Here is a 144,179-nt window from a genome sequence, read left to right as displayed (position 1 = left end):
CAAGTGTTACCTAATTTTAGTACAAATTCATAACAACATGTTTATATTTGTAGTACCTAGTCTACATTACAATTTGGGACCTTGTAACTTAGTTATGGTTAGGCTAGGCTAAAGTGCCTAAGTCTGAAGGATTCCAAATTTCAGTAAGTTAGGATTCACACTTTGGCTACTGCATTTGTTGGTCTCATATATCTTGTGGTATGACACTTCCAACAAGGAGTGGGAGTTCATTCATGCTCTGATTAGATGCAAACCCTGGGGCCAAATCTAGTTACGCCAATGTCTTCATCCGACAAGCCAGGCCGAACGATCGTTGGTCGTCGATTGATTAAAGAACCATGACGTTGTAAAACTGTCAGAGAGCAAAAACGTAACTGCTTCATCCAGCCGTGGAATGGTTGGTTCGTTGGATCGAACGCTTTCAGCGCTAGTGGACGCGAGTTCTCACAATGTAGACAACGTGAACCAGCCTTTCCAGAAATTTTCCGCGAACAACCACAGAATATCAAGTCGCGAGCTCTTGCAAATGTATCGCAAATTGTCGTTGCGAAGTGCTTAATGCAGGAGGAGGCGAGGTGGTTGGCCGTCGAGGTGGCGGAACACGAGGACCGAGGAGGATTGGGGCGAGTAGCGCGGAGACGCTCTTACGAGTCGAAGGGAGAGACGAAGCCATTTCGTCGTGCCCGCCCACGTTGGAATTCGAGGCTGGTTGACGTCAGAGGCGTAGCGAAACTGTCATCGGGCGAGCCTGACGACTACCACGCTCCTAATGGTTCGGTAATGTCGCCCGTAAAGATAATCGACCGTGAGATCTTCGACCGTCGCGGCTTTCTTCCTCCTGGATTTCCATGGGACTCGCGAATCATCGTCCCCGCGAAATCATTTTCCGCCTCCGCCAAGGACGAGCCGCGTTACACGCTCCCGGAGATGCAGGTGCACGCTGTTGTCATCAAGGGTGCACTTTATGATGGAGCATCTCTCTTCTAGGTCTTCCAACCGGTAACGTTTTCGTACCTCTCTGTGCTTTCCGGGAAAATAGAGACAGAGCATCGTTCACGATGGAGATGCTTCTTTTATGGGTTTTTTGTTTCCCTAATGCAGCGTTTTATGCTTGATTGTGCATTGATTATGCTACCCGGTTTATCTGCACTTTAATCGGTTCGAAATTTCTGCTTGAACAATGGTCGTTGCAATTGAGAACCATCAGTCAACCGAATTTATAATTATCGGGACACCTCAATTAACTTCTTATTTCAACTTATAGTTAACCATTTTAAGAATGTAGATGTGTAAGAATATAATCTTTTACAGCTACCTACTTTACCTACCATCAGCCCTTCTGATTATGAGGGTCGTACTATACCAAAACTATCAAAGCATGCTTTAATGCATGTTGAAAACCATGTGATTCTGTATCAAGTTTTTAAATCTTACAGTTCAATGCACTTGCAATTTCACCCGCATAGAATAGTATGAATATGTATTTTGAACGAAGATGAATATCAATACCGAATATAAAATTTATTAAAACATTAATAAAGATCTGCTGATATGGTCGTTTACAGTGACCATCAGAAATCTGCATCGGTACATTCGACTCGAATGTAGATCCACCGCGATGCAGTAACATAATGGCCCCAACAAGCAACGAGGGGTTGGGTCGGTGGCTCGGTTGCCCTCAAATCATCACGGGGGTGTGAGGCAAATGACGTTCGGCCACGCGGAAGTAACGCGATAATGGCAGCCATGAAAGGCCTCGTCGCGATATCTGGTGCTTTGATGTCCTCTTCCGAAGCTGTTCGCTCAAAATCCATTCTTTTCCACCAACACTTTAAATCCTTGAACCAATGCGCCGGGTGAACGACGGTTCTATCGATTCTCGCTTTATTACGTTCTGGATGACGTAATGATCTCAATGAAAGTATCCTCTCCCTTCGTATGTGAGCGCTATACGAATTGGACCTTTCAAAGAACATTGAAAACAACAGAATAGTCGAGTGATATGTAGGAAAGTATTGAAATGGCATAACTGTAATTGTAACAGAGATAAGAAGTGGTATTTCTGTTCTGTTCTGTTTGTCTAAATGTTTCATGGGTTTGTGTAGTATAAGATTTAACGATAATTGTATAAAATATTTTATGGTCGAAAAGTGACTCCTCGCGATCATAAATGAGTGGTTTTATTCAAGACACATCATCGTTTTGAGATCGGTGATCCAAGGAAGAAAACATAGTAATTTCCGTATAGTAAATTCAGCCGAGAGATCATTACAGGATTCTTTGAACGTAGCTCTCTATTTATGAAGCCCGTCCACGAAAGCCCAGTTCCATTGAACGCCCTAACCCGATCTCGCGATGATCGATTCCGAAAACCGTTCGTTTTTTTCGTCCAGCGGCATAAAAGAACTGGCAAGAGAGACGAAATTACATCTCGAACGGGCCGAGGTCGCAGTCTACCGGAACACAGAGACTCGTCCGTAGTCGCAGTTTGTCGGCCAATGGGACCAGACAGAAACGCAATCGCAATGCAGGCCAATCCCTCTGCCCCGTTCGTCCACCCGCTCGCTCGCTCGCCCTCCCGTTCCCGGTAATGACAATCATTACGGGGAATGATTGCAGCGTCGGGTCCGCCAGCGCGCCAGCCGCTATTGGGGGATGGAAACCACCTTATAGAGTCTCTCCTCGGTCCTCGATGCGAGCGGATTGTCACATGCTCCCGGCTCGGCAAAGTGTTTCCTCTTCGTCGCGACTTCCTTCGCCCTGGGTACGCGATTAAAAAAAAACCTCCTTCTCCGATGGACAACCACGTGGAATGGGAACCACAGGACTCTTAGTGGCGCCTCGAATTACTTCTGGACACGAACCGATTGGACGCTTCATCACGCGTACTCGACGATTTCGAGCACCTGCGTTCAGGCTGTATTTGATTCGTTGCATTTCTTTGGACTGTGCGAAACTGGGTTAAATGGTTTCTTCAATTCGTGTGGAGCGACGGCTGCAGTGCGTCCTCGAATGTTTCGATGATTCTTGGATTAAACAAAGTTCCTTGGATATCTGTGAATGGATTGTTATTGAAGATGACTCGAAGATACGTGACATATTGGATAATTCCTCGAATGTCTGCGAATGATAAATACAGTTCGATGTTGAGACTATGCGACGGTGATCGAGAGAATATGGCGGTCGAGGCACCACGTGACTGTCCATCTGCTTGGAAGCTGATGCATTGATATTCAAGGTAACAGCATTCGTAAATTAACAATTCTACACCGCATTAGTTGTTTTAATTTTATGAACAAGTATTGAATTTTGAAAATTTCCTCATACACCCTTTATCCACCAGAATTGTATTTACACACCACTTACATGTAGTAATATACGGTATCTATTTGGATCATATATTTGTCAAGAAGAATATGTGGATGACATAACAGAAACTGTTTAGGAGTTAAACACGAAATCTTAAAGTTGTTAAACATCTAAATAATTAATTCGCTATGCCTATTCAACACGTTCTCATTTGTTCGATTAGCATTTCAGAAATAAGACTTTTGTGTCGTACATTAATTTAACTGTGTCGTTACTGGAGACTCGCCAAGTTTGCCGAAGTCGAAACTTTGCTATACCGTGGTCTGCAATTTAGCGTTAATTATCGTATATGAACCGATCATTTCCTAGATCATGAATTCTTCCACTGATTTTGCCGGCAAAAAATTGCTGAATAACATTAACGATAAACCGACAACGTTTTGTCCACAGATTTAAAATGTTAAATATAACTGCATACGTATAATATTCGTAGCGATAAGAGAACAGCAAGGTATCAATCAAAAGACTATAAATTATCAGCGAACGTTATGAATTGCAAAGTTCTCTGTCCTCTTTGATATAGTACCGAAGCGGAATAATTGCTGATAATCGTTTTTAATCAGAGTTCTCGTGTTTCTCGGAAATTATAGTATCGATCATTTCGCGAGTTATCCGGATCGTTCTTACGAAACTCTGACTTCTTTGAGACAAAAACGTCGTCGCGAGACCGGTTGGGACTTAAACTGGTATCGAAAGAACAAATTACGAGGAACATGATTAAACTTCCCGAAGTTGAAGACCCACCACGTTGGAAAAACCTTAAACTCGCATCCGTTTGAGAAAATCTTCTCGACGAACGACTTCTTCCCAGTTCAACACCATCCACTTTGTGTATAAAACTAGAAAAGCAGGACACGAATTAAATTGCAGTGCATCACGAATGCTAAAGAATCCAAAGTGATTTTCTTATTGCTGTGTATGCAAAAGTGAAATCATGAATTTATAAAGTAAATTAGATATCAGCTATCGATCATTCTTAATCCTTGGGTATTACACGGTCAATCGAAGTTATGCATTCAGATTTTGAAATAGGAACGAGGGTAATGAATAGTGCTAGTTGGCATGATAACTGTTATCACGGTGCATCTGCTTAAGAGTAGAATTCAAGGCTATAAAAGTGATCTTTATTCGCATATTTTCAAAGTCCCAGATTTATAAAGTTCTACATTGCTAAAATGGATAGTCCGGAAATTTGAAGCTCGTCAACTGAAGCCTTTCGCCGCCATTTTCTTTAGGATCCACGTTCAACTTACAGTAGCTAAGGTTATAACACCGTAACAAGTCGGTAATTTAACAAGGAAGCATTTGTACCAGTATGAAGGTCTTACTGAAACATGGTACTGCTATATTAAACAAAGTAGACAAAAGTCGAGGACCCAGGAAAAGGTTCAGCTGATCGGGTTCATTCGTTCATCGGCTTGGAAAGGTTCGCGAAACCCGTTGCATGTGTGCACGTATTCGCTCGTATGCGCGTCCTTTCTCGCCGCGGAAAATATAATGATGGCGAGCGAGCGGAGCTGAGAGCGTTCGTTCGTTCGAGACTCGCGTTGGAAACCGGCGATAAGGAGGGAGTGTCTACTGCCGCCATAATGATAGCCCTGAGCGGCTCTCTGACTCCGGTACACGCTGCATCGAGCCGCGCGTTGTGCACGCTGCATCGAGTGTACGCGCCGCGTGCACATGCACCGTGCCGCGGCATGGCATGCAGGCACGCATGCACGCGTGCACGCACTTTACGTGTCGCCAGCCCAGCGAGCACGGAACCGAAAGTAGGAGGGAAACAATGAGCGAGTTTCTTGCTCGACACAGCTCCGGGAACCTCAACCCTTCTTTTTTCCTTTCCTTCATCTTTCTGCATGCACCTAACTGTCCCAACCTTTTGTCTTGTTATCCAAACCCACACGTGATCGTACGATCATGCTTTTCACGAGTTTTGGTTCGAGTTCACAATTATAGTCAATTATATAAAGTCATCAGAACTTGTGACTTTAGATCAATCCAGATGAGAGCAGAGATTGCGGTTATACTTCAACGTCTCGTTTCAGGTTGATGTACTTGTATAGAGAAATTATCTATGCATTAATCCTACGCATGAACCCGCCATTTCCATGGGCACGCTTAAAAGTCTCGCGCATCAGTACGCAATTTGAATTTTACAAATTACCGAACCGCTCACGATCGCGATATCTGAAACACGAATAAACGCATGCCGCCGTGGGGGGTTAATCTTTGGTCGCATCTTGTTCGGAGGTTGTGTGCCCGCGTCTGATAAATTAAAGTTGGGAGTATACCGGGTTGCGTAATAACCATTTCGAAATTTCGAAAGAAAAAAAAAAATCGTTCGCGTGGCGGGATCGTTGTTGATTCCCGATCGCAGAAAAAGAGGAGGATTTGTGATCGAGCGGCTCGCCGCACCGGCTTACCCCGGTTTTCTGGTACCGTGGTATCGCCACGAGGGTTACACTGGGTTCACCAGCGGCGTTACGGGGTTTCGCCATTGGTCGGGTCGGTTCAGATTCATTAGCACGCGAACGGCGATTGGCTGGCTGCGAGGCTATCGTCTTTTTGCTTTCAGCCCGCGTAATGACGTGCTGCGCGTCTCGGCTTATATGCAACCGAGCGATCGTGCATGGCAGATAGGTTTTGCTGTCGGTGTCTGCATGTGCATCGCTCACCACAGTCGCGTCGACGCGCGTGCAGACGAGGCGGTGCGCTCGGCGTGTGCGTGCACACGTACAGGAAGCGGCCAGCCGAAGCTGGAAGATACCTCGAGGGAGGGAAAGGGGTGTGGAGTTACCTGCATCGCAAATGGGTCTCCGCCACGCAGCTCAGCCCTGGGTCTCGAAAGGATATGTACGCCCTTTCTCTCGCACCCTCGACGAATCGTCGATCGGCTAGGGGAAGCCCGAATCGCCTGATCGAGATCCCCAGATTTCGCGAAAAAATAATTACCCACCCGAAGATACGTAGGTAGGTGAAATTCGATTTGGGGGATGTGCACCGTCTCCATTTTGGATTCTTGCTACGATCACAACATTCAGGGTAAGAGCAAAGAAGACTTAGGATAAAACCCCGACACCTGTGCGAACCAGCCTTAGACTACCAATTAACATCTTTCATAAAAACGTCTCTCTTGTTTACCTCCTTTAATTCCATTATTCTTTTTATTCTTCTTGCGAACGCCTTACAAAGAGAATAAAGAGATTCAATGGAAAAAATTACGTTTGTCCGAAGTCTTATAGTGGAGCGATACGGATGAATAAGAACGGTTCATTCACTTGACACAACGTTTTTACCGCGATTGACGTCGGATTAATGATATATTACGCGAGAAAAAGTAATGAATTTTTCGAGATTGATCAGCGGAACGAGATTTGCGATTGATACGATTATTGGTAACACGAGACAAGGTGGACGTGTATGCAAAACGCTGAATGATTTTTTTACGCCCGTGCCCACGCGCGACACGGGCATAAGGAATGGCGTTTCAATAGTGTGCTCGAGTGGTTCCGCTCATTCCCTCGCTGTTTAATTACCGATCCAGACTACTGTTTCCTCTTAACGTTATAATCGACTACAGGGCCGTGACTCTTAAATCGGCCCTCGACGGCCAATGCGCAAGTGTCGCGACAGTACACCCCTATGGTACCCTCGAGAGGGCGTTGGGTTACGCGTGGGGTGAGTTCGAGTGCTCTAGGAATGCGTTGAAAGCACTTCGCGATAACATGCAGAACTTGTGCCTAATGCCGTGGAAAAAATTGTTTTTCATTATCCAGTTATACTTGTTTGATATTCTCCATCAAAAAAGTTTAACTCTACAAAATTAAAATTTTTATTTCGTTTGAGAATCTGTGCTGTTTCAATTAGGTTCATTAAGCGAACTCTCGTGCAAAGTACAGATTCATCGGTGTTACGTAAACGCGACTACTTACATGCTCGTGTGTAACACGTTGTAATTATCACTGCCGAGTTCTTTGTTTCAAATTTCATTCCCAAGCGACCTTGCCGAGCATTATCATTTATTTTTTCGACGCATTTACTACGCGAAGCTATGAGCAGCCATTTGACTTTTATAATCATGCCACTAAATGATATGACTTTGCGATCGTGAAAACTAAATGCCGCTTTATCGTGGCATTGGACTCGTGACATTACTGTCACGAAATCCAGCTAGTTTACTCGCCGCCATGTTTAATGATAAATTTCGTGACATTAACTGCGCGAAAATGGCCGCGGAAAATGTCATAATAATAAAAACCATAACTTTACTATAATCGTTTGGTGGACCATATGATTTGACTTCAGTTTGAGTTTGATTTAGTGGCAAGTATAAAATCGATATCCAATTTTCTCCTCGTTGAAAAGATTGAACATCGTGATTGTTTAGACTTTCTGAGGGAATAAGGTAGATTGGAAGAAATGAGAATACGAAAGCGTTTTATCGAGGGTCCGTTTCTTCGTGTCCTAACACAAAATGGCCATTGAAACGTGACTTCGCGTTAGCAGATATGGATCGCGCCTTTCCCAGAGGTCGGAGGGATCGCTGTGGCGCACGGGGGAAATGGTGAACTGCCGGAGGACGGGGTTGGTGTCGCCATGGCAACAACGATCCCTCAGTAGCCGAGCCCTCCTACACCCTTCATTCAACTCTGCCACCCCTGTAATCCGCTCGAACTCGAAGACAGCCACTACGCAATTTTCCTGAGAGGATACGCGTTTTCTCCACGGTGTCTTTTCGGGATCCCAGCAAATAGAGAATCTGCGAAGAAACCGTGCTTCATCGATCGCTGCGATTTCCATTAATCTAGTATTTATACTTCCTCGCGATTACATAAAATCTTCAGTCCGAAGTAGCCGATCGTATTCAGTAAATGATGTAATCATTGATGGTGCACATCCATACATTTATATTCCGCAAATGATTCCAAACAGTGAGTAACTTCTCGATGCAAATATTATCTGTCAAGGGAAGAGCGCTACCGTGTTTGAACGAAAAAAATGTTAAAGCCAGATCGGATGCAAACGAGCAAGGAAGAGTAACCCACGAGAATAATGTCGAAGGAGGATGTCCAATTAGCGGAGGAGTTAAAAAGGGCACGACTACCATCCGCATCCTTTGGCGGTAATCTAACGAAGCGACAAAACGTCGCTTTGGTCGTTGAATCGGTTAAGCCTGACCCAGATAAAATATTCATGAGCTTTCGCGAGCCATCTACGAGCTCCTTGGATCCCGATACGAGAACCGGTGGCTCGTGGCTGCTACGGGCACTTGATCAGAATTCACTGCCCGGCCCCGTGCACCCCTACCGTGTTCGCTAATTATTTTTTCGTCAACTTATAATGCGTCGCGACGATCGTCAGGGCATACATATATGCATACATGGATGCGAACGAGACGTAGGCGAAAAGTCTGGAACGGCCCCCGAGATCCAGCGTGGCGATACTATATTGTAATATCGTCGGCTCGATTAACATAATATCTCTGCTCCTTTCGTATTCAAAATGGGCCACCACGGCCGTATAATGGTACTCTCGATCCATGTTTATACTAATGCTAGGTTCCACAGGATCAGCTCTAAGATCATAATGAGCCTTCGATCGAATTAGGAAGGCGGATGACTCTCTCCTGGTCTCCCGTTTCCCTTTGGCTTCTCTTCTCACCCTCTCTGCTGTCCTTTTCTTTTTACAGAATTTCGATATACTTTTCACGGGACCGCACCTCATTACCAAAGGACCAGCAGGATCTATGGCAACGCTCCTGGACAACCCTCTTTTGATCCTTTCGTTTTTTCTCACTCTTGTTTCGGCTGATATTAAAAGACGGTTCCCGTAGCCCTCCAATATTAGATGAGACATCGTTATGTCTCGCTGATTTTCTAATTGGTGAAAAAGAAAGGTTAGAATGTAAATCGGAGGAACAAGAGACCTGCTGGTACAATATTGATAACATAGTTTGTTACTAGTGCTAAGGAGGAAAACACCCTTATTAAATTATCTAAAAGATGATGTATCGTTGGTATAATAATTAAGTTGCAAAATGAGATAGAGAGGTTCTTTCCGCATTTCGAATCAGTGTAAAATCTGGTTAACGTGCGTCAAAATGGTGGATGGGTGTAGACGAGATCTACGCTCTACTCTCGATATTGATCATCCGAGAGTAAGAGGGACGAACAGTCCATGAAAAGAGTACGCGCGAGAAAGTAATTTCTCGTTCGTGGAAAATCAACAGTTTTTCCGCGAAACGAGCTTAAAATCTCCCCCTCGTCGGACGGAGAAGTGCCATTAGCGGCGGCAGCGAGTACTTTAGAAGCTTCCAGCCTCCCCCGTCGTTACATCGCCGAGCTTTCGAGTACAGAAACATGATGTCGTCGTCGGTCGTTGTTCTCTTAGCGTCAATGACGTTCATAATATTGCATCCATTCTACGATTTCTACGAGTGGGATGGGTTTAAGCATCGATTTTACGATTTCCCTCGTCTTCACGCCTCTAATCGTCGCACCGAAAAAAAATCTTTCCTCGATCGCGCTCGGCTTATCAATTTCCATTTTATTCCTTCCGAGGCTCTTTCAATTTCAGCGTGACGGGGAAGACGGTGCAATTTCCCTGAAATTCAGGCGCGTCGCGAGGGTAAAAACCGTGGAAGCAATAATGCGCGTGCAATGCGTGAAATCGCGCATCGGGAAACCGAGCGTTTAAATCGCAACAGGCATCCGCGCGATGCGACCGGCCCGATCCAAGGCGAATTCAGGATTAATGCGTTTTTAATAGTGACATAACTGCGCCGCTCGTTCGCCTTTTTTCCTCTCCCTTTTCAGAGTTTTTACGCGCCGACAGCCTAGCGTTCGAACGCGCTTCGCGGAAAGTCGAAACGTCGGGCATTTTTAACGATTCCCCGAAGCGGAGGAACGGGAAGGATATGAGGCTGAAAATCGCGTGAATACATTACGCCAGGCGTGCTCCACTTTCTTCAAGCGGCGGAATCGCGTTTTGCAAGAAAGTCGCCATGGCACGCCTTCCTCTCATTTTGCCCACGAGTGCTCGCGGAATTGGCGAATCGCGCGGTCAATTTCGACCGTGTCGAGAGAAAGCTCGATCCTACACAGTCGCTGTCACATTTTGATTGTGCTCGTTGTCCTGTTACAACTCCGGGGAACGTAATACACTTTGTACGAGACTTAAGGGTAAAATTGGAAGTCTTAATTCGTGGCTGTTCGAGGATGTAACTTTCTTTTAAATTTATAGCAATTTATGCGCTGCTTATTATTCATGTTGATGATGTAATGCGTGTTTGGACTAATGTTATACCTCGATGGAAGACGGCGGATCCTTCAGTTAAATTATTCATCGTTTGAACACATGTTCTTACCCCAGCGATAGGCAACTGCGCCCACAATGGCGCGGTGCGTGGACGCGCAACTGCACTTACGGTAACTGATAGGTTGTCAGTTTTTAAATGTGAACATTTGAAATGTTTGAAATGTAACCAGTCGTATCCTGAACAATCTTCTTCAATGTCATACTACAGATTGCCCATTTCCGCTCTTAATACTCGACGGATTAAGCTTAAATTTTTAACGATCAAGGTAGATTAGCTCCTCCCTCGATCGATACGTTCCGCGAATCAGGCTCGCGATTATTCATCAACCAACATCTACGGATTAAAAAGATTTCTGCCGGGTCACGAGATAATGATTCGGTCGAATAATTATTGGAATCAAGGGTGTCTGTCGCGCCTACGGATTGCTCATTTTTGCCCCAAAAAAGGGGAGGTTCTTTTGAGGTTACGCCGATACGAGGCAGGTGGGGACCGAAACGATACCGATCCGTATCATAGTTTTATTCTTTCCACGGCCGAGGAAAAAATGTAATTGGCCTGACCGAAATCTATCGCCAGGTCGGGACGGGAGAATGTCGGGGGATGCAAGGGATGAACGAAGGAGAAAAAAGCACGTGTGCGAACGGGCGACCGGTCGTAATAACAATGATTAGGACGACGAACAGGCCATGAAAAAAAGACCAAGAGAAACGGGTCTTGCCTTGGCTCCATCTCAAAATGGCGGACAGGGACCGCGTGTTCGTGGTCCCGGTCGAACTGTTACTTCTGATATCGTAACAATAAATCGTACCTAAAATTCACGGGACTACACGTGTAACCTTGAACCAAAGAAACACTCCGTTAAGTTAAAGGTTATTTGTTACTTAATGATCTCACCATTTGTGGACCAACGAATCCGCGATCTCCTCTTATCTCCGTATCTGCACGTAGGTTAAATCGAGGGTTAACTCTTCGAGGTTGTCGTCTTCCTCCATGTGCAGCAGTCTGAAGAGGTGGGGAGAAGAAGGAAGAGGGTCCAGCATTGTTCGTGGACATTGTAAGCATGCCCGGAACAAAGAGCGGTAATCGAGCCGTGTAACATTTATAACGTAATGGGAGGGCCTCACCGGCCCATAATAATATCAATTACGGGGTAAAAGGAGAAAGTAAGATGAAGAGTGTGGGCCACGGGGAGAGAAAGATAGAGGAAGGAAGGGTGAGGCTGAGGGCTCAGATCGGCAGAGTACATTGGCGACGCGGATTCGCGAATCTGTCGGCCAGAAAATTGACCGAGGAACCCTCTTCAGCAAGCCAGCTGTCTTCGAGATAGGAAGAGGGCTCCGTGGTGCTCTCGTTAATTCTCGTAATCAAGCCCGAGGGTAACGAGATTCCTGTATCAGAGGGTTGTAAAGGCAGAATACATTTTGGTTATGCTATTAATGAAGCTTCCTGGAGGTCTCATTTTCATACTCTTTATTAATCTAGCGAAAAATTAACGAGCCTTCAAATTTTGAACACCGGTGGATTTTGTTATTTTGTTATTATGATACTCGCTTCTGAAGACTGGTTTACTGTGAAGTTAAAGTGCGAAGTTGAATTACAGGATAAACATCAAAATGGCGCGAAGCACCACGAAATTGCAGCGTTCTTCAAGGCTCAATTTTCTGTATACTACATATCTTACTTTCTCGACTTCTTTATTCGTCTTCATAAAATACATGTTTGTGTACCACATGTTATATTTACACTTCATTACTATTCTTACGATTAAACTTCCTTTATGAAGATCTCGTGTAATATTGAGATTTTGTTTCTGTAATTACGCAAATTCATGAACAGATTTACTGCGGTTCAGTGTTTCAGAGAAATTGATGAGCATAAAATGTAGTTGGACAAGGATGTTAAACGAAATCGTAATATCAGGGAGTCGGCCCTTCGTGCAATCAAAGGAAGACGAAGAGTGGGGTCATGTTCGTGTCTGATTGATAGGGTGGGTGGCATAATGAATCGACAAGTCGCGAGGCAATGGCAATTAGCGTGGAGGTACCGAAACAGTGCTGGGGCAAGGTCGAGAACGTATCGAGGAGGGCCTGAGACCCTTCGTTTTTTTAATTTCGCTCTCTTCTCGCAAGGTTTTGTTTAATGGCGAAGGCGGTAACCGTGCACAGACCAGTCGACCAATGAGAGCTCGACTGGAAATCATACGCGGGATCGCCGGCCGCACGGCTGCCTCCGAGAGTGGAGGTGAAGTTAGGTTAGGTGAGGTTATGTTCGCTCCCCGCGTCTCCTTAACATTCGACGGGCCTGTCCCAGCACGGCATCGCTCTCGCAAGAGGTGGGGCTCCGTCTCTTCGATCGGCGTTAGGCATTTCTTCTTCTTCTACCTCTTCCTTTTTTCCTCTTCCTACACTTTTTTCCTGGCGTCTTCTATTCTTCTTCTTCTTCTTCTTTCGTCGCTCCGTCATCGCCTGCTTCACCCTTCTGCTCCGAAGGGTACTCGTTCACTATACTTAGCATTGCTTTCGTTTTAGGGAACACGTGAATCATCGAGATAAGTCAACCACTGCGATAACAGGGTAGATTTACCTATCGAGACGTTATGAATGAATTCGAGTACGTTCTTAGAACTCGAGTGCAATTATATTTTACTCGTTTTAAAAATTAGCGAGAAAGAAAACTCCGAGTGTTAATAATGCACGAACGGCTACGAGTTGAAGGGACGAATTGTAAAATTGTTCGTGAAGTTTGTACCGCTAATTCGATCTGTCTGATGTAAGTTTTATGGACTTTAGAAAGTAATGTTTCTCTCTAAAGAAGTTTGAGTCGGATAATTTGAACATTCGATTGATTTAAGACTGATAGAAAAAGACATTCGAAACGTTCCTATCGATACCCTTGTTACGGTGGCATTACCGTTGTTGGCGGGTTTTCACTTGGCAGCCTCTGTTGCTCCTGTCCTAATAATCGGGTTATCGGCCATCGATATGTCGAGAACTCTAATTACATTCTTCTGTGTTACTGTTTAACCGTGCTGCGCGCAATCCCTTCTCTTCTGTCAATAGCGAACAAAGCGTTTCGCAATTCCTTTCGAGTACAAGAAATTACGGGGTATGTTCGAAGACGTGGGAAGTGGTGGAGAGCTCCTTGAAGAACGAGAAACTCACGAGATCCTCGATACCGTGCATCTGACGATTACAGATAATTAGCGATACCGAATGAATCTCTCCTACAAGGATTCCGTTAGGTAGAAACTGAAATTGAACATTCCTCAACAATTTACAATGCCATTTTGGCTCACTCGGTTGCCACAAGTAGAAAAGGCTGTGCGTAGTAAGACACGTGTGGATTCACCATACTTAATTTAGTCCCTCATAAATTACATCCTTGGATTACAACTCACATAATTTTTAATATTGTTATAATTTGTACATGATTTTGTCTATAACGCAATAGGTGAATACGTATTTTTTTAACCAGTAAACTGGTATGGAGATCAAAATCAAGAATGGTGATATTATTATATTGAACTTGTTATCCAACAAATTTTTAGTTTAAGGCTAACTTGAATCATTGGTGATTTAATCTCGATATCATCTGCCATTTCCCATCGAAAATGATTATCGACGAAACATAAACACCGCAAAAAAATCTAAATAAAAATACTTGTTAAACACGAGCGACAGATTTCTTCGTAGATCGCGTGATCCTGTCGTTTACTCTGGAACAACAATTACGTGACAATGCGTTTCTCGCGTGCCCCATCCCAAGTCTGATTAATCCGCAATCTTTACATGGACGACTGGTCTGATATCGTTAATTATTAATCAAGTACAACACCGTCGGTGCATTAATCAACGTTTCGCCAGCGTTACGATCCACACAACGAGAGGAGCTCGTAGCTTCTCTATTTTTCTTCGACGATGCGTCTGTTAACGCGAAACGGGAGATGATCGTTACACGAAATCGTCGGAACAACCGGCAACGGGGAAGATAAGAAAAAAGAAAAATGGCCATTGATGCAGTCTGCGCACCTTCGTTGATTCTTTGCGGGTATTGATCGATGGTTGAGCGTAATTTTCAGATCGCGTGCCACATCAGCTGCCACCTTCCTCTCCAATGCAAACCAATGTTATCGGAACGCTGGTTTTTCCTCAAACTCGTGTTTTTATTTTTCACACGCCAACTGGGCTGCGTGTTTTCCCGGCTTTGATATAAGTGATTAGAGTTTGTTTGTTAGCGAATCTCAGTTTCTCGAGAACTTGGCCATCTTGTATTTCTCTTGAAATCACAGAGTGATTTCAGTCCCAAATTCAAATATTACATGGTTGCACTACATGGTTTGATTCAATCGCAAGAAGAATCTTTTTCCAGCGCCATATAAGGAACCCGGTCAAAAGGAGCGCTAAAAAATCAGAAATCAATACTTGTTCTCAGTAGTGTAAGTTGTACGTGATCGGAACGCTGAAAAATGTTTCTGTCCATTTCTGCAGCTATTTTTTTTCGCCCGTTCGTTTATAGCCCACATTCGTGGTCGTTGGAAAAAGAAGGTACATGTACAGGGCGCCGACAGAGCAATCACGTTTCCGTGTTCTTTTCTGTTGCAGGTGCAGCTACGCCGACACATGAACAGGAGAGGAGAAAAAAAGAGAAGCAGAACCTTGAACCAATCGTAAATGGCGAGTGGAGTGAAAGCGGTCGGTCTCCGCGGTTTTCCCAGAAGAGCGCGAGCCACGAAATTATCGACCTGTAAATCGGAACGAAGGATCTCGTTTCTTACTTAGCCGCTATAAACTCGCCTAGGAAAAACAGCCACGGGAAACTAGAATGTACTGGAGCCAAAGTTCAGATGCATTAGGTTGGCAACCGCATTCGATCTTATCAAACATTCTAATTATTCAAATTCCATTGCGAATGAACGAATTCAGAAGATTATGAATTTAAAATTGAAATCTATCAATATTGTCAAAGAATGTGACAGTCAGGAATTACCAACGTAATGGAAGATCTGCTTCATCAATCGTCGGACGTCAGAATGTAACACAAAGTTGCATAAAAATGTTTGATTTACGTCATCCGCTTACAAATGGTAGTAAAAAGTAGCGGCACTCGAACATCGACCATTGGATCTTCATGATTCGCATGGAGGAATGATGGAGGCTCATGCATCATTTTAATAAAGAAGCGCCATTTATTTCCCCGAGGAACGATTACTTTTCAAATCTCTCCATCTCGATCTGCGATTTTCATGTAAATGATGCTTGTTTTCAGAGGAACATCAAAGCACATCAATAGGGACATGACAACTGTGCCGCTGAAAGATGCACGAACGGTGCTTAATTTCTCTGGTATCATTTTTTGCACGAATGGTTTTATCAGTCAGCAAATGACAGGAAATTAGAAGGGGTGGCTGCGTTTAGAGTCACGCTTTGAACGATCAGAAACCAAGATGAGATTTAATATGCTTTCATCAAGAGCGGTTCTAGAATTGCTGGAGTCTACCTTCCAGCATTCATGATTTTTATTGCAGGAAGTGCATTATTAATGTACACTTTTATTTCTTGCAAATTTCTGGGGGTTAGGAAGTTAGAGTATTGATGAGTATTCATGATGTTGAGTATTCAGTTTTTGGAGTGATCAGCTTTTCAGTATTCAGCTGAGTATTCAGCTTTTGGAGTTCGAGTGAAGGCTTCATAGTATTAGAATATATTAAGCTAAAAGGGTATTGCTACCGAATTACTAATCTAATTTAGACTTACACTGACATTCAGCTGGTTAGCAATCGACACGAGACGAAAAAGCAAGGCTGCACCCACGAGAAAGTGTCGTAGGGTCACAACACGAGATCGTTGGTGCAAGATGAGATTCAACGGTGACACTCGACGGACAATACCCTCTGACTCGATTACACGCGAGTACCGTTAATCATCCTAATAGCGTGCGCATAATGTTAGATACGATCTGCGCCGTGTTGGATTCGTGCCTCGCTCCTCCGCTAACGTTCGGCCCACGTCGCACAGGATGCATCAAATATATAAAATGATATCGTGCGCCAGGTCGCGTGGACCGTGAATGGGCGTAAGAGACAATCGTCGAGGCGCCTGAATTCCGATTGGACGTCGTCGCCTTCTAATTGAGTCATCGTGTCATTAACTGAGCAACACAATAATCGTGCTTCGCGGAGAAACGATCTATCCTTTCGAAGCCGCGGGAAAAAGATCGTGTCCCGTACTAGTACGCAGATCGACGTCCAATTAAGCTCAATTATCCGACACGGATAATCGGCCACCGTCGGTGAAAGAATGATTATTCCGCGAATCACCGGCTAGAATATCGACCTTGACTAGTTTTGCAAGATCGATTGTAACGATAAAGGAAGGAAGAAGGTGGGGGCTTGATTATACCATGGCGGTGGAAAAAATTCGATGCGTGGTCGACACCCGCGGTTGAAGGGAATTTTTGAGAAATGAATATATGCGATTCGGGGATTGTGGTTTTGGGATTTAGGGATTTGGGAATTTGGAGATTTGAGGATTTGGGGGTTTGAAAATTTGGGGATTTGAGAATTTGGGGACGTGGGGATTTGGGGATGTGGAAATTAGGGGATTTGAGAATTCGGAGATGTAGGAATTTGGGGATGTGGGAATTTGGGGATTTGAGAATTCGGAGATGTGGGAATTTGGGGATGTGGGAATTTGGGGATGTGGGAATTTGGGGATGTGGGAATTTGGGGATGTGGGAGTTTGGGGATATGGGAATTTGGGGACGTGGGAATTTGGGGATGTGGGAATTTGGGGATGTGGGAATTTGGGGATGTGGGAGTTTGGGGATATGGGAATTTGGGGACGTGGGAATTTGGGGATGTGGGAATTTGGGGATTTGAGAATTCGGAGATGTGGGAATTTGGGGATGTGGGAATTTGGGGATATGGGAATTTGGGGATGTGGGAGTTTGGGGATATGGGAATTTGGGGACGTGGGAATTTGGGGACGTGGGAATTTGGGGACGTGGGAATTTGGGGATGTGGGAATTTGGGGATGTGGGAGTTTGGGGATATGGGAATTTGGGGACGTGGGAATTTGGGGATGTGGGAATTTGGGGATGTGGGAATTTGGGGATGTGGGAGTTTGGGGATATGGGAATTTGGGGACGTGGGAATTTGGGGATGTGGGAATTTGGGGATTTGAGAATTCGGAGATGTGGGAATTTGGGGATGTGGGAATTTGGGGATATGGGAATTTGGGGATGTGGGAGTTTGGGGATATGGGAATTTGGGGACGTGGGAATTTGGGGACGTGGGAATTTGGGGACGTGGGAATTTGGGGATGTGGGAATTTGGGGATTTGAGAATTCGGAGATGTGGGAATTTGGGGATGTGGGAGTTTGGGGATATGGGAATTTGGGGACGTGGGAATTTGGGGACGTGGGAATTTGGGGACGTGGGAATTTGGGGATGTGGGAATTTGGGGATTTGAGAATTCGGAGATGTGGGAATTTGGGGATGTGGGAGTTTGGGGATATGGGAATTTGGGGACGTGGGAATTTGGGGATGTGGGAATTTGGGGATTTGAGAATTCCGAGATGAGGGAATTTGGGGATGTGGGAATTTGGAGATGTGGGAATTTGTGGATGTGGAGATTTGGGTATGTGGAGATTTGGGCATGTGGAGATATGGGTATGTGGAAATTTGAGGATTTGAGAATTTGCATATTCGTATACTTATTAGAGATTTAAGTATACGAGAGTTTGCAGATTTGGAGCTTTAGAAATTTGAGGGTTAAAATACTTTAAAGTCTGGAATTCAAGGATGTCACTACTTGTAAACTTGAACCTGCAAATTTGATCTACTGTTTCCATATTTAAAAAATGTATGGATTTGGAAGTTTGTAAAGAAGTTTGAACACAGTAGAATCAAAAATACAAAAATTTGAACAATCCATCAAACCAAAATTGGCCAATTCATAAATTTATAAAATTTCACTATAACTTTCCTTTGATCTAACAACGCTTCCTTCCAAAGTATCTCCCATAGAAGTTAAAAAAGAGAAGGAAAGTCGTGGCAAAGTTTCCTGAATCGAACAGGAACTTTGATATTGTTACGATCGTCAGAAATAGAATCGTGCGACTCTGTTGTAATATGTGCATTCGTCGGTGCTCGTTTCGTTGGAATTCGAACGACGAGGGAACATTTTCGGGCCGAGTTACCGGAACATCGCGTGCTGCCGAAATATCCTGGAAATATGCTAATTACCAGTTAGTCAGTTTCTTGTGGCATTGCGCCTGTTTCTACGATCGCTACCCGTCGTTCCTCGCAGCGGTTTCGTTTCGTCTTTTGTGAGTCTTTGTCCCGGTTTCCAGGGTTGTTCTTGCCGTTTCTTCATCGGCTTGTCTGGTCGTCGAACATGCGACAGTTTGACGTCGTTTACCTTTTCTCCGCTTTTCGAGTCGCGTTAAATAATGAAATTGAGATGACCCATTTGATTTTAACAAGAACCATATCGTGATGTATAAAAATGTCACCTCTTACGTTATAGCATTGTTCAATTCTGGAGGGATTTGCGTCATAATATGGAGGTATATAATATTCTCTGGATATATCACTCGATGTCATGCAATTCGTTTTACTTCCAGTTTGTTTTATTTATACAGTGTTTTTCCCTCCATGCCGTCAATTAAAGATGGAGTCATTACAGCACTTAGACAGTGAGCTTCGAGTGTCTGATTATAGTAATTTCTGTTTTACCTATTTACATGTTCTTCATGTATAATAACGATTGGAAGAACATTAATAGGCACCCTTATTACACAGTCCAATGATACCTTCCTACAACTTGCCTTTGCTTACGAAAGGGTTAACTCTCGACCCACGTTGTCGTGCGTCGTAAATTCAAAAAGGTAGCCAACAGTTCCTCGCTTCATTGTTTTATGCACCAGCAGCGTGCATACTTTCTGTCTTGGCTCCCATTAATTAGCCGCATCGTGTACACGGTTGTTCTCCTGTTTTGAGAATGAGGAGCGACCCCTGCGCTGTACCGCCGGCCTACAACATCCGTCCTGAATTAATTGAATATACCGGTCGCATTTACACGCGATACAGAGTCACTCCACCTTGCCGCAAGATTAAAAATTCATCGAATCCTAGGATGAACTCTGATCCCTGTGAAACCGCGCGCGCTCGCATTCACTCTTCAATCTATACGGAAGGCGCTGGTTTCTCAGAAGTGATTTCCACGATTACTAAAACGGATGCTATAGCGTATACCCTCGTTATATTGCCACATTTACCGTTATAAGTTTTAGACTTTGGACTTTTGAGCTTTAGTTTGGGGCTTTGGAACTTTAGAATTTAGTTTTGAGGTTATGAATTTGGGACTTTGGAAGTTTGGGACTTTGAGAGTTTGGAATTTGTAGAAGTTTTGTACTTGGGTGTTCAGGATTTTTGAAATTTGGAATTTTTTAGAATTTGCGACTTCGAGAGTTTGGAATTTGTAGAATTTTTGTACTTGGGTGTTCAGGATTTTTGAAGTCTGAAATTTTTTAGAGTTTGCGACATTGAGAGTTTGGAATTTGTAGAAGTTTTGTACTTGGGTGTTCAGGATTTTTGAAGTCTGAAATTTTTTAGAGTTTGCGACATTGAGAGTTTGGAATTTGTAGAAGTTTTGTATTTGGATATTTAGGATTTTTGAAGTTTCAAATTTTTTAGAGTTTGCGACTTCGAGAGTTTGGAATTTGTAGAAGTTTTGTACTTGGATATTTAGGATTTTTGAAATTTGGAATTTTTTAGAATTTGCGACTTTGAGAGTTTGGAATTTGTAGAATTTTTGTACTTGGGTGTTCAGCATCTTTGAAGTGTGAAATTTTTTAGAGTTTGCGACTTCGATAGTTTGGAATTTGTAGAAGTTTTGTACTTGGGTGTTCAGGATTTTTGAAGTCTGAAATTTTTTAGAGTTTGCGACTTCGAGAGTTTGGAATTTGTAGAATTTTTGTACTTGGGTGTTCAGGATCTTTGAAGTCTGAAATTTTTTAGAGTTTGCGACTTTGAGAGTTTGGAATTTGTAGAAGTTTTGTACCTGAGTGTTTAGCATCTTTGAAGTCTGAAATTTTTTAGAGTTTGCGACTTCGAGAGTTTGGAATTTGTAGAAGTTTTGTTCTTGGGTGTTCAGGATCTTTGAAGTCTGAAATTTTTTAGAGTTTGCGACTTTGAAAGTTTGAAATTTGTAGAAGTTTTGTTCTTGGGTGTTTAGAATCTTTGAAGTTTGAAATTTTTTAGAGTTTGAAACCTTATAAGTTTGGAATTATTTGGAGTTAGTAACTCTGGCTGTTTGGGATATTGAAAGTTTGGGACTGTGGAAGTTTGAGATTTTAAGTATTCAGTTTCAGGTGTTCAAAATTTTGAGAGACAGAAATTCAAACACAAATAGTGTTCAGGTCAATTTGAGTCGATTACGAATTGCATTCTTTCAAATGTTACCACAAAAACTTGAAGAGCTCCAACTTCGAATCTTCAATTATTCCCCTTCAAATTAAACTTGCAATACCAACCGATAGCCATGTGTCCTCACCCTGCCTTCTTGAAAGTTGATGTTCCAACTTAAGGTTTCCTTAAGAATGATCATTTTTTCTGAGCGCACCCTCGATTTTCTAGCTTTCAGTTTTCGATCGGTGAAACCGTGACGTCTACGTTGGAGAACAACCGGAAACGAGGGCAGCTCTATTATCGCCCAGGAGGTTATACGAGCTGGCCGAAGTTTCATCGTCGCGGAGTTCCAGGTACAGCAATATGTTGTTTTATGGTGCAATCATCGGCGCTGTAATAATCATTAAATCCACTGGGAGAAGCTGTGGGTTCTCGAACAAGATTGTCGTTAGGTTCAGATTGATTCGTCGGTCTCCTTAACATTAACGAGTTACCCTGGTTCTTCAAAAATTTCATACATCTGCAACTTTTTAAAAAATCCGAGTGCTACTGTCTCGGGGCGCCAAAAATCCGCGTCGTTTTTTATATGGAAGAAAAGGGTTACGGTGAACACGGTTAGTTAGTCGGCCAGTGGCCATAATTGCGGTTTATTGTCCCTATAAATATATACGGCACACGTCGGTCGTGTATCAAGGTAGAAGAGCCTTCTTCCTGGGATTTCAAATCAAGCGAGATGCGTATGCGTGTATAAGGGAAAGTTTATGGGTCTGCTTAATATGGTTTATGGCGTTTTGTCCCGCTCGTGTCGGCTCGGAACCGGAAGACGCCTAATGATCTACGGACGAGAGGCAAGCGAGTGTCAAAAATTAGCCTTCGGACAAATATTTGAATAAGAAATTTTTCAGCTTTACAAAAATTTTTACACGATTTATCATCATGAATCAGGCACTTTATTGTCATGTTGATGTGTCAATATTTGACGATGAATTTCTCTATGTACAAAGTTCACGAGTATCGTCACAGTTTAGAACTACCTATTACGTAACGTGCAATAATTAAGTAAATAACCGCCGCAAACGTTCTACTTTTCTAATCTTTCGTATAGTCACTTTATGGCTGCATTTCATCGATAGCTGCCAATTAGAAGTTCGTTATCCTTATCTTAATTATACTAACGCACGGCTCGTTTAGCATTGTTGTGCATTCACATATCGTGCTCTTCACATGTCGCCACGTTTGGATGTAGCGTCTGCCAATAATTCATTGCAAACGGCTCGCAAGAAATTGCAATTTTTCGAGTCAATTTGTTAATTGCTCCGATAACGATCGAATTGAGACGAGGATGAAAGCAGAAGAAATAGAATAGGAATTACAGAGGATAAAAGGTGTAATTTGATTATCGTTATGATTTTTATTTCTTCTGTTTTCGAATGCAAATTGAGACATTACAAAGGCTCGAAACCGACTCGTTCATTATCGTTGCGCATTCTCGTGGATCGAGCAAAACGTTAGCCTTGCTGGCGGCTAATTCCGGTTAAGTTTAACAGCAAGGACAGCCTAATTGATCTGTGCAATTATGTCTTAAGTGAATACCGTGGTAAGCCTCGGTTTCTTGTCAATTATCGGACGATAATTTCAAGCGTGAAAAAGTCAAATGACCCTGGTGAATCCTTTCTATCACGGCGTAGAAAAAATATCGAGCTTATCTTATCTGCCTTCAACGTTATTTAGGGAATATGGATAACGTAAAATACTTCAGAGGGCTACGAATTAGTCGAATTCTTTGATATCGGTTTCATTCAGTCTCCACGATATTCCGTAGATGTTCTTTGTTCCGCCGAGAATTTTGGAATCGAACCAGCTCCAGGGACCCTAACATTAAAGCCCGACTTGTTTTCCCGTAATGACAGTCTGCCGGCGACTGGTCTGGGGATTCGGAGACCACGAAGATCAAAGACACCATCAATCGCTCGATAATCACTGGAAACTCCGAAAAGTTTTTCTCTAATACATGACACGATTTTTAATCACTTTCTTTGACGACGCAATTCTTTCATCAAATAATATTCAACCCTTTGCACTCCTGTGTCGAGTCACATTTCTTTTGGATCTTATGAATAATTCAGATAAATAGATTGATTGAATTGTATGTTTTCATTTATTTACTATTTATAATAAATGAAAAATGTATTCGTAACATACTGCACTTTGTTACAATACATTTTACTTAGAACCCCATTTTTACCTATTTTGTAAATGAAAGAGTTAATAGATAACAGAAATTATGGAGTGTAAAGGGTTAAGCAATATTGAAACTATTCGTCCATAATAGAACCTTGAAAGAAGTAGTTGCATAGATATTTTGATCAAGAATTTTCTTCGATCAGTGCAAATTAATTCGAAAGCGCGTTAATTGCATTAATAGTAATTCGAAGAATTTGTCGAAAAAAGAGGAAGCTAAAGTGTCGGGAGGAATAATACATTGACCGATCGACGTGCTCGCGCTGCTTGTCTTCATTTCATGAAGCTTTTTCCGGTATACGGCATGATGGATGCGACGGAAAGAATGCAGTCATCGCAAGAAGGAGACAAGCTGCGCGTTCTTACATAACAATTGCGAATTCATCTAATAAATTATGACGCTAAGACACCGATCGTTCAGAAACTTTCTCACGTTTTCGTACATCGAAGACTGTTCGAGCTAACACTCGTCCGTCGGAAAAAAGGGAAACACTCTCCATGAGGAGGTATCCAGTAGCGTTTGTCAGAAATTGAAAGTGAAGGGGAACATTCGGAAATCGACGTCGGTGAAATTACGGTTTATCGCCACTGAAATTCGTCCATGTACATCGAATTGCAACATTGTAAACCACTGGCAACACGGTAGATTTTACATCTTCCTGTACCGTGTATTTTCCTCCATGCCTTATGCGGAGAAAAATCCAGCTTTCTTTCGTGTCGTGAACAACGTGATATGCTCTCACGAATCACATTTGCATAAACTGCAAGAGAGCCGAAGGTGTGGCACCACGGCATCACCGTGCACTTGCTAATCTCAGTTATGTGCAAAAGTTCTACTTGATAAAATTCGAAACAGTATTGGATTTCGTGTATACTCTCTATATTGCCGGAGCGGTAATACATGGCAATTCAATGATTACTACTGTCACGCGCGATCGTACAAACCGTGGCAATATAACGTGTTTAGCGCTGTATGGTAATACTACTTGTAGTAATTCTACCTGCAGTTTCTACGCGCCGTAATTTGATGCTTGGTGCTTCGGCGTGATTTGATGCTTGGTGATTATACGCGTGGTAATTCGATACTTGGTAAGTCTACGCGTGGTAATTCTATATGTGGTAATTCGATACGTGAAGATTCTACGTCGTGAGTCCATGCGTGAAGCGATACTTGGAGATTCTATGCGTGATAATTGTACGCGGAGTAATTCGATACGTGGTAATTCGATGCGTGATATCTCTGCGCGTAGTAATTTGATGCTTGGTGACTCTACGCGTGATTATCCTACGCGTGGTAATTCGACGCTTAGAGATTCTACGCGTAGTAATTCGATGCTTGGTGTTTCTATGCGCGGTAATTCGATGCGTGGTAATTCAATGCGTGATATCTCTACGCGTAGTAATTCGATGCTTGGCAATTCTACGCGTGATAATTCTACGCATAGTGCTTCAATGCTTGGTAATTCTACGCGTAGTAATTCGATGCTTGGTAATTCTACGCGTAGTAATTCGATGCTTGGTGTTTCTATGCGTGGTAATTCGATGCGTGGTAATTCAATGCGTGATACCTCTACGCGTAGTAATTCGATGCTTGGCAATTCTACGCGTGATAATTCTACGCATAGTGCTTCAATGCTTGGTAATTCTACGCGTAGTAATTCGATGCTTGGTAATTCTACGCGTAGTAATTCGATGCTTGGTGTTTCTATGCGTGGTAATTCGATGCGTGGTAATTCAATGCGTGATACCTCTACGCGTAGTAATTCGATGCTTGGCAATTCTACGCGTGATAATTCTACGCATAGTGCTTCAATGCTTGGTAATTCTACGCGTAGTACTTCGGCGCTTGGTGATTCTACGCGTAGTAATTCGATGCTTGACAATTCTACGCATAGTACTTCGATGCTTGGTAATTCTACGCGTAGTACTTCGACGCTTGGTAATTCTACGCGTAGTAATTCGATGCTTGACACTTCTACGCGTGATAATTCTACGCATAGTACTTCGATGCTTGGTAATTCTACGCGTAGTACTTCGACGCTTGGTAATTCTACGCGTAGTAATTCTATGCTTGGTAATTCTACGCCTCCTAACTCAACGCGTGATAGTTCTACGCACTGTAATTCTACACGTGGTGATTGTACGCGCCATAATTCAACGCACTTTAATTCCACGCGTGGTAATTCAACGCGTGATATTTCAATGCGTGGTAATACAACACGTAGTAACTCAACGCGTAGTAACTCCACGCACCATAATTCTCTACGTGACGATTCCACGCATAGCACAAGTAATATTCCATCTCAACAATATGAGGGTGTCCACCAATGAAATTGCACACAGTAGCAATATAACGAAAATCTACTTAACCCGAGAATGCTTAGCAAAAGAACGTTATCCCCATACGTAAGTTAAAAATCCTGTCACAGATTGATTCGCGGTGTTGTTCACGAACTTTTCTTTCCGTGGACGATCTTTTTCACGAACGGTGAACGGGGCACGATCGATGTCAGCGGAAAAAATGCGGTCGATGCGGCAGGAAGGACGCAAGGTGGACACGGTCGAGAGAGGGTGCAGCAGGGTCGGTGCTTTCCGTGAATGCCGGCGGCTTCGTTTGATGGTTTTTACCGAGAGTCCTGGATACCGTGCGTTCCTATAGCACGATTGGCTCCTTCCACGGGCTCTCGATCGGTCATTGGTCCTTTCCAGCGGGATCTTAGGTGCCCGTGGGACGACTTTAAACAGACAGAGGCTCCTATGTTGCTCCGCCGCGTGGACTGCAACTCTTTTGCCACTCGTATGCGAGTTTTGTGTGTGTGCATCGAAACCTGGTGAAACGAGAATGGTTGACATTCTTCGGGTCAGGTACCCGAAGATGTTAGACTACTGCAATAATTGTAGCCTTGTTATATAACCGTTGATGTATACTACATTTCCTATTAACACTAGATACAATGACACTGAATTCAATTTTGCCAGATTCTTTTATTTTGAAGTCTGTGAACAGTAATTATGATCGAAGTTATATTTTATTGTTTGCTGCATCTTTTGTAGAGGTTTGATATTTCATGATGAAGAGTTATTGTTCATAATTTACTACTGTCTCGACATTTTAATATGATTGCATTGAAAATAGCAGACCCAAGCAAACACGTATTTTATCAACCCATCTAAACATATCTATCCTCGATGTTTGAAGAGTAGTCACGTTAATGAAGAATCGTTCAGCGTCCCAATATAGCACGATTTCCATAGAATAGCCCCTGTAGTCCTTTGAGGTTTTGTGGGGCGCGTTATAAAGTGGGATAAAAGCAACGTTCCGCCGGCACGAACCAATTCTGATACACACGAGGGATTGGTTCTCCATTTCCTGAAGAGATGGCGCCACCATAGTGGTCAATACAGCAACCATAACTCTCCGAGTGGAAAGGTTGAAGAAACAGAAGTTCTCTTCGGTAATCGTTGGCAATAAAAGAAAAGACAGAAAAGAGAACTAATTCTAATAGCGTAATAAAAGTTATCAGAAGATTAATGAGCTTTACAGGCGAACAGGAAGTCCGTGTAAACGCTTCGTGTTGTTTATTTCGATGCTCCTCATTCATTTTCGCGCGTGTTCACTCAACCGGTGGATACACGGTTGATAACGCTTTCGTATGGCCTGATAAAACATATGCAACTTTCAGCTATGACATTATAATTTTAAAGAGATTGGTCAGATTAGTTACATGCTATTCGTGTTTGTATCAACACGTAGACGCATCAGTGATGATATTAATTATGTAGATGATGCTGTTACATCACGAACAGGCTGTAAAAACGCTCAACCGATCTCATATATCAAAGAAAGTGGTGCTTAATGTCGCTCGAAAAGAAATGCGCAGATGATTTGCTGCTGGCTTCTTAACCGTCGATCAACGGATGCTGGGTCAATCGTGAACATTCACGAAACGCGTGCAAGAACGTTACACTTTAAACGCGGACCTTTCTTATATAGAAAAATTAACGTCCCAGGGAATAGTCAAGTGTTTAAGTCCTCGAGAGTAACATGGTACCAGATCGAAATTTCGTTGGTTCTCAAGTTGTTACGCGGAAAGTAGCAAACACGTTGATGAAGTGCTTACAAAACGTTGTCCAGAAGAGAGACAGAAAGGTAGAGGGGAGGAGGAGGACTCCCCTTGCTGTTCCTTCAATTCAATTGAATTCTATTCCAGCGTGCAGTTGATATCATTGAGGTCGCCACTTAAATCCTCATTGTCGTTCGTCGCTTATTGTTTCACCCTTCGTTCGGCTACCGACGAATGTACATACGTACGTTTCTCTTTCACATCCGTACCCGCACCTCTAACCCATGTCTAAAAGGAGAAGCAGGGACCCCAGGGTCCATCGAGGCAAGAATTGAAACTGTCGTTGCGGTTCGGGAAGGATACGTTCTAAACAATGATCAACCATTTGAAACGAAAGCAACAGCTTCGGCTATTGAAGCGGTTCGAAGTTTAACAGTTGTGAATATCATATTGAAACAAACACATCGAGTGAAATCGTCGATGGCTTCTTTTTCGAGAAAAGGTTCTACAAGTTCATTAAAATGACAGGATCCGAATAGACAATTGTCCGGTAATTTGAAGAATCGTAAGATCATAAGGCTCGTAATTTCAATCAAGTTGGACAAGCAGAGAGAAATGCGCTTTGAAGGACGACGACGAGGAGATGAGTCTCGGCAGAGCCAAAAATTTGGTCACCCAACCCCCTCTGTCTGCCTGAAGGGCTTCCCTCGACTTCATCACCGCTCGAGGACGCAGGTAGCGCCATGCGACTCGACGCTACTTGCCGCGTAGCGAATTTCGAGGAGTGCTCTTCAGGGTCTTTCAACGGTGGCCGGTGCGCTGGAGAACCCTTCGTGTACCGTGAGGCCAGCAGTTCTGGTACGATGTTGTTGGCAATGCTTCGCGTCGTGGAATATCCCCTCCCTCCCCGGCACCCCGGCCACATGGAAACGTGGACGGAATAATGGACGAAGTGAAGTGCGTCGCGGTTGCTCCCGAAGTGGGCATTGTTGGCCCACATGCTCGCTCGAACAAACCAGGTTGATCGACTTCGTAGGAACACATGGGAACGTCGACCGCCATTCTTTCTCCGTCTCCTTCTTCCCCTGCGTTCTATTTTTCTCACTTCTATTTCGTCTACCTTTGTTACCCGTCCGGTGTATGCACGTCTAATCTACTTGATAGCGGTTACATGCAGCCTCGAGGACCGTCTATTCTCGCTGGATCTCAACAAACACCAAAATCTTATCCACCGTCTAGAATCTAGAGCTGCAGGACAAGGGAGGGGAGATGTTACTAGCCGTTGAGGCTTAGGACTTTAAATCTTAACAACTGCCTCTCACCTAGATTACAACTGTTCTAAGTTTCACATGACCAACACATGTTCAATATATCTTAGAACCCTATGTATAGCGAGTCTATCCCTTGTAAAGTTGTATCGATAGATTCTTGAGAGATTAGTAACGAAATTAAAGGTTCTCATAGGCCTAACTGTCCTTTAGTATGGCAAAGATCCTGTGTCGATTCGTGACGATCATGTAAAGTGAATTATTCGATCTGATTATATCGTCATTGTCATTAGGTCTCGATCTCTATCGCCTTCTGTCTGTCCCAGCCACCTACGGTGCCCCCGTTAACAATCCCACTTGATTCCGTCATTGGCGACGTTGGAGTTCCTGAATGAGTTCGTAACGAGATGCACAGCCAGAGGGCTGGCCCGCGTCGGGGTTGCCAGCACGTGTCCTCAATGGACCAATCAAAGCTCACCCTCTTCTCGTCTAGTCTCTCGCCGACTCCCTACGCTTCTCTACCCGAGACCAGGCTTTATGTACATTAGCCTAATACGATGCGGTTGCGGAGGACTGGGTCGTCTTTGGCTGCCCTGGGACATTTTCGTCACGTGTATCTCCCATCAGATCTTCCTTTTCTTTCACCTTTCATAACTCGGTAATTCCTTAACTGACTCTGCTAATTTTGGAGCCTTAGCACTAAAACTACCTAACCGGTCAAATGACCGCTCCACAAGTTTCTTATTATAAGGTACACATTTTGTTAAGGTACATTCCTTGAAATCAGCATTGATTTTCATCAAGATAAAGAATAAATGTGTGTGCTAATTTACGTTTCGTCATTTGTATATTTGTTCTTTAATTTCAAAATATGTGTACATTATATGTCGGTTTAGTGTTAATACCTTGCTTCCTTAAAAAATAGTGCAAAGATCGCAAGAAATTGTCACCTGCAGTCACAGTAACCCGTTATGATATCAATTGCATTTCCTCTCAAAATATGCAAATCCAAATAAAGTTACTACATAGAATTATGAAACGCTGAAACCAGCTCAATGATCACAAATCGCTTTCTAATGAATATGGTGATCGAATCAGAATCGAATCCGGCACGAAGAAACGGGCGAAATGATCAACGAACGGGGCACAATTCGCACGCACGCACGATTATGTGCACGCGTTCGAGCGGCAAATGCGCGTTCGCATAGTTCCGCGAGCGTGAATGCATCTCGAGAGGATCGAGACTTATCGAATGGGATAGTTTAATTGTCGCACGAGGGCGAACGTTTCCTTCCACGACGACGAATTCCGTGGAGGGGAAGCACGATTCCGAATCACTGAATGCGTACGATGCACCCCGTCGCGTGGACCGCTACGTAAACGCGCTTAATTTGCAATTGGACTAGCATTCTGAACTTGTGGCTACTTTCGAGACCTCTGATTCATCGTTACGGTTTTATCGTTTGAAGTCGATCAAGCTGAAAATTTCGGGCGATTAAATCCTTTTGATTGGGCCTCCCTGTATGTCAAGAAAGATCCACTACCTTGTAGCATAACCGGAATAACCTGATATAATGTATCTTTTATTTGATGTTAAGGGAGAGGAAATAAATACATTATTAACTTCTCTGTATTGTATTGATAGCAATAGGAAATTTCACAAAAATGAAAATATTAAACATTTTATAAATATCGACGCTCTCGTGTCATTTGCAAGTTCCAAAGGGTGGAACTTGCAAATAAAGACTGTCGTAATCCTTCAGAAGCGCACCATCTGCCAAGGAAGAGAATAACAACTCAACGTGCCCTCACGGTTCCACGAATAAATAATTGAACGTAATTTGCTCTCGTCCCAACGGTACAGTTACTCGAAGGGAAGGAGGTGAACGTAAAAATCCGTCCAAGCGAATTTAGCCCGCGGAATCCGCGCGGAAAAAAAAGGAAAGACCGAAGCTACACCTCGCCAGCCGTAAACCTCGAAAATTATAATTGCACGTGGCGTAGGCAAGAACGCAATAACGTTCGAGTTGCAACCGCCTGTAGCACACACACGTGGACACAGAGACATATTCGTGGTCATGTGTCGGCGCGTAACACGCGTTCGTATGTTCGAGAGATTACGGAAAGACGTCAGGTTGCGCAGTCCGGACCAGCCGCGCGGTGGCTCGCCGACCGCGATTGCGACACTCCTTTTAACAACCACTCTCGACATCCAGGAGAAACTTGTGACATCAAAACTTCGACCGACTACGATTGCAGACTCCGCGATTCGTCGATTCCGCGAGCTACGCCGCGATTAATGCCCTGAATCGAAATCCTGACTCGTCTTTCTCCTAAGAAATCTTGGAGACGCTCTGCTTTGCTCTCGAGAGGAATCGTCGGTGCCTTTGCAGGAGTTGCACGGTTCTGTTTGCCTCGGATTAGAAAGTAATGGATGGCACGTCGACTTATTTGGCACTTTAGCTCGGACTAGATACGGATTCTGCTGTTTTAACCCTTGTCGAGTTAGGACAGGATGAACTTCTTTCTTTCTTTACTTATTCGCTTAACCCTCAGACTACATCACACTTTTGCGCTATCAATATGCATACTAAAATATTTGCGATTGTAAAAGCACTTGTTGACTCTCCTATTTGTAGTGGACGGAGTATAGTAGTTACACAAAGCGATTGTATGTAGATCAGTTTAGTAAAATAAATGTGTAGTGACATACTAGCTACATTTGTACCAAGATGTCTTCGTAATAAAATTATTTAGGAGTCCATACCCAGATAAGTATCGGGCGACGTTCATCCCCGATTCCACATTTTCTGCAACCGACAATACCGACATCCGCGAAACGAACAAAAGCACTTTCACGCGTGCGAGGGGGTGGAAACGCGGGGCTAATTGAAAAAATCTCGACGGACGCTCCAGTAACAAAACGTGACTTTTGGCGCGCCGCAGTTCGTGGAACGAGAACGGATTGGCTCGGGTTTCCACGGCGCGAAATAAAAGCCGCACGGAGTAGATTCAATCAGGGCACGAGGGGGTTTGATGAGGGATCCAGAGGGGACTCGATGGGGAGAGTGGTGCGCGAGAGGCAGTCGGTTGAAGTGCAAACGCGAAGGGCTTCGTAAATGCATGCTCGTTCCTATATATATACAATGTACGCGATAGTGCATCGGAAAAGGACGAACGATATTCGGTACACATGCAACGCTCGTGTGCGAGTGCTCCCCTAATATCATAGGGTGCATTACGCGTTAAGTTAAGTTACACTTAAGGTTCGTCGTCGAACAGGATTACGTACATACGCGTTAATGCACGCGCACCGAGTGCATTGTCGCCTGAAAAACGGGAATTAAATGAGTTCTCGAATACTAATATCCGGTTATCGTGTTACTTTCCCTGAATGTTTTCATAGCGTAACAAACACGATAATTGGGATAATGAAATTATCTATGCAATTCGCTGTGTGGTATTGAATATGAGTTTCATAAAATATTTGGAAAAAACTGAATCTTTTATTGGGAATCATATTTTTATTCTCGTGACAATAGTCCTCGGACGTGGACAAGAAATTTATTTCACAAAAATGGTGCTTACAGATGTACACAAAAAGATACATATAATTTATAATATATTAAAAACTGTTTCATCCTGTACCAATTTCTGCAACAATTACTAGCTCCAAGAAGTGCTTCATGCATAAAAAGTTTTCAGAACATGACTGAAAGCTTTGTAGAACGAGATTGCCTTCTTGTGATCATACATAGATACTCTATGCATTCATTTTGTTACATAGAGATTAAAATATTAAATGATGTTATCACTGAGCGTCTATGATCCAACTTCTCATCTACATTTCCTAAAGCATACTTGAAGCAGTTAATTCATCACGTCGTTCTCCCGAATCGAATCAAAAGGCTTCTTGGTACCGCAAACGTATGAACCTCTAACCCGTGTACACCGCCAGTTAGGTTGAAATAGCATTAGACCAAGCAATTGGCCGCATCTGTTGACTGGTAACCGGGTGACCTCGCCTCTTATCAAATGCGTTGACGCGATAGAAGTCGAGAGGTCCATTTGTTGGGCGTTAACGTTGCATAAAAGGGAACCAGAACAGGCAAGGGGGAAACACGATACTGATTGCGCCAGCTCGATTGTCTCTGGCTCGAACAAATTCGGTTCGGGCTTCTTTTCTTTCGTCGTTCTTCAGGCAAGCCACTGAAGCCGATTAGACAATCAGGTCCGAAAAGAAAGTTCTTTTTCATTCTAACCCTTCTCTCGAGTTCTACGCTTCTCGACGTGCACGGGTACGAGGTCGAATTAATTCAATTCGTCGCGATGACGGTGATTCAGACACGTTTTCGTGAGATCTGAAGGAATTTAGTTGAAACTTGCAAGTGTCACGTGGATCATAACAAATTAGTAGCTAATTTAATGGAAAAGAGGAATCATAGTGGCATTGAGTAGCCATGAAAATGTGGAATCAATTATCTCATAAAATATGTACATGTATATATCTCATAAATACGTACATGTATATGTATATGTGTTCTACGATCTAATTTAATAAATAGAAAATACGATAATGAAAATGACAGCACACGAGCAGAAGAGTATGCTACTGGGTTCAAGTTACCTCGGATCGTTAAACATCGAACGGGAAGCAAATTACAGGCTAGTTTAATTTAAATATGTATAGATGAATGTATGTACGTGTACGCACGCATAAATTGTTTGAAATTAGTGGATTAACAACCGTGTCCAGTGTCATTAACTAAAACGTTAACGGGCAGGACGTGGGTGTTAAACAGATCAGAAAGTCGTTCGTGGATCGATAAGCTTAAATCGCTCTCTCGCGTTCCGTCTGCAATTTGCGAAAGGACCTCTTAATTCGATGTGGTTTTCTGAGCTCGGCTCGAGCCGGCCGTCAGGCACGAACAACGTGTAAATATGTAACGAGTTCATTAGGCTGCTGGTCCGGCGAACTTTCGTGCCCGCCATAACGACGATCGTCTCGCTAATTACGGTTTCACCGAATTTCCTCGATTAACGACCGAGTCTTTAGCCGCCCCTCGAATGCCGGACATCGTCGCCTTAACGACGAACCATAATGGTACTGATTAATCGTTCACCCTGCCATCCCTCCTAACCTACAATTAAAATTTCGCGAAACAAGCGTGCACCTCTATTTATTTTTCGAAGGACCAAGAGGAACCATACTGCGAATATATCGTAGTCTTTAAGACTTGAGATGAATCACACATCGATACGTTACGTTTACATACAACGTACAGTTTTATTACAAATATCTTGTCAGATGTGGAACATTAAGATCGACCTCAGAGTAGTGAGAGTCTTCATGTGTGACACAGTGGTTTGAGTAACAGAAGTAACCTTGAAAACAACAGAATCTTTTGTATAACAATGATAATCGTATCGCGATAAATCATTGTTCTTTCCCTGTACCAGCTGTTGTGTCTAAGATTCAGTTGGTTACCCTCCGGTCACGAGGATAACGAAGTTCGCCAATTTGTCGTGGTTCGCTTCGACCACTCGATCGACCGTTCCACTCGCGCAAACGCGTCCGCGTGTGCACAGAACGCACCAGGCGTGTGTTTGTGTGTCGTGGGGTTAATTGAATCAAGCAGCACGCAACCAGCTCTGTATACACTGCCGGGTCATCCGAGGTCAAATCGGTAATGGGCTGACCCTTAATTCGCCATGTGGCCGACCACTGAACGCCGATACATCGTCGCATGGTTTCTTGGACATGCGAGCCATCCTAGATTAACCGTGACCTTGAACTCGAAACGTCCCGGACGACACGGTGGATCCACGCCAAGTTCTCTGGCACGAAACTTACCCCTTCCGGTCGATTCGATTGATTTCCTTCGTTCGATTTTCTTCGAGAATACTTAAACGACACGATGGTTGTTTTACTTTTGTAAACAAGTTCTGAGTGCTTCTTGGAAAATTGTATCAAAGAACACCTACGTTCATTTAATAACAATTTTCATCGGTAATAAGACGTCGAATGTGTTTCGCGAGAAAAATAAAGGGACAGAATAATTTTAAAATTGATGCGGTGATGTTTCGAGCACATCAAATTGAATCGCATTCTGGTGTGATTACGAGAAACCGATCCAGTACCATGAATTTAGGATGGCAATCATCTGTCCCTCGATAAAGTAAGATTCCGAGAATTGAATTATCGTGGCGTGGTTCGTGATGTGTTTAATATCTTCATGCGGCGGTCAGACAGAAATGATCGGTCCACGATACAATGTTTCGCCGAAATTACACGTTACGTTACATTGTATTACACGGTATATCCGTTCTCCTCTTCTTCGAAATCTGCATGCTTCGTGGACATCTAAAGACGAGTTTTCTCTTGTCGTATTCGAGTCACAGAAGCTAGCTGCTACCCCGCCTCCTCGATACCGGCGGGAAACGAGTGTGACCAATAATTCTTGATTAGAAAGCCGGTCGCCTCATCGGATGCGAAGGCGTACGTGGAGAAGAACGCGAAGCAACAGAAGAAGGGAGGAACGAACGTTAGGAGAAGAGAGTCCCGTCTGATTCGCCGGAGACCACTCGGAGAGAGGATCCATCAATCACGAGTGTCCCGCACCTCGAGAAGTGCTGCTTCTCGCCGGTAGCAAGAACCTGCAGAACCTCGTAGCTTTTGCGACCACGCCGGGGAGGAAGTCAGAATCCATCCGTCCAGCTTGATCGTTCCAGGGTCGCGGGGCAAAAACCGCGTAATAATCCTCGGACGTTGTACCCCGAACGGGCTGCTGGCGATAATATTGTTCTGTTTTCGAGCTATCCTCCGGTGAAATGGGAAGAATCTTGAAACATTCCATGAATTGGCACCGGTGGTCAGGGAGCCATGGCAAAACCTTAACTTTGGGAATTTCATCTCGACGCTATTAGCTTAACTGAATCAAAATTTGACCCCAGACCACATTCGGAAATACAAATTGATGATTTTTGGATTACTATACATTTCTGAATAGACACCTGAACTAACTTGAATGAAAGTTGAAAAAGAATTTGTAAATATTTGCACCGAACCGACTAAGCGTAACATAAATACTTGCGTAAGCAGTATCTAAAGAATGTGTTGACCGTGAGTCGAATCGAATGCTTAATTAAGATATTACTAATTATCAACAATATCTGAAGAATGTGGTAATTACCATCGCCGCGATTCACTCTGATTACTTTCCACACTTATATGAACAATTTCACCAAGTTTCAATCGAGTATGAATTTTGTAGAGAAGTACGACCGAATCTCTACGTGCGAGGTTTTCATTGCAACAAACGCTGATATATCGTTCTGGATGCCTAATTTTCATTTGCCGACCCAGCTGTAACAATTTATTAATTATTTCTGAAGTATTTCTTGTTTAAGCGTGAAGTTAATGGAACGGTAGCTGAAACGTGTTGTGAATGCAATTAGCGTTGAAATAGATAGATTCTCGGCTATGTTCCCTTAGATTATTATTCCTTTCCGCTCGCGTGATAAATGTGCTTGAACTTTCAGTTCATATATCTTGGGATAGCGGGGACAATGTCTGCCGCTCCGTAGCTATAAACTATCCTGTTTTTCGTGAAATTTTACCAGGGATTACCGTCCACCTTATTAACCTAACGAATTCGATCGTGTTTCCCGTTAGATCAAAGGGTTTTATTCCAGCCGATTGATGAATGAGGGTAGAAAATCGATAACTAATGTTTACCGTCGAGAAAGGATTAACCTGGTCTCCAGATTCTGGGTGATTTTGAAGGTGTGACGAAAGGAGAGAAGTCATGGTCGCGAAGGAACAGGGAAAGAGAAGCGGGTCCATCTGGTGGAAAGAAGAAGAGGACAACAGAACCGACTATCTCGGAGGCGAGATTGTGTGTTAATGTATGGCTGGCATTCGGACGACAACCGTGACAAATTGCTTTATTAGGTTGGCAGCCCGGGAGCCTTTCCACTCGCACCTCAGGGCCGCTACTCATCGTGATTGTACGCTCTATTCTCCTCCACCTCTGTTCCTTCTTCTCCTTCTTCGTCGTACTCCTCTTTCAACACGCGGCGGAAGACAACGTAACTCGCGGCTGGATGAATGGATGAAGCAGAATGCTCGCCGCGGGAGGTCGATGCTTTTTTGAAATCGAACCGATGCGCGACTCTATCCCCTCCCGAAAAAAGTGCTTCGATCCGAACCTTTCCCACGTAATCGCTACCCATTTGCTTAGAGTCTATCGTTCTTAGGAACCCTTTTATCGAGGTACGTTATTTATACTCTGGACGGAAGGTTCGAAGAAATAGAATATGTCATGCATTTGCAACCCATGGGTCATCAAGTAATCTGCAGAATAACGGTGACATCTTGGCATATGGTTGGAAGTCTCGAATCACGGATAAAAACGGAAGAGCAAAATACAATTTCTAAAGTTACCATAGAACGTGATAAAAGGTCCGAATAAAAAGTAACCGTTCCGTGAGAAATCGCGGACCATGTATGAACGCGAAGGGTGGAAGGGCCATCGATAGCGAAGTTCAGGAAGCTGCGAAATCGGATCGGCCACTATTACGTCACCTGGCCAAGGCTGCCACCTTGCAGCTCGCGTCCGCACGGCAATCGAGGCGAAGCTGCGGATTATTAATGTTTGCGTCGGGTCGTTAATGGATCGGGGTCTCCCATTCGAGCGCGGGGAACGTAGAATGCGGGTCCAGCTGTGAACGCGTTATAAGATCCTTTTTTGCGCGGTACAATGTCCTGGCGACTCCCGGATGCGGCATCATTAAGTCACCTCCCTCCTCACCTTTTCCACTCTCGCCCTTCTTCGTCGTCTTCTTCTTCTTCGTCTGTTTTGCCACGGACTTTTGTAACCGTGTTTCGCCGACGGACCACAATCGAATATCGACGTCGGTCTCGTGACCTCCCCGCTTCTTCCTTTCGCTAGGTTATTAACTCTCGTCCAGGGTAATTAGCGACCGTTACATAAACCGAGTCAACTGCCTAATGATCTATCGTCACCTTCGCCTGTCGGCTCCCTCGCGTCCTCTTTCTAGCTTGTTTTTTCTTCGCTTTGCCGGGCTCGGGTTAGACCATACCGGCTCGTTACTTTTATTCCACCTGTTAGTCCAGTCAGCGAATTGCCTGCTGGAAATTGACGCGCTACTTGTTTGAAGATCATTAACGACTGCCACCTTGGGATAGAATCGACCGCCTTTTCGGGTTCGACGGATCGGTTGGTATTTTCAGCGTATTCGAGCTGCTTTGGAATGATGAAAGAAGTATGTTGATGTAGGGGAGCGATATTTTTAGGATAGCTACACCTGTAGTCGTTACAGATTCAGTGGATCGATGAGTGTTACTATCAAAAATATTACAGTAACAGTTTTTAAATAAATCACTTGTTGACCAGGGAAAGCGTAGCTACAAAATTGTGCTACAAGATTCAAATGGAGATTGTACATGTTCTTAGAACTTTCAAGACGTAAGACCTGTTTGTTTCTGTTTATTTAAAAAATGTACTTCGAGTGGTTTCAAGAAGTAAGACCTGTTTGTTTCTGTTCATTTAAAAAATGTACTTCGAGTGGTTTCAAGAAGTAAGACCTGTTTGTTTCTGTTTATTTAAAAAATGCACTTCGAGTGGTTTTTGTTTCTGGAACAGTTTTATTTAGCCAGGCTGTCCGCTCCCTCGTTAACGGTCCGCTGTCGATCTGTTCGTTAATAACCTCGTTCGATAAGGGTTCGCAATATTTCAAACTGCAATTATTTTGTCAACATGTACCTTCACAAGCATAATCCCAAACAAAACATTTAAGAAATGCGGCAGCAGAACAGAGTGCAAAATGAAAGAAAAGGTTGTTGAATTCCGATGAAAGAAATTCCAACATCGAACGAAATGTCAGTCGATTACAACGCGCGATGAGCGATAAGTATAAGTGTCGCACAATTCGTAAAAGACCCAGCAGTAACTGCACATCATTTCATTCCCAGACGCAGACCCGCGATTCCTATTCGCAACGATTGAAGGTCTGATAGGGATGTTCGCGTCAGCAGGATCCTCGACCAGTGTTGATTCTAGACCTATCAGACATCGTCTAAAGTCAGACGCGTGCGATTGGACCAAATGCTATAAGTGGAACATGGGAACAGTCCGGATTTCTGGTCCACGATCACGTCGCGCACGTCGGCCTCGTCAACGAATAGATAACGAAGGAGAATGAGCTAGTTGAGGCGGTTTGATACATCGGCGACATCGCCGCAACATTCATCTGCATAATTCATTCTTATCAGTACGATTCCCTCAAGCAGCGATTCTCAACCGTTTCGCAATGTTCCTGGATTATCAACCTGGAAGGTTAAACATTTCTCTGCGATTATCTCCGTCGTTCGTTGAATACGACATCGCCTCTGATGCTCGTCCGTATCGGAGGTTGTAGAATCGATATTAATTAAGAGGAAACGAGCGTCGATTCGTCGTAATCGTTTGTAGCGGTACAAGAGGCGAACGATCCAGTTTAGCGAGTGTCTTTCGGTAAAGTGCCGGCATTGTTAACGTCGTTAAACTTGTACGGTGGACAGGCAAAGCGACGCCTTTGACGCGATGGCACGATATATTAAGCGTGGTTCACAGGTCGCGAGATTCGCGTTCTCCGCACGTAAGAATAAGACGCCCACCGTATTTACCCGCTCTGAATTCCTGAGTCGCGGTTCGCCCCCTCGCGAATTGTTGCGCAGCGCAAACCCAAACTCTTAACTCTTAAGCTCGCATGACTCGGCCGACCGGCGATCTACTGGGTGTCCTCTAATACCTGCTTCGTCCAAATTTATTCATTTTTCTCCCTCACACACTTGATCAAACTGTCCCATATCGGTACACATCTGTGTTTATTCAAAAGACCACATGAATGACATTCACAGAAGATTACTGCTATCTCTAAAGTTTGATGCAATTCTAATTATTATGGAATAGAAGGAATTTAATTTTTGTATATACAGTAGGTGTCATGGTGATCACCGAAGATCGATGTATAGATAATAGGAATGATTTAGCGTAGCTTTTAGTAGGAAATGAAGAGAGTAGTTCTTCTGGGCTAAAGATAAATCGAGATACTTCAAGAACACCCCGTACCTACACAGATGTTTAAGAGCTAAGCAACTACTCAGAGCGAGTGAGTTGATGCGAGCCGCGTATCACGAGAAGGAAGTTCAATTTAACCCAATAAAGGACAATCAGAGGCCGACGGCGACCAGAGACGAGTACCTACTACTCCTCTGATGGCTAAACGGATCGACCGAGGGACTTCGCCTTCAGGTCTTTTCGGCTTAGAAGACTCTTGGAAAACTCGTCGACTTCAACTTTCGAATCAAGTCTGTCAAGACACAATCATCTCCACGCTTCTGCAACTGCAAACACGTTGTCAAAATACTTGGAGAACATTTTTAATAACTGAAACGATGTAAGACTGTCACGGTCTACTTTCTATTTAACCGAACCGACTCGATCAACCTTTGTTTAATTGGACATCCGTTGGCGTCCACGTGAATTTTCACACACCGCAAGTTCTCTATCGGCAAATGCGTATTATGGACAGAAAGGACACGCGAAAATGGAAAAGGCCAATTCGGCCCATTCTTCGGGCTCGTAGCCCCACGAACGACAAGCAACGTCTAGCCCACGATCCAATGGACCGTGAGGCTTGTGACATGGTCCAAGTGGATTTTCGGCCTGCGTGTTTCTTACAAAGGGCCTGTGAAAGCCCGCAAAAAGGCTGTTTCGATCTGCCGGCGGAACAAGGATGTGTAACAGAACGGTCTTACCGGCGGGACCGAGCTTCGTGATTCGAAACCGCTGATCGGAAACATCGGTTTTGACAGACTGGAAAAGAGGTGAACGGAGATTTGCGACCATTTGCAGGCAGGGACCATTTGCACTGTTCGTTTATAAACTCTCAATGAATAAACAGAAAAATTTTACTTTATTATTATTTTACTTGGGTCTCTAGTTAGGTCTGTAGATTTCAAGATTAAGACTCTAGCATTAATTAGATTATTTCACTTTATTAATATTATTATTCAATTTCATTAGTGATGTTCAATTTTAGTGTTCAATTTTATTATCGTTATGGCGGTTCAATTTTCACAATCCTATGTTACTTAAAGTGCTTGCATGAAAATAACTATGATATTTAATAAAGTGGAACCTATGGTCTCCAAAATCTCACGGGGTTCACGGTGCGAAAGAGCGAGAGCTACCTATAAGATTAGCGGGGGTTCGGTCTTAACCCTCCCCGTGGATGGATAAGGGGGTTCAAGCATTAGCGATTATACGCACCGTGGAGCCCATACATCGGGTGTCTCCGTGTGGAACTAAACAGACAAAATGGCCACGCTCTGGCTCACCCTCGATTCCGTTTTCCTTTTACGAGCCATCGTATCCGTCTCTCTTCTTTCTTCTCCCCTTCCTGCAGAGTCTCCTTTTCGCCAACGTGGTATTACCTTGACAGGGAAGAGGCGAGTCACGAGATTTTCAAAAGTACTTTCGCCTCTTTAGTATCTCGTATGCCTGAAAGTCTAGTGATACTTTCACGATGCGCACATTTCGTGCACGATCGAAATCCAGATAGAGTATCGATATTTCGTTAATTACGGTCTTAGAAAGAGATCGATGGACCATTAGGAGAGAAATTTTCTTTGCATACATTAATACCTACTGCGATCGAGTAAGCGATTACACGTGGAACGTAATTATCATTTGAGTGACTTCGGAAAATCTTGCGCGGCAATTACGTGGCTGTCGGGGGAAGATGTAACGAGAAAATTGATATCCGTCTTGTAATACTTTGGCATATCTTCCTCAAAAGTTAAGATCAAGCTTCTAGAAATTTTCAAAACATGGCAGAATTTTTTAAATAAAAATTGGTCATCGTTTCGATCGTGAATGCTTCTTTGTCGAACGGCGATCCATAAAATCGTAAGTACATCAGAATGGAGGCATATGTTCGAGGTCCACAGGAATGTCCCAAAGATGTCCTGTCACCGCGCGTTGCGGTATGCATCGCCAAACGAAAGTAGCTTACCCATGGAGGGTAAGATCGGTGTCATCCCTTTAAGTGGGTACAATGGGGCTAAATCCGATTTTCGAAATGATCGCGTTAAACGTGCCCAGGGATTTACCGAGGGCGGATGCCCTTCTCAATGGCCGATGTTTACCGGTCCCAATGAAAAGGGATTACCCCGTGCATATCCAAAGAGTGTGTTCCGTGGAAACCCCGTGGCGACAGGGAAGGGATACTCGAAACTTTGCGCCACGGGGTGCACGGGGCGTGATCCTGGAGTTGCTGTGATATCTTGTCTGAACTCGGAGACACAGGAATTGGAGCAATTTGCAGCTGTGCAAATTTTTCAGTGCTACACTGATTTTTCGTAAACGTTGGTTATTAAATCGATGGTTGTTCCACAAAGTTGATTAAAGTTAGACTGGGCATATTTTTTTAGTGCTATCATATGTTTGAATTTACATTATATTATATAACATACGATGACAGTGATCAGCTTTTAAATCCAGTTTCTCAACTATATCACGTATTTAAATAACTCAGGACTGCGGATGTTTATGCATCTATGATATATCGAAGACTGCGAAGTATACATTAATCACGTAACCTGTGAGATCGACAATCTATAGATGATATGATTTATGTACATTGTGCGGACTTTGATGTATCGTGGATGCATAAACATCCGCAGTCCAGTAGTGACCTATAGGAAACTCTTGTTTGCATATATTTTGTGGATAATCGTATCTGATAAATCGACGGTATCGATCGAGCGACTGTCAGGAAGTTCATTCAGAAATTAAGACAAGCAGCGTTCGGCCTTTGCCGCGGCGACTTTAATTGCGGCTAATTGTTACGAAGGTCGGAAGCGGCCTGTAAAGACGCAAACCCACGCAATTGATGGTCACACCAGGCGATAATACTGGGTGATCGAACAGTAACGAGCCGATGGTCGCCTCTCCATTACACAGGTGAACGATGAACAACGGTTTCGAGCTCGTCTGCCAATAACTCGATACGTAACGTTTAATTTTCGTCCTTGAAAGCTTTGCGTGCGGATATTTTATCAGACGCCGTGAAACCTGGTTGCCGACGCGTTTCACCAGGCGTATATCGCTCGTAAACACATCGAAAGTATCAATCACCGATAATTTATGTCTCCGGAAAGCTCGTCGAATCGTTGTAATTGCTTCATTAGTCCTACAATCCTAATCCATCATTGTCAGCCGGTTTGTCCTTTAGTCCCTACCCGACGAATCGATTATAGTAAAACTCCTTTGCGGGTAATCGCATTAGCACACAAATGCTCGGTTACGATTCCACTCGATTAACAGAGGAAAAACGCTCGTTGCGTAACTGATGAAATCACGGAGACGGTTTTCCCGAGAACACGCGGATTTTTCTCGTGAATTCATCGACTACGCTCACTTAATCGATCGAATGTAAATTCTTCAACGTTTGTATGCCATGAATTTTGTACCGACATTAACAATCTGGTACAACATGAACACTTAGCCTTATTAAAAACGTACATTGAAATGTTCGACCTCCGCACGAAATCGAAAGTTCAATTTTAAGTTAACGAACACTCGAGTGAATATTATTTGGGTCAGTTGCATTCTTCGAAATGGCGGTGCATCCGTTGAGCAGAGAAAAAGAGGAAAAAGGAAACACGGTGATCCAAGCGTACAAGATGCCACGCACGAGCGACGCGTATCGTGCAGAAATGACAATGGCCGAAAGGCAAATTGCGTCTGCGTGGCTGGCACGAAAAGTCAGGCAGCAGCCTTGAGAGAGCTCGCGAGTTCCTTCAATAACGTGGGATAAAGGTGAGAGTAAAAGAAGAAGACGAACAAACGTACGATGTATAGGAGAATGCACGCCAGAATTTTTCCCTGGCATTCCTCGTACGCTCGCGGCTTCATTCGTCTCTCCCTCTTTTCACCTCCTACATGTGTGCGTTTGTACATGAGAATATGCCCCATGAAAAATAGTCACGAAATTTGTACATATGTACACCCTGATGTTGAATCTTATGCAAAAGTCGGGACTTCTTAACTTTGGAATAAAACAGAAGAACTTTGGAAGAATAAACTTAGAAAAGACCCCAAGAAAAGGGGCACCATCACCTGCCTAAGAGCAGGAATTCCAGATGCGTAGCAAAATACTGAAACGTTAATTAAAAAATGAAAAAGTGAAGCAGAAATGAGGATTGGAAAATTATAGAAAGTGGAAGTATTTCAAATTTGGTCTTTCACCTGTCGATAAGAAAATCGATAGTGACGCAAAGAGACGTTTAAAAACAATAAATGGCTGTTAAATTTTGGACAGAAGACAATTGAAATAATAGCTGCTGTAAGTAAAGAGTAGATCAGCTCGGTGGCTGTTCATTAGCGTAATTAACGGGTCCTCATTAAGCGTATTAAGGAACGAGCGGGCCTCACTAGCGAGTCCTGAACATCAGTTACCTTTCTGCAAACGGAACCACGCGTCAATTACATTCGAGTCGCGTGCTGTTCTTCTTCTTCGATGTTGTCCTTCAGCATCGCCAGGACCCGCTGTTGTCCACCCAGGGGAAAGAAGTTCACGCATTGTTTTGTAGCAATTAACCCTTTCGTGCCGGCTGTATGCCGAATTCAATTCGGCCTCGTGTTCCACCCTAATGAATTTTTCTCACGAGCTGAATTTCAAGAAGCTCTTGCACGCGTTTCGAGAAACACGTTATCGTTCCCGGTATTTTATTGGGATAATGAAATAAGGAGAATCATCGTTCGGATAATTTTTTTCGATAAGGTAATAACGTTCGTCTCGATCCCTGTTTGGAGCAGTACGTCGAAACGTATCCGACAAAACACGCGGTTAGTAATGAAGCTACGACTCGAGCTGAATTTCAAGCGGCATTTCTTCAGGGACCAGTCCATGTGTTGCCGGAGACACGTTATTATACGTGTGCTTGTTGGGATAATGATATCAGAAGACATCATCCCCGGTAGAATTCTTTCTGACCAGCTGATGCTTACGACGGAACTCGTTGACATCTCTGCAACTTGATGGAAGATCGAGGGTGGCACTCGCTGATACGCCGTTCGTTAATGAGCTGCGGGTCCCGCTAATACCGTTGTGCGACAAATTCGAAAATAATAGTGCGTCGTTGTAAAATAAAGCGATGCGTGTACTCGACAAAGGGACCAACAGGGGTGACACGTGCCATCCGAACCCTGAAATCGGACGCGATTATAGGTTGAAACGGTGATCCATCGCTGGGTGCCTTCGACTGTTTCGTTAAGGGATGATAATTATTACCTTAATTCTCCTTCTCCCGTGGAATCGATGTACTAGGAAAATGTCTACATTTTATCGAGAGGTTTATCATGAAGTTGATCTTCATGAAAATTGTGGTTCTCTATGTTCATGACAACCTCTATCTAATGTTAAACGTCGGTCAGTCGCTGTTGTTTGGACAATACATCAAAACGATTAATTAGCATCATTTATTGAACCCACTTATGGATTCAATTGGATGCAAAAGATAGGGGTACTTTGTACATGACAGTGCAACGAGGGCACATGTACACTCCCATAATTTATGATAGTTCGCGTAAAAATTAGCGGCATATGTCAGCAAAACCTCTACACGTTTGTCTGACTTTGTTATAGCGTTTGTTGCCACTCTATCTGATTCGAGTTATGGTAACATATCTGCGGGACAGATGGACAACATAATTAGTTTCCATCAACTCGATGAGCAAAATAAAAACAATAAATGAAAGTTAACTAAAACAGCGTTCATTTGTAACATAATCCCATATATAAGTAATCATAAACCTAACCTAAAACTTTAAATCCCCTTGAAAATTGCAGTGTGCTAAAAAAGTAGCTGGAATTTTGACAGAGAAAATTTCGAAACGTCTGACCTTTGGTAGGCGTGGCACGAGAGGGGGTGTCGCCAGGAATATTTTATAAATTAATGTCAATGCGAACGATGATATCCGGTTACACCGGAAGCACCCGGTACACGACTTACTGTTGGGGGTTGCAGTCGAGGTTGAAGAAGAGAAAAGCCAGGAGGGAGAAAGAGACGGACCGAGGGTGGAATGTCGAAGGTAGGGTGAAAAAAACTTACAGGGGGCGCACACCAAGTCCTCCCACATTGTAAAGTACCCCTGTACTCTAACACCGGTCGGCTTTTTCATTGCCAGCGCTTTTTTCTTTTTTTTCTACCCTCCTTTCGATCGCGATTGTGTCCGAGACACCGGGGGCGTGAACTCGCCGATGCCGGCACTGGCCTCGAGGCGTTTTTCGCATTTACAAGCGCCCCGAAGAACCGTTGCTGCCCGCGAATAGTACAGCTGCCCGTGTACGATCAAGGAGATTTGCAAGTCTATATTGCGAATGGATTGTGTGTATTCACGCTGAGACAGGAACCATAAGTTATCCTCTTTTGAAGGAAAAGAATAATTAACTTTACATTAGATAAGGGTCGAGAAGCGATAGATCAGGTGTTGAAGAATTTCGTTTTGTCTTCGGTTGTCGTGTTCGAGTTGCTTGGTCATAAATCATTTAACGAAGACTTTAATAAAGAATGAAGTATACCTTTAATTGCTGGTGGTTATATTTCAGTATTTATCCTTCGAGTTAATTTCTGCACTCACACTAGTGACAGTGTTAACAAAGAAGCTTCGTTACAAAAACATATTTGGAGAAAACGAACAACAGCAGTTTCAAAATTATGGAACGTGGCATTTTTCCTGGAAATAACATTCACCTTACACCATAATTTGCGTTCAACATTCCCCTCATTCTATTTCATCTTGATTATGTTATCTACAATACATATTGATTGAGACACTATCGTGTTAGAGTCCGCAGCTCCCCTGTTCTCCGTATGAAATAATAATTTCAAATGACATCTTTAATTTTGCCCTTTGCAATTGTTTGCAAAAAAATAGACTAGAATGTAATTGTTTTCATCGATTTTCCTTTCCTTTGAGTTGATCCAAAAAGAAAAGAAAATATAAAAGAACAGTGATGTGCCTAACTTTACCTATCATTTATTCAACATATAATCGTGCGTTCGATTCTCAGTCGTTTAACCTTCGAGGACTGTAGCTTGAGTTACGAGGAAGACTAGGGTGTAACTATGGGGGTCTATAGAATGTCTTAGATCAGGGTGAGCTACGACTTCAACCCCTCGAGTTTTCTCCTCGGCGTTATGGTTCATAGCCTCCTCTCGTGATACTGCGTAAATTATGACATTATCAACGTACGTATCGATTGCGCTATTCATACACGTCGATTGTTTCACGACCATAAAAGTTCAATCATTCGGTATTTTTTATATCGCATCATTTCATATAATTTATTCGATGTAAATTTTCCTGTCACGTAAATACATAAACGCATAATTTAAAATTTAAACGAAGATCTCAATCATTGATCCTAGACTTTATTTCTTCATTCTTCAACTTCATGTGTTTCTTTCAATGTGTCAATAGATTGATGTCGCAGTCTCTTAACGCAATAAAAAGGCAATAAAAGAAAGCAGAAATAACACGAATCGAAGATATCCCGAGAAGCGTTCTATAAACGTACGTTTTCCACCCCCGTGAATAATACATGAAATGTTGCCTTTCTTCACGGTGGTTGCGCGACAGAAGAAGTATCGACGCCAGAAGACTGCACGATTTATAGACCAAGAACGTTCATACCTCTTGAAACATGCATAACGAACAAACAGATGCATCCCTTCTGACACCGCTAATTCGTTCGATGATTCGATACTCGTTCAAACTCTTTAGCTTCCTGTCGAGCGAGAGACGTTATCAGTGGCATGATTTCACGAACGATTTGGCTGCCGTCAACAGATACGATCTAAGATTATCACGGGCCCTGTTAACGTCAGATTAGTGTCACCAGCACTTTTCTAAAGTGACCCCACTCGAGAGAGTGGGTCAGAGGGTCGGACGCACGCCCGCTGTCCAATGGACTCGATTCTCACTATCGAAACTTCTTTCAAATCTGTTTATTTTTGCCCGGCTTTAGACAGGTAGGAGGACACGGAAAGAGGACTCTGCAAGCTCATCCTAATCCTCTTAACCCTTCTTAACGTCAGAAATAAAGGAAGATGACACACTTGACTTTTCGTCAGACCTTCTGATTGGCGTTCTCCACGAAATTCGAAGGAATTTCAGTTTTTCAGTGTAATTAGTCAAGATGAAGTCGAAAGGTTTTATGTTCGAATCACGCAAGTACGCTAATGTATACGTGTGTGCTATTATGGTAGACTTTGCGAGAATGCGAAAAAACGAGATTGTGGTATAGGAAACAAGGAGGAGCGAGGCTTGATACGATAGGATTAGCTCTGGCTCCTAAATGAGCGTTAATGGCAAGTGATTTCTTAATCACCTTAACGATCACTATGCTCATAACTCGGCGCTGTGTGGACAGTGGGGACCAATAAAAACCAATTCATCCGATATATTCCTATGCCTATTCATCTGACATTCTTTTTTTTTTTGACTTTTGCAATGTACCTTTCTTTCAGTACGTAAGAAACTTATTTTATTCTACTAAGTTTTTAATATTCATGACCTTCTCAGGTTTTTTAATATCTTCAATATTATATTTATCATTTAAAGATCAGTCGATGCATAATTCCGAGCACGGTTGCGTAAATTCGTTAGCGAGAAAGTTGTTTGACATTGAGAGAATCCGACCTTTGCTTCTCTCATTTCTACTAATGAAATCGCGGATGATGTAACAAATGATAAAATTTGAATATTAAACAGCTCGGGACGTTAATTTCTTTTTTCTACCAGTTCCTGAGAAACTGTCGTTATAAATTGAGACTAGCAATTAGTTTATTTTTCCTCGACTCTCGCTGCCTCGTGCCGCAATTAATTTGTGCAAATCGTTACTAATATATTTCATCCGATTCGGAATATTCATAGTACGTTTGTAATAAGAGATAGATCCTGCGTAAATTCTACACGTAATTTCAATCGGACAGCGAAAACAAGACGCAAGAAATGCGATAGACGGTCGTTGAATTATAAAGCCGGATTATAGTCGCCTGCTTCGATTCACGAGTACGCGTGCGTCTTTCCGCCACGTGGCTTCAACCCTTGTGAGACAAACGATACGCTGGGCGGAGTTCTGCGTTCGTTTCCTTTCGACCTTTGTGCTTCTGTGCCGTGCAACTTCGCCAGCTGGATGTGTCCAGAAGGCGACGCGACAATTCGTCGTTAAAAACCAGTATGTTATAACGGTGCTTCGATTACTGCCGTATCGACTTTCAGCGATAGACAATTTCATAATTCGTGATTCTTTTAAACAAGGCGCCATCTTTTAGTTCTTCAATTTCATCAAACGATCTTTCAAATTAAACATGGTATTATACACCATGCAGAACTATGAATCATTCAATAAAAACTTGAAGAAGTCACTCGGAAGTGTAGCTGTAGATTCCAAGGAGAATTCATTTTCATGTATGACGTATAAAAGAAAAATTAAAATACTTAAACTAAGTTCATAACAATTTTAAACTGAATTGATCAGAGTACAAACATGAAATATTTCTAAAGTAGTTCTGACTGAAATATACCATTTTAAAAATATAACTTCAAGACATCACATAAAAACGATCATATAAATAACAACTATTGTAAATGAAAAGAAAATATATGAAATTTTTGCAGGGAATATCGCAGCTCGGAAAACTCTCAGCAGAGGTAGAAGAGGAAAAGTTAGGTGGAAGAATCAAGAGGTGGTCAGGTTGGGGTGCCAATTTGCGATTCCACGCAGCAAGAAGGGCGTGGCGGTCTCGCGCATGGGGTGGCTCGCTCGTTTGCGCGACATTGTCGGGCAACCCCTAACCTTCTGGCTGCCCCTGCCATCTTTCTCTCAACGACCCTCGCGCGTTCTAATCCCATAATTCTCTTATGTCGATGAAAACCAATGGGTTCATCCTTGAAGACCACAGCTCTAGAAAACGACGTTTATGAACAGATTGAAAGACTGTTATTGGCATGCTGCTTTCGTGCCACGAATTACAGTGATGAATTTAACTGTTCATTAGAATCTTGTGAAAGAGACAAGATACTCTTCTGCTTTGAAATATATTCATCTTGTACGATGTACTGTTATTTGAATTCTTAAAGAGATTGAAACACGATTTTTTTTATTATACTTTTCTTACTCTTCTCTATTACCCTCCTATTTAAAATGATGACTGATGTCTACATTTTAGAGTTATGTGATCAAACTTGAATTTATCAGCCTTTAAATTTTTGAACATTATTGTTTTTTATGGTTAAGATGCTTCTGACATACTGAAGTTAATTCGGTGTAGATTTGGAGAATAAAAGTAGGCCACGAAATCCGCTGTGTCAGTTGTCCAAAAGACAATCCAAACTGTCCGAAATAGAGGTCCAACGATCCACGACAGATAGAAGTGGTATGGTGGTGGAAGGAAGGGACGAAGTAATAGAATTAGTTCGACCAGACGAAGAGACCTCCTCACTTAGCTCGCTATAATACGAGGCAAGTTCCGTCACGAAGACCTTAATATCCGCCACTTCCTCCGCCTCCCACTCGTTTCGTTTGTTTATTCGATATCGTTCGCCGTCTTAGCAGGTCGTGGCTTGTTCTTCCTGACCCCTGCACGATACTAATTCTCTTTCCTACTCGACTACACGTTAACGAACAGATACGTACATGTTCTTATACTCTCGTATCAAGTGAATGATCGACACAGTAACTTGCTTCTATTTCGCGCTCCAAGTCTATGGTGACCCGCATTGGTATTCAGACTCCATGATATTTAAATAATTACTTGACCCATTTGCAACTATGTTGAATGATTACACGTTATATCGTTGCCATTGCGGGTTACCGGCAGTTAAATTATCATGTATTGTGTTATTACATGTGTGATAGCGCACTGTGGCTGCGCTAGATTAAGAGTTAGAGTGCCAATGCATTGTATTAGTGTGTACTGCGCTACTATGTGTGATGTTAACACGCGATAAATTATCTAGGAATTCTACGACACGGAGTAGTACGTATTGGATTACCAATATGGAGTGGTATCGTGCGCTGTACTGCTATAGGTTATATTACTAGGTGATAGACTACCAATGCATCGCAGTACTACGCGTTAGACTACCAATGCTCCACAGTACAACGCGTTAGACTAACAATGCACTATAATACTACGCGTTGGACTACCAGTGCGCCATAGTGCTGCGCGTTGGACTACCAATGCACCATAATACTACGCGTTGGACTACCAGTGCGCCGTAGTACTACGCGTTGGACTACCAATGCGCTGTAGTACTGCGCGTTGGACTACCAATGCGCCGTAGGGCTGCGCATTAGACTACCAGTGCGCCGTAGTACTACGCGTTAGACTACCAGTGCGCCGTAGTACTATGAGTTGAACTACCAGTGCGCCATGGTGCTGCGCGTTGGACTACCAATGCACCATAATACTACGCGTTAGACTACCAGTGCGCCGTAGTACTACGCGTTAGACTACCAGTGCGCCGTAGTACTACGCGTTGGACTATCAGTGCGCCATGGTGCTGCGCGTTGGACTACCAGTGCACCATAATACTACGCGTTAGACTACCAGTGCGCCGTAGTACTACGCGTTAGACTACCAGTGCGCCGTAGTACTACGCGTTGGACTACCAGTGCGCCATGGTGCTGCGCGTTGGACCACCAATGCACCATAATACTACGCGTTAGACTACCAGTGCGCTGTAGTACCAACGCGTCGTATTACCACGCACTGTACTGCCACGCATTATATCACCACCGATTGTATTACCACTTGCTAGTGTACTAATGTCTTGTACTTGCAACGCGCCGTATTGCTGCACTACTAAACCTCATACTACCATACATAATATTACCATCACGTTCTATCGAAATGCACGATGAGAAATCGAAACAGCCATTAACAAATTATTGCAAGCCCCGCTACAACTTTCATTCCGACCCAAAGAAAGAGTGTACAAGTAATTTAGATGGCACACATAGTTGAGTCTTATGAGAGTTACATATCGTAATATCTACTGTAAGTTTCTTCCACGGCCGGATTTTGGTTAGCGGGTTCCGTGGCAAGAAGCCCGATATGTGGGTTAAATGCTAATTGCTTAAAGTCGAGGCAACCCGGTGGCACGATCTCCGGCAACGATAAACGGGGAAACTACACGAAGTCCGCGCGTTCCTCTCCTCACCTACGTTCAGGGAGGGCCAAGATGATCGCGACGCGCGATACTCGAGTTCACGAGCGCTTTAATAGTTTAATTTTCTGCTCGCCTCGTGTTTGTTCGCCCGGTAGATTCGCATCTCATCTTCGGGAATGCAATTAAACGAGAGGAGGTGGAATGGTGGCCTGGATAATAGAATAAGGGGATGTTGAGGGAAGTTGAATTAAACGAGCCTTTACACAAGGCCTCGAGCATTTGTCTGGAACACGATCTCTGACACGGATTTGATTAGACGGAAGTGGTCGTTTGATATCGACACGTGTACGCGGTATTCTTTTACTCGCTGACTGTCAACGGATTTTTACGATGAATGAAATTTACTGTGAATAAAAAACGCAGTGTCATCTGCCATTTTTTATGAGGTAGATCGTGTTCTGCTTATAAGGGTATTATGTTTAACAAAAACATTATTGTTCATAAGAGGCCTCTTTTCATAATGAATAGTATACACAATATTTGATTATAGACTTTTAACAGTTGGCTGGTGTAAGTTGTACTATTTATGATCTGTTATGATCTACACTATTGTGGAAGTTGAGGTACGAAATGTCTTACTAAATAAATTATTTCATGCAGTACTTTAGGGAGTTATTTCACAGAAAAATATCCAAGAAACCTGACTTGTTCTAGAGTGCAATATATTTTGTCAGGGTATGATACTAGCTGTTGAAGATATGTTAACGAATATCAAAGTGTCGGTATAAATTGGTTCAGTCAGGAAGACGATAGTGTCGGATACGGAGATGAAATGGACAGGTTAGTAGAACGGCTAACATAATCCGATAACGTGTCTTACATGCGGTGCGTCGATGAACCTGTCAGACCTGATTTCTCGAACTTGTAGAAATCTTTCGCGTACAACTACTTTCATTAATTTAATCATAAATTAGCAACGCGTATTAACTATCCAAATTAGTTGAGACTCTTCGTTAAAGTAATACTGCATTCCTGAACCTAACCTAAATCTTTGATAGCGCTTTTTAGAGTGAACGCTTTCTCGCCATCTCCGGTGTATACGAAAAAGGAGAAAAAACGGCACACAAATTCCAAGAGCGCGCTGAATCGCTACCGGGGCGAAGAAGCAAACATCTACTCGACATAATCTTTTCGAAGGTACACCACAATGAATACCGGCGCCTTCCAGTCGAAGGCTCACAGCCGAGATCCATCGACCATTGTGTCCATTATAGGTTTTTGTCCCCCGTTGCAAGGAGGTTTCCCGTGCGTCTTGTGAGACTTTATGCCGCTGCATTGTCGTTCCATGCTCGTCCCTCTCGCTCCCTCTGCCTCCTCCCTCGTTTTTTTGTCTCCCTTTTCATCGAGTATAAGTTTACGTTTGAAAACCGCGGCGAGGCGCGCACACTGCATTCATTGGAACATCGGTACACCTTTTTCTGTCGGTGGTCCCGCACGGACGAGCAAGCGTAGTCGCGCGTAGCGAACGACTGAGTGCCTGAAACATGGCCGCTTTTGTCGGCCAGAAGTGGCCTTTGTCTCGTGAAAATCAATATTCGGATAAACGAACGATTTAATCCTTCGATAGATAATTGCCTCATTACTCTACGTCACCATTATCATCATCAATGAGGTGGACAGAATGCTGAATGATACCTGGACAGTCGATTGACTTTCGATACACATTTTAAACATTAGTTTATTCAAAATTAATCGACGGATTTTAAACTCTTTCTTCAAGTTTGAGAATTAGGACAAAAGCATACTGTTTCTGAAATTGATGGAGAAAGGTGGAAGGAGAACTTAAATTTTAGAGTTCATCGTTAGGTTAAGAAATGAGAATTTGGAGATACGATCTACAGTTTAAATATATACAGCTCATCAAACAGAATTTATTACTTACTTTTACAAAAAAAGAGAATCCAGCGACGCAGAATTCTACGACGTCCGCCATCAATTTCCGCAAATTTCTGGAAGGAATGACTTTTACAAGACACCGTGTAGACGTTGCACGATGAAATACTCGATGGCTTCGCTTTAAGCTAGATAGGAGTACAGTTATCCATAAAAGTAGAGCATGCGTACACCAGCTTTAGAGCGGCAGGTGGTGTCCGCTAGCAGTGAACAAAGAGCAAAAGGAAAAAAAGGAACTCGTAGCTATCGTCAGGACATTAGAAATCCGTTCCATGTTGCAGTTTTCCTGTGACTATCGATATGATCGATCGGTAGCACCGGAACACGAGATCCAAGCTTTTTATTTTCGTATAGAATTGAATGGGGATGGTGAATGAACTATACGTCGTTCGTTTTAAATTGAATTAATTAGTTATTATTCATATTTTATACAATAGTAATCATAATTAAGGTATTTTTAGTCCTCGTAATATCTATATTCGTACAAGGGTACTCGATAAAATTGATAAACTGGGGGTCTGCCGTGTGTTGTTTAACCTATATGTATATAGACGATTTCTCTGGTTTTCTCTCTCATCTCTTTACACTCTTATCACAATATCGTATTTTACACAGATTTCTTTCATTTTGACGACTTACGTGCTAGGGGCGGGGGTGTGTTGGGCCCCGGTGCAATATTTACACGCACTCGAGGATCGCGGATCGATCCTCTTTATCCTCGGGACGCTCCGATCGATCCTCGTCGACTTGCACCGAGACTAGTAACGCTAGTAAATTCTACGGACTCATCCATCATTTTTTCTTTACGTTTTTCTTTGTTTTCCTCGTGCGTTCGTTTCCGCTCCGCCGTCGAGTCGTTCCTGTTATTCCGCGAACTCGACGAAAGCGTGACAAAGCCGAATCGCGTTTGCTTTCTTGACAGCGGACGATCGCGACCCACTCGAATCGTTCGAGGCGACTGATAATCCGAATTCCCGGACAAAACGGTTATTCTACGCTTTCGTCCAGTTGTTCGCGTCGACACGTTTTACGCTGTTTTCTCGCTAATACACTCGCAACTACACGCAATTTAGGAACTGAGGGAGCTTCGTCTTAAATTATACACGCACACGCCTCCTTATTGCACCGAATCCAAACGCAACAACTGTGTTTCCGCGCCGCGTACCTCCGCGCTCGAATCTAACGGCACTTATTAGTATACACGGAGGGAATCGTTGTCGTCATCCTCGCGTTGAAACGTTCTCCGCGTACCCCGAGACAGATACCGCGTCCCGATTGTCGCCGCTCGACGGCGCCTAGAATCGCGACGCTGGAATTCTGATGGAAATCACGCGAACCTACCTGTTCCCGTTCTCGCATCTGCTACTTTTTTTGGCTGGAACATTGAAATAATTTCGAGACTCGAATTAGTTTCAAAATCTACCGACGTTATTGTTGTCGAATTTTTGTCACGACTCTACTCCAGATATCCAGCGACACGAATCTGGCTTCGCAATACAGCGACAGTCACGAACCGAGGCTCACGGTGAAAGAAATCATACTGCGGTTTCTATGACCCAATCGAAGATTAAATCGAGAATATCAATTTCTGCATTGCATTGTCCGAAGATAAAGAAGGATCGAAAGAAACAAGGTCAGACGAAAAGGTCATCTCGACGCGGATTTCGTGAATTCCGTCGCGTAGTTGGCCAATTTACGTAGGCGAAAAAAGAAGGTAGAATCAGGAAGTAAAGGAACCGTGCGAGACCGCGTTCTCATGAGACGACCATTGTTGCACCGACACGCCGGAGGATTTGGGTCAGCGGTGGGGCTTCACCGACCCTCCCAGTTTCCCCTTGGTCGCAAACCGCAACCGTCTTTTTCTGCGGTTTCGTGGTGTCTCTTTTGAAAGCTAGCTAGATCATTGGCGGGACGCAAGATGGCAAGGGTGAGCCAGCATGGCTGACGGGAAACGGTAAAAACAGCGTAAAACCTGGAACATTTCGATGCATGCACGAAGAAGCTGACGATCGGTCACGGACGAAGGGAGAGAAGAGGAATTTCGAGCCGAGAGTTCGCCGAAGAGGATCGCGGGCAGAGAGTGTCACCGATCGCGATCTGCACGCACACGCGCGAAACACCGAGCTGAATTTAATGAACACGCACGTCACAGCTGTCCGTCGCGTCGTCGTCGCTCGGGATAATGATTTTTCTACTGTCCCATCCTCCTGGAGATCCGTCGAAAATCGCACGCGCGTCGCTCGCGTACTCCGCTCCTTTTCGGAGGAGGTTCTGTTGCTTCATCCGGAAAGGAGGGACCGGTGATTACGCCGCGCCACCGTGATTGCCGAGATCGTTTGACTCACGAAAATGTCATTAGGATTTCATTACTTCCAACCGCCTTGAGGAACGACCACTCTCGACGGCCACGAGTTTCTGCAACGTTCCTCGCTCCCTTTCTCTCCCGTTCTCCCTTCGTCCGTTCCTTCGCTGTCCCTTTCTTCTCGCTCCGTTGGATCGCAGCTTCCAGCACGAAGTGGGTCAGCCAGTTCGATTGGCCAACTGTCACAGGAGATCGACCGACCTAACGTCATCGACGAGATTGACATTTACGGAGGATCGGTTTCGATGGACGCGAAAAGATCGTGGTCCGAAAACAGCCTTGGTCACAGGATAATTGTGACGCCGACGGATTCGATAGTCGATAGTCTGACATTTAACGAACCGAAGGGAACTCCGTACCGGTCAGTGTTTCATCGGATCAAGTTCTCGACGATGATAATGGTGCGTTGTTAGATCGGTTAACCTAGTTTGTCCGGTTCGGATGATGAACGATCTTCGACAGGAGATTCTACGCGTTTCACGGCTCTTGCCGTGTTCGACGTTAGGCAGCATTAGATCTCACGATTCGATGATGTGATACGCGACCGTGTGTGTTTTCGTCTTTGACGATCCGTATTCTAACTTTGCTACGACGGTGAATAGTTTCCTAGCGAACAATCGATCGTCGACCGTAGGATCGTTCGAGGCGGTTCTCGTTAATAGAATAGAAACAATATTAACATCGAACGCGAATTCCATCGCGACAGGTGCTATACGTATTCACACTTTGAGGCAGGGGCGCTGGCACGTCCGCGGTGCTACGAAGAGGTTCCTCCTGAACACAGCTCGAACGACGTCTTCGTTAAACCGCTGGCCACACCCTGAAAAACACCATAAGCGAACGAACCATTAAAACCCAACCCCTTGCTTTCCATGAAAATTGGGGAACGTATTGGATTCTCATTCTCCCAAAAAAAATATCCGAAAGAAATGAAATTTCATATTTGGACCCCAGAACCAGAATGAAACATGAAAGGTTTAATACGGAAAATAAGCAAAACGTGATCTTTTACAAAATAATAAATCAGTCGATTTTTAAATGAAGCTCATATAATAATACCCTTGAAGTTCATATAATAATATGAGTCTCACAAGTCCCCCATAAAGAAATGTGATTTACGTAATATTTTTCGAAAGAGAACAGATGCTTAACATTGTCCAAAAGTGGTACTTACGTGAGTAGTCCGGGATTAGGATCCGCCTGGTACCAGGAGTACTGTGGCATGTAACCCGCGTGATGAGGTGGAGGTGGTGGAGGCGGTGGATGGTGTCCAGGCGTATGGGGGTGGTGGTGGGTGTGTGGTGGCGCGTGCGGATGCGGATGGTGCTTCATCTCGCCCGGCCAAGAGGGTGCGGGTGGACTCTCGTTGTGCTGAGGCGACATCTCGCTTCCGGGGCTCGAACTGCCGGGGGTGTGACCCCCTGCACCACCTCCCATGCCTCCAAGATAACCCGTCGTCGGACTACCCGACACGGAACTTCCGCCACCTGAAACATTCGAGATCGATGCTTGAGACTTTCGACTTACCTTTCGAATGGGGGGAACCGTTACATTTCGTGCGATTATTCATCGACTGTGATTATTCTTGATTGGGAGCAGCGGATTAACTTGTTATTCGAGGAGGCACACGGAACACAATATCAGTGGAGAATCAGCTAGTAGTATTTAGCGATTCGTTTTATTGATTGGATTATGTAACGAAACTTTCCTTTGGTTATTGGGTTTGTGATGTAGATAGCTACATTTCTGAATTTTTACATATCTAGATCTCTATTTTATCAGATTGTTATATTTACAGATATATACATCTTCAGATGTGTAAATACTTGAGAAGCTAATTTTTGTATTCCTGTATTTCTTGATTTCTGTAAATTCAAATGCTGATATTTTTATAAACATGTCAGACTGATATCATGGTATTTGCACCTACACGATCCAACGGGACCCCGCAGGCTCAATTTTAATAACACTCGCAAATTGCAATTCAGGAATGCTCCGCAAACGCATGTGTCGAACCAGTTGCGTCTCGAAATCAAGTTAAGATCTGGATCGGCAAGGTTGTCGAACGGTCCTCTGTCGGTGTCGTAACGATCTCTAATTGATTTATATCTTCCGACTGGATATTCGCGAGTTGTGTTCGTGTTCAAGGATAAGAACGATGTGAACTTCTGCTACCACTTCAGCATAGTTTCATCCCAATTAACATTCATTCGTACGCGGAACGTGTCTCGTTAAGGCTCACGTTCGCCATCAATACGATTGATCTAGCCTCGTATCTTGGGGATAATTAAAATCGTGTTTGATTCGAAATCGATGCCGGGGATGATTATTAATACTCGTTAGTTTCGCGACGCGTGTGCGTCTTAAGTTAGATCGGTTTGAAGCATTTTTATGACGCGGTATGTTATCGACGAAACGATGAAGACGAAACGCACCTCCTTGCATGAGACTTCCTGGTTGACCTGGTTGAGGGGATGGTCCTCCAGGCAGAGCGGTTCCACCGGCTAGAAGGCTGCCGTGTTGGCCTCCACCGCCTCCACCGCCCTGCTGTGCTGCCTTCATCATCTTCTTATATTTACTTCTTCTATTCTGGAACCAGATTTTCACCTGCAACAAAAATCGAAAGAACGACCGTTCAGGTGAAACTCGTTTCGCGAGTTGTCAGTAGCTATTGGCGGGAGAGAGCCGCTATAGAGGAAAAAAGGGCGGAGAAGAAGAGGAAGAGGACGAAGAAGAAGAAGAAAAAGAAGTTCGTCGTCGCTCAGGTTGATGTACTATTTAACGTGGACCCGAGACACGTTGGTCTCAGGAGAGGCCAGCAATTTTCACTGTCTCTGTTGTCGCTGTCCTTCCGTCCGTCAAACATCCGATAATTACAGACTCTGATATAAATTTCTGCAAGTACGAAGCGCCTGTAATGATACATGCTTCGCGTGTTCGTACCTTGCGCGGGGGAAGGACAACCATATCGTCCCATATTTTTTACCGGCAACCTTAATAGGAGGAAAATTGACAGTAATTTCAAACGCGATAACAAAATTTATTTCAATATTTACAACACATAATTCATAGCTTTTAAGAACATTATTTTTGCGAACCCTTAAATCTCTTCGACCCTCTTCCGAATAGATATACTATTTTTTTGTATTTCTATTCATAACGACCTCTGAATGCATCTTTTTTTACAATTGCAAGGTGAAATATTTTTGGAAGCTTCCCAACGCGAATAGTATGCAACACAGAGACGTGGAGGGGGACACATTGTGCGACAGAATGGTTTCAGGAATCTATTGTACATAATACGTCGCATCGTCGCTACCGGGTTGAAACAGATGGAAAAAAAGAAAAACGGAGTTGCTCGGTTTCGTAACTCCATCGTTTCTTTGCCTGCCTCCTAGAGTTCGGCTTGTGCAGCGGATACTAATGCGCGTGTGCCGCACCGTTGGGATTGCACATGCGGCGTATTTTTTTGTGTCTTCGCGCGATCTATACGTGCGCTGCGTGCACGTGACGAGCTACTCAATCTTACGTAAGCTCAGGCTGCACGCGAGAGGAGAGTTTCATGCGTTTTGCGATCCGAATGAACCGTTGCGGGTTAACCCTTCTCGTGAAAACTTGCAGGAAGAGGAAATTTTCTTCTTTTTCCTTTCTCCCTTCTCTTTGCGTGACAGCGTGTCTCTTTGCATCCAGGCAACTTTACTGCACCTGTAATGTCGAGTTTTTACGACTTTTGACAGTGATTGGAAGATCGAATGTTCGATATGCAATGCCGAAAATATTCTAAATTTGGGAATTTGAGAAGAGCACATGATTTTTGTAAATGTGGAAAGTTCGGAGTCTTCTGAGAGTGAAGATTAACATACAAGGGTAAACATGAATTATAATGTGCGAGTCTAAAGAGGCCTAACGAGGTGCAACTATTTGAGAGGTTACAATGTTCCTGGGAAATTGGAAAACCTTGTACATGAACTTATCGCAGTAGAAGAATATTCAGGAATTACTATGTGGCAGAAGCGAAGTATATCTGGGATCTCTATCGTGATAATGTTGTTGAGTTTTATCGAGAGAAAGATTTCTACGGTAGACGTTTCCGTTTCCATTTTAGATAGAAAAGAATCTATTAGCTCGAATTTATACGCTGAAAGGAAATTCACGGGCGTCTCGTTCTCAAGCTACGAAACAGCGTAATTCCCCTGAAAACCGATAAGAATCGCGTTTGACGGGCAACGAGAAGACGTTTAAAAACGTAAGCCGCGTTTCTACTGCTCGTCAACCCTCGGTTCCGGCGGTTGCGCAATCGGTGACGGACGCTTGGGTGCCGGTGCGTTCGCGCGTCCACGACTTTTTACGCCTTGGGCGTCAATCAAAAACCGTACGGTTACTTTAATTAGCTAAGTCGGTTCCGTGGAGCAACGAGCCGCAGGCTGAAGAAGAAGAAGAAAGCGTCCGAAGGGAACAAGAGGGTTAGATCAGAGTCACGAAGAACACATCAGATAAAACAGCATTATTTACGATTTGATATTAACTATCTTACACAGTATCGTATGTACTCTATTCCCTTTGAGTTATTACAGGTTAAGGTTTCGAAGCTTTACCGTGTACTTATATTATATACTATGAATGATAATTAGTCCGATAAGTACCGCGTAATTATAACAGAGTCAAGGAGTAGATCCAAGATTAGGTCTTCAATCATTCAACACACACTGACTGAGAGTTTATCACCTAATCGACCGTAACGAATTAACTGCATTTTTGCTTTATTATACTTTCATAGAAATTTTCACTTTCTTTCCCGTTCCTCGACATTTTCGATGCATCCGTAATAACCGCCCATTAACTCCTTGCTACAGAGGGATGCAAGCGACCGAGCGCGTTATTTTTGCACGTTCGACATGAACGCGTAAAGCGCGTGTTCTTTAGGGTGCTGGAGGAAACGAGATAACAGCAGCTTGCCACCGTGGCGTTTCAGTGGCCATCGGCGTTAAGCTGGGTCCGCACACGCCGCTTCTTTCTCTTCCTCTTCTTCCCGTTCTTCCTCCAGCTCGTACTTACGTATTCCGTCGCGAGGCGGTGCCGACTCGTCACGCGCATTTGCATACATTTCGAACCGCGGACCGTGCGCGTTTTTTGCCTGAAATTCTTGCTGCCGTCCGGCCGGGGATGTCTCTACGCGTTCGTGCGGCTAGACCGATCACGATAATCGATGTCGGGGCAGAAATCAAAAAGGTCGATCGACCGTCGGGAAAAATTGAGCCGCAAAATTTCTTCGAAAATACGCTCGTGTCGCGGTCACGTTGCGGACAAGCGGTTTCCCGGCCGCAAAAACGCTCTGTCGTTTCTCGGAGCCGAAGAATCTACACCTGCGTCGTGCTATGACGAGAGAACGCCGACACGACTGCCTCTAAACGGCGAAAAAACAGGCGTAACTCGCGAGCGAATCTCCGCGGACAAAAGCGAACAACCCCGTTTCTTCTCAGCCCGAAACCCTCTTTTCTTCTACGTGTTTCGCGTGTCACTCCGGTTGTAAATATCAATAAACAAAGCGGTAGCACCGGCGAAAACCGTTCAGTGCCGACCGACCGGCGAAATAAACCACGCTCGAGACACGGTTTTAGCGCTGGCCCTTTGTCGGGCGCCATCCCCCGCGAGCAACCTACGTCCACGTTTTTTCCGCGAGCAATTAGAAAGAGATTTATTTGCGCCGCCACGCCGGGCGCACGCTCGCCAACCAACCGGGAGAAGGGAAGCCAGTACACGGTGTTGTAGCAGCAACATATTTTTCGGCCGATACCGTACGTACCTAAAGTCCACGGCCATCTTATACAACTCACGCACGCCTGTACGTGCATTCTCGCCAGCGCTGTGTTAACTGAATGTTCCTACTTGTGTGTGTAAGCGAACCGATCCGCCTGTACGAAACGTGAAACAATGCCGGGGCCGCGAGTGGTGCGTTTCTTTCGAGGTTAGACGAACCCGCACTGCGGTTTTAATGAACTCGTTTTGACGTGACGGACCTACCTCCTTCTCAACCTCTCTCACCTACACGCTTTAACCTTTGCCGTCTCTTTCTTGTTACGGGTGGGCTTCTGATTTCGAGAACATTGTGTGGGAATCTGGGGATGAGGAGATATAGGGATATGGGTGCTTAGAGATCAAGTATTTAGTCTTTGGAGATATAGTTGGAGAGGTGGAGATAGCTAGAGTTGGAGATACAGGATTTTGGGAATACGAGGATTTGGAGATTTAGGGTCTGGGTCTAGGATCTGGGTTTGAGTCTAAGTCGACAGAGTATAGGGATCTGTGCAGAGATCTAGGAGCTGTAATTTGAAGATATAGAGATCTGGGCACATTAAAATTTGGAGATGTAAGAATTGGGAGATAATCTTGTATACAAGAATTTGACATACAGAAAATGGAGGATATAGTGATCTAGAAAATTAGAGATCTAGCGTAGACCCAAAGTACAATGATCTGAGACATAGAGACATAGAATCTATAAACTTTGAAGTGTCTATTGTAACACACTCATCCTCCCACAGTATAAATAGATATACAAAAAGAGCGGTATGCCAAATTTTTTTCTCCTATTTCTTTGTCCCAGCATGGGCCATGATTGACGTCCCCGGACCAGCACCGACTTCCGTCGTGGCCGTCGGCTAAACGATGAGGCTCCCGCTGCTGTCGATATCGACGATGCATACTCAATGAGCGACGGATCGTCGCTGTAGGGTGAACGGGGCGTGAAGGAGGGAAGAAGCAAAAGGGGTACTGCAGCAGCCGGGACAAGGTATCAGAGTAAAAAAGTACGGCAACGTTTCGCCTGCGTGAATTCGAGAGTGCGAGCACGCTGTTTAATATTTATGAGAGGCATCTAGGAATAATCTACGTCTAAATGAAAACGCTCCCACCGATTCGTGCCGCGATCCCGGGTCTCTTCGTGGGCCAGCTGTTCTTCGTTACTCTGCTGAGGAACAGGTTGTCGTAAGATGCTTGGAAGCGTGGGGAAATTGTGTGGGGTGTGTTGGTACGTTGAGTTCTTTCATTAAATTCTTGTGAACTTCAAGGAATTCTATTAGCCAGTTTTTAAGTAAAGTCTATCATTAACGTGGTGAGGAAGGTTCACCGGAGGGTCGTGATCTTTTACTATTTTGATGAAGCTTTCACTATTTGCTTATTTATAATCTATACACTTTTTTATTTTCGTTCGCAATTTTAATAGTTGGAAATTATTATTATTGAAAATGTTTTGCAATTTTAAATAATTCTGTTATTGAGAGTGAGAGACTGAGATATTAACTTCATTAAGAAGATGGGTTAATTGAAGCGACAAGACGAGTTAAATATTTCCATTGTATCTAACGACGTGTTTTCGTTGACGTCTGACCATACATTCTGATTCTACTTCAGACCTACAAGGCATCCACTCGGAAACTTTGTTCTTCGTGAGTGGTATCTTTTACCAATTTTCTCCACTTCTTTATCTTTCAATAGTCCTTGTTCCGTGATGTGTGTATATCATGGACAGTATAATTGGTGCTTGGAAAAATGTAGTCCTTGACTTGATAATACTCGCCGATAACGATAATTTTGCTAAAAGTAGTTCTAACCCAGTTATACAATGGAAGCATGTGCGACAGAACTTTCGGAAGGTTTCTTAAGGTATAACATGAACTTGAAAAAGAAGCTCGGTCTGATTCACTTTGAAACTACCCGCTGGAACTTCCACAGTTTTTTAGATTCTTACAAAAGTTAACACCTTGATATCGAGGTACTGAGAATAAATGTCTGGCTCCAGAATCGCTCGTTTAAAATAATAAACAGGTCAAAGTGAACATTTCAAAAAAATATGTGTAAAAAGTTATTTGTAGAACACTTCGAGAAATTTTACATTGTTTGAAGGTTAACTGTTCCATTAGCGGTAGAGTTACATTATTCTTTGTAATGATAATTACCGTAATAATAACGCGATATGAAACCAATACCGATAATGACTTCAGTCGTAATTTCTCCGGCTTTGATAAGCCACCTGACGTGGTTTTACGTTTTTAACACATTCCGTTTGACCAACGGCTACCGATATTTATCTACATATAATTGCTTGTTTTCGAATGAAACGCATCAAGAAACCAGTTTACGCATGTTCAACCTACACCCGCTATCGGTGTGCACGAATGCGAACTGCACGGTTGCCATGAGGTTGATTGCTAATTGTATTCCTGCTATTGTATTCTAAAAATACCTTTAGGAAGTTCTTGTTGTATATTCACCGTATGAACTTCATCCGTGCGACAATATCAGTTCTCAATCAATTGTATGTAATCTATTCGATGGGTATCGTTTCACATATTTTATATGCATTTATTCTCATATCATATTTTTCAAACGTCATTCTTCTATGCAACAATTTCTCAGATGTTAGACTTCAGTTAAATTGTTACTCAAATAAAATGATTATCGATTGTACAAAGCTCAGAGAAAATTTAAAAAATTACATATTTAATATGCTGCATATCTCCTACTTTCTGAACTTATAAAACAGTCATCTCTATAAAGAATTTTCATAAGTCTAAAAATGTACAGCATCTAACTAAGCATCGTTGCTCAAGATGCAACGTGCAGCAGAAAATGAAGCGAAGTTATTTCGTCAATCATCGCGTTTGGTCAGCCACCTACCCGCGCAGATCGTCGCTGACACAAAATTGGAGGTTATATCGCCGTGGCGTATCGCTCGTTGGATCGAGTTATATTCCCGGTGGCGGGTCGATCCCTGTCCATACAGACAGGGGACCCCCGTCGGCGTGTTCTGAATGATCCAATCTGTCCGCACAATAAATAATCACGCGTATCGGTACTGCCTACCTGCGCCCTCCGTAAGCCGAAAGCCGTAACAAACTAATCCGTCATCGGTACCGCGCGACCGCCGCCCGCTGCAAATCGCCCAAGGGTTTTTCAACGGGCAGCAATCAGCGACGAATCGATGGCCGGGGAAATGGGGACGCTTCTACGCAAAATACTCCGAATTCTGAACGCGCTGGAGGATTTAAACAGGGGTATTTAATTGATCTTTGTCGTTAACGAGCGGTTCATAGTTGCACGCGGTTGATCGGCGCATTCTGCGAGGTTATCTCTGACAAAGTTTTCAAATATGAGGAAAGAAGTCTGAATATTGTACTGATCACAATAAGAACATGTACAGATGGTTTCTTGAGGAATATCAGACTGATGCAAAAGCCTCAAATCGAACGATGAAGACATCGGAGACTCTCGATAGAAATCGGTGCTCTAAACAAGCCGCAGTCAGTCATCAATTGCAACTAGATTGAAGCACCGTTGGTCGACAACCCAATTCCCAATGGGCCGGTCAGCCATTCGTGGGAACGGTCGAATCACCGAAGCAAAGGATCCAAATCCGATCAGACTTTATTAATGCATTCAAAGACGCACGTGAACGGACGACATGTGTGACGTTTTCCATACGTGGTCCCATCAGGTTCCAAACGTACACAGGTATCATAGATACTTACGTTTCCTACCTAGTCCAGGGTGGAAGGGGGATAATAACAGCCGTGTAAATGCGTCACTAGTGCCCCGTTCGTTCGCATAATGCTATAATGCGTTTCTTTTTTTTTATTTCACTCGCCCGCTTACTCCCACAATGCAACGTCGGTTCCCCTGTTCCCCGTGCCTCTCTACTCCCCCGCACCGGCCCCTTCGCTGCTTCGGCGATTCCCACTTCCTGCCTGGCATCGGTGATGCGCAGTGCCACCTTAACAACAACGAAATTCCCCAGTGGTGCAACGGACCCTTCGTTTTGTTTATCGTTTGTACCGTTTTGTTCTGTTTCTGAAGGAAGTGTCCAAAGGGTGAACTCGTAAGAACCGAAAGACCCAATAAAATCCTGTTGGCGGACGGTTGTGACTAGCGATACGTATGACGAATGTATAGCTACATTTCAATGGCAGCGAATGAATAACTGTCCATTGACGAACTGCTGTCCTTTTACTTTGCTGCTGTCCACTTACCGAGTGAATGTCTATGTTGCACGGTAAACTTGTATACTAAGAAATATGATGGACAGGATAATTTTGATTAATGTTGCACTTTTCTTATATCCGAAAGCTCGCAGAAATCTCGGCACCTATAAGTTCTGAAGTAGTTCGAAATAGAGAAATATGATCGATTCGTTTGCCAGTTCTATATCGGTCCCTTTTTACAAATTCAAGTTGAGCACAGGTATCGATGAACAGTAACCAGCACGAGCTGTTGTGCGCGTCCGTGCAGGTGGAAAGAGAAACGGGAAAAAGAGAGAAGGGAAAACGGCCAGGAGAGAATGCATCGGTACACGATGATGTAACGGCGTTATGAATATGTACAAAATAACAAATGGCCCCGGCACAAAAGAACGGTGACAGGGTACGCGTGTGTGCCGCTTTGCCGCGCTCCTATTCCGCCTGTCGCAGCGGCGTCACCGTGTTGTATACGCTACGTGATCGCGGTGTAAAACGCTGTTTCGATTTCAACCGTCCATTTTTCGCCTACTCGATACACACGTATATATAGAAAGAGAGAAAGAGCCTTGGTCGATGAGATACGCATGCGACCGCGCAATGACGCTCGCGATAATCGTCGTTTCCGATTAAGATTCCTCTGGCCGACAAACGAACGCCGGCCACGTGCTCCATTGTGTTTCGTGAAAACAAAATGTTTCGCGCCACTGCGATTTCAAAAAAGAATATCGATAAGGAACAATAGAACGAACAATAAAAAATTAAACCTCGTCATAATAATGACACGAGATAACACTGTTCTAAAGTGATTTGCAAGCTTCTTAATTTACTCGATGAAGTAAATATAAGAATAGTTTGCAATGAAGAAGAAAATCGAAAGGATAGAAGGATAAAGGGGATCCCGTTAGTCGTTTACGTACTTTTATGATAAAATGCAGATGCGCCGGAGCAAACGTTGAACCACATCTCTGCTACAAGCAGATCCTGCCTTACGTGAGAAATCTTAGGGAACCGTTATTGTATATCGTACTGGCTGTCGTTCGCAAGACACAAAGGCCCTATTCATCCGCATGCAATCGCATGCATAGGAACTGATCCTGACTTCCAGCATGCCTCGCATCGCTTCGCGCCATCCTCCGCGGCAACGAGTACCTCCTTGCTCGTTCAACCTCGTTAGATCGTGGTAAAAGAATAATATCCGGCCTCGGAGCTGACGTTTCACTAAATGATATCCCGATTATACCAACCTGTGCTTTCTCCAAAATATTCTCACCATAACCTTTTCTTCTCTATTCGCTATATCGAACTCTGAGTCCAAAACTCAGGAGTTGGTCACATTCGATAATCTTTCACCAAATAGTGGAGTATCGTCCAGCTCATGTACCAACATGGTTGTCAGATTTAGTAAGGGATGCGCTATCTTGCTTCAAACGATTCTGATAATCCTGTACCGATCAGCACTAGTTTTTGCGAGGTCCTAACCACATCGTTTGAAGGTCTACCGCAATCAAGTTCCCTGAAGCAAGAGGTCCAGCGCAAGGACCAAGTGCACTTTTTTCGCGAAGAAGAAGAAGAGTAAGCAGGCCCAGTCAATTCCCATGTCCGTATTCACGAGTTTCCACGAGCTGCTCTCTCGGAATAAGTCCTCGTTTGTAGGTGGATACCTTCGTCACGGTGAGCGGTTCGTACCATGGTTTACCGGACAATCGTAGTGGACGCGCTCGAGGACGATGAGCGGAGACAGGACAAGAGAGAGAAAGAGATAGAGGGGAAGGAAGAGGGAGAAAGGAGAGGCAAGAAGGGGTACGGGAAGAAGCGAGAGGAAGAGAGACGGAAAGAGAAGGGACCTTCTTCTTGGTAGCGGCCGCGGAGGAAGAAAACGAGGGACCACCGGGAACAGGGAGGCAAGGGGCAAGGAGAATGTCGTGCTGTGCTCATCGAGGTGTAGATCCTCGTCCCCTGGGTCGTTCCTACGCCGTGGTCAGCGTCCCACTAAGCCACGGTCACGTTTACATTCGCGTTCTGACTGCGTTTAAATTGCAACCGTACATAGAAAAAAATGATGCTCGTCTTCATCCGTCCGATCATTTCGATTACGTTCTTCGACTTTTCTCTTAATCGCCGAACGTGTATTTATGCAACTTCTGGACCTTCTGTTACGTCATCGTATAAGCAATGCTGTTTTTTCGATGCTGAATTCGACTTTCATGCGGGTAGTTTAATTAAGCGATATTACGCATGGTTGGAGTTCAAATGGACATGTTGCAAGTATGAATGAATTCTATAGTTTACACATTGCATGTCCACTTTGAATTTTACTATTAATAAGAGATGCTAATGAAAGTATTACCTGTCAGCCATATTAATGGTGGTCATTTTGAACGGGTATAACTTTAAAACAACCAGCATACCACCTCGGTGTTCATTTTAGTTTTTAAATTATACCATGTTAAAACATGTGTACGCTATCGTACACTCTGTATACTAAATTACTTGTGAACCGGATCGGTAATATCAATCGACATATCCCTAAATCGTCCACAAACGCAGCTGATAATCTATAGCGTCGATCAACCTGGAGTTTCGCACCTGTCCAGATCGTTTGCAGCTTGTTCTCGGCGGCTAGAAGCGGCTACTGAACGCGAACGATCTGTTCGGAATCTGGAGTGACTCTGGTGAACAGATTAAGATGTAAACGACACGTTGTAAGACACTGGTTCGCCAGGCCACGATAGGTCGACCGGTCGGCTGGTCCCTCTTTATTTCTCGTTCGTGGAAACCGTAAAGTCCATTTGAAGCGCGCTCAGTTCGCGCTCCGATGGGCTGCGAGAGCGTTTCTGGACTTTTACGGAAATCGGGAACCTGGGAGCACGGTGCGCCATGTACAGTGCTCGGCCTATGGTGGCGAACGACCTAGCCCGATCCATATGCGTACTCCGTTCGAGAGCACCCCGCTCGAGAGCCGCGTCGCATTCGCGACCACGTACCGACCAGAAACACGACGTTTCTCGCGCGATGAGGAAAAAAGGAAAGCCGATTGAGATATCGGGCCGCTAGCTGATAAACGAGCCAGCTCCGTTTTCTTTTATCAGGAACGCAGTCGTTACGCGCAACCCGTCCTGCGACGGACAACCGTCGAGAACTTGGAAATGTCGTGGTTGGTTTCTCTGAATACCGTTCACGCTTTGAAGCTGCCTTCCAATGCGCTGCAAAAAGCGAAGCTACAGGCTTGTAGTACTTAAACAGTCCGACAAAAAGGAACAGGTAATTAAACGTTTCGGAGCATGCGTAAGTTAAAAGATTTGTTAGGGAAAGGGTGTTCTATCGTTCCGATGTTTGCACCAACTTTATGTTACGGATTCTTGGAAACGTTAACGGCGCAGATAAAAAGAGACGCTTGACCATTTAGAGAGGGTTGACATTTAGTCAATTTATTTAAGATTCTGTTGTATACGAAATCACCTTGAAAATTGCCTTTCGAAGTCTCCTTCACCCTGCACGTTCACAAAGATTAGGTCTAACCGCAATCAAAGAGCAGCCCAGCGGATGTCTTGCATATGTAAATCGGCGACGACTTGTCTCGCCGCAAAAACTAGACTTCGTAGCTCGTGTTTACGGTAATAAATTACAAGAAGCCAAGAGCTAGGCGAGGACACGCGAGAGTGACACCGTACGAAGCTGCCGACTCCGCGTGTCACAGGATGATGAAGTGGACACTCTTTTCCTAGGCAGGATACGCATTATGCGTCTCGCGCACAGGCGTACCCCTACGCGAGAATGCATTATTCCTGCCTCGAAGTGTGACGCAAAGAAAAGATAAAGGCTTATCGTTCGGTCGGTAAGACCAAAGCATCGTATATCCGCGATCTGAGCCGGGAAATCCCCGGTCTTAATTACCATAGAGCGTCCTGAGCAAGAAGAAAATTTCCATTTGATCGTCGGTACACTAACCTGATTCGCGTGGGGATCATCGCGCAGAATCGTTTCGTCTCTCTCTCGTCGTTCCTCCGTCTCTCTTCATCCGGGCTGTTCTCGGCGATGATCTTTCGTGTTCGCGCGATAAAATCGCAGCGAATTAAATACCGACGCGCGGGTTTCGTTTAATCGGGATTCCTCGGCGACCACCGATCTGACCGTGCCCGATCGTTATCGCCGGTGTGATTACCGTACGCGCCAGAAAAAACGAACACGGTTAAAAAACTGGTCTCGGCTTATGAATTTCGATGATATCTGATCGATGACCAGCGAGAAAAATCCGACTGGTTGAAGGGAAATTTATAACCGACCTATTCCAGTTTCGTGCCGTAGATTCTATGGACGGACGCCGCACCGGTGAAACGGTAAATTATGCGCGTGTTCGCGCATGCACTTTCCGCCTCTGTGTTTTATATCCTGCATCCAGAAACAGACACGGGGCACCGGCTTCAATGGTGCCGTCGCTTGTACGAGCGATATAAAGTTTCTTTTTTCACCGTGAGGAACGGACGCTTTGCAAGGTGTTGCGGTACAGTTACGGAAGAGTGTCGGACAGGGGACGCGGAAAAAGTTGACGAGGTGCATCGTATTCTAGTGCACTCGCCTATGAAATGTTGATAACTTGTGCTTTTCCTCCTATCGTTCGCAGAAAACTTTGCTATAACTGAAAGATAATGAACAGTCTCGATGGCATCGTTAGTCACTTCCATCTTTTTAAGAACTGGTTTATGGAGATATTATCGGAGTAATTAAACTCGAGCATTTTTATGCCTAATGGGTAATGTGAATCGAACTTTAATTAAGTTTAATGAAATTGAGGATACAAACAAATGAAAAGTGAATTGAAAGCATAGCGATTTATGTACAGACCCTAATATATAAATCATTACGTTCTCAAATCTTTAAGTTCAACCACTGGGTGTCCAGATCTGTAGACCTTCATTACATTCTCACATGTTTGAATTCACTCATATCTCATCTCCCATGGTCACTGTTACATTTCAACATCCCAGTATTCCTATATCTTCGTATCTCTATATTCCTACATCTCCACATTATCTATAAAATTACCAGATTGTCCAGAGTGAACTCACAAGTGTTAAAACGCCATGTTCGTAAACAGTTTCTAATAACATATTTCAGTGATTTGCTCCTAGAGCGATAGAATGATGGGCAGAATTCCCCTCGACTACAGTGCGCGACAAGCAAGAAGAACACAGTGTTAACAAGTGAACAGTCGCAAATCTTAGGGCAGCGGCAAGTTCGGAACGCGAAACGGTGCGAGCAGTGTGTACATCGTGTATGCATGCACGACTACATAAGTGTTCGTGCACACGGCAGCAGATTTCTAGGGCGATAAAATCCTGCGAGCGAGGAAGTCATGTCCCGTAACTATCTGAATGTACGGTCTCGCGGTTTTCGTGTGTGCACCCACTCGAAGGAAGGCCTTTACCGAACACGAGAGAGGAAGAGGAGCGCGCGAGTACGAGCGCCCGCGAGGACGACATTTTCCACGAGAACGAGCCGCGCCTTGCTAACCTGGCCGAGTAAAAGCGTGAAATTACCGGCAACCCGGCTAAAATTACCCTCTCTTTCCTCGTCCCTGCTACCTCGTTCCTCTTCTTTCTTCGATATCCGACCCGCGGAAACCGCTCGAAAATTGCACGCGCCCGGTGCACCTCGAAGAGTACTTCCGATGTTTCGGCATCTTACGGAACCGATTCGGGAGGATTCGTAGGACAGATTTTTCTTGGGTCAATTATTGACACATTAGATTCCTTCTCATCCACATGTGAATGGCTAGGACTTTGTCTATCTAGTGTCTTAATAGTCATACCTTAGAAATTTGCTATTGTCAGGAATTAGTTATCTTTGTCTGCTAAGAATTCTCCCTAAAGATCTCTCGTCACAATTTGCGTACTAAAAGAGATCAATTTGCCGATCAGCAGGTGTAAGTACTCTAAGGCACCGTTTGACCATGTGGTCAAAGCCAAGTTGTCGGAGGCTCGACTTAAAGGAGCAATCGTTTGCAAGGAGCAACGAGCGATCTTTGATAAGGGTATAGATGCGCCCCGGGTGTAGGCGTAATAAATTGTTTGCTGAATCTATTGAGCCTACACGATGAAAACAATGGGGCAAATGAGAGATGGAGGGCGACCGAGAGGTACCGAGGGAAATGAAATATTGTCTTGATCGTGGACGTCGCTGACGAAACACGCTCGATTTCTAATCCGAGTTTTCTGCCGGCTCGAGATGGTTAAACGATACTGGCTACGATTTGCATTAAATGTTACGTTTCACAATGAGCTTCATGGGATTTCCCCGCCGTCATTACTTCTGTTATCGGTTTACGATTAATCTCTTGATTCAAGAATGGCGCCAGATAAAATTCTTTTTTTAGGCATACTTTTAATTGACGTTATATAATTTTAGTAAGCACAATTTTAGACACGTTTCAAATACCTTCGGGTGTCAGTTTAATATTAATACTGAGCGAGTGGTAATTATGATTAATCACACGGCTGTCTTAGAAGTATACAATGTTTGTCAAATGAACTGTTGCACGAAGTGTGACTCATCAAAGTGCAAAATTCAAAATGCAAATGCAGAGCCGAGAGCAGTATTCATTTCTCTGTATCTAACCCCACTTGACATTTCAGCTAATATATTCTGCAGCACTCTTGTAAACGTTTCACCTGAATATCCTTTTAAAATTCAAAGTTTCCTTAACGAAGAGAGTTTCAAGATATGTCTACCAATTACCCATCTAGCAATGGTCTAGCAGCCAATTTTAGAAGCAAGGATTGCCGATGAAGAGCGACGCGTCGCCTGGATGCTTCTTTAATTAATCCGATCGAGCCGCCAGGCAAGACGCGAAATCAGTGATCGCGAGCTGTAACGAGCCTCGACACCCAGTAGCCGCTCGTTTGTCACGGATTGGTTAGCTCGAAATGTCTGTTCGCGAAATCATCGTCGCGTTCTAGTCGCCGTGAATCATTAGCGTCCGCTTAGGCTCGTTCTCGTCAAAAGAGCCGCGACGAAACGAAACGGGTCTCCGTATTCGGCGGTGTATTCCGCTTCGGGAGTTTAGACACCGACGAGATCGCGTATCTCCGCCACCTCGCGCTGTCTCACGCGAAGAGCATTGTTTCACGTTTAACGGCAAGGTGAGGTTATGCAATCCCGTAGCCGTGGAGGCGCGAGAGGACGAACGAGACGAGGACGAAAGGAAGAAGAAGAAGAGGAAGAAGGCAAAGATGGTATCGCGACGTACGATCACCGTGGCTAACTATGATGCGCCGTGTATGTGTATTTACGCGCACCCGCCTTCGCCTTAGCGCTGCTTTAGGCCTTTCTCTTCTTCCTTTCTTCGGCCTTCTCTCCATGAAACGGAAGCTAGAACCTCCTCGAACGTTTCAGCTTAACTTCTTTTTTACGTGGATCCTTATCTCCGTAATTAGAGACTGTCCTCTATTGCTCGTTTCAGGGATGCATTCTTTTATATCAGCGGGCAAGGTGCACGAACGTGCTGGCTGCTAAGCTATTCCCTTAACTTAAAAATTACAAGCCCTCTGTACTTTCTATATTTCTTCCAAGTCTCCCACAATTCTCGTAACTGTTTTTATACAATTTCCAATGTATCCGAACATTGAGAAGCGGGTCACACTTTTTCAAGTAACAAAAACTTCTGCAAGCAATTAATGCTGACGAATCCTCGCATGGAACTTGTCTTCAGCGACGTCGAGAACCACGAGTTCTAGCCGCAGAAGAATATCATGTCCGAGGATCTACCGCTTATTAAACCCTCCTTTAAAGGCGCGATTTTCACGCGAGACAATGCACAGCGACCTTAAGAAGCTTCGTCGTTTTCCGGCGCCTATAAGGCGCACGTTCATTAATCTCGATCGGTGAGTCACTCACCGTGAAGAACTTTCATCGAGGCGTAGGTCTTCCTTCAGTTTCTAGTTTTTTTATCTGACAAATTGTTATGTCTGTTTTAAGAAGATTTATACTCATACCCTATCGAGGACATGCTTTGCATTAAGTTACGTATCCGTACCACCCTTAGATAGATAACAGAATTTTTCCATATCTTTAAGTTCATTATATCGCAAAACATACTTTGATAACCAAAGACGTTGCTAAATTTCTCATCCCTTTGTAATTCGTGAGAGACACAAGAGATACCAGCATCATTAGTATCCACAAGACTACATGAGATACGAGCACCATTTATATCCACAAGTCTATAAGAGATCCGAGCACCATTTATATCCACAAGTCCATAAGCGATACTCGTATCATTTGTATCCCGAGATAGGAATATCATTTGATATTAATCGAATTATTCAGGAAACGATAAAATGGTCGGAGGATCCGATAGCCGCTAGAGCCGTTATAAGGTGGTGGCTGGGAAACGGTTAATAGGACAAATTACACTAATAAAAGGTAACAACGTCGGCCGTTTTCACGGTAGAATAACAATGGGGGTCTCGCGCAGGTCCATTTGAATATTTCCCTAATGCCTAGCCGGCTTGGTCGGCGGCGGACATGCGCGCGCTTTTTCGTACGCATCAATGCCTCGTAGGACGGTTCCGTTGGTCGTCTGTCGTCCGGAAGGGTGTAGGTCCTGCCTACCATACGAAACTGTTCTCGGACCTCTGTCTGTCTCCCGGGGAAAGCGGCCAGCGTGTCCGACGACGTGGCATTAAATTCGTTCTGCCACCCTGGCCATTCGTCTGGCCGTGCGTTTGCGTATCCGCTCACGGTCGCACGCTGCCGTCAGGAATTTATTGTCTTTCGTAATTGGATTATTGAGCTGTAACCGTGTTACAGCGCACGTGACGCTCTCGTTTCTGATAACCGCCTACGTTTGCTCTCCAAGCGTTTCGGGTGCCTCTGTTAATTAGGTTCGTATTTACCGACAGAAAGTTTCCGAGAAAAATATAGTATTCGACGCTACAGGCGTTAAAGTGTACGGTCATAAGGTGTAACGTGCGTGAATAAATATTTAATCGCCTCTGGCATCAAATATTCCTTTGCGAAACTACGTAAACTTACTGAACAACTTAATAATGTGGAACTTAGAATAAACACTCCATCAAGTAACTCTGTAAGGTTAAATCTGCAAAACTGAAATGTCAGCAATCGATAGGGGTTAATTACAGGGTACGCTCGAAGAATTTAACCCAGAAAATCGATGGAATGTATCATAAATGTTTCGAGCGTAACCGATAAAAGTTAGAACCTCTGTACCCCAAATTCAGCCCGCCATAAAGGATTGGCACGTAACGAGCAAATCGACGAAAGTTTCCGTCCCTCCGAAAGTTAGGAACAAAGTTGGTAAGGTCGAACAACGCGTGAAAGCGATGGAGGAACGCGGCGGAATACGCCATATTTTGTCGTCGGGTTGGTCGGGTATTGGACGGGGATCGATTGTCGGTAGGGTGCTGGCCGAGGGGATTCCTCAAATGCGGGGCTGCGTTAAAAGCACGCTTAATTTCACCGTGACACGGGGGTATCGTGTCCCAGCCAATCGGAGCATGGAACGATCCCGCCGGAGAAAAAGAGAACGCGATGACTGGAGCTGTATGGTGTTTCAAAGGCATCGATGACTCGATACCTTCACGGTTCGAGCCCACGACGCCATCCTGACGTCTAACACGCTCAGCAACGATGCAACTGATAATCAACAATGAAATGCAAAAATCTCCGCGTGTCATTTGCTAGGACGTGTTTGAAAAGAATTTTTATTACCAACTTATTACCGATACGACTTTCTTTAGAATTGCGTGAATACAGTAAAGAAAGTCGATGTTTGACTCTGAAGCACACATGTTCGTTAAATAAACGAAGACCCTTTCCTTTGATAATGAAAAATATTTTCACCGAATGTATCTAATGTATCTATTCATTTATGAGTAACTTTGATTGTTAAGTGAATATACTGATAGAAAATATGAGCTGCAATGTATAGGATAACGACAAAGTGGTTGATGTAAATAAAACAGTACACACTGTCCATTGAATTCTTGCATGTTTTCAGGGTATCAAGATGCGTGGCTTGATTGAGCGCACAATGTAACAAGATGGTCGAAGATTGAAAGAACACAGCCTGAAGATGAAGCTCCATGAAAGCTTAACATTGATCGGTGCATACAATTGCACGAAGTTTTCATGACGAAGATCCGTGACTTTCATTGAGCGCACAAGATGGTCGGAAGGAAAAAACGCACCCTGAAGACGTAATTCCCCGGAGCGTTGCAGAATACGTCCGAGGCTCGTTAATTCCAGCGTGTGGAACGGCGGATGCACGAGTCGCTCGTTTCCAGGCCACTTTTCACGAGCCTGAACCCGCTCGGTGCTCGAGCAGACCTCTCCTAACGGCGATCAGGTGTCTTCCTCGTCGAACTGGCCTTCTGGAAGAGCAGAATGGGCGGTGTCGAGCGGTACCGGAGACTTCACCGAGAGAACAGAAACCATAAAGTTTCCCCCGTAAGTTAGCGACCGGCAGCGAGCAGTAAAAGTAGCCAGAATTTCCATGCAGCGGTTGAAAACGAGCGGACTCGAGCGTTCGAACGAACGTAAAATCGTGGCTTTCCAACCCTTCTCGCCGACTGTAAAACTCGTCCTCATCCTGCCGTCATTTTTCTGCTTCTTTCTCTTTGCTTTCTCACCTCGCCGGCCTGCTACCGAAGCTAATTCACTTTTTGCGTTTCTGCGGTTTCTTCGTCACGATGCCTCGTGATTGGAGCGAGACTCGTATTAACGGGGACGAATTTCACGGTTCCTTTGTTGTCCAATATTTTTCTTGCTCTGTTAACAGTCTCAGGATCTTAGAAGAATTTTGTAGGAAATAAATTGATCGATTCGAGATTATGTCTGTGGACGGTTGTGCTCTGAATATTCTCCTAGAGTCGTGACATTTTGTATAAATTTCACATCACAAAATTAAACAAAAATTCATACACCATATCTACTCGAATACACTGTACATTATACATTGATAGAAATGTACATATATTAAGTTCAACACACAAGTAGATATAGGATATAAGTCTACCCTCGTAAAACACAACAAAATAACAAAAACGGAACAACTCTAAAAACTAGTAATACCTAAGTAACACCCTAAAACCTAAAATGAAAACATTGACTAATAATTACAAGAGGATTTTCTCCAAGCAAAGGATTAAAAAAAATAAGATAAAGTCGCCACGACGACAGGTAATTCGAAATCCTCTCTTCCGCATCCGGCACGACACAGCTGATCCGATGAGATATGTTCCTAGCGGATAATTATCAAAGTCGTAAGGGATAACTGGCTAATGAGGCGGCCCCGTTACGACCTGTCGATTAAAATCGCCCAGATTAAAACGTGTCCAACGTGATTTGGGTTCATTGATACTGTCCAACGATGGAAACGACCGCGTTCTGGAATTTCTATAATCAGCGACGTTTTCACTCAACCAGAATCGCGATCGATGCACGATTTGACCGATACACAAGCGAGGTTCGTCGTCCGCTGATGAACCATGACGCTGCACCATTTAATAAGATCTTTCAAGGATTTACAGGTATTTGAGGAGCGCTTCTGACGGGAAAATTTTATTTATGATCAAGAGATACCGATTTTACGTTCAACTTAATGGAAACTTGCTCGATTATGTTGGAACCCGTTTCTCTATTCTGATACAGTAGTCTGTGAAAGTTGGGATGGAATTTTTATTTTTTTATGGTGTTGATGATTTCAGTATTTTATAATATAGGTTATGTAGCTAGTGATGGGACTTGGTAGTGGTGGAATGCAATATATGGTGATGTAGAGATTGATGGTACAGTACTTGGAAACGCTATGCTTAGGATACAATCCTTGGTAGTCCAAAGTGGATAATCTTACGTGAGGTGATCTTACGTTTAGTAATCCAACGTATGGTTATCTAACGTGTGGTAAACCAACGCGTGGTAACCTAACGTGTAGTGATGCAACGCATAGTAATTTAATGTGTAGTGATTCAACACGTGATAATGTAGAGCTTGGTGATCCTACATTTAGTAACCCAACGCGTGGTAATCCAACGCGTGGTCATCCAACCCGTGGTACTCCAACGCGTGGTAATCCAACGCGTGGTCATCCAACGCGTGGTAATCCAACGCGTGGTAATCCCACGCGTGGTAATCCAACGCGTGATCATCCAACGCGTGGTAATCCAACGCGTGGTCATCCAACGCGTGGTGACTTAACGCGTGGTAATCCAACGCGTGCTAATCCCACGCGTGGTAATCCAACGCGTGCTAATCCCACGCATGGTGACTTAACGCGTGGTAATCCAACGCGTGCTAATCCCACGCGTGGTAATCCAACCCGTGGTACTCCAACGCGTGGTACTCCAACGCGTGGTAATCCCACGCATGGTAATCCCACGCGTGGTAATCTAACGCGTGGTAATCCAACGCGTGGTAATCCAACGCGTGATCATCCAACGCGTGGTAATCCAACGCGTAGTAATCCAACGTGTAGTAATCCAACGCATAATAACTCAACGCGTGGTAATCTAACGTGTAGTAATCCAACGCGTAATAACTCAATGCGTGCAAATCTCACACATAGCAATCCAACGTGAAAAATTTCCCCAATAATTCATAACATTAACGCCCCAAATCCTATCGCTTAAAATCACAACCTCCCTCATATTTAAATTTGAAAGCCAATAAAACAAAAAAGAAATCCAATGGCATTTATATGTGGCCAAAACTTTTTACCCATTTTATTTTTATTTCTTTCCCCATCGTCCACGAAAGAAGTTCGCGCGAAGTCTCTTTTAAAAGAACGGCGCTGAACGGACTCGGCATGAAAGTAAGATAGCGATCCGACAAGTTTAATTAACTTTGACATTGCCGCTGTAATTGCGGGCATCATTAAAGCCACCGGCATTGTAATTGAGTTAAGAAAAGCGATTTGCACCACGAGCAACGGGAAAAGTCTTGCCACGTTCGAACTGTTTTACGATAATTCCGGTGTTACTCGCGTTTCAGCCAATTCTTGCGCCTCGTGGCGCCAGATAACTGTCATCAACGTTTATTTACGATAAATATTGTCAAACGATGGAGTCGTCGCACCAGTTTCTCCGTTCTTTTAATTCCACGAGTCGCGGTTATATCTTGTGCAAGTTTTACCTCTTCCTGTGCATTGATTAATTCTTACTCTACCAGTAAATGACCTTCGTTTATTTAGATTCAGATCATTCATTATCTGTGTCGCGTGTGAAACCTTTGACTTACTTTCTTGTATGCGTTTTTTAACCTTTATGGTCAGGGATATATCTTTCGAAATTTTTTTGTGATTTATTAATTTTTATATTTTCAAAGATCTAAGATTTGAAGTCATAAAGTTTCAGATACTTAAACTTCTCAAGTTCGTTGATATCCAAATTTGTGTTTTGTAGATACATCAGTTTTTAAGTACCTAGACTTCTAAACACTAAAACCCTCAAATACTTATGTCTTTAAATAACTAACCCTCCAAATACCTAAACTTCTAAGTACCCAAATTCTCAGATACTAAAATCTCCAAATACCTAAACTATCAAATACATAAATTCCCGAATACTAAAACCTCTGGATCCCTAAACTCCCAAATACCTAAATTGCCAAACACCTAAACTCTCAAGCACCTAAACCCCTAAATACACAAATCCCAAAACTGTAGCCCCTCCAAATTCCTAAAATTCACAAACTCCAATCTCCCAGAGTCCCAAACTCCAAAGACTAAAAAATCCTAAAATTCCAAAGTCGCAATCTATCGATCAATCCACAATTTTCGATGAAGAATTTCGAACGGAACCGTGGTTTCTCTCCGCGCGATTCCTCTTCGCACGCCGCACCGTAATCTGCCTCCGATCTCGCGGGGTCAATAGATTATTTGATGAATATGCATAGGTGTTACTCATACATATACATGCACGAGTAATTCATAATGGTCCATTCCCCCTCGACGTGCAACGGCTCCGCATCTAGTTTACTCTCACATTTTACACGCGGCGTCTGGGCAGACCGTTTTAAGTGGGTTGTCGACACTTTGACAGAAACACGGTTACCACGAAACTGATATAACGTCGTCCAGCGCAATTTCGCTTTATGAATAGTTATCGCACGGGAATCCATCAAAGCGAGGGAAGCAAAATACGCGCGAGAGAAAAGAACAGCAGGTAACAAGGAAACTCGAGGGCCACGATAAAAATAAGTATATTGTGCGTGTAAATCTGTCCGACCATTATCGTCATGCATTGTTCACCGGTTTTAATAGAACATATTCAACAGATATAGTCATTATACGCACACACGTGCAATTAACGTTGCTCGAAACTTTCTTCTGTTTTGACAGCTTCGGATTTTATTATCCCATCGAAAGTTTGTAGCAATGTTTAATCATAACGTCGAGATATTATCTTCGCGCGATTAAATGCGGTTATATAACGGGAGCAATGAGCGTAAAAATACTTATCAAACGATTGGCTTTTCATTTAAGTCCCATTGTTTACGATTGGTAGAAAGTATATTTCTCTTTAAACCAGGTCATCGAATGACCATTTTAAACGACCCGTTCCGGCAACTCGAAACTCGAAGATCCAGCCCAAGTTAATTATTTCGAAGAAAATCGAGCTACCGTCTTTACCGATTTTATATAGCGAACTGAATAAAGCTCGTGAATTAAACATGACCCTTCCCACCCCTTCGGCGCATCCCCTTCCCTTAAAACTCTCTTTATCTGCCCGTCTCTGTCTTCGTTCGAGCAGGACGAGGAGAATGGTTGAAAAGAGAGAAGGAGCATGAACGAGCGCTCGGTATTGATGCATAAAACGTGCATATTTACGAAGCCTGTTTTCACGGATGTGAACACCCGGTATGCGCCGCTCGAAGAGAGGAAGGCAACCGGGCCCGGACTGCATCACGAGCGCCATTTATTTATTTTACCCCGGCGGATGGATAAAACTTGTTTACGGTACACGAACACCGACACGCCGTGATACGTGTGCGTTTGTACACGCGTGTAGAAAACGCGGCCGCGTTGTACGAGCATCGACGGTAAGCGTGTACGCGCGAGCAGAACGCGCGGATTTGCTCGTAATGAACGACGACAGCATCCGACACTCGCGCGGCCAACGGTGGCTGCCTCTCCTTCCTTTTTTCAAACGCAAAAAGATCTTCTCTAGTCGCGAGATCGTTTGTAACGGTGGATCCAAAATTACTACTACTCTTTCAATCCTTATCACCATTACTGTTAACTTACGTATGCGCAGTATAAAGTCCCAACTACCTTCTTGACTTTAATACAACGTTCAGAAGATATAAGGAACTTACTCACACACCCCTTGCGTATAGGAAATACTTAAGACATTTTGTATTATTTAGTTTTCTTCTGGGTCCAAATGAAATTTGTGACTAGTTACTTAACCTCTTGCAGTGTGACTTATTTGTGGGTGCGAACTAATTACAGCTACAATATTAAAACAGACAAAAAAATTTGAAGTGTTAATATGTTATTATACAATCATTGACTATGCAAATGATAATTGGAACTCCAAATTGAAGCTTACTAAAAATTCTATTAAAATTGATCACGGTACGAGTGCGTCACGAGTCAGACTCGTGAAAACAGTGCAAAAATATCAAAATCGAATCGAACCAGAGAAGAATTACGAGTCGTGTCTTCTGTTGTGCGTAGATTATTTCATAGAGATGCCATATTGCAAGCGATTGAAAATAAAGAATAGAATTTCCGAGAAAACGATAGATCCGTGGTTCCAAGAATTGATTGATTTCGTGTTGATACGGAAATGTTCGTGGCCGGAAGATTGATTGCGAATGATCTTGTAAATCAGTATACATTTGCATGAACCTGCCGCGCAACTTTGTGTATCTGATTATTAATTGACCGCGACGTATACGCGAATACGATGGGCTCGGTTCAGTGACATTGTTCGAAGTTTGCAGAAGCCCGATACGATCGATCGAGGTAATTATGACCATAATTGAAGATGAGAAATGGATTTGCATTCGCGGGAACACGTTGAAAAGATAGATTCAATTATGTTTGCTTTCTCTACGAACGCTCGCTACCATACAGAACCAAGAGTATATTATACGTGTCATGCGCGTGGGTAACACACGCACTTCCTACGCGTGTCGTGCACAGCTTCCCACGTATCTAGATCGACGTAAGTACGTGTCACGGTGGATAAAATTTTATGTTTAATGTCACGCATCACCGTGCGAAGGGGATATGCCGTTTGCGGCCAGACGTTTTGCATGTCGGGCGTGACCGATCGATCTAAGAATTCAATTTTCCTAATCGGAACTACGCGATGTTTAACTGCGTCGTTTCAATGGCGAGTCGCTTCGTCTCCTTTTTAGAACGCTGAGATAACTCGGATCAGGTGTGGACATATTTCCTGAAACGATTCTATATCTCGTTGACAGGGTACGAAATAATTACTCTGATTCCTTAGAAAGTTCCATCGATTCCTTTCTCGATACCGCGTGAAAAATGGAGCGGTGTTGTAATTAGTTTTATTGGCAGCCTATCAGAAATTACGACGTAACAGGTTTATAGCGATCAATATGTATTTATGACAACGAGTACAGTTACGTAAGGTATTAATTGATAAACCGGGTATAAATATATCTATTGTTTGGAGAAAAACGTGAATTTATATTTGTTACAATTATATGCAATCGCTAATAAACTTTAAAAGATTGCCTGTGAATATATTTACTTATCGAGTATGCGCATATATTGAGCAACAACTATATGTACTTACCGAATTAACATATTTACCGTGACACAAATAGTGGGTCAAAAAATATTGGCACACTAAGTTTTCAGATAAAGTCCTGTCACTTTTAAAAAACGAATATATTCCAAATTTGTATTAATCGGCTTTTGACTTCCGATGAAACTTTTTAAAATCATTGCTTAACGTCAGATCAGATATTCAGTTTATTAGAAAAGGTATATAGCACACTAATCCTCAAGTGCAATTTCAGTGGAACGCACTTCAGAATCGAGTTCGATTAATGAATTAAATCGATCGTTTCGAGCATCGTTCACAGCTCGTAAGTGATGAGACACGTTCGATCGCTCGAAAGATCGACCATATTACGGTAGCTTCTAGCTAGCTTTCAAGCGTGTCTTCGAGCGTGTTCTTGGACACGCAACCGATATTTCCACGGTAATTCAGAAGAACGAGAACTGCGGGCACCAGCCGGCACGGCCAGTTGCCTACATTCGTCATTTGCCAACTGTTGCCGAATATTCGTTACATCGTTGATCCACTTCTATTGTGAATAACTTACTTCTTGACTGAAGTATGCGAGTTTCAGTACCGGTGAAATCGATATCTTGTAAATTTTGTTACAAAAATAATATCAAAGTTGAGCCAAATGGCTCGAGTATCAAAAGACAAGCTACATTGATTAAACCTCCAATGTTAATATTTGGGTGTACCAAATCGATATACCTTGTAAATTTTCTTACGAAAATAATATCAAAGTTGAGCCAAGACTTCCATGACACTCAACATGGTTCAAAAGACAAGCTACATTGATTAAACCTCCAATGTTAATATTTGGGTGTACCAAATCGATATACCTTGTAAATTTTCTTACAAAAATAATATCAAAGTTGAGCCAAGACTTCCATGACGCTCAACATGGTTCAAAAGAGAAGCTACATTGATTAAACCTTCGATGTTAATATTTAGGCGTACCAAATCGATATACCTTGTAAATTTTCTTACGAAAATAATATCAAACTTGTGCCAAGACTTCCATGACATTCAACATGATTCTCGAGTATCAAAGGACAAGCTACATTGATTAAACCTCCAAAGAAAGTGATCATGTTGCAAGTGCGTATTTGCATGAATGGAATTAGAATTTGAAACGGTGTCACAAGATTGCGATCGAGATGTATCAAGAGGTCAAATATGCACATCGAGGAAAGGGAGAATGTAAAAAAAACGCAAACAAGGTTATTACAATCACTGTGAAGTTTCATTGTTGCAACAGGGAGAGGAAATAATTTTCAGCACGTCCTTGGAGAAGGGGGCATTTGTCCTCCCATCCGCCGACGGCCTCTTAATGGGTTTTTAGCCGAGGCCGTAAAACGCATTAAAACTCGTACCGATGACGAAGTAGGAGGTTCCTCCTTGCCAAAAATCAGGCTGTGCATCAAGCTTCCCTCCCCAGAAATTCATGGCAGCACAGTGGTACTTAATCTTGCTCACTCGCTTTCGTTCAATACGTTCAAATTAATTCCGATCGCGTTTTCTTAGGAATTATTCTGGACTATCGATTATATCCTTACAATTACAATTATTTAATTTTTGCAAAAGGTCTCATGGTACAAGGATTAAATACTGTGTTTAAAAAAGTTGTATAGCGAGTCATATTTTGTGAAACTTGAGAGAGTTCAACGAGGTCTATGTTGAAAGTGGATGTTGAATATTTTTGTGTTAGGGTATCGATTTTGAGGATGCAGTGGAGTTAGTAGTGATAGAATGTAGATTGTATTGAGAAACACTGGCAGGACCATCGTGGGCGTACCTCAGCACATCCCATATACCTATAGACGTTATATACTGCTATTCGCTTTTCGTGTTTAGGCGCAGTCCTGCGGCCAGACCGCTTCCAAAAACTGCCGCAGTAAGACGATACTAATTTTCTATTAGGGTGCAAATGTGCAAAAAGCGCCGTTATTAGGTGACGAAAATCGATCCTTGTCCGCACCCCCTTTCCGAAAGGATTGCTCGTTCTTTATTTCCTCCCTCTAAGAAAACTAACTACCGAAACAGACTTCTCGAATAAATATCTTATGACCATCTTTTCTTTTTACTTTATGGATTCTTAAAGTTAGACTACATATTAGAGGTAGATAAAATATATATAGTATACAGAAATGACAGCTTATGTGATCAAATTGTGAATGTTCATATGTGAACTGTATGTTGAATATTTTATTTGTAACTTTGAAGTAATTGTTAAAAAGAAAGAACGTGTGGTTGTGGCACTTACATAAAATATTTAATAAATATTTCCATATGCAACCTTCTATTACCAACTATAGTAGGAATTATGTAAGCCATCAAGTCGGTATCTTCTGATCATCAACGATTTCTCGGATTAAAGTGACTCGAATTATCCATAAAAGCGTAAAACGGAGAAACAAGTCTGAAATCTGTAGATGTTCACGGTAGCTAGCCAGCCTATTGAGTCGTTAATCCGAAACGTAACAGGTTACGTTATTGGCAACAAGCAATTAACTGACCACCCGTTAACTGCTCGTTAAACGGTTGCCCGCGATACGTTTGATCACCATAATATGCACGTATATGCTCGATTCCGTTACCTTTCTGCCTTGTGTCCTGAACCGCGTTCCACGTTCACGAAACTAATTTGCACCGTTTTATTTCCTGTTAACGGCCGCGTCGATCCGGCATCAAACGTTTTATAGCTCAATCGCGCAGCGGAGCGTCGGGACCGATCACACTGTTGCTCTTGTGTGCACCTTTTACTTTCGTGTGACCGGTATCAACGTTCTAGAAACGGCGTTTGCTACAAACATCGCCGGGAAACTCAGTTAACAGTTTTGTGATGTAATCTTGAAATTGCGGTAAATCAATTGAGCGATCAGGAACTCTTCGAATCAGGGGGTTGCAGACCTCGCCAACTATAATTCAATACGTGTTAAATTTGCAAATGCTGTACTCTATTACGTTGGTAATCTTTAAAATACTGCGTATTATAGATGTTTGCGTATTATAGATGTGTTCTTGTATGAAGTATATCTACGTTAACACATTTGACCTGGAAAGTCGGTGGAGATTTTTAATTGCACACGTGAACCAGAACTTGAAAAGCGGATGCACGTTAAAATGCGAAGCGAAAAGAATACTGCAACAAAGCAGAAGAGGAATTCGCGTGTAGCCAACGTAGGCGGACCTCGAAGGCTTTCGCTTCTTTTAACGCGGCACAAGTCCAACGTGGCTTTCACCAACGGAAGAGCATCACAATGGTCTAAGAATTTTCTCGAAAACAACATAAAACTCGTAGAATCTTGTTAAACCGACATGCTTACTAGTAGGCTCGATTGCGTGCATTATACCTGCGATCGAGCCATGCTAAATCGAGGCGAGCTATTTTTATTATTGCTAGTCGAGCAACTTGATGGAAGTACGACTGTAGGGACGAAGGTGTATCGATTTGACGTTTCTTAACGACGTTTTCTATCGAATACGCTGCTATTCCTTCTATATTAAATGCTAAAATTCGTGCTTTGTTCAAAAATTCCCAAAGATTTTACAATTAAAAGTTTCAAGTGTTTTCACATTTTTATGTTTACCTGAGAAGAGACTTCTATTATTCACAGCAGTGTTCAATGGAGCATGGTTTCCAGTCGAAATGCCTGCACACGAAGTACGTGTTTTCCTACTATTTCAAACGTTCATTCAATAGAACATGTTTTGAACTCACATGAAAATACTTAAGAGCATAAAGAAATCGTGAAGACCTGTTTCCAGATGAATAAGGTTGACAGGTTAGGTTACCAAAATGTTGACAGATACAATCCTCAGCTACAAACAATGCACATATCCAAATTATCTTGATATACATGTTCATTAATTATTCCGTGTCAAATGAGCTACTTAAGATAAAACCAGAAAGTACCAGATGTTAGAGCCACCGAACCAGAAAAAATAATCGGTACAGGTTTTCCATTTGATATCACAGAATTTATTAAGCGTTGTCTTTTGTTAAAGGTACACCGGTACCCTTTCACTTATTTATTTTCAATTTATATCGTTTAATTGTCGCGTGAATAATGCACATAAGTTCGCGTTCCAAGACTACTATGGTAGTTTATATATTTTCCGGTGCTGTCAGTCTGAGTTATGAAGCATTTTGGATCAAATCGGCGTAAGGTGAACGAGAAAACCAGCCAGTTGAAATTACATAAATGAAAAGAATCTGAGGAGGGGAAAGGGGGAGAGAGAATGGCAGCGAGGGAAACGTGTAAATTGCTGGCGATATCGATCTAATATGGTCCTGGATCCGAGCGATTGAGCAGCGCCGATCGATTCGATCCACGGTTATAAATCAGTAGCGATCGGGTGATCTAGTACGTGTCAAAATGACGACTCGTCGCAACGCGCGTTTACGTAACCGCGTGAATTGTTCTTGAAAAATCGAGTGCTTCCCGTAGACTTCCTTTGTCGAGGAATTTTTCTTCGTCGCGCGAATTTACATTTCCGTCGGTGGAAATTTTTCTAGAGAATCCCTCGGCGATATTGGTGTCGTAACAGAACTCGTTTTGATATCCGCAAAAAATTTATTGAAATTCAGGCACTTCGTTTGAGAGACTCGTGTTAAAAATTAACGAGTTCGTTTTTGCACGATGAACGATACTCAAATTTTTTTACATTTCTTTTTATATCGCTACTTTTGTTCATATTAGAAATCGATTTACATGATAAACTAGAGTAACGGGTAATTAGAATTTTCCTGGAACCATGAAAGAATTCTTAAACGACGCTCGAATCGATGCCTATGAATAATAGGCACGAATTAGCAATTTTAATCCGGCGAGAATATGAAACACGAGTGTAGCACGGTTTGCATAATACGTAGATTATGTAGATCACAGAAATTTCAGTATATCTGTTACCTCGTTTAACCTTTTTTGTCAGGCTGCACCATTCAAAACAATGCAGAACTGATTCACATACGTACGATTTATCATAACAGCCAATCCTTATCCTCTGCCTATCTACATTCATTCGTGCCGACTTCGCATTAGATTCATTAATGTTTCATATGCTCTCTCTAATTATCTTACAAGAGAAAACAAATTCTTCGACCAAACATCGTGTTACCTTGCCATTCATACAAAGTTGCTTAATCGTACTCACCGATGACTTGGATGATAACTTTCCTTAAAACCACTGTGACCACATGAGGAGACATTTATGTAAATAAGGGACATTGATAGGACAAATTTTTCTCTACTGATTAAATTCATGAAGTTCATATGGGTACTTCGTGTACGACGATCTTTGTATAGGGACTTGATAGTGGTAGAATAGGTGGTATAGAGCTTGATGATACAGAAATGTTACGCTCAGAATACAACCCTTAATGATAGATAGACGAGGCATTGGACATTTCACAAATTAATATAAAATATATACAACCCTTAATAATTCAAAGTGGATAATCTCACGAGAGGTGATCTTACGTTTAGTAATCCAACGTGTGGTAATCTAACGAGTAGTAATTCAACGCGTGGTATTCCAACACGTAGTAATTTAAAGCGTGGTATTCCAGCACGTGGTACTCTAACGCGTGATAATCCAGCGCGTTGTAATCCAACGGGTAGTAACTCAACGCGTGGTATTCCAACTTGTAATAATTTAAAGTGTAGTATTCCAATACGTGGTATTCCAATGCGTGATAATCCAGCGCGCAGTAATCCAACGCGTGGTAATCCTACACTTAGTAACCCAATGCGTGGTAATCTAACGCGTGGTACTCCAACGCGTGGTACTCCAACGAGTGATACTCCAACGCGTGGTAATCCAACACATGGTAATTCAACGCGTGGTAATTCAACGCGTGGTACTCCAACGCGTGGTACTCCAACGCGTGGTAATCCAACACGTGGTAATGCAACGCGTGGTAATCTAACGCGTGGTAATTCAACGCGTGGTACTCCAACGCGTGGTACTCCAACGCGTGGTAATCCAACACGTGGTAATGCAACGCGTGGTAATCTAACGCGTGGTAATTCAACGCGTGGTACTCCAACGCGTGGTACTCCAACGCGTGGTACTCCAACGCGTGGTAATCCAACACGTGGTAATGCAACGCGTGGTAATCTAACGCGTGGTAATTCAACGCGTGGTACTCCAACGCGTGGTACTCCAACGCGTGGTAATCCAACACGTGGTAATGCAACGCGTGGTAATCTAACGCGTGGTAATTCAACGCGTGGTACTCCAACGCGTGGTACTCCAACGCGTGGTACTCCAACGCGTGGTAATCCAACGCATGGTACTCCAACGCGTGGTACTCCAACGCGTGGTACTCCAACGCGTGGTAATCCAACACGTGGTAATCCAACACGTGGTAATGCAACGCGTGGTACTCCAACGCGTGGTAATCCGACACGTGCTAATCCAACACGTGGTAATGCAACGCGTGGTAAATCAACGCTTAGTAATCGAACGGGTAATAATCCAGCGCGTGGCAAAGTAACGCGCCATAACCCAACGTGTAGTAATCCAGCGCGCACTAATCCAACTCACATTATATCAACGCTTATACTAATTCACCGTTTAACTCAAACGCATGCCACCGCAACACGTCACGAATATCCCCAGATTACCCCAACAACTATGATCTATTTTCCTCCCAACGATACGCAAATCCGATGTTGTCTAGAACTTATTACACGTTCCGTGTCGGCGTAGGTTGATGGCAGGGCAAAAATCGGGCACTAAGTCGAAGGCGAGCAGAGATTAGAGATAAAGGTTGCAAGAGGTGAAACGCATAAATCACGACGCCAGAGCTAACCGATATCGATCTTTTTCGACGTAAAGGCGATTGGTGGTTCACGCGCAGATCGATTGAACGGCGCCGATCCGCCAGTGGTGTACAAAATATATATATAAATAAATCAGAACGACGTATCTTTTTCCAGAATGCAACGGATTTCTTCGTGGCAACGCGCGATTCCTGAGGTCGCGCATAAATATTCAACCGCGACAAGGCTGGTTTACACGTGTGCACGCGTCCAGAGCACTGGTAACCCGGCCAGGAAGATCCCGACCGAGTCGCTTTTACCTCTTGGCCGTTTCTGCGCTTCTATATGAACGAGACACGTGTGCGGATGCACTCGTATGCACCTTGGGTTCCGCTCTGCTCGACACAGGCCGTTACACTATCTTTCGTGTACACCGCTCTGGTACTATAGACCACTCGTTTTAAAAATCCATTTATTATTTTTCATCGCGTTTATGGCAGTAGCTGTTTCAACTACTTAATTTCCCTTGTAAATTATTTCGTGAATCAAGAACTTTCAGGACAAATTAACATATAATTCATTTTGGAGAAGATTGGTTTTTAATTTGACACTTCATACAAAGTTATATTTGAGGCAAATTTAAATTTTTTACGAGAACCAAAAATGTATAGAAGGAGAATAATATACTGTTTATAATGAATTAATAATTGCAATCAATTGTAGATGAAATTTTTTTAAAAATTGAAGTAACATGATCTTTGAGCATATTCTGAAATGTCTTCATCCTAAAACCAAAATGGCGTCAGATGCATCAAATGATTCGAAACAATTTTTATGTACATCATAACTAAGAAACTATTCAAAATGAAGGATGGTTTCTGTTAGCAGGTGGTTCATTAGGGACTCATTTGAAAGAAGCACAAAACTGTCCCAGATTTGATCAAAGTTCGAAGTGAAAAAGGAAGATCAAGCTTGTTCGACCGTGCACGTACGGCGGTATATTGGGTCGCGCACACTAGATGGAAAAAAGGTTGTACGACTCGTTGGAAGAGAGAAAAAAAGAGCGATAGATATAGGGAAGGAACCGGTGCCTTAGCAGCATCCAGAAGGAAACGGCGATCGATTAATCGTCGCGATAGGCAACGGTTTAATTAGCCTGTGAACGCGATTTATGCCGACCTGTCGCGGTCAGATACGAAATTTCCGTTTTGTTCGAGGGATCGGCTAAAAAGGGATTCCTTCCACGAAATCCTCCAGGAAGATGTCTGAATAAATTAATCCAGTCTTGATTCCCAAATTTTGGTATCCCTAAATTTCCAAAGTAAAGCTGTTACTCTGCGTCTTCAGTTTTCCCAGGATAATTTAGAAAACTTGTCGGTGGACTTTGATAACAACTTGTGCAACATTTTACGCCGTCGTACACGTAACATCCACTTAATCTTAATAAAACTAGCTATTTATAATAATCCGATCGTTTCTCGCGTTTACAGCCATGCATAATCAAACGGTGTAACTATGTTGCACATTCGCTGTTGAAAAAGTAAGGACATCGAATACGAGAAAAACTCGAAATGTTCTTCATTAATTTTAATATAACGATTAATAAAAATTAATTGTCGTTGCATAATTAGCGATTAGTATTGATGGTACCCTGAATTTTTAACACCTGTACATAATTCGATATGATTTCTCAGTTCAGACACATTTTCTCAATTTTTACCGATTCTGGTAAAAGTATTTATTTACACCGAACGTTTCGTCATGTACTCTCGATGGATCTCACAGCAACTATCCCCTCGAGCTACGTACTTTTATACGGTTAACTGGTTACTTTGATTTTTCTTGTCGACATCCTGTGCAGGAACGCGGCGAATGAGAAAATTACAAAAGTGAATGCGTTAGGTGCAAAAGTTTCCGTCGATCTTTGCCGAGTGGAGAAAAATTCCATTTGGAAGCCGAATGTAATTGTTCGAAGATTAATTACGGAATTGTCGAACGTTTCGAGTCATAAGTTTTCTTCGGAGATTCTCTGAATACTGATCCTAAGATCAGGGGATTCAATTGCTAAAGTTCAAAGGATACTTTATGAAATGTGGACTTGTTAGAGAAATTTTGTATGAGCCTCATTTGGAGCACTGATGTAATTGTTTAACTTTGACTATCTATTATTTGACAGAGGAAATTGCATTTTTGTTCTTATGCTATTGCTAAAGAAATTTTGTATGAGCCTCATTTGGAGCAGTGATGTAATTTATTAACTTTGACAATCTATTATTTGACAGAGGAAATTGCACTTTTGGTCTGATGTTATTGTTAAAGAAATTTTGTATGAGCCTCATTTGGAGCACTGATGTAATTTTTAACTTTGACAATCTATTCTTTGACAGAGGAAATTGCTCTTTTGTTCTTATGCTATTGCTAAAGAAATTTTGTATGAGCCTCATTTAGAGCACTGATGTAATGTATTAACTTTGACAATCTATTATTTGACAGAGGAAATAGCACTTTTGTTATGCAATGGAATTATAACGATTCCGTGAAAAGGAGCGATAGAAAGTAGTAAGTAAGAAATCGAAATTTGACGATTAAAAAGTGAAGTTCCAGTGATATAATCTAGAATGGAACTCGAATTCGAGGGGTATAGTGAAACTGGTCTAGGAAAAATGGTTGCCGGTTTTTCTTCCGAGTATCGCTGAGAGGCTTGCTTTAGAATAATCGAGCGAGCGGAACGTGGAACAATGCGGTAGACCATTGTGTGCGGTATAAATTCCGCGACACTCCAGGAATCCGGGAACACTCAGAATTCATCGAATGATAGAAAGCTTGAAGAACGAGTAGACCGGGTAGATCTGGCGGGGTTAGGAGGAGGAGAAGACCCGTGGAATACTCTGGCTATACACGCTTGACGTGACGCACAGCGTCAATGACTTATTAGCTGGTGTATCCACGATGAAAAATAATTGCATGCGCTACTCGACTAAATACGACTCGTGTACGAGAATCTTGAATTCTCATTTCTCGCAAATCAGCCGCATGCGTGTTTTTCCAGCGCGAAGAATCCCGGCAAAAAGTGGCGAGCGTATCGCTAATGCCGGCACTAAGGAAAAAAAGGACTGACGATCAGACAGTGACAACAGGAATCGAAGCTGCGATACATCATCCATTGACGTTGCAACGCAGAATCGTACCGAAGATATCGAAATAAATTATCGCTGAATGCGTGGATGTGGATACGCGCTATCGAACCACAGTTATTGATTCAGCAGATTCTTAGTCGATTGCCCAGTTAATTAATGATTTAAGAATTACGAAGTTGCGTATCAGCGTTGAAATTGTAGAAAAGTTGTAATTAATTATCACCGTAATTTCGTAATATTATAATTTATTGGGGTTAGGACCGTAATAATTTATTCGGGCATTGCAATTTCGCGATACTTAACTTTTTCAGTCGAACAGCAGGTATTTAATCAAATTGTTCTTAATTGATTTTAAAATGTTTTCATTTATAAACATCCATCGATCCTTAGGAAAATTCATATCGTTTAAACGTAGATAGTACGTTCTGAACAAAAATTAATTTCGTCAAAATAGTTTCTGAATAAAAAGTAGAAGTTTCTTGGATACTTTAAGGAACACAATTAACCCCTCAACTTTGACGAAGAGTCACCGTAACAAATATCAGTGATGTCTACTTCTAAAGCATCTATAATTACCAACAATAATATAAGAATTAAATAATTTTATTATAAAATAAGACTTGAGGAGCCTAGAATATCCCCTACACATAGGCTACTTAGAATAAGAAACAGGTACCGAAAGTATTTGAACGATTTGTGCAACAAAAAAAAATTCCATTATAGAAATAATGGAAAGAACTTGGCCGCGTTAACGAACCGTCGACGGATCGTCAGATTTCTGCGAAACGATGGATACGCAACAGTCACGCGGCTTCCTCTTCCAATGCATGCAGCGGCGTTCGTCCCCGCGTCCGCGTGTCGCTCTAAGAAGAAGAAATTACGTAAGCGGTTCCCCACTTCCACGTCAAAATGTCGACGTCTATCCTTCTGTCCTCCGTGGTCGTTTTCTTGTCTTTCCTTCGCGAACGTACACGCTCCTCTAACTCTATCGTCGACGCGTTTCACGATGACGGCCACCAGCGACACGTAGTAATACGCGGTTGCGTAAGTCCGCGCTCGACTAGTACGCATCCGGCCCTTTCAGACGGGACATAGGAAGGACCGGAAGTCCTTTGACTACCCGATCGTTTCCACCAAGTCGCTAGGTCATCGCGAACAGTGGCGATTAGGATCGCTATTGACATCGACGATTCACGACCGGCTTCGAATACCATCGATTCAGGAATATCTGATGAGCTTGCAGAATGAATTCAAATTTTAAATTATCACCCGTTCACGATCAATTTATTTCGATAGATACGTACTTTCAAATATTTCTCTTTGCAGTCACTATCGTGAACGGTATCAGAAAATTCACAGTTGATTTTGCATACTTCTAAAAAACAGTTATTGCCTAACTAAAGAATTTCATCACGAATTGAGATTCCGTAAATGATTTGAATCTGCGTTTTTGTGAGAGAAATATATCATCGAGCCGCGCGGAGCAATTCGAGGCAATTATACCGAGAGTAGAGGGAGCTGCGCTTTCATTTGATCGCGGCGCGTATTAAAACGCGGCAGAATCGTGGCGCGGCGCGACAAACGGGAAGAAAAGAGGCGAAAGCGAGAGAAACGAGCATACGTGCGATCGGTAGCAGGTTAGGAGAACGCTGTTGCAGAACCACCTGTAGCTGCGTCTGCCCTTCCAGTTCTCCGACAAAACGGGACTCGCCGTTAATAATACCCGGGCATTTCGCGCGTCGCCTTTCCCGATGTCTGATAATCATCTGAGGATGAGCGACCATAAATTTCATCGAAATGATAACGAATCGATCGAATCGAATCGCCCGTCAATGCATAATCCTTTTCTTCTTGAATCAACCGACACGCTTTCTATCGTAAATCGTGGAGGACGATCGATCGCCGATAAACGTTGTCCTTTTTCTTTCTTTTCACCTGGAATACGCACGCAATTCAAACAGATGCAAGATTATAAAGTTGCCGTTACGGTCCTTTTTCAGCCGTCCATGATCTCCAATGAGATACGAATTGTAATTCGATACAAAGAATTTCGTTCCTAATTAATGGGCGCGCAATGAAAATTTGCTTACGTAATCCCCGGTCAAATATGGTACTTTCACCCTTCCCGATTTGTGGAGAGGACATCGGAGAACGTTTCAGAAAAAAGTTTCAATTATCGTGTTAAGATTTTCCTCAGCTGCGAGCCAAAGAAACCATAATTAACCTTAATGGTTCTTTCTACTAATAGTTATAATGGTATGCAACAATCGTGGATAAAATTAAGGTTTTTATCAGCTAACTCATCAGCATCGACGTTGCCTAAGCAAGACAATTGATGCCACTCGTACACCATGCGACAGGAAGTCACCGCGTAACAGAAGGAAGTTTGAAAAAACAAGTTCTTCGCTAGAAAACGCTTCGAACGTTTCGAGAGAGAACAAAAGAATATAATTATGGACTACACAAATGGGACACAAACTCCTTACCATCACAACAAAACTCATAACGTACGATCTAAAAAATATTTCTTATCTCTTGTATCAATAATATAAGGAATTTGCTAAGTGGAATACCATTTCCGAGATTAAACTTCAGACAATAGTGTCCACATCTGGCAAATAACAGGTTACAGAATAATAATCGGCTAGCCCAAGTTTTGAACGTTTTACTGATTTTTATGCAAGTAACATTCTCTTGTTTCGGTGACGGAAGTTGAGTTGGACTGTCAGGTGCAAACATAGCGTTAACTAATGCGAGTATTGTCATAATGTTCATAATATCATACAAGAGGTAAATTTTCGATTCACGTATCTAAAGAGTTCTCCAAGAGAGATGTTCATAGGGGAGATCCTTGAACAAGGATCAAGTATCTAGAAGAGGCTGTGGAGAGCGTAGTTTCCCATCAATCTTGCAATAACCAGGATCGACAGGATCACCAGAGTCGGTCCTCTTTGTGCGTTAGCGTAAATGACTATATTTTCCCGCGGCACGGTGTAGATAAACCTAACCGATTCGCAACGAATGCATGCAGGAACGCGTCAGAGCTGGAAACTGTAGGACGATTGTGCGGCCAGATGCCGACGAGCGTCTCCGGATCGGCGTCCAGGTTCGAGAGGAGAGAAAGAGGCAACGTATACGTGTATTTGTGCGTCGTAATGACTGGAGCGCGCGGCGAGCGGACGATGGATCGTTCGAATACCATGGTAGCATCGCGAAGCCGCATTTTTCGCGTAACTGGAAAGACTGCACGACCGCGGGCGCCCTTTTCTCCGGATGCTGAGGAGAAACAGGGTCTGGCAGAGGAGGCAAGAAAAGAAGAAGAAGACGAAGAGGAGGATCGAAGGTCGGAGGAAGAAGACGAGCGTGACTATCGTGGCCGATTACGGGGGAACCAAAAGGAAAATCCTGAGCTCTCAAGGTGGCGTTCTATCGTGATTAGAAGGAAACCTGGCTAGGTTGGCAGCTTGGAGCGCGGACGTAAGATGGACTGCCACGCTCGAGGGAGCCTCTGACGCGTCGCATCCGCAGAGACGAGGAATCTTACATAACCCTCGCCACCTCTCGTTCCAAGTTATTGTTGCTGTTGCCTTCGTTTCTGTCGTTTGCTCGAAATGCCGATGTCGTCATCCTCGCGAGGATTCACCACAGGACGGTTGCACCACGATTCTTTTCAACATTTTGAACTCCAGAATCTCTCTTAGATCCTTTCAAACTTATAAGCTTCTTCGCTGTTATTGCTCAAACACCTTCAGTCGAGAATCCTCCATAATCTTCAATCGCTTAACTTTGTAAATCTATAAAAAGTTCAGCACACGATGTCGTATATAACGTGTTGATCCCAGTTTTTACTATCGAAACGTTTGAAGTTTTAACGAGATCGATGCAGAAGATCGCCAGGATGGATCGACACCTCGGATCAGATAAAAAGTGGAACGAAAGGAGGCGCCGCGGCTCGAACGAGGCGCGAAACTCGCGGTATGAAATCGCGGCGACCAGAGAAAACCTACGGGGTCTTATAATGAGCCGGAGAGCTGGTCGAGTTCTCAGGACGCGACTCGAAGAGAAAGAGAGAAAGAGAGAACAGGTGCGTGACGTCAGGTGGGCAGCACCTCAGGGCCGCGCGAGTGAGACCCCTTACTACTCTTTTCACTGAAACAGATCGCTGGTCAAACGGTGCCGCTCGCACGCGCTTCCACAGCCTCGAATCGTGCTTATTTCTCGCGAGCTGAATAATCCGTGACTATCATCGCAATCACGCGTCAAAACACTTCCATTGAAATCATAAGGACCACGCTTGCGAGGTTCTTACACAACTGTTACTCGCTCCACGTGCCATTGTTGCTATAGAATTCCCGCTTTTTATTGTATCGGTGATGAGCGCGCAAGAAATGTTGAGACACGTGGCAGTAAACATTTTATTCTGCAAATTGCTTCAACTTAACTCCCGTTTAAATATCTTGGATCCCGATTCGATGTTCAAGATTCGTAACAAAATGCAAGTTTGACACGTGCTCATCTTCGTGTTACATTTAATATATAAATAATGGTCTTAACTCGAGAATGAGTATTTGTAGATTTCACAAAGTAAAAAATTGCGTTTCGTGACTCGAAAACTTGATTAACCGTTCCGAGAACACTCACAGTTCCGACACGGTTCTAATTGGAAAGTAACAGACTCATAATGACCCGTCGCGATCGTAGAAAGCATGAAGCGGATACCAGCTTTCCCGCGCAGAAAATAGCCGCTGAAAGGACGAAAGAAAAATCGAGAGTCACGCGAAACGATGAAAGGATGACAGGGGACAATCATGGAACCGTAAAATTATTCCGGTGGCGAGAGGAAAAATTTATAATATACTCTACTTCTATTATCACCACCTAAGGTTCTTTAGATCTAATAGTGTCCCACATCGACTACGTGTGATTAGTTTTAGAAACTTAAGAGATTTTAAGAACTCCATTCTTTTTATCGCTATAATCTCCACACGTCAAAAAAATTTTGATGGTTATTCTCTGCATTAAAATTATTTGATAATTAATGAAGAAATGATTCATCTTCCTCGCACCCTTCGTGCACATCCACGGAACGGAGTCACAGCGGGGAACGGAGAGTACATCAGAGCACAGCTTGTAAATTATGTATGAGAGTGTGCTCACAGGGGATTACATAATGGCTTGTTTACGGCTGCATGTAAACAGCGATCAATGGAGCCAAAACACAATCGGTCGCGGTCTGTTCCTCCTGGATTCGAGGCTGTAAAGCCACCTTGATGTCATGGAACGGTGTAAAATCGAATCTCGTGCGATGCGATGAAAACGGTCACCGCGATACGGAACCCGGACGGATGGGTTTATTAATTATTTATGACGGATCGGTTGCCACTTTCGTTGACGAAGACACGCGACCGACGCGCAGTCGTTCATTTTTAAATGTACCCTTCCGTGTTTGTCGCGCCGTTTTTGTCGTTGGTATTCGATCGGGAAACCTATGCGATTAATTGAATGTTAGCTAGGCGTTTTTGATGACTTTATTACAATGTGATCAGTAATTTACTGATTATTGCTTGTACATGTACTACCGATGTTTAATGTAAGAAAGATAAGCTCATATAATTATCATTATTTCTTCTCATCTATATTTATTCCGATTAATTGATCAATTATAGTAATAGCGGTACCGTATTATCATTCAATTTTCTATATTTTCTTTTACCTCTCCGCTGCACACGCGTGACGTCAACCGCGTGAGGTCGTCTCTCGTTCTTTTCACTCCCTCATTTACCGTTCACCACGTCTTAATAACCACGAAATTAACCCGAAAATCGTAACAGTAATTAACGCGTCGGCTTACGATTGTCGCCGATCGTAAACATTTGACTTTCCGATTCGAACGGCAGCCCGATAATCGTATTACGATGGTGGTGTGCTCGTGAATCGACATAATGCGGAGATATACGGGCGATGAAGCGGAAACGGTGGCAGGAATACGAAATCCTTAATGATCATAAGTCTCCGCAGCATCGTCGCGACCAGTTGCGTGCCGGTGGCACGATACGATTGTAAATTACATGAATTAATTCGACGGTTTCCTCAGAGGCCTGTACTCGGACTTAACGAGCGTTTAACACAACGCGGCTCATGCGAACGATTATTAATGACCGAGAATGTATTAAGCGCTGCATGAACGTCTCGGGAAATCTATTTGCATCGTGTACGGTTACTGAAGACACCGACTTTTCACGATTAGTACCGCTTCTTATTTCTTCTTCCGAGAGTATTTACAATTAGTCAATCTTGGAGGATAGCCTCGGAGTCTGATCTACTGTGTTGATCAAATAAGTGACGTGATGGACAGTTCATTCCTTCAAAACCCGATTTCCAAATTTCTAAATTGCCTTTTCAAGCTTGGACATTATTTCGCAAGTACACCTTGATGCACTTATGCAAGATCCCTCTCGCAAGTATTCTACTGTCATCCGACCACCCTCTGTCCATCATCGAGTTAACGAATGTTTGCAACCAGAATGTTTTCCAATGATAAGGGCATAGCTGTCCGGCACGTTGATGTATCTGCTTATCCAACTATTCTCAGGAATCTTTCATCTTCTCCGATCAACCCCTCTATCCCCGACCAGTCGCGATGTAAAAATGTAATTAAAGTCGTGCGCTCGCGCGTTGCCTTACACGCACACGTAATGAAAGTGGATGGCAACCGGCGGCTCCGGCGAGTGAATGACGCCCGAAGGCCACGAAGGTGCTGCAACATGTGTGCAGTTGCAGTGGTTACGTGCACACGGGCGCAACACCGGCTTCGCTAGTGCCGGTTTAGACCGTTCGTTCTACGCGAAAAAGGCTTGCTCTTGCAACGGAAGGACGAACGAGCATCGATTCGTCACGGAGGCCAAGGGAAAAGAATCGTTTCGCGGCGAAGCGACGACACGCGGATTCGAGCGAAATCCGTGAAGTACGGAACGGCTTTCTTTCGACTCGACGCTTCCTCCGGAGGATCTCGAGAACCTGAAGACGGTTTCTTGCGAGATTTCTCCGACTACGGGGAATTAAAAGTTTTGCCTGGCTACTTTCCTCTTTTTTAGTGATAAGACGCTGGAAAAAAGACTCGAGGATCTTTTTGTCGAGAAGGTTCAGTGGACGCCTGTTTTTGTGAAGTCTTTGCATTTCTAATCGTTTGAAGATAAATACTTTGTTAATAATTCGCGTGCTTGAAATCATTTGAACAGTATAAATAATCTTCGGGAAAAATGAAACGCAATGGAAAAAAGACTCGAGGAGGATCTTTTTCTTGAGTATCGCAGAAGGTTCAGTGGACTGTTGTTGCGAAAACTTTGCATTTTCAATCGTCTGAAGAAAAATTCTTTGTAATAATTCACGTGCTTGAATTCATTTGAAAAGTCAACAGGAGTATAAATAATCTTCTGGAAAAAATGAAATGTTAATCGCTTGACAGTTTTTTCATTTGTTGAATAAGCGTAGAATTCCATTCGTATGAATTTATAAAGCAGATCATTTTAAGTAATGAATATATCAGTACTTGATTAATGCTGCAAGACAGGAAACTAAATGATCAGTCTAAAAAGCTGATTGAGCATATTCTCCGTTGCAGAGTAATTGAATTATTGCAAGTTCTAGCAAGACTGTTATGCTAATAATAAAAGCTATAAATCGCGTGATTCGATTTGATTTCTAATCACGAGCAACAAGATAGCGCGGGCAAATAAATAAATAAAGGAAACTTGTAGCAATGTAGATTGGCAACGAAATAAATAGGACGAAAGTAGATACCGGTAAAAGGGCAACACGTTGAAGAAGAGGAAGCTTGGCGTGCGTCGAAGAGAAGAACGATGCCAGGCCGTAGCTACTTTCCACGTGTAATTAGGTTAGATACCACTCCCACCTTTCCTTTTTTACCCACGAGATTTCCCATTATTCCTACGCTGGCTGGCAATCCTTGCCAGACGATCGATTCTACGATCCCTCGTTTGTAACCGGAAGATCGGGAAAGGTATCGAGAGAAAAAATCCATCTCTCGTTCTCCCTTCCTGCGAGCCATTGACTTCTACGTTAATAGGCAACCACGTTTCTATTTCTTCGTTTTTCTTAATCAGGTAGACGCATTATTTTCGTTTCCTTCCTCTCTGACGAGAAACCTGTTAAAGAAGCTTCAAAAACTTCCTCGAACCTTTTTCACTCGGTTTGAAGTTGTTTTTTCAGCGCAGAGAAAAATAACGCAAACGACCCGAGGGAGTGTTATGATATAAGACGAGGAAACTACAAAATTAAATGCCTAACTCGATGGGTGTGCCATACCGGCCGAACGAGAAAACCAAAGAAACGACGCTCTTGAGGCGTGAACGCAATTAACACGATAGTTTCTTCTGTACTGGCTGGAACGTAATTGCTGGACGTATTGCGTTCGGTTTTCCATCTAGACGGATCGTGATGGCCTCTACGTCCAGCTTTCAATCCACGAGAAAGCATCCGAAGGGAAAAATGTGGACAGGAATGGGTTGATAGGAGCGATTGAAAGAGAAAGATGCACGGGTGTATGTGGTCAAGTTCTTCGACGATCCAGTTTAGAATCGTAAGAACTGGAAATCGTGGAGAGTTTAATCGTTTAAAATCTTAATATTGAAAATAGACGAATCATTGATTAGAATATTGTTCAGAAAAGAAGCCGAAAGTGCGCTAGAAGATTTTTTTTAATAAGAGGGTACAACTAAACGAGACGCGACGGAGTTGCTTTTGTTTTTGGAGGTCAGAACGAGAGGAGAGTGTTGAGCAGCACTAATTGACCTCAGGGGCCCGACTGACCCGGCGTGCGTCCGAGCTGACAGCCCGGACCAGCCGACGATTAAACTTCCCGTTAATATTGCTCGCTCCTTCTCTCTTTTACCTTCTCATTCCCTCCATCTGCCTCTCCCATTCTTCTTCTTTCTCGTGGCCCTCTTCGTGGCCGTTTCCCTTCGCGCGCGTTCGTCCTTATACCTCTTATCGTATTCATCCATCCGATTCTCTCCTTTCTTCCTCGATTTCGTCTCCCTTCCACAACCAGTCTTCCTCTTTCTAACCTTACCTCTACCCCGGCTCACCTACACCTTGGACCCAACCACCTATGAATATTTATGCCGTTCGTAATCTAGCGCCGCGCACTGCAACGCGTATTGCCGAAAGTTCGAGCAAAGGGGAGGGTTGAACCACCCCCTTTCGTCGAGTACCTATTCGCTCGATGCGATGCATCACGCGATTGCGTCATTGAAATGACGGCACAGGAAATCACCCGTATAATAGAAGCATTGAGGGAACGTTTCAATAATATTGGGAACAATGAAGTTTGCGACCAAGCTGTTTTAACGTGTTCGCTGGAAAGTGACATTTGTGAGATGTATTAAGATGGTGCTAAAATTGCATGGTATAACGCGAGGTTCCACAAATGTGATGATGATATAAATGATATAGTGATAATCGAATAATGTGACTCGCGATATTATAACTCAGGTAATCAAATATATGGTCCAACGTGTGATAATGCAACATAGATTATGAACTACGTGTTTCGTTTAATATGCAATCATGGCAATGTACGGTAATCCGACGCTTGATACAACTTGTGATTACCAGCGCATGGGAGTACACGTGGTAGTATCGCATTCTGAACTAATATGTGATAATGCGTGGTAGAGCAATATGTGGTGGTACAATGCGTGGTACTCCATCTTGTAGTAATCTAACGCGTGGTATTCCATCTTGTAGTAATCTAACGAGTGGTGTTCCAACGCGTGAGAGTCCAACGTGCAGTAATCTAACGCGTGGTAATTCAATGGGTAGTAATCCAACGCGTGGTAATCCAACGAATAGTAATCCTACGCGTGGTATTCCTGTACGTGGTAATCCAACGCGTGGAAATTCAACGCGTGGAAATCCAACGCGTGGTAAACCCACGCGTGGTGATCCAACGCGTAGTAATTCAACGCGTGGTAATCCAATGCGTGGTACACCAACGCGTGGTACTCCAACGCGTGGTAATCCAACGTGTGGTAAACCCACGCGTGGTGATCCAACGCATGGTAAACCCACGCGTGGTGATCCAACGCATGGTAAACCCACGCGTGGTGATCCAACGCGTAGTAATCTAACGAGTAGTAATCCAACGCGTGGTAATCCAACGGGTAGTAATCTAACGCGTGGTAATCCAACGAGTAGGAATCCAACGCGTGGCAATCCAACGCGTGGAAATCCAACGCGTGGAAATCTAACGCGTGGAAATCCAACGCGTAGTAATCCAACGCGTGGTAATCCAACGGGTAATAATTTAACGCGTGGTAATCCAACGAGTAGTAATCCAACGAGTAGTAATCCAACGCGTGGCAATCCAACGCGTGGCAATCCAACGGGTGGTAATCCAACGCGCGGTAATCCAACGAGTAGTAATGCAGTACATGGCACCCCAGCGCGGTACTCTATCTCCTAATCTATAGAATCCCCAAAAGTGGTAAAACAATATAACCCAACACGTACTAATCCAACTATGTACCACAACCGATGTCAATGTAACTCAGGATAATTGAACAGTCTACCCATCGAAGTACATTTCCAAACAACCTATAAATCAAGCTAAAGCCCTTCACCCTTTCCGGCTGATAAAAAGGTGTTCACGGTGCATTTGCACACGGTTCACGAGTCTCGGAACGCGAACCAAAAAAGAGTGCGCCCCTTCCGGTCCCATTAGTCCCCGTTCCCCGGAATTGTATGGCCATTTTCGGGACGCGACTTCACGCATCAGAAGGCTCCCGTATGATCCTTTGGAACTATTTTCTGACAGACCGGACAGGAAGTCGTGCCTCGTCCAGGAGCACCAGGGTTCACGTTATAGTCGGAAAGGACGTGGTGATTTCGTGGTGAAAAATATTTCGTTGTCGCTTCCGGATCTGCTTGTCGAGCCTGTCCAGACCAACGAGCCAGCGAATGAGCGAGCATGAGCACCGACGCAAAGCCCCTGTCATTATTTCCCACAGCCGCCGTATGTTTCTACGGTTCCGCTAGGCTAATCCCAAGACTCGAAGAGAGAACGATAGAAAGATAAAGACAAGGAAAAGAGAAACAAAGAGAGAAAGGGAGAGAGAGGGCAGTACGAGAGGAAGGAAGGATTCCTCGAGGGGCCCCGCGTACAACCTGTCGTGTCCGCCTTGACAAAACAGCGAAATTGCCTTGGGGGATAACGGCGGCGGCGACCACGGTCAAGAAGAGCAAATTCTTCTTTATCAAATGGAGAAAGAAACTGCCAGCCGGAAAGCGGCAGTTTTATGAAACCACCGATAGTCTTTTCTCACGTATGGCTGTGTTTTTGGACATCGAAAATGTGCTGCTTTCTATAGGATTTCTTGCATCTTTTGATGTTACGATAATTTTGTTCAACTAGTGTAATATGTTTAACTGGAATGTGTTGGACTATGTTCATAATTAATTGTGTTGACGTATACAAGACAACTGTGTGCTAATTCCTTACTACTAGCAGTGTTACCTATGACTCTAAAGCAAACTTTTTATTAGATACCTCATATATTTCAGGAAATGAAGATATGTCCATCATGTGGATATATTTGTACACTATGTTTAACTAGAATATGTTGGAATATGTTCAACTAGAATATGTTGGAATATGTTCAACTATTTCATAATAAATTAAGTGTGTTGACGTATACAAGACAACTGTGTGCTAATTCCCTACTACTAGCAGTGTTACCTATGACTCTAAAGCAAACTTTTTATTAGACACCTCACATATTTCAGGAAATGTAAACATGTCCATCATGTGGATATATTTGTACATTTGTACACTTGTACATTTTTATATTTGAACATTAAAAGCTCAGATGTTTACAGCAAGAAAAATGATCGAACCTCAGCCAGAAAAATAAAAAGCAAAGCAATTAAATGCATTGTTTCGCCCATGAAGGCTATAACGAAAGAGCAAACGTCGGGTCCAAAGGAGTAGATATCACGTCGTTCGCAAGCTCAAGTATGCCATTGTTTTCGGCCCAGGAACTGTTACTTCGTTTTTCACCGCTCTACGACCCTTTTGTATCTACACTTACGTACACCAGTAAGGATTTGATGTGAATTATGCAGGTGAGGCTAGATATGAAAGCTAGGTCGTAGGCTCGTGGTCGGCATACCGTGATGCCACTGGCATCCTGCCTTTGTGAATGTTTTTCTACCTTCCTCTTACTCTGACATAACGAAATCAGATTCGAAAAGCTGGATTAAAATCTAATATTCGATCGGTCAGTTTTATGTGCAAGATTCCAAAGTGTGTCGTTTCCTACGGACGGCGTTCGATAGAAAGAGATCGATGTACTGCAGTACGGTGTTATATAAAATGGACAGGAGGCTACTGTGATGTCTTCTGCAAGGGTAGTTTTATTCAATGTTCTTGAGAAACATTATTCCACTTTGTTAATAGTTGCACTATAATATGACGCACACTATGTGATAAACCAAATTTATATTTTTACTGCAACTGAATTTTTGATTCTGATCATTTGCATAATTGAGAATTGCTGAAATTATAGATTTGAAGTTTTTCTGTTCCAAAATTCCACTCACACAAAGTTCCACTCGTCCAAAGATCCGCTCACCCAAAGTTCTATTCGCCCGAAATTCCACTCACACAAAGTTCCACTCTTCCAAAATTCCAATCTCTCAAAATTCCACTCATTCAAAGTTCCAGTCTCCCAAAGTTCAACTCACCCAAAATTCCACTCTCCCAAAGTCCTCATCTCTCAAAGTTCCACTCACCCAAAGTTCCACTCTTCCAAAATCCCACTCTCTCAAAGACCCCATCTCTCAAAGTTCCACTCTCCCAAAACTCCACTCACTCAAAGTTCCATTCTCTCAAAGTTCCACTCATCCAAAGTCCCACTCTCTCAAAGTCCCACTCTCTCAAAGTCCCACTCTCTCAAAGTCCCAATCTTCCAAACTTCCACTCTCCCAAAATCCCAATCTCTCAGAGTTCCACTCACCCAAAGTCCCCATCTCTCAAATTTCCACTCACCCAAAATTCCACTCACCCAAAGTTCCACTCTCTCAAAGTCCCAATCTTCCAAAGTTCCACTCACCCAAAATCCCAATCTCTCAAAGTTCCACTCACCCAAAGCTCCACTCTCTCAAAGTCCCCATCTCCCAAAGTTCAACTCACCCAAAATTCCACTCTCCCAAAGTTCTCATCCCTCAAAGTTCCACTCACCCAAAATTCCACTCACCCAAAGTTCCACTCTCTCAAAGTCCCCATCTCCCAAAGTTCAACTCACCCAAAATTCCACTCTCCCAAAGTTCTCATCCCTCAAAGTTCCACTCACCCAAAATTCCACTCACCCAAAGTTCCACTCTCTCAAAGTCCCAATCTTCCAAAGTTCCACTCACCCAAAATTCCACTCTTTCAAAGTCCCAATCTTCCAAAGTTCCACTCTCCCAAAGTCCCCATCTCTCAAAGTTCCACTCACTCAAAGACCCACTCATTGTCAGTAGTGGATGGAATATTTAACTAATTGTCCAAAAGGTGGTATGTTAACCCCTTGCCACACTTTGACGCGTGTCACTCGTGGCAAACTCACAACTCAAATGTGACATAACCTTCTCCAAAATTTTGAATACTCTTCAACTTGAAATTTAGGTCCAACTACAATTTGTATAGGATCGTTGAATATAAAATGCTCCAAACATTTTAACTATCTTTGTTTGTTTTAATATTATAGAATTGTAAGGCAAGGGGTTAAGATTTTCAAATAGGTGGAATTTCACGGTTTAATTTCGATGTATCGACCTAGTACAGCACGAGTTAATAATAACAAAGAATCTGAGCCCCCGTTTCGCTGTCGTTGCTCACACGGTCGTAGAAGAGTTCGTAATGAAAGAAAGTTCTAATCGTTAACGGTCGTGTCTATCGATCCTCGTCATTATCGTTGGCCACGTTGCTAGCGGCATTGGTGACGGTGGTAGTTGCGGTGTTGGTGGTGGATGTGCAAGGAAAAGTTTGCCATTTAAATTGCCGGATAACTTGGCGCGTACAGGCTGTAGAGTTCCACGTTGCCAGGCACTCTACCTCGTTGTACGTAATACGAATCGAACAACGTGGATAGGACCGTCGACGTCATACTCTATCGCTGACATCGTCCACTCTGCGAGCTATAGTTCTCCACGTAACAGTGTTTTCAACGTTTCCATAGCGCGACTATAGGATTTTCCGGTAACACCTTTAGCATGTGCTTTAGAAGTGTGCATATTTTTTGCTGCGTTTCATAACTGTCGGTCGTCGTGTGTAATTTTAAATAGCTTCGCTTTTCTAACTTTTGTCGGAGCTACTTTGGTATATGCCTTTTTAAGATTTAGAAGTTGCGATAAACTTTTCATTTTTTAGTTTATGAAGGTTTCGGAAGAGGCTCGGTTTTCTGAAGTTGTGAAATTTTAATTATGTTGGAGTTCGCATCTCTCAAAATTTCATTCATACAAGGTTCTATTCTTCAAGGTCTCAATTTTTCGAAGTTCCAATCTCCTAAAATTCCACTCATACTAAGTTCCACTCACTCAAAGATTCACGCACCCTAAGTTCCACTCGCTCAAAATTCCACTCATCCAAAGTCCCACTCACCCAAAGTTCCACTCTCCCTAAGTCCCCATCTTTCAAATTTCCACTCACCCAAAGTTCCACTCTCTCAAAGTCACAATCTTCCAAACTCCCACTCACCCAAAGTTCCACTCTCTCAAAGTCCCCATCTCTCAAAGTTCCACTCTCTCAAAATTCCACTCTCTCAAAGTCCCCATCTCCCAAAGTTCCACTCACTCAAAGTTCCACTCTCCCTAAGTCCCCATCTCTCAAAGTCCCACTCTCTCAAAGTCCCACTCTCTCAAAGTTCCACTCTCTCAAAGTCCCAATCACCCTAAGTTCCACTCTCCCAAAATCCCAATCCCCTAAAGTCCCAATCTCTCTAAATCCTAATCTCTCAGAGTCCCAATCCCCAAACTCCGACCATTCTCTAACCCCAAAGCCCCAAACTCCCCCATTCCAAAATCCCAAAGACTTCGTAAAAGAAAGTCTTCCTACCAAGAAAGGCTGAAGTCTTCCTGCCAAGTAAGGCCACATAAATGCTGTTTCTCAGCTGTTCCCTTTTAGGTTAATCAGATATAACAGTCGCGAAAGATTAAGATGAAAATTGCATCGAAAAACAGGTTCAAGTGAATTTATCACGGCGCTCACGCGAATTCAATTAACAGTTTACCGCTGTGTATGACGTGCCATTAAGTAATCGGTGTTCGTTTAATAATCGTTGACAATAATAATATTACGGGGAACGCTAGCGGCGCGATGGAAACGTAAAAATCGTAATGCCGCGTTTACGGCGAACCATCGAGATCGTGGGCATCGGTTTCACGGATCGTTAATTTCGTCGTTACAACACGAACTCGGTAATGGTCGCGTGCAAAAAACATCCCGACCGCGGGCCGTTTAATTTCGAACGATTTTCCGGTGTCGCGTACTTTTTCATGGGACGATGAAGGATAAAAGAGCCGAGTTGTAATGAAGTTTTTCCTACAGTTTCGTAATACTTAATATTAACCCACCTTTAATTAATACCAAATCCATAAAACTACTACAAAATTTCACTTTATTTTATTTGATGTTTAGTGTCACACCTGACGTTCATAATTATCTCTGATTTTCCGTATGGATAAATTAATAATAATTTAGACCACTTTATAATAGTATGTACATCACACCTGACGTTTATACTTGCCTCTGATTTTCCGTATGGATAAATTAATAATAATTTAGATCACTTTATAACAGTACATCACACCTGACGTTCATAATTGTCTCTGATTTTCCATATGAGTAAATTAATAATAATTTACACTGTTATATTATATAAATTTACACTATTATATTAAATTATATATGATCACGTATAATGACAAGGAAAATGATGTACGAATTTTTCAATTAGGATGTATAAGAGCATGTCTCCCAGTTGGATGCTGAAGATTCTATTATACTTGAGGTACATAGTTTTGCGGACAAATTGGGACTAAACGTTACGGTCCGGTACCTCTTCACAGGTAACATGATAGCACCGTGGCCCCGATGTACAAAGAGAATCGATCGACAAAGGGCATCTGATAGGCTCAACCGGGATCTTGCATTGAATGGGCCGCGGTCGGTTCATGGTATGGTTTACGCGCTCCCAAACGCGAGCGGTATGATACCGGGGTGTAAGGCTATGAACCTTTAAGCCTGACTTACACGCGACCGTTTCGGCAACTATCTCGTGACGGTCGAAATGCCAGATTAGAATGTTCATAGACAGAAATTAAACACTTAACTTTACTAGAATTTTACCTCTATTGAGATTGAGTAGGTCTTAATCTAATTTCAATTCGATTGAACCACTTCGACAATTTAAATTCTTGTCTAACTGAAGAGCAAATTTAACACAGTCGAAGGTAGAGATTGGACATAATTGAAATTCTTCAATGACAACTGAACAATGACTACATCCACATGTAGTGATAGATAGTGTTAATATATGCAAGATTTCAGTGTATAAATTCGGAGTTCCATAAAAATTCAAGGTATGAGACAGTAAATCGTTATAAATGATGTTATGTGTCCTAAAGCGCTATAAAGTGGCAGTGTAAACGTAGCTTGCGTAATGTGCTCCATTCACATATTAATCCTCCGGTTAATAAGGTAATCCAGCGTCCGTAGAGACTGACAAAGAACAATTCTAAGTTGTGAGACTGGCTTAACGTTGGGTCCTACGGTTTTGGAGGAAGAGTACAAAACGCAAAGGGCTCGGAGCAAAGACGAGACGGTGGGCGGGGCGCTTCTCGGGCTCCAAGGCGATCCACTCCGACCTCTACCTTTTTACATAGGAAAGATAGTAGACGCGCATCAACGCGTTACATCTTTCATGAAACAACTAATGAGAATTAGAGATAGCATAAAAACCACGATGCGTGTACACCGGTATTGTTGTTGGCTGTGTATCGATCACAAGGAAACAACGCAACAAACAGCAGCTGCTCGAGATACCATCGTATCAGACTGCTCGAGTCTGACAGGCGAATTAAAATCACTCTTTTTGCGTACTTTATCCAATTATAATAACCTGGAAAGAGGAAGGGTATCGGTTTCGAAACAAAGCTGTAGCGTCTGACAGACAGCCAGTAATTATGGGCAACGGCTTTTGAAGCGACACTTCATTGAACCCCCGATCGGTTCCGATATTGATTGATGTGGGAGAGATAGTATTGTGATAGTTTTGTAAAGAGTAGGTCATAATTATTGCCAGACTTTAACGAACGTTATTGAGCTTGTTATACGCTTAATGAAAATAGCGATTAGAGCTGTTATGAATGATTGAAAGCTAAGGTCGTATCGGGAAATAATAATTAGTGTTTTGAACGTGGATGAATATTTAATGTTGGAAGACAATTTGTAAATACAGATCAAGTTCATTGTATGAATATTAAATATAAAAGTAGGGATATAACGAGTGCCTAAAATAAAAAAGCTTGGACTGAATATTTCAATTACCCAATTGCAATTGGCCTGATTCGCAAATCGTTGAAAGAACGTGTTAGACTGCAAAGGTGATGACAAATATGTCGAAGCCGACGAATTCGCCATCGTTGGTCAGGACATCGATTATTCATTCGGTACGCTGTAAAAATCGAGCAGATCTCGGACCGAGAACGCCGACCAAAGACACGTGGGTTCGATTGGCTGCAGAGACCGAACGGGCAACCGATCGTCCTGCTTCATTTTGTATTCAGGCTGCGCATGCGCCAGTTGTCACCGCTGACACATCGTTCGTCAATCCGTTTCTGCAGACAAAGCTGCGGAAGAATAAAAAGGACGAGCGAGCCGACATGGTGCATCCCGAGGAACGTCTCAATCGGCATCGATCGATCGATCGATCGAACCGAACCAACGTCTTCTTCTTACTACGCGACGTGCAGAACCTCGCGACATGTTTGGCGAGAACGGCCGTACCGAATTCTCCTTGCCAATCAGGACCCACGAAGTTTACGATGCAAGTTCAATCACATCGGACTTTTAGCACACTCGTTTCCAACAAATAATTGATTCGAATGCTTAGATACTCCGAAGACGTATACTCGCGTGTAGTACAAAGCGATCGAAGCGCAAGATTACGCGTAGTCGATAAACTCGTAACGGAGATACAATTCTCCGGGGAGCGTAAAAAACGCGGGAGAAAAAAGCGAATTAAGAAGTCACCGCGTAAAGGTGCTTGATTCGCAGATGCATGATTCCCTTTTTCTCCCGTTCACGCGCATGAATATCTTTTTTTTTCGGTCAATTAACGTCGTCGTTTCCGGAGGAGACTCGAGGTCGCGAATCGGCGGAATAAATCAAACGGGGAGCGTACGAAAGGGACGTTCAATTGGAAGTTCGGGAGGACTCGGTTTAATTTACTTGTTACGAGAAAGAAAACATTTCCCGGTTAGGACCGATAAATTGAGCCGATACGACTTGTCAATCAAGGTCGTGGCTCGCCTCGCGGAAATTCTCACAGCAAGAATAAAACGTCGCGTAACCTGGATTATGTAATCGTGCACCTGCTCGACACCGCGAACGATCTGACGAAGACAGCTGCGGTTACGCGAACATTTTCATAACGGAGGGACGCCTTTTAGTATGTACACGATACATTGTCTGTATCGATCACGTCGATGTAAGGAATAAATCAAAGGGTACGTTTTCGCGTGACAGTAAATAACTACATTTAGCGCCGTGGCTCTAAACATCGTCACTTTCCTCGGAATGTCGTGTTGTCATAGGGACAGACGTTATGATATTTTTAAGATTTTATTTCCTAGGGGAAATCAAGGTGTATGGATAGGTATACAAGACTTAATATCAGAACCTAACAGTGTATATGTCTAAGAAGTTAAGATATGTACACACATCATAATTTTCCCAAATGCTCCAAAATGTAAGGACAGAGCAAAGGAGAGCACATTGTTCGAAGCATTGCGCAAGGGATCAAGAAGCACGTCGAAGGAAAAAGGACGGGAGACGAAGAAGGGAGCCGCCATGAAACAAACGAATACCGAAAGGGCTGACCGAGAAAGAGAAACCCAGAAGGAGCAACAGAGAGGCGACGCGATTCCGTCGTGGTGAAGGGAAAAGGGAAGGGAGAAAGGTGGAGGAGAAGAAGAAGAAGGCGACTCGGTAAGAAACCGAGAAAGCAAAAGCGCGGGGACGCTGCCACTTCAAACGACCCGCGCATACATCCTCCCTCCACTGTTCGGAAGGTGGAACGAGGACGGAGGTAAAAGAGAAAAGGACGACGGAGGACGGGAAGGAGCAGCCAGGACGACTACTCTGGATTCCTATAATTGTTCATTTTTGCAAATTCCCGAGTTTTTGCCCGGGCAACCAGGGAGTTCGGTAACCCCGCGATCCGACCATTCGTGGCTCGGTCCTTGTCCACGGTGTCACTTTGGAGCACCTCCGGAGTCGAGCAAAGCCTCTGTTTCGGATGTTTCGCTGAGGGTAAAGACTTTTTTGGATGTCCTAGAACTATTGTTATCAGAATCATTCTATGTCAGAGTCACTCTACAACCCCTGATTGTTACATAAATTAAGATCATACATTAAAATATCATTTTAGCGATATCCTCTTCAAGTGTCTCAAATTTTGTAATTAAGTGCTTGTATAATTATTGGCTATATCTCTGTATGAGATCTGTAATGACACGATTAGTTGACAGAAGCTTGTTAAGCCCTGACAAAACGGTGGATAATAAGGGTTGTACAAACGGAGTCAAACTACCGAGCTGACGACTTCTCGTTATCATTGTAACTCCTTATTTCCTTCCCTTTCTTCGTTTCATAGAATCGTTCTATTTCGTAGAACGTTGACGATAGACATTACGAGGTTTGGATATATAAAGTCACACGCTTGCTATGGAAATAGGAATCTTGTAAATTATAGTCCTCGTGTCGAGAGATCCTGTCTGTCACTTTTTTCCATCGATAGCTTCGTGCATGGACACCATGAAGGTGGATAACGGTGTTCAGATAATTGCGGCGCTCTTGCAAAACGATCAACCTGTCACATCAAAAATATGCAACTGTTGCACCTGCACATTGTAGGTCTACCTTTCGAGAAGATACCGATATCGATATTTGCATAGAAACTATAGCCACAAATTTGATAACAGTCGGAGTTAAGAATAGTATTTCCGTTGATTAGAAGATTTCTGTCTTCAGGCCTTGAAAGTTGGTGAAATTTAGTAACGGAATGGGCTGTCGATCTCAGGATGTTCCCAGTTCCTCGAATTCTTAGATCCTCTTTCTTTCCAGCGGATTGTACGCGACTGCCACGAGAGGGCTCGGATTTACCGGCGAAATGTTGGATTTATTAGATCGAGATACGCGTGGGCGTGCCTGGACGTGCCCCCCTAGCCCACCCTTTCTACCTTACCGTTAGCTACGTGCACGAGAGACTCCGTTCGGCTCGCGATGCAACCTCAAACTAAAGCTAGACGCGAGAGGAGAACCGGCGAGCACGCACACGCGTAGGTCGACCGGGTGAGGACCATCGCAGACACGGCTTGATGAAACTTTGAAACTCCTCGTCGTCGGACGTTGTGCGTCGTTCTAGGAATCGAGAGGGACGCGGGTATCGTGAATTCGATCGTCGGCTCCGAACGATGATTTATGGACGAGAACGAGAAAGAGGGTGAGTAGGAAAGCGGACGTAGTCGAAAACTCGACGATCTGGAGGAAGGATCGAACAACGAGGAAAAACTGAATCCTCGTAACTACGTTCTTGCGAGCGTGGGAATCCTTTCTGGATCAAAGAAACCTACTGAATTTCAGGAATGTTTCAAGTTTGCTTGTAACTTTTTGGTCAAGTGGATCAAGGTTTAATCCTTCAAGTTTATGTAGATCAAGATGGTACAGTTTTAAACGCAAGCCTCGATTGTTAAGATCTTTATAAGACAAGAATTTTGTATACAGTGTATCGAATGACAAGAGACGTCAAATAGTAGCGTTAACCTTCTATTTAAACAATTGGAAGTGAATTTTAAGTTGGCCAAGAGTTAACGAGATACGTAAAACGGCATGAAAGGCCAAGAACCGGAAGTCCCTGGTCGTACGAGGGAAAGTCAAAGTAGGGTATCACGGTAGGAAGAGAACCGTCCTAACTACGACCTATCTAAGGCCGATTTACCAATACAAAGCGGAGTTCAACGAGGAAGCGTTTTACTTTACCTTCTGGCGGCAAGCAATGCCGCTGCAACTCGCCAGGTTATTTACAGCTTCTTGGCATGGAGGTGAGCTCTCGCGGAGCCCGGCCACTGCCAGCAAGAAGGAAGTAAGGATGATTTATATCCGCTGCTACCAGTGCTGCTCCCAACCCGCGATAATACCAATCATTATCATCGCTTAATAACAGGCATTACTGCCAACATTGAAATAATGTGTGTACCCGAAGCTGGCTCAGCCATAGCTGACCCATTCCTACCATCGTGAAAGCCGCTCTCTGTCTCGTTCTCTCGACCGTTTCTTTCTTCGACCACCACCATCATCGTCTCTAACATCGCCACCTACTCTTTTCTCCTGTTTCCCTATGCCCGTCGAGGACTATATGGGTACCCATGGCGTTCCAGGATCATCGAGTTAGCCGAGTTGGCAGAAAGTTGGTCAGGTGCAAGCGCGCGCCGCAAACGAAACGCATTGCGCCGCCGGTGATCTTCCTGAAAGATCTTCGAAGAAGGCGGGGAACGGGGAGGAGGATTTCGTTCCCTTCTCGGTGCAGGGATTCCTCGCACACCAAGGGAGGAACGAAGAGGGCGCGCTTCTGCCGGTCGAAACCCCTCGAGCCTGTTTTGCGCGAATTCTTCTCGACTCCGCCGTGGTTCTCTACCCGAGGGACCGCCGTGTTTGCTCGATCTTCGCGGAGGTATTTTTAGTTTCCGCTTCGTAACAATTTCCTCGAAAATTCGACACGCTTTCGCATCATTTTTGTCCCGGTTAACTGTCGGATAGCGAGCCGAAGGAAAAACGGTACGCCGTAATTAACTCTTCGTTGATTGAATTAAAAATTGTCAGGTACTGTGTGGTCTTCGTGATTCGTTCATTTACTGAATTACTTCTTGCTTCGATCGGGGCAAGTGTTCACTTGTTTGGGGCGTGAAATTTCATGTCATGACTTGAAGCGACAATACGATGATCATATGGACACAAAATGTTAGGAACATATGTTTGCACTTGTACTTTTCTATTTTTAATATATCTCCAGATTCATCGCCAGATTTCTTCAGAAATCTTTAAACCTTCAGATCCTTAAATATCTAAACATTTACGGATCTACATGTCTTCAGATTTTTGTATTTCCTGATCCTTCTATATTCAAGTCCCTATGTCTCAAATTCTGTATATGTCTATCGCTGCATCTCCTTATATTAGAAGTGCAAACAATACAGCCTATCAAGCACCCTCGTATCGTCACAGAACATAAACAAAAGCAGCCCCTTATTTCCGAGCACAAATGATAATTTACACAAGCACAATGCACAATTACACCGCGATCGTAAGAATCGACGTTGTCGGTTTCACTCGTTAAGTCGCTTCCAAGAAGAGATCTTTAGGGTTGTTCGACAGCCACGTGAATATATCGTGCGAAACGCAAGAAACGATCGTTTAGAGACGCGTACATCGGCTGGCAGAAATCACGGTGTACACGCCACGTGAGAACCGGCAAAAACGAAATGAAAAAAGAAGGTCCTTCTCTTCATCCTTCCTCTACATTCGTGGCGCCCCTTATCCTTCGACACGGTGGCGCTGCTTTACGCTCGGTGTACGCAAGGATGTTCGGTGTTTCTGCAAACATCGAACTCGTCTGCCGGTAATTATTGGTATTTGAAGCACTGTGGGAGGTCCCACGAGGCACGCCAAGCTCTTTCGTTGCACGTACATGAACACGCGGCTGCGTGAAAATAATTGTCGGCCTTCTCTGTTTCTTCGAGCGACAGCCACTCAACGGAGAACAGAGAAACGGCCGCCAAATGTGGGACACCAAGATCGTATTCGTTTATGCACTTTTTTCTGACTAATAAGTTTGATAGTGGAGTAAACCGAAGTTCTATGCAATTAAATTCGTCATTCTGACAAATTGCTGATTTTTTATTCCAGCAACCTTTGGGTCAAGATTAATTATATATGTTTTACGTACAATTTAGATAAACATTCAATGTAGGTTTTAGAATTGATACATTAGGTTTAAAATATCATAAAATAGCTTAAACATGAAAATATGCAAAATTAGAAGATATGAAGGTATAACGGGGTCACACAAAATGTCTCGATCAGCAAGACTGATTCTAGACCACAAGTTGATACAACATAACTAAAAAGAAGGAAGTAAACCGCAATGGAGGGATTAAATCCATGAAAGTCGATGGTGAACGTTGGTTGAAAAAAGCGAGGAATTCTTTCAAGGATATATATCCACGTACGTTCTGCGTGCAGTCGGGAATCGACACAATGTTTCTGCAAATTCATTCTTCGCCCCATTGAACACTATTAATTACTTTGCATAGTTTTGATCGTGAAAAACGTAACGCAACGCCGGCACGCCAGAACGCGGGTTTCGTAGCCTGCCAGAAAAACTAGTATTACAGGATTCAGTTTTTTCATTCGATCGAAGAAACGGTTAAATGCGTTTTCTCGGTGCGAGATCGCAAAAAGTAGCACGCGATCGAACGTGTCAAATATTAACGAGAGCGCAACCGATAACCGACGTGAAATTCGCGATGGAACGATGGTGATTCCGTATCTATGGAACGCTCGAGTTCCTAAAATATTGCTTAGGACAAGGATAAACTTTGGCCTTTTTGTGCGAACCAGTAGTGTGTCAAGGTTGGTAAAATATGAACAGGGCAGGAAAGAAAGATGGTGAATGGTTCGAACGATATTCAGCTGGAACTTTGATCTAGTAAAAACGTTGCGGTATCTGGGTGAAGGAAAGTACACGTTAAACGCAAAGACGTATGATTAGAGCGACAACACGGGTCATTAGACGACGGAAACATCAATCCTGCGACGCACTGCAAGTACGACTTTCGTTGAATTCGAGGGAAAGTTTAACCGTGTCGTTGGCATCGATACTATCGGTCATTCCGTGAAGAAAAAACTTCAGACATGAAAAAAGCGTATTTGAGATCACAAATTGATTCAAACTTCCATCGTGATAAAATGGAGTCGTGAAATCCTTCGGAACTGCACGAAATCTAAGATAAGCATAATAGTCTAAAATAACAAAGAGAAAAAAATCAACTAGTTCTAGTGTACCATAATTCCCGTGTCACTTTAATTATTCATCACCATTGTAAAAGACACCTCTATTTATCTAAGATAAGTTTCTGTAATTACCCATCTGATCCGTATTTCGCTACGATATTAAAATGTCACAATGTGTGCTAACAGCTATGCCACATGACTGTAAAGTGTTTGGAAAGCCTGGTAAGCGCGGGAGGGTTAACGAGCCAGCTACTGAAATTGAATTAAACAATATCGTGCACGATTCACGTGTATCACGTCGGTTTCACGAAAATACACAAGGACGAGCGTGTGGTCGTACACGAACGTCCCCGGTATAATCAGTCGTGCCATGCCGCGGATCGCGTGTTTAGCCGCGAAACTTTCCCATTTGTAGCCGGTGGACGTCGGTCGACAGATACAAGCCGATAGCGACATGTCGGTCGAACCTCTATTAGTTTTATTCTACTCGTCGATAACAGCTGGCGAAGTGGCGGACGAACCGCGAACGTAACATGGAGACAAGACTTTAAAAGCTGGTCACGCGGCATGGTTGAACACATCCCTATCTTGACGCGCACGAACCGGTCAACATCGTCGATGAGATAATAGAGCACGATAAGCGTAGTTCAATGCCGATTTGGTCAGTGAAAAATCGAAAGGAGCGTAAAGGGAAGCCGAGTCGACGAGGACGACGGAAAAACCAATTAGGCTGGACGAAGGATAAGGAGCTGCTTCGAATCAGCATGGAAGGCTTCATTCTGTTTCGAGGGTCCTTCAAGGTTAATTACTGTAATGGGAGATGCGGTTCAAGTCGAAATGGCATTGTAGAGTTAGCGAGGTTTATATTTGGCAGTTGTAGACGCGGTAGATAACTTTTATGTTCCTGTTTCCTACTTCTCATGGTCACTCCACTTCCAGATACCTACATCAGTATAGTCTACAGTATATTCTACATCATATAAATTTATATATCCTCAGGAACTCTGTACTCCGTATTTCTACGCTACTAGATACCCTTACTTCTGACTCCCTATGTCCTCAAATCTTATGATTCCATGTTCCTGTATCCTTCTCATTCTATCCTCAATCAATTTTTGAAAAGGGCGAAGTCGACTAACATTTTCCGGCGCCACCTCAATGACGCATTCTCCCAGAATTCCCTCGACGAACTGGCACATATCAATTACTATCACAGCGCAGACCGCCTAACGCTCCAAACACAATGCGGCCGACATTCAGTTCGAAGTTGGTGCACCACTTTCACGCTGCCGTCGCCTAACGTTGTTCTGAATAAGCGGCGTTCGCCTAATGATTCATACGCGAGCCCGTCCAGCGGAATCATCAATTATATTCGAGCCATTGTTCCGCGACTGGGTCCCATTATCTAATACATCTAACCTACAAAACTCGCGGCGACAGCGAGCACGGCGATCCGCTTCGAATCCGCGTTGGATCTGATAAGAGGCCGAGACTGAGACATTGTAAATCGTGTGGATGGAAAAATTCACGGACAAAGTTCGCAGCTTCGACTCGGGAATTTGTGTATGACAAGATCGACGATATTTCGTTGCCGTATCGTCTCGTTTCGCGATATTCGTCCGCGATACTCGTCGATGGGGAATCATTAATTAACCGATTCATTGTTCCGTAGCGAGAAATCGAGTCGGTTATCCGAACGATCTGGACCGATAACGGGACGCGAGGCTCGGCGAGGTAGCACCGGCGGCATGTGCACGGGCGACGCCAATGATAGGCAGATAAATGGACGCAGATAAATGAGCGGAAAGCGAGGGAATGGTGGTGGATACAGGGCGGAGAGACGCGCGTACGCGTGCTTATTCGCGGATCGACGTCTGCCACGACAATGTTTCGCAAGTGATCCGGTGTTACGTTACCGGTAGCTAGGAAAACGAGAAAAATAGGGACAGTTTTTCCACTCCGTTCTTCTGTCTTTTCTTCGCGGTACATGCTAATGGCTGCCGTGAATAGAGAAAGGGATTGGAGATCTAAATGCAGAATCTCTAGCGTTCAATCGATCCGATCGATCGTGCGAAAGGACATGTACCCAAGTCGGTCTTCGTTTCTCATCTCTGTTCGTGTGAACCCTACGAGCTAGGTGATTATGTCCACATACATGAGACAATCCACTGCCCATGGACGTAATCCATATTTGATGAATGTAATCAGATATTTAAAGTTCAACTATTATCTCTTCAAATATTTGATAGAATACATTTAACTTCTTGAAGTTTCTCTTGAACTTAAATTTTCCTAACTTTCAAAACTACGGTGGATGTGAAACTATCTATAAAAATAAGTGAAATGGTAGACCTATTTATAGTTTCATGACACTGTATTGACTAAAACCATAGTTGAATCAGCTCGCTGGAAAGTGTTCGAATCATTAAATCCTCGAACTGTCGAGGTACCAGCGTAAGGCGTTACGCGGACGATCGATTTCATGCATCGGCCATTGAGTGACGGCATTATCTTATCCCCGGAGCGTAGTTCGATCGATCGTCGTGGTAGAGAGTGGTCGTTTCGATCGTTCACCGGTTGCGATATCGATACAGACAGCCGCAGGTCCTCGTTGCTTCCGTTTCAATAATAGACAACTAGACGTATAAGATCCATGTCGCTGCCGACTAACCTCTAGGGTACAGGTTAGAGTTCACCGTCGATGTAAACCCTACCAGCAGTCACTCAAGAGGGTTCAGATTTCGAATTCACTTGGCGTGCTGCTACTCGCCTGTGCGCGACTTTCGAATCTCGTTTCGACGCGTTGGCATTCCCAGGGCCAATGAGGAGAGATCGGCCACGTTGGTCGGCGAAGACGAAGAAAAAGGAACCACCACGCCCAAGGTACGTGGCAGGAACGCAGACACTCGTGTTGGTACCTATGTATATCCTCTTCTACGTGTCTATCCTGTTGCATGTACACGGGTTAGTCGTGGCCGTGTGTACTTCGCGTGTACAAGTACTCCCATCCTTGTTGCACGTCGCTCCGGTCTCTCCCCGGCTCTCCCTGGTGCACGGCGGCAGCACGAACGAGCTACCACGTCTTCAAATTGAAGCCCCGAAGAAAAAGAGATGCGTGGCCTCACTTCTCGATCCTTCTCTGTTCTTTCCCGTGGCGAAGTCGAACATCGTGGCCAAGCGAGTAAGAAGGCAGAGAAAGGCGCGGGTACCAAGACACGGACGAGGGACGAGGCAAAGAGAGCCGGTTGAAACCGAAGGAGAAGGAGGACGAGGAGGAGGAGAACAGCTACGAAGGGAAGATGGAAGAGACCGAAGGCTTGTAGGCGCCATGTTGCTGGCGATGACAAGAAACCCGATGCGACGGTAGCAGGACCAACGGAGCAAGCAGAGGCGCTTGCTCGGACGCCTCGATTGGCCGATTACTGATTATACACGGTGCACCCTGAAGAGATGCACCGATCGCGAACCTCCTCGCGACTAGACACGCTGTCGATTGCCTTTTCTAAGCATTCTACTTCCACCGAGGGTTCAGAGGTCCACGAACCTCCGGAAACCACCCCTTTCTTAAAACTACCGAGTTACAGCGATAACATTTTCAGTTCTCTCCCTTTCTAGTTCAAAACTTCATTCGTACAACTCCTCTGTTCTTATAAGCAACAGGAATAATTTTTTAAACTCAAATTTTATGAAGAAGCACTACAAGAAAGCTGCCTAGTAAAGCTGCCTACTTAACCTAGAACATATGTGATTTGAACAAGATGTATCAAATAGTGAAACCATGTGCTAAATAATCGAGAACAGTAGCGATTTGGAGTTCTGTTCATAAAATCAACGTCAGAATACCCTTTCCGGTGTTATTTTGCAAACAACCTGACGCAGTGCCGCGATTGCTCATCAGGCAGCGTCGGGCTCGATTTTCTGAACGAAGGAGAGAGGGGAATAACTCCCGCAGAGCTCGGACTAATGAAATTATCCGGTCCGGGACCCCCTGCGACGACATCAGCAAGCCACGACAGCCAGTTATCCCGTGATTACGCGATATCCAGTTACGTATCACGGCGTGCGTACCTATGAGAAAATGTTTAGCCATTTTACGTCTCCAACCTTGCGATTGAATTCAGTCTTCTCTTCGAATTGATCGATCTTCCTTCGTTTGAATCAGCAGAAATTTAAAAAGAATCTGATGCATCGAAGGTATAATTCGAAAGTGGTTTGTTTAAGACATAAATCGAGGAAATTGAAAAAATTGTAACAGGAGAATTACAGCAACTAATTAATGATGACATAGGAAGAAGGTAGCCGACTACGAACGCAAAGGTTATTGGATCGGACGTCTCGCAAAAATAATTGAAAAAAGACGCACGATACATCATCGACGCGAGAAGACTTGAAGAACGATTCGTGGGGTTCGCTTCAATTAGCTCCGAGTCACGATCGCGTTCTAATAAATCGTTAATTGGAAACCGTGGGACTATCCGCGAGAAATTCATGGCTTCGAGGAGACCAGCTCCAATTAGCTTTTGACCACGATCCTCCCTGGTGCGCCTAATAAATCGTTAATTGGAAACCGGGCTGGATAATTGGCGGAAATTCTGTCGATCGTCGCGTGAAAAAGCTGAAAAACTTCGCGGCCGAGAATATTTATGACCGTCTCGTTAACCCTTCCAGCGTGTTCTCCCTCTGTTGACGCACTGGACACTACGGCAACCCTATCCCCGATGTCCAGGGCGTGGCGGATCGGTGATTTAGTAAAGTCATTTGTGCCGATAATGCTGACAGATGCCGTCCATTGAGGCTCCTGTTACGCTCGACTGTCCATGCAACAGGATCTTCTCGTGGATTCATGGGGGTTGAAACACGACGATTTTTCGCGAACGTTGCAACATTGTTTTGCGTAAATTATTTACCTCGCGCGAACACTCATATGTTTTATACAGACACTTTCATAAACTTTCAAAATGCATCTGGAAGTCGGGTCCTGATGTTCAAAGTCGAAATTCATTACAACTTTGTAGGGAATAGTAATAAATGTCTGTCACAGAATTTTTCTAGCAAGATAGGCTCAACTTTACATCGGTACATGTTGATAATGAGTTTAATGACCGAATTCGACACGTGTCAAATGAAACAGGTACCTGGTGTTCATCACATTAATAAAAGGGACTTCGAATTTCAAGTTGCAATTGCATCGGACTATCATATTGAAATATAATTAATAGTACTTTGCTGTAGACAAAATGGCACCCCAATAAAAGAACTGTTTACAAGAATATAATCACTGATACTTGTGTAGATGCAAAAGGGGTGAATGAGTTTTATGCAACAGCAACTTTATGATAGTTTGAACTGGTCTGATTCTTTCAAGAAAATGCAAAGAACACGAAAAATGTATTATGTCACTTTCTGATGTATGCACCCGTTTTTGCATAAATTATTGTCGAAAACCGGCCATTTTTGAAATATCCCCTTCCACGGATCTGATACTGGAGATAACGCGAAAATGTAGCCAACTCCGGACACAATAAGTCACGAAACAAGGTGTGTACGTTGATTCGCGTGCAGCGTTCATCATCCGAGCGACGATCGTGCACGTGAGAACGTGGTGCGTGGGTTGTTGCTTCCGTGGGAGAGAATCGATCGGACGAAGGAGACGAAAAGAAGAAGAAACATGTCAAAGAAACTGACCTGCGTTTGCGTCAATCCGAGACTCGCCGCTAATTCGGCTCTTTCCGGTAGCGCCAAGTACTGCGTCCTCTGGAACCGCCTGTTGAGCTGTTGCAATTGCAAGCTGCTATAGATCGTCCGTGGTTTCCTCATCTTCTTACCCTTGCCGTTCCTCAGGGAACCACCTCCACCGCCTCCGAGTTCGTCCACTAGGCTGCCACCCTTGTCACCCAATGGCGAGAGGTCTGCGAACATGCACCACCCTAACATCAACTTTCAGGATCCTCGTCACCGGTGGTGTACGAACTAAAGAGAAATTCAACAAAAACCTCAACTCCGCGATAACTTGCAAATGAAACGAAAGAAAAATTTAAAGTCGATTCAAAATTTTGTCTGACACTCGATATCGCGTGACTGGGTACGAAATATTTAGAACAGATTAACTATTTGTATATAACTTTATTATACAATTGAAGGGTGTCTTGAGAACAGCGTATTTGAACGATGGAAACTTTTAGGTTAGGTTAACTATTTTCTTAAACATTGTTTTTGCTTAATTTGTCTTTGAGTCGTGTACATAAAGATGCATTGTACATATATCGTGGACCAGCATGACCCGACCACCATTCGAGAGTTAATCTCGTGGTAATTTGTCCGGGTTTCGATCGTTATCGGTCAAATTATATCGCAGTGCTAACCGAGTGTAATTAATTAAAAAGAATTGCTATAAATTAATTACTGACTAAATAAACGCGGTCGAACCAGAGCCCGGCCAACATTATCGTACATACGATCGCGCCATTACGTTTATACCCTAATTAGAATGAAGCATAATACGGCGACCAGTGTGAATCCCCTGACGGTAACGCGGTCGTTTAAAGATACAAATAACGCGCACACCCGCGTTGTCATTTTTCAATGGTTCGTCGAAGCGTTTGTTCGTGAGAAAATTTACAGTCTAGTCGGGTGGCAAAGTTGAATAAGATGTCGACGACCAGACTCAGAATTAACCGAGTAACGTAACACCGGACTGCTCGCAGAACCTTTTTCCTCGCACGATAATAAGCGTGACTATTAATTAACGTAATTTATGGTGAATGGCCGGACATGCTTACGTGCATACGCGTTACGATTCTTATGATTTATTGCCAGGTCGTGTCACCGCGAACCGGGGCGTGCACCGTTGACCCCCGGATCAACGAGTTTTAAGATCGATCGCGAAATGGCACGAGGCGTTTCGATCGAGCATAAAAATGGGCGATAAGCTGGCCATTTTTTCGCAATTAGGGGATCACACTGGAAGAGAACGACACTGTGTGCTCGTATAATGAAATTGCCACTTATTTTTCATGCAAATGGATCTTTACGGCTGATATTCTTCATTAGTCGTTTACATCCAAAGATTTTTACTATTCTCTTCCATTACTGTTTCATTTAAATTCAGCTGAAAATTTGTCTTGGATGAATTTATGAGGTTTTTCGAATCTTTATTTAATACTTTGTACTTGTGCACAAGAAAATAATTCACACTTTAATCTATACGAGCAGACTTTTCTAATATTTATTGCAAATCGATACAAAAAGATGAACACCTTGCAATTCTTAATCCTCGTCAGAGTTTTATACTATTAACATTTCATTCGTCAACCGGGTTCATTCGTCATTTATTGATTAATCATAGCTGTTGATTCGTTCAAACAATTTCCTTAAAAATGTATAGCCTACAGTACCTAAATTATTAATTCCGTACCTTATACAATAACCATCCTTTTTGAATACTTAAAACGCTTACATGTACAATGCTTGAACATTAATATTCCAAAGGTCAAAAACGTATGACCAAATATAAGTATAAGCTTGTTGTCCCACAATATATGCACGTATGCATTCATAGTACCTTATGTACCTAAATGAACGCATGAGGCCGTCATTGATCAAAATAAAATTAAATCTAAAATCACGATAGTAAAGCGGAAGTTTATAAAAAGCTTTTCTACCGAGATACTATTATAGTAAAAATGGTGGAAGGAGCGGTATTTTACGGCACAATTTTTTCCCGCCATCGCCTGCGAAAGCTCGCTGTCATTAACGCGGTAGCGTATGCAAAACGCTCGCTGAAAACTGCTCCATCGCGTCGAAACCACCACTTTGCCGTAATTCGCACGGGTCATTTGCGAACGGTTGTGCGTTCACGACTTTTTGTTACACGCGTGTACTCGACTTCGTACAGCCTCCTTCCGAGATTACCGAGCGACAATAATCGTTTCTCAACCACCAATTCATTGCCCTACATTCGTGGGCTCCTCAATTAATGCACCTTCGATCGAACGAGAAAAATCACCCTAATTTCCTGAATAGCGTGATTGTTAACGCAGTCAGATTTTACGTGCAGATTGTTAGAACAGTCTGAATACATTTAGACATCTATTTTTTTTCATTCTTCAACCGTTAAGGGTTAATCCACCATTGCCGCAGTTATTTTATGAATGAGTTGTTATTTCAATGTAACGTAAAAAACAGAGATTATCGTCGGTCCGTTTCTAAGGGTCAAACGGAGGATGAAGAATTAGACAATTGGAACGGGTGCACTTTGTGCTAAAACCATTTCGAACCCTTCTTTCCAGAACCTCCAGAATCCGGTTGACTGGCATTTCGATATCTGCGGATGTATCTACCCCGAAGAAAACACGACTTCCACGCAAATCCTCAAAGGCTCTCCACCGTCGCCACCGTCATCCGAAGGACCACGCACCCCAGTTCAAAGATTTGATCTAGGCGTGTTCCAGGTCGGTGTTCCTAATCCTTGTGAAAACAACCGTTTAATACCTAATCCATCAGGACCCGGCGCTGGCCAGCACTCGGAGGTCCTCATTGTCTTTGAACCGTTCCGGATTAATTTGACCGGTGCCTAGTTGCTGTCGGGTCCCCGATGACTAATGTCGAGTTCGGCTAAGGTAGCCTAACGCTAATTGGATTCTTCGTTCGAAGGTTTGCCGACCGCGACTCGGCTCTCGCCGATGACAAGGCAACGAGGTAGGTTCAACAGGGCTGATGTTAATGGCTGGTTCATTTGTCGTGACCATGAGATTGGTCGCTGATACATGCTACCACCTAAGGGAGCCGCTGTGTTTGCGCATCGTCGAGTGTAAAATCGTGTGGCAGATACTGGGCCGCCTGTGTACACGATACGCGATCATCTTTGTACTTCGTTTACCCTAGGTGCAAGGCGTTCCTGAGGGAATGTGGATTAAACCTCGAACCATTTACTTTTAGTGCAATCTTGGAAAAATTTTAATTTATGACCATCATGGATGTAAGGTTAACCTGTGGTAAGTGTGGATGTTTGTGAATGTGGATGACTTCGAAATAGATTTAGGAGAAATGTGAACCTAGTGCTATGTAAACCTGGAGAAATGTGAACTTAGATTTGAGGAAAACGTAGACTTAGAGAAATATAATTGAGTGAAGTAGAAGTGCAAACTTGGAAAACACTGAAGTGATATAAACGTAAAAAGATGGTAGACCTAAATCAAAATCGAATTTCCTAGAACATCCATGTTACACCGAGTGTCACTGCCGGGCACACTTGCTTTCTTTAAGGTTAATTGTAAGATTGTAAATTTTGAAATTTATGAAAGCTTTAATCACTGCTTTCATGTCGTTAATGATAGTTATTTATGATAAACCTGACTTAATATTTATTAACACTTAATCGCACACCTTCGCATCCAAGTCCACATGAAATGGTATAATTATAACCATGTTCTTAAACAAACATTACAGTAATGAAATAAACGTACAATTATAACACGTCGGTGTCGAAAAATACATGAATTATGTTCTCAAATAACCGATTTACAATAAATCACCTCTGTCATTAGGGTAATCTTATTCATTACACGACACGAAAATTTATATAATTTCTAATCTGAACTTCTTTATGATTTGTTAAACTTTTATTAGAGTATAAATGATATTTTATGAAATATTAAACAGGAGGAACAGAAAGGTAGTTCATAGCCCGAGGAGGATGCGCAAACAATAGCGTGCAGCTGGGTAATTAGCTCGATCGCGATTCCTAATACGATATTTGTTATTTAATTAATTCAATCGTCTCCATCAGCCTCGCTCGCGGACTACATTGACCGCGAGCCGACTCTCGCAATTTGTCACACGCGCAAACGAGCCACTCGTAACGATTAATCACCCCGACGATCGGGCCACGATAAATTCGCGTTGACCAATTAAACACGGAACAATTGCGGCGAATCTCGGCTCGCGACGCGAAAGACAAGCTCGACGCCGTTCGAAAAAAAAAATCTGCAGCAACCCATTGACGCGCGAGAATCACGAGCAATCGATAACCGCGTCGTGGCACGTGGCCATTCATCGATGAAAGGAGTAGAAAAGGCACCCCGCGGAGCGCGATGGAAACAATATGGCCCGACAATAACTTCGATGCGTCGCTACACGACATATCTCTTCCGATACAAATTTTCCAACTCGCCAATTCAATTTTCATGCGAGAGAAACTCGTGACAATTTGCAGTTGCTGTTCTTAGAACTTAACCCTGAAGAAACGATTATCCTAACTTTGCAAATACGTGCGCATCGATGTCTACCCTTTCAGTCCGCGACACGACAATCGTCGCTCGCAATCACCGAGTATTTCCGATGGTCGAGCATTTACAACTTTTCGAATCGTCGAGGAGTTTCGATATGCGAAAAAGGGGGAAAAAATTGCGGAGAGTTCAGTCCCTGGATTCTTAAGGGGTAAAGGAAAAACTCTCACGGGGGAAGAACCCTTCCGTGGATCGTATCATCGGGAATTCATCCCTTTTCCTAGTAATTTCGACAAAACCGTCGATTCGAGATTACCTATAACCGATGTACTTGTGCCTCGAACTACGCGAAGGGGGTGGATCTGAAGCGACGGGGGTGAGAGTCTTGGCGCTGGGCTTCCATAATGTAGAAAGAACGGATATCGTGGATATTCAGGGAACGAAGGACAGGTGGAAAGGAAGAATATCGGTTATTATTAATTTACGTGGAACGAAGAGGTTGCAAGGGGTTGCTGCTTTGGTAAGACAGCGATCCTATAGCGTATTCTTTCAGATACCTACGTATATTTCTTCCTTAATTATTGTACTCTCGACGATTGAGTTCACTTTAGCCCATGAGTAGTAAAACGAACACGTTATTCGACATGTATTAATTGATTCAACAGTTGAAGGAAACATATATCACAATGAACAAGCATTGATATGTAGTGGATGAAACATTTTATAATATATATTGCTACGATATTAATAATGTAAGATTGAGCTTCTATCAGATTTAACCCTCCGAATAAACTTGTTACATTTTTCACTATTTCCAATGTCGTACCTTCTGTAAAAAATATTATAGGTTTCTGTTTACACCGCTAACAGTTGAGGCAACACTTACGCGATTTCAACAAAGCGGATCGAACATTAGATGCGTTCAATTCTACCAGCGACGTATAATATTCATTCTCAGACGTCGTGCCGACGAGGTCAGAGAGTGGTGGATCGATACTGAAACGTTCCTCTCGTCGATCGCCGCAAAGAGAACATCGAGGCAAAAGTGTCTAGTAATCCAAAGAGCGTAATTAGCTGACTCGCGACTTTTAACCGACCGTGCGATAGGGAAAAAAATCGCGTTGCGTCGCGGTTGCGTCGCTACGAAGGTTTCGAGGGGGCACGAGGACGTTGAAAAGAACGAGGAACAGTTGCGTATCCGGACGTTTGAATATCTGGCGGAGCAGTTCGAGGACACGGGGAAGACCGCGAGTTCTATTCTCATTCAGGCCAGAGGCTTTTTGTTTCGTTCGTTAGCCGCTTTGCGGGACTTTTTCGGATCCCAAGAGGATTCTCTTTCCTAGTCGTATATCTTATTCCGCTTCTCGGCGTTATTGTGCCCGTCGAACGGCAGGCCGTCGACCGACCACTACCTGCTACTCTAGATTCTCTCTTCCGTTTTCGTTCCTTTTTTGTTTTTCGGCCAGCCGCGTCTCCGCTCCTTCCACGACCGGCGGAATCAACATACAAACGACGAACCAGAGGTTTACGACTTCGACTCCGCGCCTGACGGCCACGCGTTCACGCACCCTGATGTGTTTTCGATGATCCGACCTCCCAAGGAGAGGGCCGCTTCGGCGAATAATATCGAACAAGCTTTTTTCATATAATTGCTGACAAATTATGATCTCGTAACTAAAGAGATACGCTTGGCTGATGTATTTCTGCTGGGAACTTGCCGGAGGGTAGGAGGCACTTTGAGCGATAACGGAATTCTGATTGAACGAGTTGGAAATATGCCGATCGTACTTTAATCGAGTCGCTCTTTAACCTATTTTCGATAGTTTACACGTCGTTTGCCGTTTAACGATTTGCACAACCGGTACTCGAGTTATCTACTTATGCGCGACCGGAGGGAAATAGCGTTCTCGCTTATCTAAATAGTGCCGCGAAGGGCTTACGATGAACTCACTCGAAAGACAACTAACAGACACTGGTCTTCATCGTGAGCCCTTCGACGGATTCCCGTTCCGCGAAATCACTGAAACACCACTTTCGTCCACGCGAACGCCGGACCAACTTCCGTCGTTCTCTTTACCGTTTGAAACCGTGAAACGTAGCACCAGGAATTACGAGCGCTCGTCGAAAACGGTGTTCCAATGATTTCCAAGAACGGAGAACTAGGTTAACTATATCTAGTATAATAAAAATGGCTGCGAATACATACAGTTTGGGTACTCACCGTCCTTGGGCGGCGAGGGGCATTGGGGCGCGTACGATCCCAGGTGATATCCGTAGGCGTTGTGCTGGTGCATGGGTGGGAACGGATATCCGGCTAACGCGGACCTAGGACTGGGGAATCCTGCCTCCGCGTGTTGCTGATTCCCGCTGCCTGGACCGGACGTTTGATGACCTAGCGCGCCAACTTGATGCGAGAACTGATGAGCACCAGGCACATTGTGTCCTCCGGGATAACCACCACGTAGACTGGCGGGATTGTACAGATTATTGTGTTGCAACTCGATGAACGCCGACTTGCCACTTTGAGAAACTGGGGTACTAGAGGTTGTACTGTCACCACCGTTGCCACCGGGTGGTCCAGGTGTCACCGAACCCAACCCCGTGTGATGAAGATGCTGTTCCATGTCGGAACCACCGCCTCCGCCACCAGCACCACCGCCACCTCCACCACCGCCACCACCAGACGGTCCACCGCCTCCCGACATACTATTCGGGGTCGGGGTACTAGACGGACAGGGGTCGCCCGCCCCGAATGGGCTCCCCAGGTCCGTGAAGTTGAGCGTCGTCGTGCTGCCCGGACGCTCCACCTTAGTCGCGACGTCGATGCCGCCGCCACAGCCTATCGTTCTCGCGGACAAACTCGCCGACGACGTCGTCGCCGCCGCCGTCGCGCGAACACCGTATGGGGCCCGAATCTTGGGGCTTCTGTTGCACGTGAACCAACCGGTCACCTCAATTATGGCAACAAAGTTAACTCGCTGGCTAAAAGAGTAGACATTGGTTCAAGACAATCCCTGGCTGCTCCCTCGTCCGCTGTCAGTCAGGCAGTGATTGTCGCGATCGATCCAGGGTAATTGGGTATCAAGTTTCACTATCACGTTACAACAAACAAGATGTTCAAATTGTCACTAGAGATTACAGTTCACATATCCACTGGCTCGAGATTTCGCGCGGGAAGTCTGAGTTTACTCGGCTGTCCACTGATCACTTCACCCGCGTAATCTGTTTAGCGGTAAGGTTTCAATCCAAAGGCTGTTCTCGAACAGGCACACAACAGTCGTGCACAAGCAATGCGGTACGTCACTGAACGAGCGTCGTTCGCGTCAGCTCGTCGTCGATTTGCATCGAACGAATCGTTCCTCGCGACCGAACCGATCGGACATCGACATACTGGTTCCTGGCACTACGCGACGGAGCGCGTGTAGCTCCAACCTCCCGATCACTCTCGACCCGCGATCACACGACGTGCACCACCGGGGAAATGTTGCGGCAACGATCGGAAATACGCGAACGTGGTCCGGTGAGCAACGGGTTAGTTGACGGGGTCCCGGATCACCCGGTCGGTCCAGCTTCTCCGACGGGAACCAGTAATCTGCTGATCCGACTGGGCCGTGACAGCACACTCGCGCGAATTGCGTAGCCGTGATTTAATTGTACGTCGCCGATGACACACGCGTGCGCGCGCGCGCACGCTCGCTCAACAGCAGCCAGCAAGTGACTTTTTCCACGCGCGTCGCCGTGATCATTCGCCGATGATCATCGTGGCTCGCCGTGAACGAGGTGGATCTCGACGTGAACGGTCGCGACGATTCGCCGGCCAGCGTGGAAAGGAAGAAGAAGAAGAAGAAGATGACGACGACGACGATGACGACGAAGAAGAGAGAAAAGCACACACGCGCGCCTGGCCCAGTAACTGCAGTGCACACCGCGCGGCGCGGACCGGTATAATGATACATAATGAAGCCGGAGCCTCTCCCCGGAGCCCGGTGCACGGTTTCCGAAAGCCGCCGCGGTGGCGCCACTCAAGGCCACGCCTTCCACAGCCGTTACTGCGTCTCGCCATTGGCCCCCACGGTTTATCCCCACCGCGCGGCTATGACGTCGAGCCGAGTCATTCGCTGCGCGGAGGCCATTATGGTGTCCGCGCGGGCGGTGATCATCGCGGGCCACGCCCACGGTTGCCCGACGCCCTCGAGGCACCGCTCGTAAAGGTGTTTTCTTTACCTGTCCGAGGACCCTTTTCGTTCGTCGTACGCGCACTACGCTGCCACTACTCCTGACAGACTCCGTCGGGGGTATACCTCGGCAAGAAAGCCGGAGACCACGCTCGACGAGCATCGCTTGTATGCATAGAGCGCAGAATTTCAACCGCTTCGAGACTCCTCCGTTCCCTATCGACCGCGAATTCGAGGAGAATCGAGGGTTGAGGGCGACGCTGACATCTGGGACGCGAGTGGATTTCGTCGGTTCGAACTGGATGTCTGTAGTCTTCGGCCCGTTGCTTCTTATTGGGATATCTTTCTTTGATGGGGTTGCTTCTTTTGTTCTAATGTTTACCTTCGTTGCATTTTATTCGATGTTGGCAGACTTTCTTCTGCGAGACGATCTTGATCGTCTTTGCGCCGTAAGAAAGAGAGGGGATGCACCTCGTTTATTTTGGTGTGGAGTACTGTATGTTTCAGTGTTGGGCGGCAGTGACGTACAGTATTCGACGTGTATTTACGTGTGGTCCAAACGGAAAAGCAAGAAGATACATCGCAATGAAAGACGTCCGAACGTCATCGTGACAGTTTGGTCTGCAACGTCCTTGGCTCCGCCCATTAACTCACCGCGAAAGGAGTGGACCGCTGGCAGATGGAGGTGGAGCGGTTCGGAAGACACGTTTTTCCGTCCTCGTGTACACGCAACTTTCTTGATAATTGCTTGCATACTCTTCGAGGATTTAAGCGCGATAATTTTTTATTAAGGCTACATATACAATGAAGTTCGGTCAAATACACTTAACTGTTCTTTTTCCTGTTTCCTTCGACATTCTCAGCACATAATCATATTAGTAGATCATATTTAAATTTATAAAGCGTAAAAGGACATAAATTTCCTTTGCAAATTACCGCTGCATTACAGACAGTAGAAACTTTGTTGAAGGAAAATCTTGCTCCAGGGAACAAATTGTGTAACCAATCGAATCTTTTCTTATCTTTCCGCTGATCGTATCTGCTTAAATGCAACATGGTAGACAGGTGAAGGCACAGGAAGGGGATCAGATTTTGTTCACGGATAATCCAAAGCGTGGTCGGTTCGCCCACGAGCAGTCTTCCACCGGTACAATTAATTTAATGCAAATAATTGTCCTTTCCCTGCAATTTCGTGCCACGATCGAGCAACTTCTGTCCTTACGATTGAAACCACGTTCTTAGCTCGCAATAACCACCGTGTAATCCCCTGGAGGGACGAATTTCGTAATCCTTCCGTCCATACAAAGGAGCTTCTACGTTATTAACATTAGTACTTTGCGTTTTTATCGCGGCAATTGTGAAGCGCACGTCGATATCGCGCCATCTTCAAATATTTAGTCAGCGTACTGGACATGATCGATGTTTGATCACGGCTCGGATGAGCGTTATTGGCCCCGGTTACGTGGTCAGATTAAAGCTGACAAAATCAGGACGACAGCAAACGTCTAATTAAGCCGAGAGTCTTCGAGCAACCAGGAAACTACACGTTCCTCGTGGTCGAGACCCTTATCTGATCGTTCCTAATCGTCTTCCCAGAATGGACTTTATTTCTCTTCTTTATTCACAGTTTCTCTCCCTTAGCAATTTGTTCATCATCGTGTGCCGGCCACATTGTGCGCCGAGTTTTAGCCAGAAATACGGTGGCTGACGAATTTGCTCGTGCGGCGTAATCGACAGGCGGTAATTTTAATTAACCGCGCAAAAAAATCAAAATCGAGAGTCGACACAGGCTCTGCCGTATTGTCGTCGCGACAGTAACACGGGGACATTTCTTCGACCGAATGATAATTACGCCTAATCAGCATCGTTGAGCACAATTACCGGCCTGACTGCGGGTATCGTCTGCAATGATACTAGTTGCCGGATAATACACCGTTCATTAACATTGCATCACGTTCCAGCAGTGCACACCTACTCGATGCTTCAATTACACGAATATTTATTCCCAATACGGTCGTACAGCTATGCGAGATTAATTACACGATGGGGGACAAATGGAAACTGTAGGAAAGTCATTTTCACTTACTGATTATCGGACATATTACCTGCAAAGTAATCAGGTTTAGATAATGTGTACACTTCTCATTTTGTCAATGATTCAAGCTTTATTCTGTGTCTGGTTAGTTTATATGTTGTTTAGATAATGTGTACCAGCAGCATAATCCATACCAGCAGTATAGAGTATACTAATTTTAGGTTCAATTAATGTATTGTTATTTGGTGTTTACCTACTAATGAACTGTTGCTGCAATCACAGGGGTAGAATTTTTATTCCTGACCAAACAAGACCCACATTACTGTCTTAATTATCATTGTACCCCATAAGTAATCCAGGAACGTAGCAACGATATATCTGGTAGTTCCAGAAACGGGTTAAAAAGGGCCGTTGATTAAGCGTCCAATTATCCGTCGATTCTTAGGGACCAGGGTGAGCTCTTTTTAAAGTAGAAAGTTTCGCATTGGCAGGAGGACCTATCGGCTTTAGGAAAGTTCTGCGGTGGCTCGTTACAAACGAGCAGAACGTCGACGCGGGTCCTCTCGTCGCCTAATTGAATGGCATTTTATTTAGCACAGTTCCCCGCACTCTGGATAGCCTCCATTTACCTCAATTACGTAATTCACCGTACACAACCGACCGCGTAGCTACCCACCATGGGCATTGCATGGTGATGGCTATACCGATGCCGATGTTGATGGTGTTGGTGGTGGTGGTGGTCAACTGATGACACGTGTTTGCGCTACCGCCGCCGTGCAATTAGCCCCCCAATGTAATTTCGCGTTGTAAGAGCGTGCCACGCTCTTTTGGCCTAGTACCGTACCTGAGGGCGCATCGGTTATACCCCTGTATTATCAACAGGGAAGTGATTTTCATCGGAAGACGTAGAAAAATTCGATTTTAACCACCTCACCGCCGGCTATTCTCGGTTATTTTTGCATCCGGTTACATCGATCCGTCGAACGGATTCTTTTACGAAACCTCGGTTATCCTCCACTTTTGACCCACTGATAAACGTCTCATCGATTTCGATCTTGTTCGCAACTTTTTCTCGTCTCATACTTTAACTACAATGCCGTGCATACTGTTGACACTCGAACAATATGGACATATTTCATATTTTATTCAGACTTTATACATATGTATACATTGTTAATTCACAACAGGCTACTCAGATATTTGCAGCTCATGAATTTAATAATTATTTTCAATTATCTTATTAACTTAATGGGTTGTCGTTTAGTGATACAACAGAATATGGTCAAATTTATGTCCACTAATTTCAACACTTTTATTAACTTTAACAAAATATAAATCATTGTACTTCTTGAAAATACCAGTATAAATTTTGTGACACTATACATATTGTGCACTATGCACCAAAGTTGTAAATTTATGGTTAACATAATTTCGAGTCGTTTAGGTGGAACGCAAAGGGTTGAAAAAGGAGACATACACGGTTTCTTAGCACACCTTGCTTTTTTATGGGTCGATTTTACGGTTCTATCGTCGAGAGGGGAAAACGCAAGCAGCTGGTGGAAAGTAGAATATAAACAGGAGCAGTGTGGAAACTGGCGGACAAATTGCACGGCCAAGTGGCAGTTTTATTCTTCTTGGCTGTCGTTTCCCTGCCAAATCAAAACGACGTAAAAATATTTCTAAATTACAGCGCGAAGTAACACTTTTATCGTTCGCTGTAATTGCGCTCGCATCTCGCGCAAAACGAGAACTTTCTCTCGTCTCTAGTTTCGCGGTTTCCTGTGATAACTCCTTTTCCATTCCTTCTCATTTACATTCGACGAAATTTATGTGCCTTAAAATGTTACAGCTCAAGGTGCTTTCGACTCACATTTTTTTTTTAGAAATTCATGAGAAATAAATGCAAAGGAGCTACATAAAGGAAAGGTATTCCTTGTGCGAATTGAATAATAAATTTGAATAAAATTGAAAATCAATTTTCGTATTAATATAAAATTGTTTGATCGAGTACTTAATGCGTATGCATTTATTGTAAAAGTGAAACTAAGAATGGCACTTCACACGCGGTTTCATAATAAATTCACATTTCGTGTACATAGAGTTGACATACGTCAATTAAGTAATAACCGTAGTAATTTATTGCCCATAATTTCTTCTCGACTCAACGACATAATCACCCGTGTTAATTTCCATGCTATTACTAGATAACGCAAATTAATGCATTCATCAGATCAGTGTGTGAAAATGTAAGAACTGAGGAAACACTTTCAATCACCTGGACAGAGGATAATTCATGAAACCGTGAATTTGCATAAAGATCCGCAATTTAGTAATCACTCGGAACATTTCCAGCATCAATAAGCTTGTCAGAAAAAGGGCTTACAGTGATAACGAACGTTCGTATGTTAAAATTAATTCAAGAACCCGCATGAACCTCTCATTTGCCGTACAATTTGTTAGCTGTTCATGACTCAAAGTTCCACGTCATTTTTTCGCCCCGTTAAGCACCGAACAAGTGCGATCGCTAAGAAACGAGCAACTTTGGGTCGGCCGCGATGGCAGATCTTAGAGAGTTGCTCGACGCCCGGAGCAGTGACAAGCTCCGATCATAATTTTCGTTCTTTACTGCCCCGGCAGTAAAAACCGGTACGTGTACGGGCGGTGGGCGTTGCCCGCAAACATTGTGTTTGACCGTGTTCCACTCGGTATTACCCCGTTGCCCGAAATCGTTTCCTATATTTAGCCCAGACTAAGCACCCCACCCTTCCGGACACTTTCGTCCTCCTTCGGGATAATCGCGTATAACGCTAGTCAACGATCGTTACAGGACACGACATTCTCGTCGTAACGCGTGTACGCTCGTTTCTTGTTCTTATTTCGCGAGCGAGCAACCTGCCGCATGCAGGCATACAGACGTATGCGGGTATGAAATTATAGATCAGCTGCACCAGATCCCTGGAACATCCGGCTCATTAGAATTTCAGTATCGTTTAATTCAACAGTGTTGAGCGGCGTTTTGCGGCGGATCTCGAGGCGAGAAGAACAAAAGAACGTGTGGCCGAGGAGCACGCACGCCCCGCGGAAGAACGGAACCGCGTGTCGGTGTCGAACGTGGCACGCCTTATCGCGCTGATATTCAATGAGGCGGACCTTGTCACGCGAGTGTGTCGATACGCGGTCTACAACGCTTCTTTTACCCTTTTTTCCGTCGAGTACTCGTATGTCGCATTCGTGCATCGTCCAACAGCTAATAGGAAGCGGTAATACCGTCATTAGCATGCGGCAAACAGGTTACTCGCGTTATGGTCCCATGTTCCAAATTTAGAAATTTCTACTTTTTTACTGAAGAAATTTACAAACTAGAATTCTCAAGCTTTCAAAATCCGAACTCTCAAACTTGCAAAATTTTCAAACTCAACACTCTATTTGTAACTGTTATGTAATAGAATACATAGCGATACAGTAGTGATACGATATAATGGTCATACAACGAACGCTACTGTAGGCACTTCGATTAAGAATACGAAACTTTACAACTCTGGGAAACACCATACTGTCCATAGCTAAGTTGTCCAACAATACGGGTTTAATTGGTTATAGAATAATAAGAGCGCCATTTCGGACATAATCATATAGACATGGCATATGTTTTTCTGTTACTATACATCTGCTAATCAGATCAAAAGGTGTCAGAGTTAACTGGAGGGATACGAAGTATCTGGTTCAAATAATGCAGAAAGGGGAGAGTATGGTGAAGGGATGATGAGAGGGTAATTAACGTGTCAACTGCCACAGTAGAAACAGTCATGTGTGATTCATTCCATTTTTTTATTTGAGCTTTCCACTTGCTGCCTCGCGTGATGTATACAATATTGATCCTATTTGAAACTTTATGTTGTTTCTTTGTTTCAATCACATAAATATATAGGAGAGTATTATGTGGTGGAATAGTGACATTGTAAAATAGTGATAAAAGATTTGTCTAATCTCAAGCAACAAGTTACTAAACCCAAATTGCATAAGTGCACACTTAATGTCCACGCGTCTGTTCACCTAACGCCCGTCGCTATCCCCACTAGTTCATGGAAATGGAACCTCGGTGTGAGCTTCGAGTTACACGTGCATATCCCACCTCTTCAACTGAATTCATAAAAGTAACCTCTCTATCACCTCTCTCCGTATTTACTCCTAACTATAAAGAATAAAAATGTAACAATCTCAGTATACGATCTATGTAACGCTAAAATAATCGTCGTTGATTCCCATAAACGTTCGATCCAGAAAATAAAAGGTGAATGAACTCCAAACCGAGATGGTCAGGAAAATCGATCCCGTTGCCTACCTGGGATTTTCTACGTTAGATTCGAGATCGATGTGGAAAAAGGAGCGACATCCGCCGGCACCTGTAACCTCTCATTGAAAGGACGTTCGTAGCCACAGAACACGCCACACCCTTCACGGTGGCGTTCTTTCATCCCACCCACCCCTGGTGATCGTCACTTTTGACGTAGCCGATGAGACGCGGCATCCTTTTGTTTCTACCGTCCATTCATTGTACGGACGACCACCTTAAGAGTGGGTTTCCTCTCCTTTTCCACGTATCTGGAAGTAGGAGAAGGAGAAAAAACGCGGGTGGCGTAGAAAGGTAGAGAGAAAAAGGACGAAAGGAAGAATGAAAGAGTGGGGGGAGACAGAGTAGGAAACGGTCCTGTATAATTACAGGGACGATCTTGCCAGAGACCTATGCTGGATGAGTGACAGTGGAGTCCACCTTTCTCAATCTAATGGCTTTTCCGTAGAGGAAGTGACGATTCAAAATTAACCTGCTTCCAAAAATTAGTCTTCGAAGTCGTTACTAAAATTTCAATAATATACGTCACGAAGTTTTACACATCTTAGATGTCATCTTGAGATATCTTGACATATCCTTATAAGATAGATATCGTTATACAATTTTTTATCGGCAATTATGGTACAACATTCACCCCTCAGTGTTGCAGCATCCCCTCAAAGTTCTTTCAGCCCATTTTGATTTCATGACTAACTGATCACCATTCAAACTTTCCTACATCATAAGCTACCTTGTCAACCCACAAGCCATCCCAGCATCTCGAAATCCGTACGGTACCGAAGTTCGTGCAACTCGAAGAGGTTCGACATCACCGGTTCGTGCGAAGGGTGGTTTCGTGGCTGCGTACAAAAGCGGGAGGACAATGGAGGGTGGGAAGGAGCGCAAGAGGAAAAGAGCGAGAGAGAACGTCAGCTGGTCGCGTTCTCGCGTGACGACGCGCTCCGAATCGTCGGCTCGGCTCCCTCGATCGGTCGAGGAAGACCCGCCTCGTATCTCTCTGTCCTTCATTACCGTTCCATGTGTCGTGGTAGAGGGGTCTTCCCCGTACACCCGTGTATGGACAACAACGGCAACAATCGACTCGTGTGCGTGCCTGGGCCGTGCGTGCACGCGCTCGCGCACGACCGACCCTGTAGCCGCGGTCAGCTAGGCTCCTCGTTCCCTTTTTTCAGGGAACCGCGCAGGGTGCTCGCGTGTGCGTGCCGCGAGCAACGAGAGGCTCTCGCTCTAGCCACGCTAGCCCGCAGCGTTCGATGTCAACTCGCTGCCATGCTTAACCGGCCTTCGGCTGTCACGCCATCGCCAAACGATTTCTTGCTCGCTGTCCTTTATCCAGCCTCCTGTTGCGTGCCTGGATCCTGTCTTGCTCCGCTTTGCTGCCTTGCGAACTGATTGATTTTTGGTTTGGACACTTATTGTTTTGTTGGTACACGCGGTGCTTTTGCGTAAGGAAGAACTGTTATAACGCTGCACCGCCTGGTACTTTTGCTTATCCCAGTAATTTCCGACGTGGAAGACACTCAGATCCACACTTCGGGCTAAACTAGATTTACCCCGATCATCGCTCGGTTATGTGAACCAATGCAACTGTTACTTCTAACAATATCTCCTAGCGGAAAAGATATAATCCTATGCCAATAATCTTGTGTTACTTAAGCATTCGACAGAGTTCTTATAAAAGAAGCGCTCGTGTCGGTAATATGAAGCAACGGTTCGAAAGACATAAAGTCACTCCGTCAGGTGGTCCGAGGAATCTCGCAGGGTACCGTTGATTGGCACGCAGCAGCAAGTGCAGAGAAACGCTGCAGGCGGAAGGGAACGAAGCGCGAAGATTCGTCGCGGGGAACTCGAGGGTAAAAGGTACCGGCTGGAGGGTTAATCCTGGTGGACCCTAACCAGAATCTCTGCGGCGCTTTCTCCCTTCTCCGACGGCGATATAATTGGCCCTTGCGCGCTTTAGTCCCGGTGCCAGAAGGGACTTCTAGGAGTCGATGGGCGAGTCCAATTTCGACTGCATTTATACCCGCCGACGAGCCTGGAGTCCGGTATTTATCGGTGATCTAATAAAAGTCCAGTTCGATCTGTTCACTCGTGATAAATACGTTTGTGGTATAATATTTGGTAGGCGTGAGAAAGAATTGATGGGCTGCTATCAGGAAACGGTAGCGTTTAAATGTTACGAATCTTAGATTTCCCGAAAATCTGAAAGGTACTGTTTGAACGTTCGTGATCGGTCGGAACGATGAATTATATCGACTAGGTATAAATCATATCGAATGATAGCTCAGGGAGAACAAAGGAGACTGGAATGGAAGGGATAGAAACGGGGCCGATGAGGGGGTAGCTGTAATAATTAGCGGCAAACATGAAGAAGGTCGGGTGGAAGGTCGTGACCAGGAAGCGGTCCGCGGATCCTGTGATCTTTGGGAAGTCTCGGGTCAGCTGTGTGTGCTTTGCCTCGTTTTTGCTGGCGAATATTACAACGAACAATTAGCCGAGGCTCATTAGTTACTGTCCAATCAATCAAAGCAACGGACGGAAGGAAGAGACTTCCTCGTAAAATTGTTACATGGAAATGCGCGCGACAGGGCGAACGTTCCAAGAAGTCTTTTATTTCGAGTCTCCGGAGGATCGTAACGCAGGGTAAACTGCTTTGAAAAAAGTAAAACGTATATTGAAAGCGGGATATATCACCTCGCGAATGCAAGAACATTCATCTTTCTCAAGTTCTACCGGTTGACCCTTTCCACGGGAGTTTAAACGAAAGCCAGGCAATCTGCCGGCTGCTTGAATCCCACAGGTTCATTAGTCAAGAGACTAAACACTGTTGCCCCATCCCGCTAAGTAAGCTGTAAAGCCTGGGATATCAGGCTCGGACCAAAAGGACAAGCACAGAGTAAGGACGAACTCGATTGATCGTCGCAGGATGATACTGCAGAAATCGCTGTCACGTGGCCGTTAGATTCGCCCCGACAGCTGGTGGTACCTCTTAATGGGCCACTTAAAAATCGATTAATTACAGCGAGACGAGGATCTTCTCTTCGGTCAGTCAATCGGCTCGTTTGGTTTCCACGCTTCGTTCACCGGCGTTTCTTCCATCCTCGGATTTGGATAATTGTTTCAAACAATCGAAGATACCAAATCCCAAAATCTCAAAGTTGTAAAATGACAAAGTTGCAAAGCGATGACCTGAAATTTACACGAAGCGTATCCTTGGACATGGTAGCTCCAGGTGACATCGCAACGTGGTGACGAGTGACGTGTCCTGACACTGTGTCGAAGCTAGTCCCGCTGTTCGGTTGGGTACATCGTGGTCGTACATGATGTATATGGTGCGCGGGAATAGGGGCGGGGCGGAGACAGATGGGCGTGCGGAGGATCCCTTTGAGGCCGCCGCATGCGGCGCCAGTGCCTCTGCCCTGCAACTTCTTCTTTTACCTCTTGGCCCCCATCGAAAACCCGTGGACGACGCTTCGAGGGCCGAAGAAGCTCTAGCACCGGTGCTCGAGCCTTTTCCCTGGCGCCACTCCACGACCCAGACTCTTCGAATCCTTTCGGTGCGAGAATAACGCGTTCATCCGTCACCGTTCCGTGCCTAGCCGAAGCGTCGACGAGATTTGTTTTCGATAATGACAAGCCGCGTAAACGAGGGGCTGAAACCGAGTTCCTCTCGCGTATTCCGCGTCAACATCGTACACAGTGATCGCCGCGCTGGTGCCGCGGCTCTGTAATGCGAATGTAATTACTCAATTCATCTTGCGTCCTCGGCTAATTGCTCGATCTACGTGATCTCGATTAGCCGGGCCAGCGGTTTAATTGCCGTGTTTGATTTTATGAGTCGCGTACGGTTCGCGCGGATTCGCGTGTCTTGTAATCACCAGCAGCCAGCAGCCCCCTCGACGAAAAGATTGATTACGGAAACGCGGCTCTCTCTCTCTGCAGGTTCCGTTTTATTTAATCACGTTCCCGATCCATCGGCGTCGAAGATGAACGAGCGCAAATGGCGGTCCAGTGACCGCGAACAGTTCGCTTACGTTCGTTAAGGAACGTACACGTGTTCGATTTTGATCGATTATATAATTGGATATCGAAGAAGAAACGGATCGTCGATGGACGAAAAGAGGCGAGACGGACAGAACGGCACGGATCCAGACACCGGACAAGAAGGATCCTTTGCCCTCCGGGTGACCAGACTGCTTTACCGAGAAGCGGGCTAGAGAAGCAGGAATTTCCCGCGAGGCTCGCGTGTCCTGGATTTCAGGATCAGACCTCGTGAATCCTCCGGGCGTCCTCGATCTTCTCGAAAAAAAAACATCTCCTTCGGGGGTTGACTAGGCCGGCTAGAATACCTCGAGAATCACGCGAACCCCGGGGCAATCGAGAGGTTAGCACGGAAACATCAGATCTCGCTGATCCTCTTTCTTCCAGCCTCTGCTGGAACCAGGGATGCCTCGGAACTGAATTATGACCACTGATTACTGTCGTTCGTCTGCGCCGTTTTTGACCGTTTTATCTTTTTCGCCAACGCGGACGTAGCTATCTTTCTGCTTTGCTAAATAGTGCTCGCTTTTGTTCATCGATAGATTTATCATCGATAGAAGTGTCAAGCATTTATGCACTCGCGAAATTTATACTTAGGCTTGACTAAAATGGAGGACTTATCCGCTACCCTAATTGCATTCTACCTTTATTATCCCATTTACCTGCTGTATCATCAAAAATTCGTCACGAGTACGCGTTTGATTTACAATCCGCCTCATAAATCCACAACAAAGCGACACAGTCGCGTGGCAGACCCCTAAAAAAAGTACCAGCATCAGGTAGTTTACCTCGGAAGATTGCAAGGTGTCATCCATCCAACCACCAAACAATTGTCGCGCTACTGCAACGTCCGCCTTAACAAACCGATGTTGAAGATAAGATTACCAGGAACAGTCTTCAATGGGTTTAGCACCCAATAAAAGCGTGTAAACATTTCATGTAAAAAATGTGTCTTCCCTCTAGAGACCCATGTCGAAGGGCCCACCTCGTGGGTCAGTCGGTGTCCTTTATGGCCACGAGGTGGGTCTTTAGTTACTCATAGCGGCCGACCTTTGTAGTCTAACCTAACCTCGTTTGTGAAACAAGCCGACTACAGGTACACGACGAACAAAAGACCCCACGGCTAGTCTTCGGAGACCTGGTTATAATTACTTCCGAGATTTCGAATATATTGCTCCTTGGTGTTGATCGTGACGCAAGTGAAACTTTTAGTTTTGCTTTATTTTATTTTATTGAAATCTACGATCTTTGAAATTGGAAGAGATGTGTGCTTGATGTGTGCTTCGCAAGTTGGCTGTGACAGTAGATCATAAGTAGAGTGAAATTTTTAATAAATAATGCAATTTTTCTGAATGAAGAATGATATATTTTTGGACATGGACGACCTGGTTGTTTCGCCTGACGAAATTTGCAGGAGACAATAGAAGTGGAACCGAAGAACGACCTTGCCTAATGCACTTTTTGTCCCGTTCTCTTTCAGCTCGATTTGCCTCGGAACTCGAACTAGATCGATCGATTTTCGACGGGAATGGCACTGGAACCGAGGTGAAATTTCTTGGTCACGGCATCGAGAAATCACAGACCTGTCCAGTTTCCATATTCTCCTACCTCTTCACCCTTCACGAATTGTCGAACCCTTTTCCTCTTCCGAGCGCCAGGCGCCAACGTTTCACGCCTCCTCAACCAGCCCGTTGAGGAACTCTCTTTCTTTCTTATGGTGTGTAGTTAAGGGTCCTGAAGCGTCGTGCCGCTTGCTTGGAGTTAATGATTCCGAAGTCCCGAGGAAATTATATATCTCTCCGAGAAGAACTCGAAGCAGAAATCGTTAACGCAATAGTTACCCTGGAATCGCGAATCGCGAAACATTTGCATCTTTAATTAGATATTTTGCAAAACGCTAACATAGGTAATTGCCAAATACGGTGCGATGTGTTTTCTCGAGGTTGAAATTTGGGTTACGATCAAAGATTAAAAGCTTTGAATTTACATATCTTTTGGAAATTTTTATTCCTACATCTTTTGCACACCTGCAGTGATCTCAGCTGCTTAGTGTG

General features: G+C 43.8%; 1 protein-coding gene across 5 annotated transcripts; it reads right to left on the bottom strand.

The window, feature by feature from the left end:
• Positions 1–54,271: 54,271 nt before the first annotated feature.
• On the bottom strand, positions 54,272–131,464 carry Dll (homeotic protein distal-less). 5 transcript variants are annotated; one of them, XM_076532294.1, is made up of 5 exons: positions 129,730–131,464; positions 122,983–123,224; positions 58,677–58,848; positions 57,416–57,728; positions 54,272–57,061 (listed from the first exon to the last, which is right to left on the bottom strand). In XM_076532294.1, exons 1-5 carry the CDS (start codon positions 130,226–130,228, stop codon positions 57,043–57,045), a joined length of 1,245 nt encoding a protein of 414 aa, XP_076388409.1. In that variant the 5' UTR covers positions 130,229–131,464; the 3' UTR covers positions 54,272–57,042. The 5 variants fall into 5 exon arrangements, with proteins under 5 accessions (XP_076388409.1, XP_003704262.2, XP_012143024.2 ...); XM_003704214.3 differs by having other exon boundaries at positions 122,983–123,206; XM_012287634.2 differs by having other exon boundaries at positions 129,745–131,464.
• Between the last annotated feature and the right edge of the window lie 12,715 nt (positions 131,465–144,179).

The sequence above is a fragment of the Megachile rotundata genome, chromosome 6 (genome assembly GCF_050947335.1).
Source record: "Megachile rotundata isolate GNS110a chromosome 6, iyMegRotu1, whole genome shotgun sequence".
Classification (NCBI taxonomy): domain Eukaryota; kingdom Metazoa; phylum Arthropoda; class Insecta; order Hymenoptera; family Megachilidae; genus Megachile; species Megachile rotundata.
This window is presented reverse-complemented; position numbering and strand designations above follow the sequence as displayed.

Excerpts from the sequence above, each read along its gene's own strand:
- Dll (XM_076532294.1), bottom strand. The coding sequence starts at position 130,228 with ATGTCGGGAGGCGGTGGACCGTCTGGTGGTGGCGGTGGTGGAGGTGGC. Across the intron at positions 123,225-129,729 it reads GGACGGTGAGTACCCAAACT|GGTGGTGCATGTTCGCAGAC; the intron begins GTATGTATTCGC and ends AGTTGATGTTAG. Across the intron at positions 57,729-58,676 it reads AGGAAGTCTCATGCAAGGAG|GTGGCGGAAGTTCCGTGTCG; the intron begins GTGCGTTTCGTC and ends CGAATGTTTCAG.